The sequence below is a fragment of the Ahaetulla prasina genome, chromosome 9 (genome assembly GCF_028640845.1).
Source record: "Ahaetulla prasina isolate Xishuangbanna chromosome 9, ASM2864084v1, whole genome shotgun sequence".
Lineage (NCBI taxonomy): Eukaryota > Metazoa > Chordata > Lepidosauria > Squamata > Colubridae > Ahaetulla > Ahaetulla prasina.
This window is the reverse complement of record NC_080547.1, coordinates 22970043-23114221: the sequence shown is the minus strand read 5'-3', so window position 1 is coordinate 23114221 and position 144179 is coordinate 22970043. Positions and strand designations below refer to the sequence as shown.

The 144179-nt window shown below is 40.3% G+C and overlaps 4 protein-coding genes across 8 annotated transcripts; all 4 read right to left on the bottom strand.

Annotated features, from left to right (window-relative positions):
- Positions 1–25908: 25908 nt before the first annotated feature.
- Positions 25909–33322, bottom strand: LOC131203948 (nucleoplasmin-like). Its single transcript, XM_058194680.1, has 6 exons — positions 33253–33322; positions 32925–33010; positions 31501–31620; positions 30525–30618; positions 27814–28004; positions 25909–25962 (listed from the first exon to the last, which is right to left on the bottom strand). Exons 1-6 carry the CDS (start codon positions 33320–33322, stop codon positions 25909–25911), a joined length of 615 nt encoding a protein of 204 aa, XP_058050663.1.
- Positions 33323–83958: 50636 nt separating this feature from the next.
- On the bottom strand, positions 83959–101456 carry CHEK1 (checkpoint kinase 1). Of its 5 annotated transcripts, none has more exons than XM_058194719.1 (13): positions 101408–101456; positions 98147–98228; positions 97431–97654; positions 95324–95388; positions 95164–95233; positions 92563–92751; positions 92307–92411; positions 91951–92046; positions 89911–90019; positions 88664–88841; positions 87391–87522; positions 86144–86245; positions 83959–84978 (listed from the first exon to the last, which is right to left on the bottom strand). In XM_058194719.1, exons 2-13 carry the CDS (start codon positions 98209–98211, stop codon positions 84883–84885), a joined length of 1431 nt encoding a protein of 476 aa, XP_058050702.1. In that variant the 5' UTR covers positions 98212–98228; positions 101408–101456; the 3' UTR covers positions 83959–84882. The 5 variants fall into 5 exon arrangements, with proteins under 5 accessions (XP_058050702.1, XP_058050700.1, XP_058050701.1 ...); XM_058194717.1 differs by having other exon boundaries at positions 98147–98231; positions 101408–101447; XM_058194718.1 differs by lacking the exon at positions 101408–101456 and adding an exon at positions 101318–101338 and having other exon boundaries at positions 98147–98231.
- Positions 101457–104875: 3419 nt separating this feature from the next.
- STT3A (STT3 oligosaccharyltransferase complex catalytic subunit A) lies at positions 104876–118763 on the bottom strand. The gene is made up of 18 exons (XM_058194712.1): positions 118664–118763; positions 115808–115930; positions 115492–115552; positions 114445–114566; positions 113950–114095; positions 112876–112966; positions 111821–111927; positions 110867–111031; positions 110488–110668; positions 109663–109818; positions 109104–109195; positions 108641–108796; positions 108181–108369; positions 107499–107615; positions 107114–107216; positions 106565–106753; positions 105526–105641; positions 104876–105128 (listed from the first exon to the last, which is right to left on the bottom strand). The coding sequence occupies exons 2-18, from the start codon at positions 115893–115895 to the stop codon at positions 105090–105092; spliced, it is 2118 nt and encodes a 705-aa protein (XP_058050695.1). The 5' UTR covers positions 115896–115930; positions 118664–118763; the 3' UTR covers positions 104876–105089.
- Positions 118764–122815: 4052 nt separating this feature from the next.
- EI24 (EI24 autophagy associated transmembrane protein) lies at positions 122816–143429 on the bottom strand. Its single transcript, XM_058194728.1, has 12 exons — positions 143312–143429; positions 142762–142819; positions 139107–139252; positions 137283–137428; positions 131443–131503; positions 130341–130407; positions 129841–129965; positions 129150–129269; positions 127859–127970; positions 126776–126887; positions 124952–125026; positions 122816–123045 (listed from the first exon to the last, which is right to left on the bottom strand). The coding sequence occupies exons 3-12, from the start codon at positions 139146–139148 to the stop codon at positions 122895–122897; spliced, it is 1011 nt and encodes a 336-aa protein (XP_058050711.1). The 5' UTR covers positions 139149–139252; positions 142762–142819; positions 143312–143429; the 3' UTR covers positions 122816–122894.
- Between the last annotated feature and the right edge of the window lie 750 nt (positions 143430–144179).

The window sequence follows — 144179 nt, the reverse complement described above, 5'->3', positions numbered from 1 at the left end:
GCTTGGACTACAGATGGATAAAATGTCTTATTTCCTTAGGTTTCAAAATTTGGAAGAAGTGGACCAAGAAGATTTGAGAGATGTTGTGACTAAATTGTTGGGAGAATTTCTTGGGAGAGGTGTTGATTTCATGAATTGGGATGTGGATCGAGTTTATAGAGTTAATTCACAATATGCACGCACGCATGCAGTTCCCAGAGAGGTTCATGTCAAATTTGTGAGAAGAGAGACGAGATGAAATTCTTAGAAAACATAGGAGTGGGGCACTGACTTATAGGGGCAGGGAGATAGCCATTCTGAGGCAGATTCCCAGACAGGTACGTGAAATGAGAAAGAAATATTACTTTTTGTCAAGCAAATTGTACCAGAAGGGAGTAGGCTTCAGATGGCTGATGCCAGAGGATTGATGATTTTCCGGGAGGGCATTACGAAAAAATTAGTACAATTGCGGAGGCTACGGCCTACGTGGAGGAACACAAAGCCCTCCTGGAATTAGATGACCCAGGAATTGAAGAAGGGGAGGTTATAGACCATGGGGCGGAGGCGGCTGCCGCTGTTGCGGCCCTGGGGTTGGGTCAGGCTGAACCCAGAGTTCTGAGATCTAAAACTAGGAAGTGATAAAGATATTTGGTATTGTGTTGGTTTTCCTTATTCTCTTTTGTATGATATTCTGTTTATTCTTGACCCTTCTTTATTGCGTATGTAAGATTTGTAAACTTAGCTACTTCGTGTCACCTGCTTGCCATATGGCTGTTGTATGTGTTAAAAATTTGAGTAAAATTCTTATCTTGCATAAGAAAAATGAAAATTTACCATACCTGATATGTATTTGTATAAACCTTTTTTGACCAATAAAAACTTTTTGAACAGATAAATTCATAACTTTAAATCCCCTGGATCCCCTGGACCACTTATATGATCTGCTTAACGACCGGCTGGGTGAGTGTGACTAGGTGGTCATGTGACTGGGTGGGCGTGGCCAACTCAATGTCACTCACATTGAGGGGCACCTCGTCATCCTCTATTCGCCCCTTCCTTCCCAGCCACTCCTCGCCTCCCCACCCGGACTCCGTAGGGCCCCAACAGGAAGCAGTTGTTGGAGCTGAGCAGCCACCATGACAAAGAGTTGGCAAAACAACTCAGTTCAAATTGAATCTGATCAAGAAGGAGGCTCAGCAGAAGCACCTCACTGAGGACTACAAGCTTCCAAGCAGAGGGAAGACTTGCGGGAGTGCAAGGCCAGGTACCAGCTCCTGGAGGCTCAGTGGGCTGAGATGGTCAGCCAGTTCCAGGCCATGATGCTCTCCCACTGGAACAAGGCCCTCTGGCTCTTCACCACCAACAGTGCTTCCCTCCAGTCTTCTCCCAAAGCCCCACACCAGGAGGCTGAAGCAGACCCCAAGTTGGAATTTCTGCCTCCCTCCAACCCACACAAAAAGACCCCAAAGCGGGAGACTCTCTGCAGCAACAGTTCATTGCACGTATCCAGCCAAGGGGGCATAGTTTGAGGAGCCCTGGTTTAGTATAATATAAAAAAATGCCAATAATTTTGCTGCAGACCACCAAAAGTTTCTCGCGCACCGGTTGGTGAGCACTGAACTAAAGAATGTGTGTATGTGACAGCTCTATGACTACTTAAAATAATCAGTTCCTGAGTGAAATCTAATTTTCTATTATGCCATATCCTGTATTTGAGAATGGTGGAGGGACCTCAGAGGAAACCAAGAAATAAATCAGAGAACAGGTCGACATTCAAGAACCAAGATGGCGCCGACGAAGGCTACCTCGGTGAAATGCTCTCTAATTGTTTCTTTATTTCTAATTGTTCTCTGTGACTCACTACGGATTTCCTACTCACGAGACCATCTGCTAAAAATTAAGGCTATATTGACCATCAATTGTGTTGTAAATGTTGTACCTTGATGAACGTATCTTTTCTTTTATGTACACTGAGAGCATATGCACCAAGACAAATTCCTTGTGTGTCCAATCACACTTGGCCAATAAAAATTCTATTCTATTCTATTCTATTCTATTCTATTCTATTCTATTCTATTCTATTCTATAGTCCATGTTCAAACTCCAACTGTGTGGATTAGGATTTGGAGATGTTATTGCTTTGGCTTTGCTCTGAGGTAGAAAACTGGTACCAGAAAGTAACAGCACAGAATTTATGTTGAGCTCGATGGCATTTGGTTTGGGATTTTCTGGGATACCCTGATTCCTTCTCTATTTGGATAGGACAATGCATATCCTTGTATGTATCTTGGGAACAGTAGAGACCACTCTTCTTGTGATCCAGGTCAGGGGTCTGCAAACTTGGCTCTTTTAAGACTTCTGGACTTCAACTCCCAGAGTTCCTCAGCCAGCAAAGCTGGGAATTGAAGTCCACAAGTCTTAAAAGAGCCAAGTTTGCAGACCCCTGATCCAGGTGATAGAAATGATTTATGGTTTGATCATTAATATTTGACATATTAGTGTGTTCATTGAAGTCGTTAGATGGCAGACAAAGAGATGTTGGCGATGTGATTTTGGAGTTTTTTGGAGCATTTAATAGTTGTATAGTTGTCAGCAAAACTACGTTAAATATTTCATGGCAGGAAATGGGTCATATTTTGTCATTGATATGTGACTAGATGCACACATACATACATACATACAGAATGACAGACAGACAAACAGACAAACAACTATTTTTGATAAAAGTGGAGAACAAGTGCCTAAAGCCATGATGGCGAACCTATGGCATGAGTGCCACAGGTGGCACATGTAGCCATATCAGTGGGCACGTGAGCTCAGCTCCGGTGCACATGTGCACACCAGTCAGCTGATTTTCGGGCCTTCTGGGCCCACCAGAAGTAAGGAAACAAGCTGTTTTCTGCCTCCGGAGGGCCTTGGGGAATGGTAGGGAAGGCCTATTTTTCTCTCTCACCTGGCTCCAGAGCCTCTCTAGGAATCTGGGGAGGGCAAAAATGGCAAATGGGCTGTTTCTGGCATTGGGAGGACTTCTGGGGGGTGGGGAAGACACTTTTTGCCCTCTCCAGATTCCTAGAGAAGCCCTGGAGGCTGGGGACATGCGTGCGCAATCCCCCTCCCCTTTTGGGATGCAATGGCAAAAACGTTAGCCATCACTGGCGAAAAGAATGAACAAGCACAGACGGAAGGATTATACCTCTTGCAATTCATGCTTCTTCACTGGAATCAGAAAATACATCTACTGTACTACAACTGTATCCCAAAATATCCAACATTTTTAAAGCGGTGGACTAATCGGTAAATTTTCTGCAGCATAGCCTTTAGAAGCTTGAAGAAGGGAAAAAAATCATAAAAGTAGCACAGAAAAATATGTGGTGAATTGAGGGTGATGTTGGAACACCATGACTGCTTAGTTTATGGTGTGTTGCAGAAGTCACGGTCATCGCAACATGTTGTTTCCACAGGGCCCACTGTTGCGTTGAAAACGTTCAGACCACATTCATTAATCGATTTTGTGCAACCTTGTTGGACTATACCTCTGATTGTTCCATCTATAAAAGAAGAAAACAGATTAGCACACTTACATCATTGATTGCACAAGCTACATCGCTGGTTACACAACAAATCCTGAGCACCATATCCAGGAAACCTCCTTAGAATAGCTTTCCCCTTCTTAGTGCCCCCAAGATATTGGTATCCAATGGTTGCCAATTCTGGAAATTGAGACTCTAAATTACAGGTGGCCACCAAAATGGGGAAAGTCTTTAAAAATGGAATGTATTGCATTTGATAGATCAAATCTACAAATTACATATGCCTCTCTACTTTCTTCTCTACCCAAAGTACAGAAAACAAGAGGTTCGGTAATACTCTACTGTGTTTTTAATAGACAACTGTGTGTCATGTGCAGAAGGAATATTTTTATCTGAGTAATATCAGATCTACATACCTAGAAAAGATTTCACAAGTTTACACTTTTGACCCCGTTTAGCAGTGCAAGGTGGTGATCGTTTCACAGTAACACAATCAAAGCCAATCTTAAATCGTCTGCAGTTGTTGCAGATAAGAGCTTCAGCTGATGAAAAAAGAAGAAGAAAGATATAGATTGTATAAATATAACTGATTTCCACAATTCCAACATTTCTTTACCTCCAATTTCCCCAAAGGTTTAACAAGGTAATTGGTACCAATAGACTTGTAAGCAAAATAGTGAAATTGAAAAAAAACGAGAGGGAGGCTTTCCTTTATTCACAAGGACAGCTATATTTAAAGAATGCAACCAATATTCAAGATAATTAAAGTTTTGCAATAAAGGATGATGATCAGTGATTCCACAATACTGTGCCGCTTTCTGAAAGGCAGGGTCCAAGTGGAAAATTACAGATTTGCATTATATTTCTTAAATGCTCCATGGAAACAGCACCATCAGTTATGACATGGAGAACTATATATACAAGTGAAGAAAATGCAAAGAATTTAGAATATTGTAACAGCCATCTTTCTTTCATTCCTAACCTAAGTTTTTTTTTTATTTATTTATTTGCATTTATATCCCGCCCTTCTCCGAAGACTCAGGGCGGCTCACACTATGTCAAGCAATAGTCTTCATCTATTTGTATATTATATACAAAGTCAACTTATTGTCCCCAACAATCTGGGTCCTCATTTTATCTACCTTATAAAGGATGGAAGGCTGAGTCAACCTTGGGCCTGGTGGGACTTGAACCTGCAGTAATTGCAAGCAGCTGTGTTAATAACAGACTGTCTTAGCAGTCTGAGCCACCAGAGTTCATTTCCCTGATACTGAAACTGGCTAATAAGCATCGGATTACCACAGTGTACATAAAGGCACAATTGCTTTTCAAGTGCAAGTTCACTTTATGGCAGTGAAATATTGAATTTTGTACATGTGAGAAAGTATTTTGTTACGGTCGAAGTATTTCTACAGAAATATTGTGGTGGTTCCAAAGGGCTTAAGAGCTCTGGGCAATACAACAGTCAACAAATTAAAAACATGGGACATAAACCACTCTTCAGAAAATGTGTGCCCACTTATAATCAGTGGGACACTTGGTTTACGGCTCAACTAAATCGACAAAATGAAGGAAATGAGTACAGTATACCCAAAAAATACACCCATTGTACCGATACTGTTGAAAGTTCTAATTTTGGCTACTCACCCAAGGCAAAACAGAGAAGGATGGCAATCGGGAACCACAAAGCCTTGCTCATGTTTTTCTTTCCTTCCAGCATTTGTTGCTTTAAAATAAGATTGAAGAATTTGTTGGAACTCTGATTTGTATTGATGAAGATGATCCTGACCTGTTATCAAAGTCAGTATTATAACTCACAAAGATGTACTTTCTGGGCAAGTCACAGACAGATTTAAGTTCTCTGGATAAAGAGGATGGTGTTATAAGTGCTCCAATATTACAATAAAAATCTTATGACCAAGAATCAGCAGTAACCAGGTGCAGAATGTTCTGTGCGTCGTTGTAGGCTACACCTGAATGCTTGAGTAAGACATTAGGAAAAACTTCATAATCGACCGGAAAATGCACTGAAATTAGATTCAGTCACAGATATTATGATCCTATTGGTAAGACTCAAGTTCTGATAGGACGACTCTTCTCCATTCTGTGTGTTTCTTATGATACATTTGTACCATTTTCAAAGCAATTGGACATTTTCTTGGACTGAAAATATGCCTTGAAATCAGCATATGAACAGCAGAAAGATGAACTAAGGCAAAAAGGAGCATATTTAAGAAAAAAATCTTTTCCTCTCTAAATGGTGGCTTCCAACAGCTAACCTCCATTTTAAAATTCAACCTTCCATTTATTTTTGTAGGCTCTGAATATTGTAATAATTTTTACTTTATTTTGGTTTGTTCTTGCATGCTTATCATTTTAAGCATTCATTAATAACAGGCTGAACATGATTCAGGTGCATGGAACATCTTCTAAAAGCCAATAGAAAGTGCACAGCTCAGTTTTAAATGTATTGCAGAATCTATGGCATTTGGAGGGATGGAATGATACAGTAGTATTACTGAGCCAAAGTGTAGACCATTCTTAGCTGAAATCTGAGATATAATATAATACAATACAATTTATTATTTCAGTTTTAGAGCAGAACAAATAAAAGCGCTCAGGATATATACACTTAAGAATTGTAGTATAAAATAATAAATAACAGCTAAAATCTGTAATAAAATCCAGTGTCAATTATACATGGTCTGACTACACGATAGTTGCAATCACTAACACTAAAAGGGAAATGACTAAGCAGCGCAAAGTGTTAGCCACAATTGTTATATAACATCGCTGGTGGACATGGTGGAGAACACACGTATTTGGGACAAATCTCTAGTGCTGCTGCACAGAATCTGGCCACCTGTACTGTAGTTATAAACTGTTCATCCTTAAGCAGCCACTGAAGATAGACAGTGTCGGAACGATCAGGATACCTAGCAGTTATTGGGAGAATATGTTTTTTCCTAATCTCCGTATAAAAGGAACATCTAAGGAGTATGTGACCCACAGTCTCCATCTGTCCTGAGCTGCAGGGACAGATTCTTTCCGTGAATAGTATCCTTTTATACTTGCCATACAGTACGGTTGATGGAAGCCCATGGCACCGTACGAGTGCAAATGCTTTCCGGTGATTTGCTGATTCCAACTGACTAAGATAGTTGGCAGGAGCAACAACACATCTAATGGCATCTGGAGCCAGAAACAGCAGAGTTTTCCCAAAGTCCGTCTGCCTCTCAATGTCCTCCACCCTTTGTCGCAAGGTTTGTCTTGCTAGATCGTAGTCCATCCCAAGTATTAAAGCTGGGGAGAAGCCTAGTTTGGCAAGGTTGGACTTGACAGCCTTGGTCCATGATGAAGAGAATTTGTCTTGGAGGATTAACGGAGCAACACCTTGCAGAAAGAAGTTAAGCTTTAGCCAGAGATTTAAGGACGCTATACAAATTCTTGCGTCGACAGGATTTTATCAATCCTGCTTCTAGGCGAAGAAGTGCATTTGAGACACAACATGGCATCCTGAAAATTGATCTAATGAATTTGGATTGAACTATTTCTAATGATGTAAAACATGAAGCTGATGGTCCAAGCAAAGTCCCATAAAGGAGTTGTGTTAGTGAGTTGGCCACAAAAAGCTTAATAGCAGCAGGGACATAGTATCCTCTCTTTGTGCAGAAAAAAATAAGAATGGTGCTCGCTGATCTTTGGCCCAAGGCAGCTGCATATTCTCCATGTGCTTGGCCTGAATGACCACCCACAGGTAATTTGAGATAGTAGAACCCTGTGGTTATTAACCGAATGAGATCATTGGGATGGCACCCTTCAGGTGGAATGGGACAGCTTGCCATGGCCAACTCAATGTTGGATAATTCAACACGGGATGATTAAATGTGACGTAACAGTATTGTTATCCACCACCATTTATCTGAGATTAATTTTTGTCATTAAGCTTAAACTGTCTACTGTTGAACTCACCCTATTCCTAAGAGGTCTGAAAAAGGCATGCATACTGTAAGTGCACCTATGTGCCTACTGTCCCTGTCCTAATATTCCTTCCTTTTTTACTTACATTTCATTTTGTCCCCCTTTTATCATCCTTTCTGTAATGATTCTATTCCAGCATTTCCACACTAATATTGAAGAAGTAAAGTACAGTTATCTTGCATTGAATTATCCTGCATTGAATTAGCCCATGGGAAGCTCTCCACAAGAAGTTGGCCATGGGGAGTTGTCCCATCTTGAGTTGGCTGGGAGAAATTAACTGGAGCAAGATGGCCGTGGTGAGACAGCCATGGCAAGTTGTCCCAGACACCCTCCGGGATGCCATGATTCCTTCTCTATTAGGGTAAGACAACGCGTGATGTTGGTGGCCTTCTTCTTGTGATCCAGCTAATGCAAATGATCTATGCTAGTCTGACCTTAGTTGTGACATTGTGTTATGGAATTCCTATGGAAAGTGTGCAAGGTCTCAGGTTGTTGAGATAGAAAGTAAAGCTGTTGTGACCCAGGCCCAAATAGGTAGTAATAAACTTGGTTCGTGGAAACACAAACTTTATTCGAACAGCTGGGAATTACTTCATTCCCAGCGTTGTTCAACTCAATGTAAAACAAATGCCTCCCAACAAAAATTCCTCAGTTATCTCACAAACCTTAGTCCAATTATTATTATTATTATTATTATTATTATTATTATTATTATTATTATTATTATTATTATTATTATTATTATTTAAATTTTTATACCGCCCTTCTCCCGAAGGACTCAGGGCGGTGTACAGCCAACAATAAAAAACAAAATATATACAATTAAGATAACAATTAAAACAAAGCAAATTATAAAGGCTGATAGTTAAAAATAGATTTAAAATTTTAAAATAGTAAGAAACCCAATTAAAATCCAACATTAGTTATGCCAGTCCCGCTTGAATGAATAGATGTGTTTTGAGCTCACGACGGAAGGTCCGAAGATCAGGCACTTGACGCAGGCCCGGGGGAAGTTCGTTCCAGAGCATCACTGCCCCCACAGAGAAGGCCCTACTCCTGGGGGCCGCCAGCCGACACTGTTTGGCGGACAGCACCCTGAGAAGACCCTCTCTGTGAGAGCGTACGGGTCGGTGGGAGGCAAAGGGTAACAGCAGGCGGTCTCGTAAGTACCCGGGTCCTAAGCCATGGAGCGCTTTAAAGATGGTAACCAAAATCTTGAAGCGCACCCGAAAAACCACAGGAAGCCAGTGCAGACTACGGAGCAGTGATGTCACATGGGAGCCACGAGCGGCTCCCGTTACTACTCGCGCAGCCGCATTCTGGACTAACTGCAGCCTCCGGGTGCACCTCAAGGGCAGCCCCATGTAGAGAGCATTGCAATAATCCAGCCTAGATGTAACCAGAGCATGAGTGACCGTGCATAAGGCATCCCGGTCAAGGAAGGGACGCAACTGGCGGACCAAGCGAACTTGGTAAAAGGCCCTCCTGGAGAAGGCCGCCAGATGTTCATCAAAAGACAGCCGTCCATCCAGGAGGACGCCCAAGTTGCGAACCACCTCCTTTGGGGCCACTAACTCGCCCCCAAGACTGTACCGGGATGCCGGCATCCACAGCCACTCCGTCTTGGAGGGATTGAGCTTGAGTCTGTTTCTCCCCATCCAGACCCGTACAGCTTCCAGGCACCGGGACAGCACTTCGACTGCTTCGTTGGGGTGATCCGGGGTGGAAAAGTACAGCTGAGTATCATCAGCGTACAGATGATAACTCACCCCGAAACCACTGATGACCTCACCCAGCGGCTTCATGTAGATGTTGAACAGGGTAGGCGAGAGAATCGACCCCTGAGGCACCCCACAAGTGAGGCGCCTCGAGGACGGCCTCTGCCCCCCGTCAACACCGTCTGCGACCGGTCAGAGAGATAGAATAGAATAGAATAGAATTTTATTGGCCAAGTGTGATTGGACACACAAGGAATTTGTCTTGGTGCATATGCTCTCAGTGTACATAAAAGAAAAGATACGTTCATCAAGGTACAACATTTACAACACAATTGATGATCAATATATCAATATAAATCATAAGGATTGCCAGCAACAAGTTATAGTCATACAGTCATAAGTGGAAAGAGATTGGTGATGGGAACTATGAAACGATTAATAGTAGTGCAGATTCAGTAAATAGTCTGACAGTGTTGAGGGAATTATTTGTTTAGCAGAGTGATGGCCTTCGGGAAAAAACTGTTCTTGTGTCTAGTTGTTCTGGTGTGCAGTGCTCTATAGCTGCTTTGAGGGTAGGAGTTGAAACAGTTTATGTCCAGGATGCGAGGGATCTGCAAATATTTTCACGGCCCTCTTCTTGATTCGCAGTATACAGGTCCTCAATGGAAGGCAAGTTGGTAGCAATTATTTTTCTGCAGTTCTAATTATCCTCTGAAGTCTGTGTTTTCTTGTTGGGTTGCAGAACCGAACCAGACAGTTATAGAGGTGCAAATGACAGACTCAATAATTCCTCTGTAGAATTGGATCAGCAGCTCCTTGGGCAGTTTGAGCTTACTGAGTTGGCGCAGAAAGAACATTCTTTGTTGTCCTTTTTAATGATGTTTTGATGTTAGCTGTCCATTTGAGATCTTGCGATATGATAGAACCCAGAAATTTGAAGGTTTCTACTGTTGATACTGTGTTGTCAAGTATTGTGAGAGGTGGAAGTATGGAAGGGTTTTTCCTAAAGTCTACCACCATTTCTACGGTTTTGAGTGTGTTCAGTTCCAGATTGTTTTGGTTGCACCACAAGGCTAGTCGTTCGACCTCTCGTCTATATGCGGATTCGTCATTGTCTCGAATGAGACCAATCACTGTTGTGTCATCTGCGAACTTCAGTAGCTTAACAAATGGATCATTGGAGATGCAGTCATTGGTATACAGAGAGAAGAGAAGTGGGGAGAGCACACAGCCTTGGGGGGTCCCTGTGCTAATTGTACAGGTATTTGATGTGATCTTGCTTAGCTTCACCTGCTGCTTCCTGTTTGTTAGGAAGCTTGTGATCCACTTACAAGCCTGTTCCGGTACCTGTAGCTGGTTTAGCTTAGTTACAAGAGTGTCTGGAATGATGTTATTGAATGCTGAAGTAAAGTCTACAAAGAGGACCCTTGTGTAGATATTTGGAGACTCAAGATGTTGTAGGATGTAGTGCAGAGCCATATTAACAGTATCATCTGTTGATCTATTTGCTCAGTATGCAAATTGCAAGGGATCTAACAGCGGATCCGTAATGGTTTTCAAGTGGGACAGCACTAGCCTTTCAAAGGTTTTCATGACTACAGATGTTACAGCAAGTGGTCTGTAGTCATTCAGTTCCTTGATGGTGGGCTTCTTCGGCATTGGGATGATAGTACAGCGTTTGAAGCAAGAAGGAACATAGCACTTCTCTAGTGATTTATGGAAGGTACGGGTGAAGATGGGGCCAATTGGTCATCACAGACTTTTAAGCAAAAAGGTGTTATCTTGTCTGGGCCTGGAGCTTTTCCTGGCTTTTCTCTATGAAATAGGTTTTGCACACCCTTTTCTGTGATCACTAGGAGTTGTGAACCCAATGGGATGGGGTCAGTTGTAGGAGGCTTGGCTGTTGTTGGTGTGTCTGAGATTGGGGTTGTTAGGTGGGTGTAGTTTCCTTTCAAACCTGCAGTAAAACTCATTCAGGTCATCTGCCAGTTGTTGATTACCTTCAGCCTGGGAAGGAGGTTTGCCATAGCCGGTGATATTTTTAAGAGTTTTCCACATGTTTGCTGGTTCATTTGCTGAAAATTGATTCTTTAGCTTTTCAGAGTAGCTTCTTTTGCTGCTCTTATCTCCTTGTTAGTGCATTTCTGGCCTGATTGTACAGCATTTTATCACCTTTTCTGTAGGCTTCCTCTTTGGAATGTCGAGCTGCTTAAGTTTAGGTGTAAACCAAGGTTTGTTATTACTGTGTATTCGCAAGTTCCTTGTAGGTACACATAGGTCTTCACAGAAGCTGACATATGATGTTACAGTACCTGTGAGTTCATCCAGGTCTGCAGAGGTATCTTTAACAATATTCCAATCAGTGCAGTCAAAACATGCCTGTAGCTTTAATTCTGATTCCTCCATCCAGGTTTTCACTGATTTAATTATTGGTTTTATGGCTTTAAGTCTTTGCCTGTAAGCAGGTACAAGGTGAATCATGCAATGATCAGAGTGTCCTACAGCTGCACGTGGTAAAGACCGATAGGCATCTTTTAGTGTTGTGTAGCAGTGGTCTAGAGTATTCTTGCCTCTGGTGGGACAATTGACATGCTGAAAGTATTTTGGTAGTTCTTTCCTTAAGTTTGCCTTGTTTAGATCTCCCAAAACAATGGCCAGTGAATCAGGGTGTTTGGCTTCAGCCTCCATGATTTGGTCAGCTAGAGTTCGTAATGCCTCGTTTACACAGGCTTGTGGTGGGACATAAACAGCAATTAGAAGAAATGAGGAAAATTCACGAGGCGAATAGTAAGGTTTGCAGTTGATAATTAGAGTCTCTAAATTGTTGTCACAGAATTTGTAAATTATGTTAAAATCTTGACACCAGGTTGAATTAATATATAGGCATAAGCCTCCTCCTTTCTTTTTACCAGATGTTTCTGGAATCCTGTCTGATCGTTCAATTTGAAATCCTGGAATGTTCAGGCTGCTATTTTCAATTGATTCATTTAACCAGGTTTCAGAGAAGCATAGGACTGCTGAATTGCGAAAATCAGAATAGTATTTGTTTAAGAGGAGTATTTCATCCATCTTATTTGCAAGTGAGCGTATATTTGTTAGGAAAATTGAAGGCAGAGGAGTTTTAGTGTGAGTTCTTAGCTTGATTAAGATCCCAGATCGTTTACCTCGTTTCCTTCGTTTCCGTCATTTGGTTTTTTTAGTAATCCATGGCTCCGTGGGAATTGCCTCCTCCTGTGTTAGAATCTCCTCCGTGTTTGTAAAGACAGGCGGGGGTGAGATTAAAGAAAGCTGCTCCTTAAAGAAATGTTCCTTAATTTTTAGCAGATGGTCTCGTGAGTAGGAGATCCGTAGTGAGTCACAGAGAACAATTAGAAATAAAGAAACAATTAGAGAGCATTTCACCGAGGCAGCCTTCGTCGGCGCCATCTTAGGCAAATGGTGATAAACGGTGATAAACGGTGCCCCCCACTCCCAATCCCTCCAACCGGCGCAGCAGGATACCATGGTCGATGGTATCAAAAGCCGCTGAGAGATCTAATAGGACCAAGGCAGAGGAACAACCCCTGTCCCTGGCCCTCCAGAGGTCATCCACCAATGCGACCAAAGCCGTCTCTGTGCTATAACCGGGTCGGAAGCCGGACTGGAACGGGTCCAGATAGACAGCTTCCTCCAGGTGCCAGGGGAGCTGCCATGCAACCACACTCTCTACAACCTTCGCCACAAAGCGAAGGTTGGAGACTGGACGATAATTTCCCAAAATAGCTGGGTCCAGGGAAGGCTTCTTGAGGAGGGGTCTCACCACTGCCTCTTTCAAGGCAGTGGGGAAAACCCCTTCCATCAAAGAAGCATTTATAATCCCCTGGAGCCAGCCTCGTGTTACTTCCTGAGCAGCCAGCACTAACCAGGAAGAACACGGGTCCAGTAAACATGTAGTTGCATGTAACCTCCCCAGCAACCTGTCTACGTCCTCGAGAGCCACAGAATCAAACCCATCCCAAATAACCTCAACAAGACGAGTCTCTGTCATCTCGGCTGGATCATCACAATCTTGGTCCAAACTATCCCGAAGCTGAACGATTTTATCGTATAGATAACCGTTAAACTCCTCAGCTCATCCCTGTAAGGGGTCATCCCGTCCCTCTTGGTGAAGGAGGGAACGGGTCACCCGAAACAGGGCGGCCGGGCGGTTATCTGCCAATGCAATGAGGGTGGAAACGTAGGAACGCTTCGCCTCCCTCACTGCCACTAGGTAGATCCTAGTAAAGGACCTCACTAGTGTCCGATCAGCCTCGGAACGGCTAGACCTCCAAGTGCTCTCTAGGCGTCTTCTCTGGCGTTTCATCTCTCTCAGCTCCTCGGAAAACCAGGGAGCCAATTGAGATCTGCACCGGGTCAGAGGCCGCAAAGGCACGACACAGTCCAAAGCCCCAGCCGCGGCCCGTTCCCAGGCTGCAATCAGTTCTTCAGTCATGCCGTGGGTAAGATCCTCAGGAAACGGCCCAAGCTCTGTCAGGAACCTCTCTGGGTCCATCAGGTGCCTGGGACAGAACCAACGCATTGGCTCCATCTCCCTGCGGTGGTGAGCGGCGGTCCAAAAGTCTAGGCAAAGAAGAAAATGATCTGACCATGACACCAGTTCTTTCAATTAGGCAAACTGCCAAAGGACTTTCCTGGCAAACGTCCAGAAGCCACAAAAACAAAGACATATACAAAGCAGAAGATGAAGCAAAAGACGCAGCTACAACGTTGTTTTCTGGCAAAGCTGAAATGCTGGTGCTGCTCTGTTTTAAGCCTTATGGGAGGGGCCAATCATCTCTTGGCCCTACTCCCGAGTTGTCCTTTTTGCTTGAGCTGCTCTTGCCTTCTGGCAGCTCTGCTCATGTGTGCATTAGGAACAGGCTCCTCCTGTTCCTCTGCCTCACTACTATCAGTCTCTGAAGGCTCTGGAGTCCGCACCTCACTCCCCAATGGCCCTGGCCTCACCTCAGCCTCATCACTGTCCAACTCCGTTGCCAGCTCCATAGGCTGCTGACGGACTACAACAAAAGCATTCAAAATATCAAAGCCATTTGAGATGTTTTCTGGCACTGCAATTTAGGTCTATTACTGTTATTATGATTCTTATGCTTTATATAACCATCTTGTGCATGTTTGGATTATTCATTTCTGGCAATACTTTGTTTTGCTCTAGTGTGCAGTGCCATAAGCTCCAGTGGGTAGATGTACAACCAAGATAAAGGATCTATGGCTGCTCAGTGATGAATGAAGGACAGCCAGCTGCATTTGAGATGGAGAAAACATTTTGACCTGACTTTCTAATAGAATAATAATCTAATCTATTACAGAATACTACTATATCATATTCTAGTACAGTTATTAGAAACCATACTGTAAGAAATTGCAACATTGGAAGGGATATCTCTGTTTTGCAACACTCATTCCTTCAAAGTCTCAATGAAATAGTTGGAAAAATGTGGGTCCTTTAGATCCAATTCCCCAGGAACTTTTCAGAAAGGATTCTATCCGGTTAGAATTGGAATATAGAAGAAATAGAATAGAATAGAATTCTCTATTGGCCAAGTGTGATTGGACACACAAGGAATTTGTCTTGGTGGATATGCTCTCAGTGTACATAAAAGAAAAGATACCTTCATCAAGGTACAACATTTACAACACAAATGATGGTCATAGGGTACAAATAAGCAAATGATGGTCATAGGGTACAAATAAGCAATCAGGAACAATCAATATCAATATAAATCATAAGGATTGCCAGCAACAAAGTTACAGTCATACAGTCATAAGTGGGAGGAGATGGGTGATGGGAACGATGAGAAGATTAATAGTAGTGCAGATTTAGTAAATAGTTTGACAGTGTTGAGGGAATTATTTGTTTAGCAGAGTGATGGCCTTCGGGAAAAAACTGTTCTTGTGTCTAGTTGTTCTGGTGTGCAGTGCTTTATAGCGTCGTTTTGAGGGTAGGAGTTGAAACAGTTTATGTCCAGGATGCGAGGGGTCTGTAAATATTTTCATGGCCCTCTTCTTGATTCGTGCAGTGTACAGGTCCTCAATGGAAGGCAGGTTGGTAGCATTTTTGCTACCAAAAATGTTGGTTGGTAGCATCTGCCCATACCAAAAAAGTGAGTTTAGAGCAGTGGTTCTCAACCTTTATAGTACTGCGACCCCTTTAATACAATTCCCCATAATGTGGTGACGCCAACCGTAAAATTATTTTCGTTTTGAATTTATTGTGCCTGAAGCCGTATTGGCTAGCAATCTGAACTGCTTGCGATTGCCTTGAGGACGGAGGTATTAAAGCAGAGACTCCTCCCCTATTAAGTTTATCGCGCCTGAAGCCAGATTAGGCTAGCGATTGGGAGTGATTGCAGCTGGCTTGAGAGGGAGACATCAGAGCAAGGATTTCTCTCTTTTTTAATTCATCAGGCCTGAAGCCGAATTCGGCTAGCGATTTGAAGAGCCTGCAGTTGGCTTGTGGAGTCAACCATTGGAGCGCGATTCTTCGACTCGCAAGTATACTTCCCATATTTCCGATGGTCTTAGGTGATCCCTGGTAAATCGTCATTCAACCCCCAACGGGGTCCCGACCCATAGGTTGAGAACCGCTGGTTTAGAGTATGTGTGCTGTACTGCAGCATGGATGTTGACCCCGAATAGAATCTGCTGGCATCTATCTTACCTTCATCAAAAATCACAGAAAGTCTCCAATCGATCCCCAAAAGTAATTTCTTTGCGCATCACTCTGGAGCAGTTTGAAATCACATGCGCTGTTTATTGAAGTGATGGGTAGATCCTTCCATTGAGGACCTGTATACTGCACGAATCAAGAAGAGGGCTGTGAAAATATTTACAGATCCCTCACATCCAGGACATAAACTGTTTCAACTCCTACCCTCAAAACGACGCTATAGGGCACTGCACAACAGAACAACTAGACACAAGAACAGTTTTTTCTGAAGGCCATCACTCTGCTAAACAATTAATTCCCTCAACACTGTCAAACTATTTACTAAATCTGCACTACTATTAATCTTCTCATCGTTCCCATCACCAATCTCTTTCTCTGAGATTATGACTGTATGACTGTAACTTTGTTGCTGGCAATCCTTATGATTTATATTGATATATTGACCATCATTTGTGTTGTAAATGTTGTACCTTGATGAACGTATCTTTTCTTTTATGTACACTGAGAGCATATGCACCAAGACAAATTCCTTGTGTGTCCAATCACACTTGGCCAATAAAAATTCTATTCTATTCTATTCTATAAATAATCTATTATCTATGCGTCTGACATCTGTGATTATCATTTTGCAGTTGTTAGCATTTAATATTGATAGGCCAATCTATATTAAATATTTGATTGCTGGAAGTGTGACATATTTTATTATTAGTTCCATAATTTAATATGTACATATCTCCTTGATGAAAGAGGAGAACAAGCATTTAGAAGAATGAACAAGCACACACTGAAGGATCACACCATTCACAATTTATGCTTCTTCACTGGAACTAGTAAATGCCTACAATCCACCACATCTTTAAAGCAAGGGACTAATCAGACCATTTTCTGCAGCATAGCCTTTAGAACAGGGGTGAAATCCAGCAGGTTCTGACAGGTTCTAGAGAACCGATAATGAAAATTTTGAGCAATTTGGAGAACTAGTAGAGGAAATTTTGAGTAGTTCGGAGAACAGGAAAATACCACCTCTGGCTGGCCCCAGAGTGGGGTGGGAATGTAGATTTTGCAATATCCTTCCCCCAGGAGTAGGGAGGGAATGGAGATTTTGCAGTATCCTTCCCCCAGGAGTGGAGAGGGAATGGGGCAGGGGTGAAATCCAGCAGGTTCTGACAGGTTCTGGATAACCGGTAGCGGAGATTTTGAGTAGTTTGAGGAGAACTGGGAAATACTTATTTATTTTATTTATTTATTTATTTATTTTGTCACAACAATATATATAAGTATCATACAAAAAAGATTATATAGTGTATAAACATATATATGAGTAAATATTAGGAGGAATAAGCATATATATATATAAGAAGGAGAAAAAGAAAAACAATAGGACAGGAACAGTAGGCACGTTTGTGCTCTTATGCACACCCCTTATCCCTCTTAGGAATGGGGTGAGGTCAACATTAGAAAGTTTTTGGTTAAAGCTTTTGGGATTATGGGAAGAGACCACAGAGTCAGGTAAAGTATTCCAAACACTGATGATTCTGTTACAGAAGTCATATTTTTTGCAATCTAGATTAAAACGGTTAACATTGAGTTTAAATCTATTGGTTGCTCTTGTATTATTGCAATTAAAGCTGAAGTAGTCTTTAACAGGAAGGACATTACAATAGATGATTCTGTGAGTTAAACTTAGGTCTTGTCGAAGGCGACGGAGTTCTAAGTTTTCTAAGCCTAGGATTTCAAATCTGGTGGAATAAGGTATTTTGTTGTTTTCAGAGGAATGAAGAACTCTTCTTGTAAAATATTTCTGGACATGTTCAATTGTATTGATGTCAGAAATGTGGTGAGGGTTCCAGACAGGCGAGCTGTATTCTAGAATTGGTCTAGCAAATGTTTTATATGCTCTGGTTAGTAGTGTAGTGTTTTTGGAAAAGAAGCTACGCAAGATTAGGTTTACAACTCTTAGAGCCTTTTTTGCTATGTAGTCGCAGTGGGCTTTGGCACTTAGATCATTTGATATGAAAACTCCAAAGTCTTTAACAGGGTGGGGGTCATCTGCAAGGTAATGTCCATCAAGTATGTACTTAGTGTTTGGGTTTTTTACTACCTCTGGCTGGCCCCAGGGTGGGGTGGGAATGGAGATTTTGCAATATCCTTCCCCCAGAAGTGGGGAGGGAATGGAGATTTTGCAGTATGCTTCCCCTGCCACACCCACCAAGCCACACCATGCCCACCAAGCCACAGAACCAGTAGTAAAAAAAAAATTGGATTTCACGATCGGTTGCTATTTTTTTATGGCACGTTGCAAAGATTAGTGTTACAACATATGGTATCAGTGGGGCCCTCTTGATGGAGAACAGTCTCATCACATTCCTCGCCAGGCTGAGTGCATCCTAGCAGAACTATATTTTTCATTCTTCCTTCTGTTAAAGAAGAAAATAGAATAGCATATCCACATTATTGGTTACGCAACAAATCCTCTGGAACATATCCAAGAATAGAATAGCTTTCCTTTTCCAGGTATCCCCCCAAGATATTGATATCCACACCCCAAATTGCATGGGAAATCTGGAAATTGAGACAGTCCTGAAGAAGAAGATAAAGTTCCTGCCGCAATTTTTCCTTTTGGGAATTATAACGGATTGTACAGTGACTGAGATTAAATTGATTTTGAATTTAATAACAGCAGCAAGGCTGTTGATTGGACAATATTGGAAGAAAAAAGAGTTACCTTCAATAGAAGAATGGATATTGAAAGTTACTAACTTGGCTGAGATGGCTAAAATCTCAGCCTTTTTGAAAGACAACACGCAGGAAAGATATTTAATTGAATGGAAAAAATGGATTGATTATTTACAAAACAGATATCAGATTAAGAGATATCAGATTGCCTTTGAATAATTAGGATGTATTATTTTATATAATGGGGGGATTAGAAAATGAAAAGACTTGGATGAGGTTAATTGGATTAGAAGGGAAAATTTTATTCTATGTTTGGTTTATGTATAACAATACCTTGTGATTGACCCGGGAAGCCGGGGAAGGAGGGGAAGGGGTTTTGGGGGAGGGGGGGAAAAAGGGGGGAAATGTTTGTTAAAACTTTTTCAATTAAAAAAAAAAGAGAGAGTCGGTAAAAAGGGAATGTATTTGATAGCTAGAAACTACATACCCCCTATCTATGTTCTTCTCTATCCAGAGCACAGAAAAATAAGGGTGTCATAAATGCTCTACTGTATTTTAATTGGAAACTGTGCGACGTGCACAGAGAGAATGGTTTTATCTGAATAATATCATATTTTAAGTAGAAGCATACATACCTAAAAAAGTGTTTATAATTTTACACTTTTGACCTGGTTCAGCAATACAAGTTGTTTGAGATGCACTCCTACAGCCAACTCCTACTTTATAACTGTCGCATTTGTAGCAGGTAGGACCTTCAGCTGTTGAAAAGAGACGCAGCAAAATCTAGGATGTATCAATATAATTAATTTCTATAGCTATAGAATTAAGGAATATTCATTTCCCTGATATTTAAACTGGGTAGTGTCAGATTACCACGGCACTCAAAGCCACAATTGCTCTTCAAGAGCAGGTTCACTTTATGGAACTGAAATATTGAACTGTGTATTTTGCTACGGTGGGCATGTCTTAGCAAAAACACAAAAGGACTGTGGTGATTCCAACAGGGCTTAAGAGCTCTGGACTCACAACTGTTACTCTGAAGTTTTGTTGTTGCTTCATTTCTGGTTGTACTCAGTGGTGGGATTCAGCCAGTTCGCACCACTTCGGGAGAACCGGTTGTTAACTTTCTGAGCAGTTTGGAAAACTGGTTGTTGGAAGAAAGAATTAGGGCAGAGAACCGGTTGTTAAATTACTTGAATCCCATCACTGGTTGTACTCATCAGACGTTGAAGTAAAATATTGATCTCCACCACTTTTTTTAACTCATTTTTAAGCTGTAAAACTAAGTGGAAACTTTCCATCAATTAAGTCACGTTACAACTGTCAAACAATTAAAAATATGGGACCTACTCCCACCACCACCCACCACCCTACTTTCAGAAAACATATGCTCACTTAGAAGCAGTGGGACCCTTGGTTTACAGCGCAATCATGAACAAAATGAAAGGAGTATCCCAAAAATACCCTTATTGTGGCAATACTGCTCATAGGTCTAGTTTTGGCTACTCACCCAAGGCAGAGCAGAGAAGGGTGGCAATCGAGCACCACAAAACCTTGCTCATGTTTTTCTTTCCTTCCAGCCTTTGTTGCTTTGAAATAAGATTAAAGATTTTGATGGAACTTTGATTTATATTGATGAAGATGATCCTGACCTGTTATCAAAGTCAGTATTATAACTCACAAAGATGTACTTTCTGGGCAAGTCACAGACAGATTTAAGTTCTCTGGATAACAAAGGTGGTGTTATAAGTGCTCCAATATTACAATAAAAATCTTATGATCAAGAATCAGCAGTAACCAGGTGCAGAATGTTCTGTGCGTCGTTGTAGGCTACACCTGAATGCTTGAGTAAGACATTAGGAAAAACTTCATAATCGACCGGAAAATGCACTGAAATTAGATTCAGTCACAGATATTATGATCCTATTGGTAAGACTCAAGTTCTGATAGGACTCTTCTTCTCCATTCTGTGTGTTTCTTATGATACATTTGTACCATTTTCAAAGCAATTGGACAATTTCTTGGACTGAAAATATGCCTTGAAATCAGCATATGAACAGCAGAAAGATGAACTAAGGCAAAAAGGAGCATATTTATTTATTTATTTATTTATTTATTTATTTATTTATTTATTTATTTATTTATTTTTCGTATTTTTATACCGCCCTATCTCCCTAGGGACTCAGAGCGGTTCACAGCCAAATAAAAAATATACATAAATACAAAATAAAACATTAGTTAAAAAACTTAAATAATTAAAATAATTAAAATAACAATATACATAATAAAACCCATTTAAAACCAATTTAAATTTTAAAAACTAGTCCAGTCCTGCGCAGATAAATAGATGTGTCTTAAGCTTGCGGCGGAAGGTTCGGAGGTCTGGAAGTTGACGGAGTCCTGGGGGGAGTTCGTTCCAGAGGGTGGGAGCCCCCACAGAGAAGGCCCTTCCCCTAGGCGTCGCCAGCCGGCACTGCCTAGCCGACGGCACCCTGAGGAGTCCCTCTCTGTGAGAGCACACGGGTCGGTGAGAGGTATTCGGTAGCAGCAGGCGGTCCCGTAAATAACCCGGCCCTATGCCATGGAGCGCTCTGAAGATAGTTACCAAAACCTTGTTAAATAAATATTTAAGAAAAAATCACTTTCTTCTATTCCCTATTCTGCTGCTTTTCGTCTCCAAATGGTGGCTTCCAACAGCTAACCTCCATTTTAAAATTCAACCCTCCATTTATTTTTGTAGACTCCAAATATTCTAATAATTTTTACATTATTTTGTTCTTGCACGCTTATCATTTTAAGCATTCATCAGTAACAGGCTGAACATGAATCAGGAGTGTGGAACATCTCCTAGAAGCCAATAGAAAGTGCACAGCCCAGTATTAAATGTATTGCAGAATCTGTGGCATTTGGTAGGATGGAATCAGTTGTGGGTTGCTACCGGTTCGCCCTGGTTTGGGCGAACCGTTAGTAGCGATGGCGGGAGGCTCCACCCACCTGCCCAGACACCATCAAATATGCTCTGTGCAGAAGCTTCTGCCCATGTGCAGAAGTGGTGTGCGAGTGAGCGAATTGAGCACGCATGCACGAACGAACCGGTAGCAGAGGTATGTGAAACCCACCACTAGATGGGATGATAGTATTACTGAGCCACAGTGTAGATCATTTTTAGCTGAAATCTGAGATACTAGAACCCTGTGGTTGTTAAATGCATAAGATTTATTTTTATTTATTTTATTTATTTAATTTTGTCATAACAATATACACAAGCATAACAAGCATAACACAAAAGATTATATAATATATAAACATATATATGAGGAGAAACAAGGTAGTATAAGCATATATATATATATATATATATATAGGGGAAGAAACAATAGGACAGGAACGGTAGGCACATTTGTGCTCTTATGCACGCCCCTTAGAGTCCTCTTAGGAATGTGGTGAGGTCAACAGTGGATAGATTTTTAATAAAACTTTTGGGGTTATGAGAAGAGACCACAAAGTCAGGTAATGCATTCCAAGCATAGATAATTCTGTTACAGAAATCGTGTTTTCTGCAATCTAAACTGGTGCGGTTGACATTAAGTTTAAATCTGTTGGTAGCTCTTGTGTTATTGTAGTTGAAACTGAAGTAGTCATTGGCAGGAAGGACATTATAACAGATGATTCTATGAGCTAAACCCAGGTCCTGTTGAAGGCAATGAAGTTCCAAGTTTTCTAGACCCAGGATATCAAGTCTGGTGGAATAAGGTATTTTATTGGTTTGGAGTGGAGAACTCTTCTTGTAAAATACCTTTGGACACGCTCAACTGTATTGATATCAGATATATGGTATGGGTTCCAGACAGGCGAGCAGTAATCAAGAATTGGCCTAGCAAAAGTTTTATATGCTCTGGTCAGTAGCGTGGTGTTTTTGGAAAAGAAGCTACGTAGAATTAAGTTAACAACTTTTAGAGCCTTTTTTGCTATATAGTTGCAGTGGGCTTTGGCACTTAGATCGTTAGATATAAAAACTCCAAGGTCTTTGACTGGGTGGGGGTCATCTGTGAGGTAATGTCCATCAAGCATGTACTTAGTGATTGGGTTCTTTCTTCCAATATGTAGGACTGAGCATTTGCTGGTTGAGATTCGTAGTTGCCAAATTTTAGACCAAGCGGTTAGATGATCAAGGTCTTTTTGAATTGTAGATGTATTGTCAGTGGTGTTAAAAAGTTTGACATCATCAGCAAAGAGAACACAGTCACTTGAGATGTGATCACAAAGATCATTTATGAATACTATAAAGAGAGTTGGTCCAAGAACACTACCTTGAGGAACACCACTCTTGACAGGAACAGGATTTGATATAGCACTACCAACCTTAACCACTTGTTGTCTGTTCAACAGAAAAGCAGATATCCAGTTGTGTAAGGGTCCTGAAATGCCATAGGATTTTAATTTTAGGAGAAGTTTATCATGTACTACTGAGTCAAAAGCTTTACAGAAGTCTATGTATATTGCATCTATTATTTTACCAAGATCATAGGGATGGCACCCTCCAGGTGGAATGGGACAGCTTGCCATGGTCAACTTGACGCGGGACAATTCAACACAGGATGACTAACTGTGACGTAACAGTACTGTTATCCACCACCATTTATCTGAGATTAATTTTTGTCATTCACATTTCATTTCGTCCCTCCTTTATCATCCTTTCTATAATGATTCTATTCCAGCATTTCCATACTAACATTGAAGAAGTACAGTACAGTTATCTTGCATTGAGTTATCCTGCATTGAATTAGCCCATGGGAAGCTGTCCACAGGAAGTTGGCCATGGGGAGTTGTCCCATCATGAGTTGGCTGGGAGAAGTTAACCGGAGCAAGATGGCCATGGTGGCAAGTTGTCCCAGACACCCTCCAGGATGCCATGATTCCTTCTCTATTGAGGTAAGACAACGCGTGATGTTGGTGGCCTTCTTCTTGTGATCCAGCTAATGCAAATGATCTATGCTAGTCTGACCTTAGTTGTGACATTGTGTTACGGAATTTCTATGGAAAGTGTGCATTAAAATCTTATGACCAAGAATCAGCCATAGCCTGGTGCAGTATGTTCTGTGCCTAGTTGTAAGTTACACCTGAATGCTTGAGTAAGACACTATGAAACCTTTCTTAATCAACTGGAAATTTCATTAAAATTAGACTCGCCCAAATATATTGTATTCATATCGATATAATTGTATCTTATGTTTACACTTGAACCTTTTCCAAAGCAATTGAAGACTATATTGTGCCCAACTTATACCTTCAAATTGCCCAGTTAACAGCATTTGAATGATCTGAGGTAAAAAGTAGCACATTTCAGAAAACTTCTCTGTCTTCTGAAGGGTCCTTGGTTCTCTGTAACTCAAGGTTGAAATGGGTATCCTTAAAGGTCTCTGAGTTTGGTTGTTTTCTTGCAGAGATTTCATTACCCAAACTAAGTGCATCCATGTAGGTGATGTTATTTAGTTTGGATAAGACAACATCTGCAACAAAACAACCAAACTTCAAGGACATACATTTCAACCTTGAGTTACAAATATTCTTTGTTGTTCTTTTTTTCTATTCAAAATTTGGTTGCTCTTCAATTTTAAAATTCAAGCATCCATTTATTCTTGCAGAGTTATAATCTTTGAAATATAATATTAGAATTGTAAATACAGAATAACAACTAACAAGGATCCATTTTAATTGTTCCCTAAGAAAAGCTTAGCTCAGCTGGGGTTCTGGATCCTAGGATAATATTAGAAGCATTTAATAAGAAGTTGTGTGTTTGTTCCTATGGGTCATATCTATCTTGAGACAACCTGTATTTTGCCTTTATTTTTTTTATTTCTCTCCTAAAGCATTGGCATCAAATGCCACAACTGGCTGTTCAAGAAACCACATGGGAATTGCATTCTTTGGAAGCATCCTTTTAACCTATTTTGAGATATGGCCATAGCAACTCTGACCAGAGTTCTTGTGAACTTTTTGCAGTGGCTCAGTGGCTAAGATGCTGAGCTTGTCAATCGAAAGGTCAGCAGTTCAGCGGTTTGAATCCCTAGTGCCACGTAACAGAGTAAGCTCCCGTTACTTGTCCTAGCTTCTGCCAACTTAGCAGTTCGAAAGCACATAAAAAATGCAAATAGAAAAATAGGGACCACCTTTGGTGGGAAGGTAACAGTGTTCCTGTGCCTTTGGTGTTTAGTCATGCTGGCCACATGACCACAGAGACGTCTTCGGACAGCGCTGGCTCTTCGGCTTTGAAACGGAGATGAGCACCGCCCCCTAGAGTCAGGAATGACCAGCACATATGTGCGAGGGGAACCTTTACCTTCACCTTTGACCAGTGTCAAGAAATTTGGGTCTCTTCAAGGTAGACCTAAAAAATTCTTTTCCAAGGAAGACATTTATGTTTGCAGACATTCTGGGACTCATTTAATCATTTAAAATGTGTTGTGAAGATTTCACATTTCATTATCTATGCTGTGGTCCCCTTCATCAAAGAAAGACCCCTAATCAGGATGGAATAGACAAACAGGAAGAGGTGGAATATCCCTTTACAGGTTTGGAAGAAACTCATATCACTTATCTATGATGGATCATATTCATAAAGGAGCCATAGAATGTATTCTTACCCTATCATCCTAATTCCTGCTGTGGTTGAAAGTCTAGCTTTTTCCACTGAAAAACATATGTTTACATTAATCTTTCTCAGAGCTTTGCCTCCCTCACAAAAAGGCCACAAACCATATTGATGTGAATGTTTAATTCTTTTACAAGAACATAGCGACATATTTACCCATCCCTTTCCAAATGCATCAATCTGTGTCCTTCCGCCAAACCTCTACTGGCTTATAGCATTCCTTTTCCTCCATTGCATTGGTTCCATTTTGTAGTTCAGATCTTGCCAACTTATTCTACTGGTCAAATTTAGATTGCACAGAAGAAGCAAAAGTAGAGGAAGATACATATTATACTTCCTAATGGCTTCTCGTACAGTTCCTGAAGTTGAAAATGAGGTTTGGCCATTCCTAAACCATGCACACATTACTATTTTTATAGCCATTCATTTTCTGTTAGGAGAAAAAAAACTTCTAATTTTCAGAAATGCAAAGGTTTGAAAGCAAGGTTTCAGAAAATAAGTTTTTGCTTTAGGGATGAAGTGCCCATATCCAATAAGTGAATGACTTGTGAAAATAAATACTGGAAGAAGCCTCTTCTTCAGAGAACCTCTTTGGATTTGAAAAGGGTCTCCATCTCCATCAAATGGTTTCAAGGAAGCCACATCTATTTCACCTTCTGCAGGAATTTAAAGCCGTTCCCCCTTAGCAGTAGGCTTCCTTCCTTTGTTTCCTTTTTGAGTCTGTAAGAAAAAGCCAAGGCATTCATAGTTACATGGGCATAAAGATGCCACTCGTGGACATTTAAAACAGGAGTCCTCAACATACAATCGATCACTCAAGCAACCATTTTAAGTTACAACAGACTCCGCTAAAGCTACTTATAACCTAATTTCAAAGTTACAATAACCTCCAAAACACACACACAAACACACACACACACGCACACACAGAGTCCCATAATTGCATTTTGGGTACTTGAGTGCATTATACAGCAACAATATTTTAATCAAAATCTGTTAACTTAAAGAATGCATTAAAAAAATCTGGGAGCCATTACTCCTGCAGAATTGAAATTTTCACAATATTCAGACGAGTTGTATTCACAAAGTTATGCCCATTGCAGCATCCCTGCACTCATATGATCATGACTTCTGATCAGAGGTGGGTTTCAGCAGGTTCTAACCAGTTTTGGAGAACCGGTAGTGGAAATTTTGAGTAGTTCGGAGAACTGGTAAATACCACCTCTGACTGGCCCTGCCCCCATCTAATCTCTGCCTCCCGAGTCCCGGCTGATTGGGAGGAAATGGGGATTTTCCAGTAACCTTCCCCTGGAGTGGGGAGGGAATGGAGATTTTACAGTATCCTTGCCCTGCCACACCCACCAAGCCACTCCCCATCAAGCCATGCCATGCCCCGTCCACCAAGCCGCACCTACAGAACCGGTAGTCAAAAAAAATGGAAACCCACCACTGCGTCTGATGTTTCTTGACAGCTTCCCACTAGCAAAGTCACTGGGGAAGCCTACAGGAAGTCAGAAGTCCCTCTTGCTCCCACTGTTTTGTTTGCCTATGGTCCTTCTGTTTATTCTTTCAGATAAGTAAATATTGACTTAGAGTTTATTTGCCAGTATAATTATTTTTCTATGTATGAGATATACTCTTCTTAGATGATCACACGATCATCCAGCATTGAGGTAAAAAAAAATAATTAGATCAGCCTAAAATTTAATGTTCATTCTGGTCCAAGGATAATTCAGTGGGTCACAGAGTTATCTCATATAAATTATATATTAAAAATTCCATTCTCACCCTTATGGGTGGTATGCATCTTCCTCAATCTCAGGTCCTCTAACCATATATAGGTAGTCCTCAATTTACAACCAGAGTTGAGCCCAAAATTTCTGTTGCTAAGTAAGAATGTTGTTAATTGAATTATGTCACATTTTACAAACTTGTTGCCTCACTTGTTAACTGAATCACTGCAGTTGTTAAGTCAGTAACACAGTTAAATGGCTTCACAATTGACTTTACCTGTCAGACAGTTGCAAAAGAGAACAACATAATCCTGGGGCAAACTTCATAAATATCAGACAGTTGCCAAGCATCCCAATTTTGATCACATAACTATGGGGATGCTGCAACAGTCATAAGTGTGAAAAATAATCATGTCACTTTTTCAGTGCCGTTGTAAGTTGTAAGTCAAGGACTACCTGTGTAGTCAATGGCTAAATAATAGCTAAAATGATGATTTTAGATATAAATCATCATTTTAGCCATTGTATGTGGACCGAGATAGAGAGATAGATGGAGGAGGAGGAGGAGGAGGAGATGATGATGGAGATAATGGAGATATGGAGATGATGGAGATATGGAGACAGAGAGACAGAGAAAGAAAGAGAGAGAGAGAAAGAAAGAGAGAGGGGGGTACATACATAGGTACATAGGTAGATTGAGATATATAAAATCATCACCATCATTTTAGCCATTGTTTATTCACTGCAGGTTGAAGGCCTCTAATATGGAAAATGGCTGAATCAATTTATAAGCTGCCTACTTGTGCATTAGAATCTAATTGTTTCTTCCTAGCTTTACCAGAGTTGGTTCCTGAACAGGTGGCTCTTGTCCTTTCTTGGTTGAAGGCATACGCTTGCTGGATGGACGTTTCACAGGTTTTTCAGGCGAGTCTTCAGTGGAAGAGCTTTCTGAGTCATCACTTTGCTGTGATGATGATGATGAAGAAGACTCTCTCTCCTGATCTTCATCTCCATTCCAGTGCAAGCCAACTGCAAGAATAAACTGAGCTATAGATCTTGCTAGTTTTATGAAAACTGCCTTGATTGCAGCAACAGACAATTTTCCTTAAAGGACATATGAAATAGAACATTAGCTATGCTCTAAATGTCTATGGAGATTCTCAGTCATCCAGGTCAAGTTTGACCCAAAGGTGCTTTTTTCAAGAGTTTGTTTCGAAACAACCACTTCATAAACGCAGGACACAACATAGGAGAGCAAACACACCAGGACTAGATTCAGCACTCCATCTGCATTTACAAGACACAGGCCACTCTTTGGAAGACAACAAAGTCCCTATTTTGGACAGAAAGGATCACTGGTTTGAAAGAGGGGTTAAAGAGGCCACCTATGTCAAAACTGAACAGCCCCCTCTCAACAGAGGGTGAGGGATACGACATCATCTATCTCCAGTCTACAATACAGTCCTTTCAACAGTTCCAAGGAGGCTCCACACCAATCTGCACCACTCAGGTGACCCTGATGACACAGATAAACCTCCAGATGACTTTAATGACACGCTAAAAGAATGCAAATGTCCAGCTGTCTGAAAGGAGTATAAATCTTTCCATTCCACACCATTCAGTCAGAGCTGAAGAAGCTTCTTGGATGAGAAGTGAAAAGTCTTCAAAGAAAAACCAGAAAGTCCAATTGCCTCTTGAAAAAAAACACCTTTGGGATTAGCTATACTCAGTCTGCATTTTTCTGTTATCACGTCTTCAATTCTACATGCAGAAATCAGTTCTGAGAACTTGCCATTCCTAATAAACCAAATAAAGCTGGGAAGTTGATGCCTAGAAGTTGTTGTTTCTACCACACGTGTGAACCCCTTTTTGCAGAGCAATGTGATTATTTAAATTAGCCCGATTCTGTTTTCGGAGAGGAGATACCTTATCCAGCCAAATCATTTCCATTTATAGCTTTACAGCAATCATGGAGAACTGCTGAAAAAAATAATCTACTAAATATCGTTGATGTTCCAATATACGGCTCAAGATTCAATTAAATCTGGTTTGGATTTTTATTTTTATTTTTTGCAGATTTTTCCTAGCAAAAGTAGTGGGAGGAAGGGCTGTAGGTCATGAATTTAATATTTGCAATTAAATCTTTGCTAGGCCTGGATTACATAAGTATATCTTCAGCCCAAACCAATCTATTACTGGATGAAGGTCTCTAGATTGTTATTGACTGCAATATTCCATGCTGATATTATGTGGTTTGGTGGATATACAGTATATTTCCCCAGTCTAGAACGGAGAAAGTGAGTATCCTGAAGTCACTCTTCCAGATTCTGTATATAAAGGAGGACTCAAATGTGCTACTAATCTAGCACCTTAACCACTATATTCCCTTAGTTTTCATGCATAAACACACAAGATGGGGCCTCTGTGGCTCAGACTGGTAAGACAGTCTGTTATTAACAGCAGCTGCTTGCAATTACTGCAGGTTCAAGCCCCACCAGGCCCAAGGTTGACTCAGCCTTCCATCCTTTATAAGGTAGGTAAAATGAGGACCCAGATTGTTGGGGGCAATAAGTTGACTTTGTATATAAATATACAAATAGAATGAAGACTATTGCTAACATAGTGTAAGCCGTCCTGAGTCTTCGGAGGAGGGCGGGATATAAATGCAAATAAAAAAAAAAGTTGGATTTGCATATTACAACCAGCCATAGTTTATTAAAACTATGATCACTTTTGATTCATCAAACATATCAACATATAGCTCACCGTTCACTGATAGTTTCTAATTTACAGTTGCTGAGTTCCCACAGTATATTAATCCCAGATCAATCCAAACATATATCTATACAATGTATGAACCGAGTCTTAAACCAAATTGGTTTAAGCTATAGATAGTATATTAGACAAATATGTTTTCAAAATTCAAATCACTTTATTGCAGTCATTAATCAGCAGAAAATATGTTTTTAGAAATCATATATAATTTTATATATATATATATATATATCTTTGGTTATTCGGGTTTTCTCCTGTGTAAAATTGGAAGTGTCTTGGCGACGTTTCGACGAAGTCTCATTTATCATCTTCAGGCTTCAGCTTCGTGCTTCTGGGAGCAATGTGTGATTGCAGCTGTTTCTTCCTTTTTAACTGCTAGTGGGGGTTTGAACTGATTGGGTGGGAGCTTGGCCCCCATCCAATCAGAGCACAGCCAAGCTCCCACCCAATCAGTTCAAACCCCACTAGCAGTTAAAAGGAAGAAACAGCTGCAATCACATTGCTCAGAAGCACGAAGCTGAAGCCTGAAGATGACAATGAGACTTCAAACGTCACCAAGACACTTCCAAATATATATATATATATATATATATATATATATATATATATATATATATATATATATATATATATATATATATATATATATATATATATATATATATATATATATATATATATATATATATAACAAACACATTTGAGCTGATCTGAAGACTCACTTAATAGAACCCAAGATCAACTTCAGGTTGTCTCAAGGGCTTCGTATTTTACCTGTTACATGTTGTCCAGCAAGGTACACAGGTCCAGATCCTGATTTTAGCCTAAATGTGATGGGAGGAGTCAAATCAAGCCCTGCTAGAGTAGCCTAGAGAACATAAAAATTCATAGTCTGAGAAGCTATTCAACATTTCAATTAAACAAAAATACAAAAACCATGAATACTAACTTGACAGCCAAAAAAACCAATGCAATTCTAAATTGCATTAACAATCAAGATCAAGGGAGGTACTAATACCACTCTATAAAGCCTTGATAGGACCACACCTAGAATCCAGCATCCAGTTTTAGCCACCACACTATAAAACAAATATTGAGACTCTAGAAACAGTGTAGAGAAGATCAGCCAAGATGATTAGGGGACTGGAGGCTAAAACATGATGAACAGCTGCAGGAACTGGGCATGGCAGGTCTAGTGAAGAGAAGGACCAGGGGAGACATGATAGCAGTCTTCCAATATTTGCGGGGCTGCCACAGAGAGGAGGGGGTCAAGCTATTTTCCAAAGCACCTAAAGGCCAGACAAGGAATAATGGATGGAAACTGAACAAGGAGAGATTGAACCTGGAAATGAGGAGAAATTTTCTGACAATGAGAGCAGTCAACCAATGGAAGAGCTTGCTTTCGGAAGTTGTGGGCACTTCATCACTGGAAGCTTTCAAGAAGAGACTGGACTGCCATCTGTCAGAAATGGTGTAGGGTCTGCTTGGGTGGTTATTGGACTAGATGACCTACAAGGTCCCTTCCAACTCTTTTAATCTGTATCTGACTGAACAGTGGCTAGCAAAGTCTACTGTTGCATCTGTCGAATGAGGTCAAGAGGCACTATAGCTGAACTACACAAGATAATTGTTTTAAAGAGTACAACTATGGTTGCTAGAAAACTTTAGAGGAAAAGCTAGCTTTAGGTGGTGTTTGGAATGATCTACCAAATGAGAAATTCTAAAAAACAGTGATTATGATATCACTCACCATTGGAAGTATAGAAAGTTTCAAGGTTGCAATGCGCACTGGAGTAGAATTGGTGCTACTCTTTGGCGGTAAAATCTCTACAACATGGTATTCATCCTTGGCATTTTCCCCAAGGCAGATCTACTTGAAAGAAAGGCAGAGTCACCAAGGCTAACAATATCTTAAGGACCCTCATTATTTCTGAATAGAGTGTTCTGGAGACAGCTTCTCACCTCGACATTCTCTGACCAAGAAATATGTTCAGTTCAGTCCTCATAAATCCTAGCTGTATAACTCCTGAGGATCAGTTGAATGAGGTTTTGACTTAACATGTTGCATAAATTTGTGTCATTCTAATGCAGAGATCTTCAAACTTGGCAGCTTTAAGACTTGTGGACTTCAACTCCCAGAATTCTCCAGCCAGCATAGTGGCTATGCTGGCTGGAGAATTCTGGGAGTTGAAGTCCACAAGTCTTAACACTGACAAGTTTGAAGACCTCTGTTCTAATGTATAAACCAGTGTTTAAGGTTTATATAAATTCAAATAGCAACAGCACTTAGACTGCTTCATAGTGCTTTACAGCCCTCTCTAAATGGTTTACAGAGTCAGCATATTGACCCCAAGAATCTGGGATCTCATTTTACTGACCTTGGAAGGATGGAAGGCTAAGTCAGCCCTAAGCTGGTCAGTACTGAACTCCTGACCATGGGCAGAGTCAGCCCGCAGTACAGCATTCTTACCTCTGTACCACCATGGCTTTATAACTTTATTGCAGTCATTAACCAACAGAAAAAGATTAAGCAAAGCATTCCACTGTATCATTAATGCATAATATAATATCTTAGCAAGACTTTTTATACAGTTGTACACCTCTGAATTTTTTAAATAAAGCAGAAATATTCCTAACCATTTGAATGGGGGAATTGGTTATGATTGGTTATGATTAAGAAAAAAATGTTTATTTACTGCTTATAGTATTTCTACGCTATCGCTTTTCCTCATTGTGTGTCTACATGCATCCCACATATATTCCATAAAGACCCTGGATCTAAAGAAAATTGCACACTAAGCCTTATACCTATGCAAGAGTTAGAAACCTGGTTTTCATATCTGTCATTTTTCTCTGGAGATTCACAAACATAGAAACTCTTCACCCAGAGACTTTTGAAGGAGCAAGCTATAACTCCGTATTCAAAATGCCCCAAATTGGTAACTTTTTTTAAAAAAATGGAATGCTATGAAACTAAGTTGTTAAAATATAACCCCCAACGTTATTTCAATGCTTTGCATTCCATTGTATTTTGATATCAACAGAGGAAAAGAAAACCACTGATGTAGGAAGCAGTCAGAAGAAAATACATGTGAAGCAGAGGGACTGGTGAAGAAAATGTTGACCTTGGATTTCACCTCCTTTTTTTAAAAAAAAGACCAGCTATGCACTTACTGTTCTTAGAGCTAACTGCTGCTCACAGGACCACTCTTCTGGAGTATCAAATGTATAAACTGGATTCTCCCGATTGAGTTGACATCCTGAACAGAAAAAGGGGAAGTTAGAAAGTTGGTTGGCCAACTCATTTTCTCCTGTGGATGGCTTAGTTTAGATCAGAGGTCTTCAAACTTGGCAGCTTTAAGACTTGTGGACTTCAACTCCCAGAATTCTTCATAGTGGCTATGCTGGCTGGAGAATTCTGAGCGTTGAAGTCCACAAGTCTTAAAGCTGCCAAGTTTGAAGACGTCTGGTTTAGATCAAATCCAGAGAAAACATTTCTTACCCCAGATTACACAAACAGGCTTTTCAGAGCAAAAACTCTCATTGGTAGCAGAGCTGGCTTCCAAGGCCATTGCTTCAAGGAAGATCCTCTTCAAAAGACAAAAGACAAGAGATTGTGTAAATTCTGGACAGTTAGCAGATGGACCATTCAAAATGCACTGCAAAAGCTTCAGAGCTGTGAGAAATGGCACCCCAGCTTGCTTCTTTGGGAATGTAATTGCAGTTTGAGTTGTGCAAAAGCAGTGTAGATTTATTTTCAGTGGCTAAATGTCTTAGGCTCGTGTCTACGGAGTTCCTCAGTCACCCAGGTGATAGTTATACCAAAGGTGCTTTTTCAAGAGGCAACTGAAGAAGCTTCTTGGATGAGAAGAGAAATGTTTTCAAAGAAAAACAAGGAAGTCCAGTTGCCTCTTGAAAAAGCATCTTTGAGTCTTAGGCTCCTCTTACTCAACTGCAAACAATCAAAATACGTAAGAGTGCAACTACAATTGAGTTCAGGAATAAAATAAAACCACTTCACCTGCAAAGAGGTAACATTATAAAACATTTCTTGAGAAAAACCATCCCCTCACTTCTTAACACATTTTAAAAGAGACGATCTCAAATGAATATTTTGAAAATAACTGCTACCAAAGGTCAAATATCCACGTTACAAAGCTCTGGGTGAAAGTCTTAGATCCCTATCACCACCTACTGCAATGGTAACCAAGTTATCCTGTTATTAAGTGAGCCTGCAAATTAGCCTTTTATCCAAGCTAACTTCCCCAAAAAGTTTCTCTCTCACAATCTCTTTTTCCTTTCCATTTTAATTTTTAATGGGAACCCCAAGTTCAATTAAATGTTCTTTTAGATACCGTTTTCAGCTGACTAAACAAGAAAAAACCCCACACAAATTAGAAGGCAATTTTTTTACAAAAATTAAGCACAAACAAAAGAATGTATAAGTTTTCCCCCATTTTTTTTTTAAGTTCAGGACAGCACAATGAGATTTTCATGCAAGTAACTCACCAACGTTTCCAAAAGAACCACCAAACCTGCTTTAAACAGACATGCTTTATAAAGGGAAAGGCAGGTGTTTAACCTCTCCTTGGGCCAATCAAGTAAGCTTTGCACCTAGAATAAAACGTCAGTCTTAAAGAAAACTAGTCCACTCCTACTCACATCTCTCCCAAATTAGGGAAGGGTATAAACCAACTTTCTTCAAGCAGGTGTTCTCCAATTTTACTATTCTACATTGGCCACCACCTTAATCTGTAGGTTCCAGTACCTTTGGTGGATTGGGGGTTGGAAGTTGTAACCCAACATACTGTATCTGAAGAGCATTCTGTAAAGAAGGGAGGGGGACATTTTTTTTTATTTTTATTTGTCACAACAATATATATAAGCATAAGTATGAAATAACTATACATATATATAAACATATATATAAGCATAAATATGTAATAACTATAAGAAATTGGATACAATCAAAGGGAACATTAGGACAGGAATGGTAGGCACGTTGGTGCTCTTATGCACTCCCCTTACAGACCTCTTAGGAATGGGGTGAGGTCAATAGTAGATAGTTTTTGGTTAAAGCTTTGAGGATTTTGGGAAGAGACCACAGAGTCTGGTAGTGCATTCCAGGCATTAACAACTCTGTTACTGAAGTCATATTTTCTGCAGTCAAGATTGGTTTTTAATTGCAATCAACATTGCAATTAAAAATTTAGCCATGATGTATTGAATTAATTACAATTGGCAACAAAGCAACTGAAGACTCTATCCTAGGCCTGGGGTTCAAAAATGTGCTTCACAAGGTATGTGTAGCCTTTTGGGGATCTTCTCCCCACCAACATTTACTGTAGAACAGAGGTCTTCAAACTTGGCAGCTTTAAGACTTGTGGACTTCAACTCCCAGAATTCTCCAGCCAGCTATGAGTTGAAGTCCACAAGTCTTAAAGCTGCCAAGTTTGAAGACCTCTGATTTAGAATATAACTTCACTGTGCGGAGAAAGCTCAGTGTGGCCTTCAAGCTGGCAGAAGCTCAGCATCTACGTCCTGGGATGCCAGTTTATTGTGCAAACATAGCTTATTACTTTAAGAGGACATTTCAGGCAGATACAAGCTGTATTTATTAGTGTATGGCATAATATTGTATTGACGGTTAGAGAACTGCAGAGAAAGATACAAACAAAGGAAACCTTTTTTTAATATATATATATATTTACAATTATTTGGATTCCCATCTTATCTTAAACCATACCGTTTCTTTGGCTCTGAATCAGCTTATGGAAACCCAGCCATTCTGCTTGTAAATTATATTTTATGGCCCAGTGTAATGGGGGAGCTCAGCTCAACAAGCCATGATTAAAAGTATTTTAATTTTAATTTTAAAATGATGTATCAGCACAGCTGTTTGACTTTTCCTATAACTGCATGAGAAGCAACTGTGGATGATTAGAGAAGCACAGTTTGAGGCCTTACTGTGTATTTTGTTTCCCTGGCTGTGACTTAGTATGAGGTGTGTCTTTCAATTACGACTTGATATTGTCTACAAACATAGACCTTTATCCTGTTGAACAAGCCCTAGCTTTTAAAATCTTTTTTATTTTATTTTTTTATTTTTAATTTATTTTATTTGTCAAGGGTGTATAAGATAATAGATATAAGTATAACCATGATTATGAATATAGTATAAGGATACAAATAAATGGGGAGAGTAGGACAGGGACAGTAGGCATTGATGCGCTTATGCACACCCCTTACAGACTTCTTAGGAATAGGGTGAGGTCAACAGTAGACAATCTAAGGTTAAAGTTTTGGGGATTTGGGGAAGAAACCACAAAGTCATGTAACAAAAAATGTTGCTTTTGTTATTCTAATGTTAGACGTTTATTAGATAGTCAAATCCTACCTAACCACTTAGATGAATCAGAGTACTAACAGTGTTGAGTGGGATGGTTGACATACAACACGATAAGAGTTGGTTTTGAGATTGAAAATTCTATTTTCCTGGTTTTCCTCACAGACATACCTGAGTAGAGATGAAAGACCAGCCATGGCCCATAGATTAAAAATTTATTCGTCATCTGTGGTTGCTCTTTCAAAACACCAGGTATCCTAGATGGGTCATTTAAAGAGCTCTGTAATTGTGTGAGGTGAATAAGAGAAGAGACAAGATCACAAGAAAAGTTTAGCTAATCTTTCTGCCAAAACTTCCTGAGACAATCAACTCAAAACTTGCTGAAGGATTGATCTTTGACACTCTCACTAACAATACAATGCACATCACGAAAGGAAAGAGTTTGACATTTCCCCTGTATCATCTTACCTTTCTACAGTATTCAGCTCCTTTCCTCCTGAATCTCTAGTCAAGTTCTAATATTGCAAAAGAAGATTCTAGAAAGTTCCTAATGTCCTGATTTGAAACAAGAACTAAGTGCAAGGGACCACATTCTCCTGTTCCTGGAACATAGTGATAGGTATATGGTGCGGTCTCATCCAAGTGGATCAAGCAAACCACCTACACAAGAATTTATTAGGCTTTTGATAGCATAACTGGTGGGAGAAAGAATGTGAGGGATTGCAGTTCGCCCATCGAAACTATTTATCTAACCATCTTTTTGAAAAGTTATACCAGCATCCTTTATCAGTGGGCATGGTGGCTGAGACACTGGGCCTGCCAGCTTGAAAGTAGGCAAACCAGGTTGGAGACCTGAGAGCCAGGGTGAGCTCCCGTTCTTGCCCCAGCTCCTGCCACCCTTGCAGTTCGAAAGCATGCAACTGCAAGCAAATATAGAATAGAATAGAATAGAATAGAATAGAATAGAATAGAATAGAATAGAATAGAATAGAATAGAATAGAATAGATAAATTTTATTACAGTCTTCGACTGTAAAATCAAAGAAGGCCACGTAAAGAGAGGATTTTTTTTTATACGTATATTTTTGCACCAGATGATGAAGTATCAGGATATGTTCCACCGTAGATCTTCCTTCTCTAAAACTGGCTTGTTCATCTTTGATTACCCCCCCTGAAATTAGCCAATCCTGAAGTTTATCGTTTAGGTGTTTGGCATGCAATTTACTAATAACACTCAGAAGACTAATGGGTCTATAATTGCCTGGATCATTTCTATTACTCTTTTAATAGATTGGTATGTTGTTAGTTGCGAAGCCGTGTCCGACCCATCGCATCCCCAATCTCTTGGCATATAGCCCGTTTTATCTATAAATGTAAACAGAGATGCTAAAAGTGGGGGCAACCAACTGGTGTACAAGAGCCCTGGTGGCACAGTGGTTAGAATGCAGTGTTGCAGGCTAACTCTGCTGACTGCCAGCAGTTCAATCCTCAAGGTTGACTCAGTCTTCCATCCTTCTGAGGTTGGTAAGATGAGCATGCAGATTGTTGGGGGCAATATGCTGATTCCGTAAACCACTTAAAGAGGCCTGTAAAGCACTGTGAAGCAGTATATAAGTCTAAATGCTATTGCTATTACTATACTAGATCAATGTGTAGTAATGTCTGTGGTGTATGTGCCTTGTTAAAGATGTACTTCCTACTCACAAAAGGAACCCAAATTCACATAGGACATTTAATCATAATGGGTTGACTAAGCCCTAATAGGTGGAGTCATACATGCCTCTCTCATGAAGCATGACCATAATGGCATGATTTGTTGTGCTGACAATAGCAAGATTGTTCTGACACAGCTCCTCAAACATGACAAACCCTCTGAAGTTAATGCAAAGATTCCTTTATTAGGTGCGCCAGCAACCCCGGCAAAAAGTTTCTTCTCAATGCAGGTCAACAAGTCTTTCTGCCACATCTATTCATCTCTGCCACCTGCCTTTTATCCCCAGAACTAGGATGGGGCTTTTCTAGCAGAGGTGGCTCCTCTGTCCCAAGGATCGGCCCACAAATTTCCACTGCTCTCCTCTCTTCTGCCTTCTGTGCATCCACGTGTCAGGCACTGGACCCTCCTCTTCCACATCAGTCACCTCCTGACCTGGGGGCTGTTGACTCTCCATCTGATGGATGGCCCAGGCTCTGCCTCTCTCTCTCTCTCTCTCTCTCTCTCTCTCTCTCTCCCTCCCTCTCCCTCCCCCTCCCCCTCCCTCTCTCTCTCTGACAGCTCCATTCCCTCTTCCCCCTCACCGCTCTCAGGTTGCCTTGATGCAGACCCTGACTCCCACTCCTCCTTTGATTTGGTTGCTGGAGGGACTGGCCACCAACAGGCCACAACATAGATTAAGAAATCTATTAACACATTAAGTATGATCATCTGCTGTACTTCATTAAATCAAGGAAATGTTTCCTGAATAGTATTTAATCAAATCTAGTTCCCTCATTTTTTGTCCCCTTTCTTGCTCCTCCCTTCTTCATTAAACAAAATACAGCCCAAATACCTGTCTCACATAGATCCGTGCTCATATTCAAATATTCTATTGGAAGTTTTATCTCAAAATATTTCAATTTCACTAGATGTGCTTAAAATCTGCATATTTTCTTAACTTATTAAATTCATTGTTTGTCCCGTTCCTCCTCTCCTCAACATTTTTATAATTCTCTAATCTTTAATACAAATTTTAATTTTACATTATTATATCGTGCTTTTTATATTCTTCTCTATCATTTCTGCAAGCAGCTCTTGCTTAAATGAAACTTACCTACTTCCCTTATCGTCCATTGTTTTCAACTTTATTCTTTGATATTATGAGTCTTAAAGGTCAGCCATCTGGTTGCAAAAGTGTTCCTTTGAAATTGTCCTGAAATCACGAAGACATTTCCCTCCTGCATTTCTTCTTCTACCTTTAGGTGTCAGTCTTTAATCTGCAGTTACAATCCACAATTAACAAAGTATCCATTTTGGAGCCACATTTTTTTTCCTTTGTTTCAGTTTGTTGCCTCTTTTCAGTCCTGTAAATAGTTACATTATAATTCTTTAAATCCAAATTTATGAAGAGTTGAGGAGCTGGGAAAAACTCAGTTAAAGACAATTTTTAAAGTCCTAGTTAGTTCCACTCTTTTTCCCTCTTGATTATAAGTTTTTAAATAATCGATAAAAGCTTCCAAAATTCTCCAAAGTCAATTTTAAATGAAAATCATATTTTCTCTGTTTTTTCTCTTCAATTAGGGCTCTAGAGATAGGTTTCAAGCCACCTTTTGTCAGGTTTTAGGTATCTTTAATTCCTTTTTTTCATTTCCTGTAAAAATTAGCCACTGGTATTGACTCACCCGGCTTTAATATCTTATTCAATATTTGTGCTTTTTCCTCCTGCCTGTTCTTGTGGCTGTCCTGACTTCAAGCAGCTGGTGATGGCTGTGGTCCTCCTCTCTGGGTCGAGGGAAAAAAGCCGGAGCTACAGGGAATTTGCAACTTTCCTGTCCACTCCAGGGCTCCAGGGCTCCCTCTCCCACTCCACTCCAGGGCTCCCTCATTCATACTGCAGGGTAGTTATGGTCCAAAGCGGACCCCCATTTTGAGGGGATTTTCGGCACTCACTCGGAGCTCTCGGGGTTCATGTCCATTCCGTCGTGACACTGGCCACTTTTTTCACAAAAAAAAATCAAGGAAATGTTTGAGGACAAACATGAGAATTAGGAGGACAGTGAGAACTCTCCTTAATTTTTGCATATATGATGGGAAATACGTATGCTGGAGGCTGTCAACTTTGCTTAAGTATAGTAGCAGAAATTTTGGCAGTCTAGGTAAAACTTGACTAAGTTGTTTATTGGCAGTTTGGAACGATCGGCATGCACATAGTCATATCCTCCAACATTTTCCATGATTTCATAATAACCCGCAAGTGAAGGAGTTATTCAATGAATTGTGGTTCAAAAGGCAGAAGAAGAGGGGGGGGGAGTATTTGTTTGAATTTGCTTCTCAATTAGGATTATTTATTTATCTCATCTTATTCCTCCACAACTCTTTTTTCTCCTCCAGTTGTTCCACACAAAGAAGAAATGTAGTAAATTCTAGAGCTTGAAAACACCATAGGAAAATTGGTTTGATGTATTGGTTATGTTTCTCGCCTAGAAACCAGGGGATGCTGAGTTTTAGATCTATTTACCTACCTACCACACAAATTATTGTTGTAGGGAATATAGGAGGCAAGTGTAGGAGATGAGCGAGCAGAGCTGGAAGGTAGAATTAAACATGTCATCAGGTTTAGAATTGTTGCATAGCCACAAGAGATCAAAGTCCAGCCCGTGTGACTTCCATTGACCAATGTCTAGCCAATGTAGCTTTGACTGTTAGTTGACCAGATTCTTGTATCCAGGTAATAATTAAAAACTCTTCAGTGCTTTGAACTCAGTGAGTATTCTTTTCACCTGACAACAAAGTATTAAATATTTCTGCAACCTTCAACTGATTATATATACATATTTGTATTTTTGTTTTTGTACATGTATAAATAAAATCAGTTCAAAGTTGCACATACATGTATACACATGGCTTGATGGGCATGGCATGGTAGGCATGGTAGGGGAAGGATACTGCAAAATCCCCATTCCCACCCCACTCTGGGGCCAGCCAGAAGTGGTATTTGCCGGTACTCCGAACTGCTCAAAATTTCTGCTACTGGTTCTCCAGAACCTGTCAGAACCTGCTGGATTTCACCCCTGATACACGGAGAGAGAGAGAGAGACTAAAACCATCTCTATCTATTGGATCTGCTGGACTATGGGCATTCTTCTTAAAAATGCTTTTCACTGCTATAACAGAATCCCTAAGCATAATCTGAAAAACCTTTCAGGGCCAGCTCCCTACCCAGCCTATGGTCACTAGCCATGGTCATCCCTATCTTAGTTGAAAATTATTGACCAATCTCTTTATGCTGCATCACCTGCGAAGTCATGGAATCAATCATTAACCAATCTATTACGCTCCACCTAGAAACAAATCATTTACTCTCTAACAATTTGGTTTCAGAAAAAAATTATCCTGTAATCTACAACTTCTATGCTGCAAAAACATATGGACTCCAAATCTCGATCAGTGCAAACAATAGGTACAATTTACATAGACTTCTGTAAAGCCTTTGATTCAGTGGTACATGACAAACTGCTTCTGAAACTAAAATTCTATGGCATCTCCGGACCCCTACATAATTGGATAGCTGTGTTCCTGTCAAACAGAAAACAAGTGGTCAAAATAGGGAGTGCCCTATCAAATCCTGCACCTATTAATAGAGGTGTCCCCCAAGGCAGCATTCTAGGACCAACACTCTTCATACTATACATAAATGACCTTTGTGATCATATTATAAGCAACTGCGTTCTCTTCGCCAATGATGTAAAACTATTTAACACCACCGACAATCCTGCTACCTTTCAAAATTCTTTGTGTCAGAATGGTCAAACAATTGGCAACTCCAAATTTCAACCAAGAAATGCTCTGTCTTACACACTGGCAAAAAGAATCAGAACAGAAAGCTGAGTGGGCATGACCTTGTAGATGACCCTCACTCTGTCAAGGACCTTGGAGTACTCATATCAAATGATCTAAGTGCCAAAGCCCACTGTAATATCATCACCAAAAAGGTATTAAGAGTTGTAAACCTAATCTTGTGTAGCTTCTTCTCCGGTAATATTACACTACTAACCAGAGCATACAAAACATTTGCTAGACCAATTCTGAAATACAGTTCATCTGTCTGGAACCTGCACCAGACTTGAAATTCTGGGCTTAGAAAACTTAGAACTATGCCGCCTTCAATATGACCTAAGCGTAGCTCATAAAATTATTTGCTGCAATGTCCTACCCGTCAATTACTACTTCAGCTTCAACCACAATAATACATGAGCATATAATAGATACAAACTTAAAGTGAACGGCTCCAAACTCGATTGCAGAAAATATGACATCAGCAACGGAGTGGTCAATGCCTGGAATGCAGTATCTGACTCTGTGGTTTCATCCCAAAACGCCCCAAATTTTAACCTAAGACTGTCTACTATTGACCTCACCCGATTCCTAAGAGGTCTGTAAGGGGCCTGCATAAGAGCACCAGTATGCCTACCGTCCCTGTCCTAATGTTTCCTTTATTTATATTCATTTTATGTATTCAATTCATGCTTATACTGATATATATTACTAATATATACTTGCCAAATGAATGAAATAAAACGAATAAAATAAAATAAAATACATACATACAGTATACTGAGATCATATATATATCATCAGTATCAAACATGAATATACATACATACATACATACATATTTATTTATTTATTTTGTCACAACAATATATGTAGGTATCATACAAAAAGATTATATAGTATATAAACACGTATGTGAGTAAATATAAGAAGGTATAAGCATATATATATATAGGAAGAAGAAAAGAAAAACAATAGGTCAGGAACGGTAGGCACGTTTGTGCTCTTATGCACGCCCCTTATGGTCCTCTTAGGAATGGGGTGAGGTCAATAGTAGAAAGTTTTTGGATAAAACTTTTAGGATTATGGGAAGAGACCACAGAGTCAGGTAAAGTATTCCAAGCACTGATGATTCTGTTACAGAAGTCATATTTTCTGCAATCTAGATTAAAACGGTTAACATTAAGTTTAAATCTATTGGTTGCTCTAGTATTATTGCATATCTGATATTACAATACCATTCTGGAAAAATAACTGTCCAATTTTTTCTTAAAAACCTTAAATGATGGAGCAGCCACAACTTCTGAAGGCCAAGAGTTCCACTAGTTTATTGTTCTCACTGTGAGGAAATGATCTACTTGGACTCTTTTTCTTAAGCTTCCACCATTATGTCTTGTCCTTTGGAAAGAAGTTGGCTCCCTCTTCTCTGTGACAGATGTCATGTTACCCCCCAGTTGTTCCCTTTGTTGGACTAGTCCAGGGGTCTCCAAACCTGGCAACTTTAAGACTTGTGGACTTCAACTCCCAGCTTTGCTGGCTGAGGAATTCAGTTTGGAGACCCCTAGAATAGGCATACAGTATTAATTACTATTAGCAAAACACATATGAGAGAAGAAGAAATTGTTTATTAGTCAAAGTACCACTGGCAGATTTTGCTGTTCTGAATATCTTAAAACTACAGCTTCTGTTTTCCAAGGCTGCTCAGCCCTTTCTTCTCTCAGGATTCCAGCCATAAACCTACTAGTTGCAATAATCGGAATGACAGCAAGACAAAGCAGTCCAATAAAGAGAAGACGATGGTGGATTTTTCTCCTTGCAGTTTTGGATGCAACCACTTGCATAAGTGAGAAAGTAGGGTCCTGGGAAAAAGAAAAAAAAATAACATTAAGAAACTGTTTATCTCGGTTTAGTTAGCACTGGATTTCATACCTCAAAAGTTCTCCCATGCTTTGAATAGCATTATATTTGCATATAGTTGCAAGAAAGATGGAGAAGCTCCATACCACTGATGGCTAACCTTTTTCTTGCCATGTGCCCAAAGCGTGCATGTGCTGGCAACCCATAATAAAATGTGCCTTTGCGGCCTCTGACCCGGTGCCGATCTCGTTTAGCCCCTTGGTACTCCGAGGGGCTGAGGGAGATGAAGCGCCGGAAAAGACGCCTAGAGAGTATCTGGAGGGCCAGCCGATCCGAATCTGACCGGACACTAGTTAGGTCTCAAATTCAGACCTATCTTGTGGCGATGAGGCTGGCAAAACGGGAGTATTTTTCCAACCTCATTGCATCAGCAGATAATCGCCCAGCCGCCCTGTTTAGGGTGACCCGCTCGCTCCTCCATCAGGGAGCGGTAGAAGATCCCTTAAAGGTCGAGCTGAGGAATTTGGACAATATCTGTTTGATAAAATCGCTCAGATTCGGGAAGGGTTGGACACAGACTGGGTGGATCCGGACAGGGTGAGGGAGGCAGGTCTTGATGTTATTATCTGGGATGAGTTTGATCCTGTGATCCCTGAGGACATGGACAGGTTAATGGGGAGATTGAATGCGACCACATGTTTATTGGACCCGTGTCCCTCCTGGTTGGTATTGGCCACCGGGAGGTGACACGAGGCTGGCTCAGAAAATCGTGAACGCTTCTTTGATGGAGGTGTTTTCCTGCCGCCTTGAAAGAGGCGGTGGTGAGGCCCTCCTCAAGAAGCCTTCCTTGACCCAGCTAGTTTAGCAAATTATCGTCCGGTCTCAACCTTCGCTTTTGGCAAAGGTTGTCGAGTGTGGTTGCACGACAGTTGCCCCAGTACCTGGATGAAACTGTCTATCTTGATCCATTCAGTCCGGTTTCCGGCCTGGTCACAGCACGGAAACAGCCTTGGTCGCTGGTTGATGATCTCTTGAGGGCTCGGGACAGAGGTTGTTCCTCTGTCTTGGTCCTATTAGATCTCTCAGCGGCTTTTGATACCATCGATCATGGTATCCTGCTGCGCCGACTCGAGGACTTGGAGTGAGGGGCACTGTTCATCGGTGGTTCTCCTCCTACCTCTCCGACCGGTCGCAGACGGTGTTGACAGGGGGACAGAGATCGACCCCAAGGCACCTCTTATGTGGGGTGCCGCAAGGGTCGGTTCTCTCGCCTCTTCTGTTCAACATCTATATGAAGCCGCTGGGTGAGATCATCCGTGGTCTTGGGGTGAGTTGTCATCTATACGCTGATGATACTCAGCTCTCTATTTCATCAACTAACCACCCCAACGAGGCTGTTGAAGTGATGTCCCAGTGCCTGGAGGCCGTACGGGTCTGGATGGGAAGGAACAGACGCAGACTCAATCCCACCAAGACCGAGTGGCTGTGGATGTCGGCGGCCCGGTACAGTCAGCTAATTCCATCACTGACCATTGAGGCGAACTATTGGCCCCCACGGAAAGGGCTCGTAATCTGGGCGTCCTCCTGGATGCACGGCTGTCTTTAGAAGATCATATGATAGCCGTCACCAGGGGAGCCTTTCATCAGGTTCGCCTGATACGCCAGTTACGCCCCTTTCTGGATCGGGCTTCCTTATGCACGGTCGCTCATGCCCTTGTTACATCCCGCCTGGACTACTGTAATGCTCTCTACATGGGGCTCCCCTTGAAGTGTGCCCGGAGACTCCAACTGGTCCAGAATGCGGCTGCGGGGGTGATAGAGGGAGCACCGTTTGGCTCCGATGTAACACCGCTCCTGCGTAATCTGCACTGGCTCCCAGTGGTCTTCCGGGTTCACTTTAAGGTACTTGTCATCACCTTTAAACGCCCATGGCCTAGGGCCGATATTTACGGGACCGCCTACTGCCACCATTAGCCTCTCACCGACCAGTGCGCTCTCACAGAGAGGGACTCCTCCGGATACCGCCAGCTAAACAATGTCGGCTGGCGACCTCTAGGGGAGGGCCTTCTGTGGGGCCCCTACCCTCTGGAACGAGCTCCCTCTGGGGCTTCGTCAACTCCCCGATCTCAAGTCCTTCCACCGCGAGCTGAAGACGTTGCTGTTTCGAAGAGCAGGACTAGCCTGAATGTAGTTTTTTAAATTGGGATTTTTAAAAAAGGGGTTTAAATGAGGTTTTAAATTTGTATTCAAAAGTTAGAGCATCAATTGAATTCAACTATCTATTCTTTAGCTGTTTTTAATCTATTATATGTTTTCTGTTGTTTTTTGTCTGTGAACCGCCCTGAGTCCTTCGGGAGAAGGGCGGTATACAAATATAATAAATAAATAAATAAATAAATAAATAATGCATGCATGCACAACCTCTGCATGCTCCCCCCCCCCCTGCGCCTGCGCACATGATCCCCGCCCCCCCCGTTTTCAGCCTAGCAGACCTCCCTGCAGCCTCCTGGGCCCAAAAATGGGCCATAGGGGTACACCGCACACACCCTGCACTCTCCCGTCCCCTATGTGTGTGCATGCAACTCGCACACGTGCATGCGCCCCACCCTCGCGCATCCTGAAAATAAGCTGCCCTGTGGGAGGCACGCGCGCACATGTGCGGTGGAGCTCATGTGGGCGATGGCTCACATGCCCACAAAGGGGGCCCTGCGTGCCAGCTGTGGCATTTGTGCCATTGGTTTGCCATCACGGCTCTATACAGTCAGTAAAAACAAGACCAGGAGCTGATTGTGGCTCAGATCATGAGCTTCATTTTGTTTTTTTACTGAAAATGTTTTACAAGATTTTTCCCCCCCATACATCCCCCCTCCCTCAACCCTTACCCTTCCCCTCCCTCCTCCCTCCTTCCTCCATCCCCTCCCCCGACTTCCCAGAGCAAATACAGGCAGTGGTGGGATTTAGCCAGTTCGCACCACTTCGGGAGAACCGGTTGTTAACCTTCTGAGCAGTTTGGTCAACTGGTTGTTGGAAGAAATCATTAGGGCAGAGAACCGGTTGTTAAATTATTTGAATCCTACCACTGAATACAGGGTATCATATCTAACAATCATAAACTGAAATATGCTAATTAACATAAACTCCCATCCCTCTTCTTGAACCTCAACTCTCCTTTTCCATAAAAAAAGAAGAAAAAGGAAAATATTAATACTAATACAATTACCTTCTATTCATTTAAAAGCTATTTAGTATTTTGTTATTTCAATCTCCATTATATATATCTTTCAAAAATTATCTTTCAAATATGGTTATAATTCTACCTTCTCATTTAAGTCCATTAAATTTAAAGTCCAATCTTCTGTAATAAACAATATCCCATCTTCCAATGTTGTAATATCAAAAATTATTCCTCAGTATACCTTATAATCCATCATATTTATATCTCCATCATACTTAATAATAAAAATCATCTTTCCTTATATGAATTTAACATTTACCTCATATTCTTCCCCATATTCCCCATACCATAACTTTCTAAACAATTTACACCCTATTTATCATACAATCCATAACTTCTTTCTACTTTTTCTATTCAGAAATATTGCTTATAATTTACCCTATCCCATGAAAGAAAAGTATTTTCATTTGAAAATATTACTTCTTTACTCCTTGCTGTTTACGTTTAGTAGTTACAATCATACTTTGATCCTTCCCTACGGCTTTCTGTGTTTCTTCTCCCAAATTTACAGCCCCAATTTTAGGTTGTATTTGCTTTGCATCCTTTTCCCCTTTTTTAAGCATTCCCACCTCTCCTTTCATCTTAACTTCTAACAATGACAAACTTCCAACCTTCAATACTTTGGTATAAAAATCTCTTGCTTTAAAAACTATATTAAGACAATATCTCCCTCCCTTATAGTTTACTGTTAATCCAGCTGGTACCTTCCATCTATACTGTATCTGGAGATTTCTAAGTTGATCCACCAAGAAAGCATATTCTTTTCTATTTCTTAACATTTTAGGAGGAATTTCTTTCAGTACCAATACCTCTTGTCCCAATATTTGAATTTTATTTTTATAAGAAACTTGTGAAATTTCATTCCTAATCTTCCTAGATGTAAAATAAATTACTTCATCTCTTGGCAAATGTCTCTGCTTTGCAATCCATGAATTAACACGGTAATTTTTTTCAATTTGGATTTCAAAGTCCACTGGTTTCTGTCCGATCAGCTGTGCAAAAGCCTCTGCAAAAATCTTTTTCAAGTCCTCTCGTTTATTTTCTTTCAGACCTCTTACTCTCAATGCAAATTCCATAACTCTGTATTGCAATAGAACCCTCTCTTCTTCTGCTCTCTCCGCCTTAATCTGGAGCACCTCTATTTTATTTTTTAACTCCAAATTAACTTGATTAATTTCTTCAACTTTATCATTCAACTGCTTTATATTCTCTGCCTTGGTCTGAAACTCCTCTATTTTGCTTTTTAAATTCGAATTAACTTGATCCATCTTTTCCACTTTTTCACCCAATTGTTTTGTGTATTCAACCAAAGTCTTAAATGCTGCCAGCACTTCTTCTCGTATCTCTTCATCCTCAGCTGCAACAAAGTCTTTAATTTTCAATATTTTCTCCTCAATTTCCTAATTTTTTTTATCCCGAAAAGAAATTTGAGCCTTCAGAAATTTCTTCAGCTCCTCTTGTAATTCATATAGTTGAACTAACGGCGCTCCAACTTCCTCAAAAACAAGAAGCTGTATCTCTACAGAAGCCATCTTACTTTAATTTTATAATTTGAAACAAAGTCAAAGTCTTTCCTTAAACACAGTATTTAAGATAAATTAGGTCAGTTGTATAATCCTTCCAGCTTTCACTTTATAGTTTCTTCATATAAACGTATAATCCAGCAAGTTTAAGCAAAGTTACAAATGGTAACAATGTTAATAAGCACCTCTTTGTCTTTCACTTTCACACCCTTTATACTCAGACGCCATTTCCTTTCTTCTCAAACAAAATCCACACAGGGGGTTAATGTCTGGTACTTACATCTACCTTGCCTCCTGACATTGCTCTGTCTGATTAAGTCAAAAATCCATTTAAACTCATTATTGATCACAGATGTGGACGTGGCGTTTTGCTCTGCCTTAAAAAAGACAGAGGCATCCTGGATCTGGAGCTCTTTGGGCTACCAAGGGAGCTCTTCCCTTCAAGCCTCCAGGATCATTCCTGGAGCTTTGGGGGGAGCTCTACCTCCACCCAATCACTCACCTTTCCCTCTTCGCCCGAGGGAAAGGTTTCCAAGCCACTAGACAGCTGATTTTCGCTTTCTTAGTGGCTCTACGTGATCCAGGGCTGGCTGTCTAAAAAGACTGTCCTCAACGACCAGCAGAGCCACAGGAAGTCTCAGATCATGAGCTTCTTGTTGCAAAATTCAGGCTTAAATTGAAGAAAGTAGGGAAAAGCACTAGATCACTCAGGTATAAACTAAATCATGTCCCTGATGAATGTACAGGAGAGGTGACAAATCAATTTAAGGAATTAGATCTGAAAGACAGAGCCTGATAGACAGAGTGCCTGAAGAAGAATAGATGGAGGTTCACAACATTATACAAGAGGTAGCAACTAAAACCATCCCAAAGAAAAAGAAAGGCAAGAAAGCAAAATGGCTGTCTGAGAAAGCTTTACAAATAGCTGAGGAAATAAGGGAAGCAAAAGGCAAGGGAGAAAGAAAGATATACCCAACTGAATGCAGAATTCCAGAGAATAGCTAGAAGAGATAAGAATGCCTTCTTAAATGAACAGTGCAAAGAAATAGAAGAAAACTATAGAATAGGGAAGACCAGAAATCTCGTCAAGAAAATTGGAGCTCCAACACTGGAAATTTTTAAGAAAATGTTGGATAACCATCTGTCTGAGATGGTGTAGGGTTTCCTGCCTGGGCAGGGGGTTGGACTAGAAGGCCTCCAAGGTCCCTTCCAACTCTGTTGTTGCTATTATTATTATTATTGTTGTTGTTGTTGTTGTTGTTGTTGTTGTTGTTGCTATTTTATTTACACAAAATGACAGTATACACAGCAAACGAGATAATTATACTGGATTTCGTATCACAGATCACTAGTCAAACACTTCCCAAGCGTTTAGGACTGCATGATATATCGGCGAATTATCCAAGCAGATCCCAGTAAGGTGGCCTTCTGCAGCTGACCAATGGTGATCTTGTCAGCGCCAATTGCTTTTAAGTGCTTGCCTAGGTCTTTAGGCACAGCTCCCAGTGTGCTGAGTACCACTGGAACCACCTGCACTGGTTTATGCCAGAGTCTCTGCAATTCGATTCTCAAATCTTGATATCTGGTGACTTTTTCAAGTTATTTCTCATCAATTCTGCTGTCACCAGGTATAGCAATGTCGACTATCCACACTTTTTTCTTTTCCACAATCGTGATATCCGGGGTATTGTGTTCCAAAACTTTATCAGTCTGTATTCGGAAATCCCACAGTAGTTTTGCATGCTCATTTTCAATCACTTTTTCAGGCTTATGATCCCACCAGTTTTTTGCTACAGGCAGATGGTAGTTGTGACACAAGTTCCAGTGGACCATCTGAGTGACTGTGTTGTGACATTGTTTGTAGTCGGTCTGAGCTATTGTCTTACAACAGCTCAGTATGTGATCAATGGTAATTATTATTATTATTATTATTATTATTATTATTATTATTATTATTATTATTATTATTATTATTATTATTATTATATATAAAGGGAACGTTTCATGCAAAGATGGGCTGTCAGGGTTCCAAATAACACCCCCAAAGAAATCAAACTCTGATGCTTGCAATTCCTCAAAGCTAACTTTTATTAGAGCTGTCAAGATCAGCTCTTGTATGAAAAGTCCTTTTAGGTTCTCAAACACCCTTTGGCACTCCATAGTCCAGGCAATAGGCTGCGACGGCTTCAGCTTCACTGCTGGGGACCCCGTTTTCAACAGTTCAGTTAGGGGTAGAGTCACCTTAACGAACACTGAGAAGAATTGCCTATAGAAGTTGACAAAGCTCAGGAAGCTTTGAAGCTGTCTTTGGGTGCATGGGGGCTGCCTGTCTAAAATGGCCCAAACTTTGCTGGGATCCATTTCTATGCCTTCGCTGGAAATTTGGTAGCCTAAGTAGTCCAGCGAAGTTTTGTGAAACTCGCACTTTGACAGCTTTGCGTAGAGATTGGTGGCAAGCAGTTTTTTCAGCACTTGTCAGATGAGTTTTACATGTTCCTCCAGCATTTTACTGAATATAAGAATGTCATTCAAGTAGACCAAAACCCCCTTGTATAGGTGATCATGCAGAATCTCGTTAATGAACTACATGAAATGGCGGGGGCCTCTTACAGTCGGAATGGCATCACCTTGAACTGGAAGCTGCCAAGCGAGCAGTTGAAATGCAGTCTTCCACTCATCCCCCTCCCTAATCCTTATGCAGTAGTAGGCTTCCCATAAGTCCATCTTGGTGAACACCTTGTCCTTGGTTGAGCATGTCCTTCATAACGGGTAGGGGGTAGGTGTTCTCCACCAATTGATTCCATGAAAAAAATTTCTTTAAAAATTGCCCAGGGTGCCCAGGATTACGGGGTCTGCCATTTTTGGGGCGACTATGAACTGGAGGAGTTCTTTGTGGCACCCCAGTTCTAATCTGATGAGCTCCGTGAGTCAGGTGGCTGGGGCCCTGCCAATTAGCAAATCATCCACTTGTTGAAACTGGTGGGCTGGTGTAGGGGATGCTTGTGTATGCCTAGTTGCTCGACTATGTGGGGGCTGATTAGGAATCGTGTGCAGCCTGTATCTATGACTGCCTCCACTTCCCCATGGGGGCCATTAGAGTGATCTTAAGGGCAAAGGGACAGATGGTTCCACTCACCGTTGCGTCATCTTCACTGCTGCTTTCCCCCAGAGAGGGGGGAGGAGATTCTTCAGCTGGGCTCTTTTCTGATTCTGTGGGCTGGACAGGGCTCTGCATCATTGGCTTAGCACTCTGTCCCCTGTCCAGTGACTTCATGGGGTTCTCTTCGGCCCAGCCTGTGCAGGGCTCTTCACTTGGGGGACGGGTGCTGGCACCAAGCGTTAGGATGCCTGATGGCCTTGTTGACTGCACCGATAGCACTTGATGGTCCCGGGTTTCACAGCCGGCGGCTCCTCAGGTTTCTTTGGCAGCGTGCAGCAGCTGAGGGCCTGTTTGGCTGGTCTCTCTGCAATCAGGTTTTTTGGGGGGTGGAGGTCCAAATCCAGTGCTACCGTGTTCTCATACCATGCCTGTATTCAGTTCGGAGTCCCTCTTATGCTGCAGGCCTGATTCAGGTTTTTGAAAGTGTGGATCACCGGTCTCTCTGGCCAGTCTCTTAGCTTCCCAGCAAGTCTCCAAAATTCCCACACTAGCTCCTTGGCAGGCCTTCCAGCCTGCTTTAGCATGGTGATTTGGGACTCCACTTCCTCTTGCTGGGTGATGTTGCTGAACCTCACTCTCATCAGCTGGACGAACTTGTCTGTGTCATCTAGCGCTGATGCCCCTTCATTGTAGAGTTCAGCTATCCACTCTGATGCCTCCTGTTGTGTCTTGCCCGCTCTCACCACAGCCGGGGTCTGCTTATCTGCTTCCGAACGCTGAAGAATGTCCTCCAGGCCCCAGCCCTGGCTTCATGCCCAGACAGGCTGAGGAGGGTGCATCTCCTGGCCCCAGCCCTGGCTCCATGCCCAAGCAGGCTGCAGAGGAGGGAGCACCCCCCGTCCCCAGCCCTGGCTCCATGCCCAGGCAAACGGAGCAGCTAGACCCCTCCTCCTCCTCCACAGCATGTGAGCCTGAGGAAAGTTTATTTCCAACAGCTGCTGATTGGAGTGACCCTCGCATCAGAAGACTGGATAGGCGGAGGCAACAGAAGGAAGGGAGGGGCAGGCCTTAATGAGTGCTGAGTCATGGAGCCACACCCCATGGCCTATAAAAAGGATCTGCTTTCTGGCAGTCTCTGAGTCAGGCAAAGTCAAATTTATCTTGCTGAAGTCACTTTCTGGTCTCCTGCCTGCTCTGAGGACTTTGCTAGGACTTTGGGCAGAGCTGCAGAGGCAAGCCTGATTCGGATTTCCCTGACCCGGCCGTCAGCGGAGGAGTGGGACACGATACCTCCTCCTCATTCATGCCCTCTGTGATGGCTGAAATCAACTCCCGGTCAGAGGGGTACTGGTTCCCCTATCGATCGATATGGGCCCAGACCCAGTTCAGGAAATGCGCCAGCTTCCCCAGGATCCCATCAAAAGTTGCTCGGAAGGAGGAGGCACCACAGCAGGTGCAAGCTGCTGGTCAAGTCCTTGCTGCGAGAATTGCATCTGTGGTGGCATCCACTGGCACTGCACCTGCCCCTGGCCTCGGTAGTAAACCCACCTGGAAGGGATCTGGTTCACTGGTGGGAATCCCATTCCGGGTGGTGGTTGCAGACCTGACAGGGTCCTGTCCACAGGCAGCTGGACGGGGACTCCATGACCTGCTCGGCTGGTTGGAATGGTGGTCATCCCAGGGCACCGGGGATCCACAGTTGGGCTGGCATGCCAAATCAGGCTGGGCATCGAGTGATTTGGAACCGAGTGGTAAAGGTGGCCATTCCGGTTTCTTGATCCGTGGGACCTTGGCTCAGGAAAGTGGAAGTTGGTTGTGCCAGAGTCCACCCCATTGGCCTCAAGCTGAAGTGCTGGGGCATCCCACTTACTTTGAGGCGACCCAGATTATTGGGGGCAATAAGTTGACTTTGTATATAATATACAAATGGATGAAGACTATTGCTTGACATAGTGTAAGCCACCCTGAGTCTTCGGAGAAGGGCGGGATATAAATGCAAATTTAAAAAAAACTGCATCCAGAAGGCCAGCCAGGGATTGACTGCACGGTGGCGACGGGAGTCCCCATTCTTTGGAATGCTGGCAGCGCGGTGGTTGTGGCAATTCCCATCGCGGCTCCCACATCGCTCCGTGAATTGGGTGCCCCCACTGGGTGAGGCCATGTCCTGCCACAAGCTCCACTTCGGCGGCTGCTCCTTAGGTCGGGCACCCATCTGGCTTGCAGCGGCCTTTATTGCTTCTTCCATCTCCTGAGAGGAAGAGAAGAAAGTCCCAGTAACAGCTGCCTGTTTCTCCCTCCACAGGTTTCTTCTTCTCCTCCATCTTCCTTGAGTCGTCATGTCATCTGGGATCGCGTCAGGACCCCGAACAGCTCCTCAAGGTTCGAGGAAGCTGTTTTGAATTGAAGGGAGATTCGGGTTAATGTCAGGGTTCCAAATAACACTCCCAAAGAAATCAAACTCCGAGGATTGTGATTCCTCAAAGCTAACTTTTATTAGAGATGTCATGTTGGCACATCTGGGAAAACCCGAATCTGGGAGCTTCCGGGTTTTCCTTACCCAAAAGAAAAATCAAGACCTTGCTCACTTCTCTTACATGTCCACCACTGCTCCAATCAGTTCCTTTGTGTACAGAAGACAACCTCCACTTTCTTCTCTGCACAGCTGTCAGACACCATGGCCTTGAACTTCTCTACAAAGCTTTGTTATGGCTAATTCTACTATGGATGAAACCTCACTCACTTCACACCAAAACTATACCCCTATGTAATGTTCTGGCCCACTCCATTTCATTTTATTGCCTAAGAAATAAATACACTTGGTCTTCTCCTGATTTTAATGTAACAGCAGAAATTCCTGGAGAATTGGTTGGTTGACCCAATGACTGATGTAATGATTCTTCTTAGATAGTTCAATCAACCATCAACACCCCACAGATTTCAGCTCTTATATTAAGATATATTAAGATAAGCCTCGGTGGCTCAGACTGGTAAGACAGTCTGTTATTAACACAGCTGCCTGCAATTACTGCAAGTTCTAGTCCCACCAGGCCCAAGGTTGACTCAGCCTTCCATCCTTTATAAGGTAGGTAAAATGAGGTCCCAGATTGTTGGGGGCAATAAGTTGACTTTGTATATAAATATACAAATAAGATGAAGACTATTGCTAACATAGTGTAAGCCACCCTGAGTCTTCGGAGAAGGGCGGGATATAAATGCAAATAAAAAAAAAGAAAGAATTGATCATTGATTTCTTACTTGATATTCTCTTCACTAGAATTTGAAGAAGCAGATAGAAAAAGCATTGACACTCTTGAAGTTTGCTTTGGAGAAGATTCCTGACCCATACACTCACAAGAAAACAAATGGAGTTTTCTCTTGAGCACAAATACTAGCTTGACTCCTACTTCAGATTCCTGGAAAGACCTAGAAGATTCCAATGTTGCAAAAGATGGAAAGAAAGAGAAGAGGACAGCTAACATCAAGGCAGATATACTCAGCTATAGTAGCAATGAGTATATACCACTGGAAAACCTGAAAGACCAAGTTAGAGAGAGATCATCAGAAAAAAAGTGCTTGCTCAAAGTCAATGCCAACTTTGTGGCATACAATCAATCAATCACTATTCACTAGAGTTCTCCATAATTTGTGACATTACAATATGTTAAATTTCATATGAGTGAAAGTTCATCCATAAGTACATTGCATACGCCAGTGGTTCTCAAACTTTCTTCCCCATGGACCCCCTTTTTGGACCATGGCCACGGTCCCCCAAGACCTAACAATTAGATCATAACATTTCTTCAAGTCTTCATGAACCCCCAGGAACAACACCACGGACCCCCCCCCCCCGGCAAGGCTCTGCGGATCACAGGAGGTTGGTCTCACAGATTGAGAACCACTGCCATATGCTATTAATGTTCCCTAGACCCAAAGAAAGGTGTCTTGTTAAAATCAGCCAGTTGTAGCATAAAGATTTTCTGAAGCAGACATAATTTCCAGATAACAACAAATAAAATTTATCTGATCATGGTAGCTCTTTTTACTATCATTTTTGTTGCACCTAGTGTTTTTCTGGAGAACTATGAGAAATCATCCAGTAATGGTTTAAAGGCACTAGAAGATTAAATTAAAGATTTCAATTGATTGGTTTTTTTTAGCTTGAGGGTGGGGTGGTTAAGGATAAAGAGATGAATAGAAGGCTTAAATCTAAAATTTGAAATTGTGCTCCAAAGGCTGAATATCTGCAGTATTCATAGCTCTACAAGTAGAATGTATCATAAGATCATGGGCTTCAAACACAAAAGCTATCCTAAGAAAAGTGAAAAAGTGCCCCCTCAATGCCCAGCAACATAAAATAAGTACTAGAAACCACACAAAAAATATGATTGCAAACTTCCGCTTGTAATCTTGTTGTATGGCATGAGAAACTTCAGAATCCTTCAGAATCAGTAGAGCTACCTACTGATTAAAAATATGTATATTATTGAAAAGATGAAGACGGGGCCAACCTGAAGGGTGTTCTGCAATTAACACAAGATTCTATTCTTACCTAAATAGATTTTTAGGCTAAAACACTCTGATGTATGACCAGCCCAACAGAACTCGTATGGCTTATAACATTTCCCAGTAGTTCTTGACTTGCTGCATTGGAAACACCAGATGGCATTTGCTGCAAAACAAGATTGGGAGGGGGGGGTCATTGGAATTGGGTGTGTAAGAATATTAAAAGCTATGAAATCAAAGGATGTGTAAAGGATTGTTAACTACAGATAGTCCTCTAATTACAACAGTTTATTTAGTGACCGTTCAAAGTTTCAACGGCACTGTAAAAAGTGACTTATGACCATTTTTCACACTTATGACTGTTGGGGCATCCCCATGGCCACATGATCAAAATGCAGATGCTTGGTCCTGACTATGAAGACTATTGCTAACATAGTGTAAGCTGCCCTGAGTCTTCGGAGAAGGGCGGGATATAAATGCAAATATGCTGGAAATGTAAAAATAAAGAGGGAACATATTACCATATGTGGTGGTCTTGCCCCGAAGCACGTAAATATTGGTTAAAAATTAAAAAGTGGCTACAAGAAATCACAAATGAACAATTGGATCTAGAACCTGAACTTTTTTTATTTTTATTGGGGATCTTTAAAAAAAAATACGTGAAGAGTATAAAATATTTAATACTACATATATTAACTGCTGCTAGGATGGCCTTTGCTCAATGTTGGAAACAGCCATGTGTGCCCACAGAGAGACTTATTGTACAAAAGATTATGAATTGCGCAGAAATGGACAAACTAACTTTGAGTCTGAAGGATAAGGAGACATCAGTATTTTATGGTATATGGGAACGGTGGTATGGATGGATGGAAAGGAGATAGGAATATTTAGTTACTAAACATAATCAATAGATAAAATAAGAACACAAATATGTATAATTTAATGTTTGTCATTATTGCATGGATTATTATTAGATGAAAAACACCACAAATAAGCTGTTAAATGATATAAGCCTTTTTTTCCCTTTTTTTTATGCTTTTAATGTAAAAAAGTTTAATAAAGTTTAATAATAATAAAAAAAAAATTATGAGGGTTGCAATGTCCCAGGGTCATGTGATCCTCTTTTGCAACCTTCTGACAAGCAAAGTCGATGGGGAAGCCAGATTCATTTAACAACCAGGTTACTAATTTATCAACTGCAGTGATTCACTTAACAGCTGAGGCAAGAAAGGCCATCAAATGTAGCAAAAACTCACTTAACAACGGTCTCACTTAGCAACAGAAGTTCTGAGCTCAGTTGTGGTCATAAGTCCTATACCTACCTATACTGATTTGTAAAATGCTTTGATAATATTTCAAAACCTGAAATATTTTCTCCACCTTTTTCTTTTTGCAAAATTTTTATTTTTCCATAATAATTCCCACAATTTGACCAGTGTACAATACAATCACTTATCCAACAATCAGTCCTATACTCAAATTATACTCAGTCAGGGCTGCTCGACTGCCACTCCCCCCTTTAATCCTTTCTTCCCTTCTCATCCTTCTTAAACTTCCCCCACCACCTTCTCCTCGCTTTCCTACTTCCCCTCCTCTTTCCCACTTCTCACTACCATCCTTTCTAACCCTCTATCTTCTCCTTCTTCTCCTCCTCCTATCCTTTCTTCTCCCTCCCTTCTTTCCTCCCTACCCACCTGCCTACCTACTTTCTTCCTTCTTTACTCCTCTTTCCTTACCCTTTCCCTTCGGGAGTGTTTGCCGAGCAGTCCCGACATTACACCATTCCAACTTGTTTAATTCTACCATTATTCCTGTACAATGGCAACCAATCAATTTATAATCTTCCCCTTCCCCCCCATTTCCCCCCTCCCCCCGAGACTTCCCAGAACAGAATACAGGGTATAGTAACTAACAAACATAATCTAAAATATAACATAAAACATATTCCATTTCACACCATCACACTATCAATTCCCTTCTTTCTTAAACTAATACATAGTAATTCCTAATTTCACTCAAAAACTAATTGATATTTTTTAATCTGATACTTATTTTGAATATAATCAATCCACTTCCTCCATTCCAAAATATATTTTTCTTGTGTACAGTCTTTCAAGTAGGCAGAAATTTTTGCCATTTCCACCTTTTCTACAGCAGTTGACATTTAAAGACTTACCAGCGGATATGATGAAAAGCATGCAGAACACATAATTCAGTAGTCTGCTCATCATCCCTTGGTGTTGCTTGCGTTCAAGAGCAATCACAGCTCTGACTTTAATGAATGGAAAATAATAATAGTAATAACATCAGACCACAATGGAATGGGATGGGGGGGAAAGAAGCTATCATGATTTTGGGGAAGCTACAATGATTTGGGGGATCTTCAACTTACCTGACGACTGACTTGTAGTTGGTGCAGGTAATGACAAGTCATCATACGTTCTGCAAGGGAAAATGCATTGCCACCTCATCTAATTGTTCCCACTTAGCAACTTCCACATTGAATCTCCAGTGAAGTCCTAATAAAGCAATTAAGATCTCAGAAAGATCATAATGATTTGATTAGAACTAGATGAGCCAAAGGTTGCATGTTTTCTTCTTAGATTCTCCCACTTTGGGTACGTTGTGATAGGCACACAGTGTGGTATCTCGACGTAGGCAGGGCTGACTCTAAATACGTAGCTCTGGGGAGGTATGATAACATCAACACCCAGATGCAAAAGGTTTGGTATTTTTACTAACCAGAATCACTGTTATTGGGAAACAGCGAGAGTCACCTTGCAGCAAAATGGGAGGCAAACAAATTTAATAATAAACAAACAAAACTCAACATTTATTAACATAGAGGGACATAATGTGATTTGGGAGGGTGAAGTCTGCAGAAGCCAGGATTTTCCATATGTCTAATGGAGACTCTCAGTCATCCAGGTCATGGTTGTCCCGAAGACACTTTTTCAAGAGGCAACTGGACAAACAAACTCTGCCCGCATCTTGAACAAGCACCTTTGATACAACATTTTTCCATAGTTTGCTACTTTGCTTGTATTGGATGAGCTACTCGGGATTTTTTTTTTTGGTGGGGAGGGGGGGAAGCTTCTTAAATCTGTTTCATTCAAATTAACAATTGAAAGCTGCAATAAATGTCCCCTATGGACTAAGGCAAATCTGGTTATTTTACAGCTCCTGCACCATATCTGGCCCTTTGGCTGGTCTCTGTCGCCTACATGAGGTCAATTAGAAACAGCACTTAGATTGATATACTGCTTCATAGTGCTTTATAGCCCTCTCTAAGCAGTTTACAGAGTCAGCATATTGTGTCAGGCCCTGCCTCTTCTCCTTTCCCAAGAACGTATAGACTCTTGAAACAAAAGAACCTATTTCAAAAGGAACCTTTTATAGAGAAGAAGTGATAGCAGGAGAGGCGAAGCAGACTCTCAAATTCCCTCCCAAACTATACACTTAGAAATAGGGCTTTAGAATCCCTCCCTCCCGTCCCAATGTGGGTTTAGCCAATCCACAGGTGTGGAGATGTTTATGGTAACAGCCATCTTGAGAAACAGATAAGGAGCCATTCCCAGGATCTTCTTCCACTTTCAGCAAACTGAAACAATCCACAGGGCGCTTAGACACCAGGAAAAAGGTTATAAAAATAACAGCTTATCCCCATGCTCCCCTCCATTTGAATGATCTGACATGCTGCCCTCCTTAGAAAAAAGACAGATCCACCTGTAAGAGATAAAGAAAGAGGGCCATTATAGTATTTTAGCAAGGTTTGTGTGGGTATTGAGTGTGGAATTTCTTTAAGAGTGTGGGCATGATAATGTGTTTTATGTCCATCCACTCATTTGGGAAGGGCGTAGGTGTTTCCATGCTACTAGGTATTAGGTTTTTCCTCAATGGATTCTAGAATCAAGGATGTCTTTGATTTCAAAATGTTGCTCACCCTCAACTATTATGTGTATGGGTGGTGCAGAGGTTTGAGGTCTAAGTGGGGATGTGACTTCTCTTTTAAGCAGGCTAATGTGAAAGACTGGGTATATTTGTCTGAGTGGTTTGGGGAGTGCTAATTCTACTGTCACTGGGTTGATGATCCTAGTGATTGGAAATGGTCCCACAAATTTTGGCCCTTATTTCTTTGAGGGTTGTAGTATTTGCAAGAATTTTGTGGATAAGTATACTCTGTTACCTATTTGGAAAGGTTTTGGTTGTGTTCTTTTCTTGTCTGCTTGGCGTTTAAATGTTTCTCTAGCATCTTCTCCAGTGCTAATTTGACTATAGGCCAAGTGTTTTGTAGGGTTTCCATCCATTCCTTCAGGGAAGAGATGGTGAGTGTTTCCATCAGTAGTTCTGGCATGGGAGTGAAATCCTGGTCTGTGGCTACTTTAAAAGGGGTGTAGCCTGTACTAGAATCTATGCAGTTGTTGAATGCCACCTCTGCAAAAAGTAATAGTTCAAAATGCACAGGTACCGTATATGTGGTACCTTGCTCAATAGTAGCAACTGTGAGAGGGATCTTGGAGTCCTAGTGGACAACCATTTAGATATGAGCCAGCAGTGTGCAGCAGCTGCCAAAAAAGCCAACACAATTCTGGGCTGCATAAACAGAGGGATAGAATCAAGATCATGTGAAGTGTTAGTGCCACTTTATAATGCCTTAGTAAGGCCACACGTGGAACACTGCATTCAGTTTTGGTCGCCACGATGTAAAAAATATATTGAGACTCTAGAAAGAGTGCAGAGAAGAGCAACAAAGATAATTAGGGGACTGGAGGCTAAAACATATGAAGAACGGTTGCAGGAACTCGGTATGTCTAGTTTAATGAAAAGAAGGACTAGGGGAGACATGATAGCAGTGTTTCAATATCTCAGGGTCTGCCACAAAGAAGAGGGAGTCAAGCTATTCTCCAAAGCACCTGAAGGCAGGACAAGCAGCAATGTGTGGAAACTAATCAAGGAGAGAAGCAACTTAGAACTAAGGAGAAATTTCCTGACAGTTAGAACAATCAATAAGTGGAATGACTTGCCTGCAGAAGTTGTGAATGCTCCAACACTGGAAATTTTTAAGAAAATGTTGGATAGCCATTTGTCTAAAATGGTGTAAGGTTTCCTGCCTGGGCAGGGGGTTGGACTAGAAGACCTCTAAGGTCCAACTCTGTTATTATGTTATATTATGATAATCCAGTTATCTTGTTGATAATTAAGAAAACACCTTAAATATTGCTCTAACACCCCGTTCGTTTTTTTCACAGCCCCCATTGGTCATCAGATGATGGGAGGAGCTTAAGTCTTGGGCGGTGCCAAGTAGTGTTAGGAATGCCTTGCAAAATTTTGATGTGAATTGGACCTCCCCCCTCCATCAGAAATGATTTTCTGTGGAGCTCCATGCAAACGATAAATGTGTATCAGGAATGATTTTGCTAAGGCTTTGGCTGTTGGGATCTTTTGACAAGGAATGAAATGAGCTTGTTTATAAAATAGGTCTGTTATGACCCAAATAAAAGTGTTCCCTGTGCTCTCTGGCAATTCTACTATAAAATCCATAGAGATCTCTCTCCAGGATGCTGAAGGTTCAGCTATCATTTGTAACAGTCCTGAGGTTTTCCCTTGCTGTCTCTTTGCTGCAGCGCAAATAGGAAAAATAGCCACATAGTTTTCGATGCCCTTTTTCAGTGATGGCCATCAGAATTGTCTTTTGATGAGGTGCAATGTTTTGACAAATCCAAAGTGACAGTTTAGAGTCGTGGTAGCGTTTCATAAGTCCAATCTTTGGCTGGCTGGCACATATAACTTTCCTCCCACCCATGCTAAATCGTCTTTGATGAGCAGAGGTTTCTGTGGTTGCTACTTTATCTTGAAGGAGTGGTCTGATTACCTCAGGCTTTGTGCTGCTGTATTGCAGATTCCTTGATAGGGCATCTGCTAAGAAGTTTCTCTCCCACCCCATCCCAGGTCGATACTTAAGGGTAAAGTCAAACCGTTTGAAATATTGAGCCCACCTGACTTGTTTTGGGGAGAGTTTCCTTGGGGTTTTTAGAGCTTTTTCATGATCAGTCCAGAGTTCAAAAGGGATCTTACTTCCCTTTAAGAATTGTCTCCACGTGATGGGTGTCCAGCAAACTGCATAGGCTTCCTTTTCCCAGATAGGGAAACTTTGCTCACTTTCTGTTAGTTTTTTGGACATGTTGGTGCAGGGTTGCAGCTGTCCCTGCTCATTTGTTTGCAAAAGGATTGCCCCTATTGCCACATCACTTGCATCTGCTTGGATTTCAAACGGTTTCTCTGGGTCTGGGTGTTTTAAAACTGGTTCAGCAGAAAAAAGCCGTTGAGTTTCTCAAATGCCATTTCCCAGTTACCACTTGGTGTTGTGTCTGCGCCCAGAGCTGGGCCCCCTGTCAGAAAATGACTTGGAAAGTGAGGGGGAAGGGCCATCAGGACTTACCTTGGGAGCACCGGCTTCCCTGGCTCAGCTCCAGGAGCCAGAAACAGGCCAGGTGGAGGAGATAATGAGGCCTCCGTCCCCTGACTCTTCCCCAGGGGTGGGGCAGGCCTAGGAAGTGCTGAGTCATGGAGCCACACCCCACAGGATATAAAACCAGTGAGGGATGCTATGCCTCTTCGTAGCAGGCAAAGGGTAACAGCAGGCGGTCTCGTAAGTACCCGGGTCCTAAGCCATGGAGCGCTTTAAAGATAGTTACCAAAATCTTGAAGCGCACCCGAAAGACCACAGGAAGCCAGTGCAAGCTACGGAGCAGCGATGTCACGTGGGAGCCACGAGCGGCTCCCGTTACTACTCACGCAGCCGCATTCTGGACTAACTGCAGCCTCCGGGTGCACCTCAAGGGCAGCCCCATGTAGAGAGCATTGCAATAATCCAGCCTAGGCGTAACCAGGCGTGGTGACCGTGCATAAGGCATCCCGGTCAAGGAAGGGGCGCAACTGGCGAACCAGGCGAACCTGGTAAAGGCCCTCCTGGCGACAGCCGCCAGGTGTTCATCAAAGACAGCCGTCCATCCAGGAGGCGCCCAAGTTGCGAACCACCTCCTTTGGGGCCACTAACTCGCCCCAACAGTCAGCTGCGGATGCAGCTGACTGTACCGGGATGCCGCATCCACAGCCACTCCGTCTTGGAGGATTGAGCTTGAGTCTGTTTCTCCCCATCCAGACCCGTACAGCTTCCAGGCACGGGACAGCACTTGACCGCTTCGTTGGGGTGGTCCGGGTGGAGAAGTACAGCTGAGTATCATCAGCGTACAGATGATAACTCACCCCGAACCCACTGATGACCTCACCCAGCGGTTTCATATAGATGTTGAACAGGGTAGGCGAGAGAATCGACCCCTGAGGCACCCCACAAGTGAGGCGCCTCGAGGACGACCACTGCCTCCCTGTCAACACCGTCTGTGACCGGTCAGAGAGATAGGAGGAGAACCACCGATAAACGGTGCCCCCCACTCCCAATCCCTCCAACCGGCGCAGCAGGATACCATGGTCGATGGTATCGAAAGCCACTGAGAGATCTAATAGGACCAAGGCAGAGGAGCAACCCCTGTCCCTGGCCCTCCAGAGGTCATCCACCAACGCGACCAAAGCCGTCTCCGTGCTATAACCGGGTCGGAAGCCGGACTGGAACGGGTCCAGATAGACAGTTTCCTCCAGGTGCCGGGGGAGCTGCCATGCAACCACACTCTCTACAACCTTCGCCACAAAGCGAAGGTTGGAGACTGGACGATAATTACCCAAAATAGCTGGGTCCAGGGAAGGCTTCTTGAGGAGAGGTCTCACCACCGCCTCCTTCAAGGCGGCGGGGAAAACCCCTTCCATCAAAGAAGCATTTATAATCCCCTGGAGCCAGCCTCGTGTCACTTCCTGAGCAGCCAGCACTAACCAGGAAGGGCACGGGTCCAGTAAACATGTAGTTGCATGTAACCTCCCCAGCAACCTGTCCATGTCCTCGGGAGCCACAGAATCGAACTCATCCCAAATAACCTCAACAAGACGAGTCTCTGTCGTCCCAGCTGGATCATCGCAATCTTGGTCCAAACTATCCCGAAGCTGAACGATTTTATCGTATAGATAACCGTTAAACTCCTCAGCTCGTCCCTGTAAGGGGTCATCCCGTCCCTCTTGATGGAGGAGGGAACGGGTCACCCAAAACAGGGCGGCCGGGCGGTTATCTGCCGATGCAATGAGGGTGGAAACGTGGGCAACCGCCTCCCTCATTGCCACTAGGTAGGTCCTAGTAAAGGACCTCACTAGTGTCGATCAGCCTCGGAATGGCTAGACCTCCAAATACTCTCCAGGCGTCTTCTCCGGCGTTTCATCTCTCTCAGCTCCTCGGAAAACCAGGAGCCAATTGAGATCTCGCTGGGTCAGAGGCGCAAAGGCGCGACACGGTCCAAAGCCCCAGCCGCGGCCCGTTCCCACGCCGCAACCAGTTCTTCAGTCGTGCCGTGGGTAAGATCCTCAGGAAGCGGCCCAAGCTCCGTCAGGAACCTCTTTAAATTTTAATTTCATATCTTCAAACATTACTGTACATTAATAATCAATCCATGTATCATTTCCCCCCCCTTTCCCCCCCTCCTCCCCCTCCCCCCCCCGGACTTCCCAGAGCAAATACCGGGTATTATGACCAACAATCACAAGCTAAAGTATACAAAATATACATAACCTCCCACCTTTAAAAATTTAAAACTTTAAATCCCCTCACAATAAAAATAAAGAGATAGAAAAGAATAATAAAAAGGAAAAAAGAAAAGAAGCAGTACCAACTTCACATATTACTTCTTTTTACAGTCCATTTTTAAAATTAATCCATCTTCTCAAATTCAAATTTTTTCCACTTGTATATTCCTTCAAATTTCATAAGTCCATTTCTCAAATTACAGTCCATCTTCTCGAACTCAAATTTTCATCACTTATATATTTCTTCAATAAATCATATTTCTGTAATATGTTCTTGTAAAAGGATCTATGTGATCAATTCATGAAGTTGCAATTTGTTTCAGGAAGAACACCCAGCCAGTTTCCTTAGGTTCTCCCCGGAAAATCCCATTATTTTATTAAACTGTAAGGAAGTAGTTTTTCATTGTGACTGAGCTTGACAATAGTAAGCATACCATATTTGGTTTACAAAAATGCAAACTATCAGCTGATGGTAAGAAAACGTTGGAGTTTTCATTGGTCCCATCTGGTGATCATCCAGCTTTTTGCAAGCCAAAGTTCTGCAAAATGCAAGAGCAGAAGAAACACACTATTGTCCATGTAAATATCTTGCTGAGCTTCTCTTGCTCTAAACCCTTTTGATTTCACTTTCTGATTTAAGGATTGCAATAATCTGTGAAGCAGCAAATAATCTCATGCCAAATCTTACGACTGTAGGTTCTGTCACTGTGACATTCTTGCATGCATCCAGCTTCAGAACTGATCAAAGTTTTTGCTGAAAAAAGAAGGGGGGAAAAAAGAACTTTACAGGTCATAATTCGAAGTATCTGGTCCCTCTCTATGATATTAGCTGGAAATCTTTTTTGTTACCCCAGAGTCTGAAATCAAGGTGACCCAATTATGTTGGGCATAAATAGCAAATCTCTGGTTCCATGTTTCTTTCCTTTTTAAAAAAAAAATTTTTTTTTAGAATTTTTCAATACAATAGAAGTTTATAAGGAATGAATGGACGAGAAAGAAAACAAAGAGTAATAGAAAATAAGGAAATGAAATTAAAAAAGAAAACATAGGATTGTGATTTCCACCATTCTTTCTGCTCAGTAAGTATCCCCTTACTCTTTCCCCTTTTTCTTTGATCTTTTTAATCCCCAAATTCATGTATCATCAACTCAGTTTTCTCTTCTTTTAATAAAAAGTCCAAGGAAGGTTTCTAATCTTTTAAAAAAGCTTTATTAATTTTTGTCTTGATCCAGAGACACTTGGGATAGTGAGATGGGTAACACATAAATTTAATAAAGAAATACCTTTCATCTTCATCATTCATTTAACGACCTCTTAATCCCTTGTGGAGGTCGGCAATTGAATGGAGCTAGCAGAGTGGCCAGATGCCCTTCCTGTTGCCAAGGCGGACTTTTGTTCAGCAGTGTGCCCAGAGAAAGAAATATCTGCCTCTACCTAGCATTGAACTCACAGCCTCCTGATTGTGAGGTGACAGCTCCACCTCTAGGCCACCGCACCACTCCTAATAAATAAATACCTTTAAAGATAAATAATAAATCATGCTAATGTTATGCTAATTCAGGAAACTGAATTCACCATCCTCTCTCTGAATAATAAGACCTTCGTAACATTGATCCAGTCTCCTTATCATGTTGTCTTGCCCCAAAGTAAATTTATCAGCAAAAAACTGCAGAAAATCTCGAGTTTGAGTGAGGGGGAAGAAAAATCTAACCCACAGATTTAATATTGCACACTTACAAAGGTAGAGTTTCAGTGTGTAGCAACCTGCTTCTTCTCCTGCCCAGCATAATTCATTTGCCGGAGAGCAATTCCCCTTTGGAAGTGGCCTGAGACAGTGGAAACACCAGATAGCATTTGCTGCAAAAGAAACGAAAAGGTATGAAGGTAGAGAGGAGCGTGAAAAGTATTCCAAGAAATTACAATTGCAGATGAAACTTCACAAAGTTTGAGATTGAGAGTGGATACTTTCTGTGTTTGGGTGTGTGATGTGAGTTTGGCTGGTAGGTGCTGGGAGCTGTAGTCTAACACATCGGATAAGGCACTGAGTTTCGGAAGTGTGTCATCTGGGGAAATAAAGCTCTTACTTGACCTCAGAAGTAGCATCTGAGCATAATTTTATTTAACTTTCTGTTCTTAGAGCTAACTGCTGCTCCAAACTTATTTAACATCTTCTTTTTCTCTGTGTGGAGTGGGTTCCTTCCCTCACGCAGAAATATTAAAATATGAAATCTTTCCCCCAGCCTAAATTTTTATATAGTCAAGAAGAAAAGCCCATTATCTGCTATCTATGGAGATTCTCAATCATCCAGAACTGAAGAAGCTTCTTCGATGAGAAGTGAAACATTTCCCCCCCCACAAAAAAAAAACTCAGAAGAAATTCCATTTGCCTTTAGGAAAACAACAACTTTGGGATATCTTCTGCTGTATCATCTGGCTTAGAGACATAAATCCCAAAGTACAATATTACAAAAATAAATATCCCTGACATGAAAGGTGCCATTAAACCTTCAATAGGATATTTGTGCTATCATCAGGAAGTCGTTATTGGAGTAATAAAAGCAAAATGCTGCTTTTGTTTCTCTAATGTTAGACTTTTATTAGATACTCAAATCCTACCTAACCGCTTAGATCAGCGGTTCTCAACCTGTGGGTCAGGACCCCGTTGGGGGTCGAATGACGATTTGCCAGGGGTCGCCTAAGACCATCAGAAATATGGGAAGTATACTTGCAAGTCGAAGAATCGCGCTCCAATGGTTGACTCCACAAGCCAGCTGCAGGCTCTTCAAATCGCTAGCCGAATTCGGCTTCAGGTGCGATGAATTTAAAAAGAGAGAAATCTTTGCTCTAATGTCTCCCTCTCAAGCCAGCTGCAATCACTCCCAATCCCTAGCCTAATTTGGCTTCAGGCGCGATAAACTTATTAGGGGAGGAGACTCCACTTTAATGCCTCCGTCCTCAAGGCAATCGCAAGCAGTTCAGATCGCTAGACAATACGGCTTCAGGCGCGATAAATTTAAAACAAAAATAATTTTACGGTTGGGGTCGCCACATCGTGGGGAATTGTATTAAAGGGGTCGCAGCACTATAAAGGTTCAGAACCACTGGCTTAGATGAATCAGAGTACTAACAGTGTTGAGTGGGATGGTTGACATACAACACGATAAGAGTTGGTTTTGAGACTGAAAATTCTATTTTCCTGGTTTTCCTCACAGACATACCTGAGTAGAGATAAAAAACCATCCATGGCCAAGAGATTAGAAATTTATTCGTCATCTGTGGTTGCTCTTTCAAAACACCAGGTGTCCTAGATGGGTCATTTAAAGAGCTCTGTAATTGTGTGAGGTGAATAAGAGAAGAGACAAGATCACAAGAAAAGTTTAGCTAATCTTTCTGACAAAACTTCCTGAGACAATCAAATCAAAACTTGCTGAAAGATTGATCTTTGACACTCTCACTAACAATACAATGCACATCACGAAAGGAAAGAATTTGACATTTCCCCTGTATCATCTTACCTTTCTACAGTATTCAGCTCCTTTCCTCCTGAATCTCTAGTCAAGTTCTAATACTGCAAATGAAGATTCCAGAAAGTTCCTAATGTCCTGATTTGAAACAAGAACTAAATGGAAGGGACCACATTCTCCTGTTCCTGGAACATAGTGATAGGTATATGGTGCGGTCTTATCCAAACGGATCAAGCAAACCACCTACACAAGAATTTATTAGGCTTTTGATAGCATAACTGGTGGGAGAAAGAATGTGAGGGGTTGCAGTTTGCCCATCAAAACTATTTATCTAACCATCTTTTTGAAAAGTTATACCAGCATTCTTTATCAGTGGATATGGTGGCTGAGACATTGGGCCTATCAGCTTGAAAGCAGGCAGGCCAGGTTCGAGACCTGAGAGCCAGGGTGAGCTCCCATTCTTGCCCCAGCTCCTGCCACCCTTGCAGTTTGAAAGCATGCAAATACAAGCAAATATAGAATAGAGTAGAATAGAATATATAAACTTTATTACAGTCATCGACCAGCAATAGACATACAATAAATTAAAAATAATACTGACATTAATTGTGAATAATAGAATAGAACAGATTTTTTTTTTATTGGCCAAGTGTGATTGGACACACAAGGAATTTGTCTTGGTGCATATGCTCTCAGTGTACATAAAAGAAAAAATACGTTCATCAAGGTACAACATTTACAACACAAATGATGGTCAATATATCAATATAAATCATAAGGATTGCTAGCAACAAAGTTACAGTCATACAGTCATAAGTGAAAAGAGATTGGTGATGGGAATGATGAGAAGATTAATAGTAGTGCAGACTTAGTAAATAGTTTGACAGTGTTGAGGGAATTATTTGTTTAGCAGAGTGATGGCCTTCAGGAAAAAACTGTTCTTGTGTCTAGTTGTTCTGGTGTGCAGTGCTCTATAGCGTCGTTTTGAGGGTAGGAGTTGAAACAGTTTATGTCCAGGATGCGAGGGGTCTGTAAATATTTTTACGGCCCTCTTCTTGATTCGTGCAGTATACAGGTCCTCAATGGAAGGCAGGTTGGTAGCAATTATTTTTTTATTATTTTATCCCTGTTATGAAATACATGATCTCAAATCATTAGGGTCACTCCCTAATTTACATGTGGAAAGCCGATAAGTATGAGTAAGTTTATTTTTCCAAAAATTATATAGATATCTCAAAAAAATTGGCGCAAGTTGACTTCTATAATACCGTAACCATTTTTTTTCTTGTGGCCGTTGCAGCAACACAGAATTTTGCCACTGCACGTGTGGTAGCCCGGTTTGAGTCTTGGAGGAAAAAGCCTACATAAAAGTTGTCTGTTCTCCCTGGCAATCTCTCTAGTAAGAGGAGAATATATATCGACCTACATACTCTGTATAACTCACAGTGCGATAAAACATGTGAGATATCTTCGACTTCTCCTTTACCACATATACATACTTGTTTATTTATTTATTTATTTATTTGTCACAACATCATATGAATATGAATGAATATTTTAATTTTATATAAAAAGGATTATATAGTATTAGGAGGTATAAGCACCAATATATATATAGGAAGAAGAAAAGAAAAGAAAACAATAGGACAGGAACGGTAGGCACGTTTGTGCGCTTATGCACGCCCCTTATGGTCCTCTTAGGAATGGGGTGAGGTCCATGGTTGAAAGTTTTTGGTTAAAGCTTTTAGGATTATGGGAAGAGACCACAGAGTCAAGTAAAGTATTCCAAGCACTGATGATTCTGTTACAGAAGTCATATTTGGAGAGAGGAAGAGAGGGAGAGAGAGAGCAGCTGAAAACGGGAGGGGGGCTACAATAACTAATCCAAAAAGAACCCCCCACTAAAACCCAAGACAGAGAACAAGAAAACGGCACAGCCCTCCTCCCATATATAAAAGGCACCACAGACAGAATCAGCAAGATCCTCCACAAACACAACATCAAGACAGCATTCTGCACAAACCAAAAAATATCCACCATCCTAAGAAACCCCAAAGACAAAATTGAGTTAGAAAATCAAGGAGTATATGAAATCCCATGCACCGCCTGCCCCACCACATACATCGGACAAACCAACAGAAAAATAAGTGCACGCATTGAAGAACACAAGAACTCAGTCAAAAAAGAGGAACCAACTTCTTCCCTGGTCCAACACTTTAAAGTCACAGGACATGATATTGACTTTAAAAAGACCAGAACTATCGCCAAAATTGAACACTTTAACAACAGAATAATCAGAGAAGCCATTGAGATAGAAAAACGGCCACACAGCATGAACAAACGAGATGATACCTCCCGCCTACCAGCCATTTGGAAACCCGCCCTTATTGACAAACGAGTCCCTAACACGAGGAATGACACCAGACCCACATTCACGAGGTCCACACAGGATGTCACCACCGCACATCCACCCAGAAAGCAGACCCAAACCCACACTGATCAGGAAACACGACCAAGGACCAGAAGCCAGACCGCAGCTGCAACATTAGCCATTTCAAACCCCTCCAATCCATACATACAGCAGACAGACACCCACTATGAAGATGTAGCACGACCACAAACACGAAGCCAAACAACAGCAATGCAGTTCACCAGCTCAAATCCCCCTGCAACTCAGACTAATCTGAGCACAACCAAACCCCCACCCAAACAGGACACACCCCCAGCCAATCAGAGCACAAAAAAACATCCATCCAATCAGAGCACAGCCAAGCTCCCACCCAATCAGTTCAAACCCCCACTAGCAGTTAAAAAGGAAGAAACAGCTGCAATCACACATTGCTCCCAGAAGCACGAAGCTGAAGCCTGAAGATGACGAATGAGACTTCGTCGAAACGTCGCCAAGACACTTCTAATTTTACACGGGAGAAAACCCGAACAACCAAAGACCTACATATATATATATATATATATATATATATATATATATATATATATATATATATATATATATATATATATATATATATATATATATATATATATATATATATATATATATATATATATATGCTGCTCAAAAAATAAAGGGAACATCTACCCAACACAATGTACTGTATTTAATAAGAATATTTCATTCCTTCAGATCTAAGATGTCTTTTTTATTGAAAGAGTTTTAAAAACAAAACATTTTCCCCTTTTCCCCTCCTCCCAAAAACCCTTCCCCTCCCTTCCCCGGCTTCCCGGGTCAATCACAAGGTATTGTTATACATAAGCCAAACATAGAATAAAATTTTCCTTTCCAATCCAAATAACCACATCCAAAGCTTTTCATCTCCCAATCCCCTCCCCATTACATAAAATAACTTTCTAATTATTCAAAGGCAATCTGATATTTCTTAATCTGATATCTGTTTTGTAGATAATCAATCCATTTTTTCCATTCAATTAAATATCTTTCCTGCGTATTGTCTTTTAAAAACGCTGAGATTTTAGCCATCTCAGCCAAATTAATAACTTTCAGTATCCATTCTTCTATTGTAGGTATCTCTTCTTTCTTCCAGTATTGTCCAATCAACAGTCTTGCTGCTGTTATTAAATTCAGAATCAATTTAGTCTCAATCCCTGTACAATCCGTTATAATTCCCAAAAGGAAAAATTGTGGCAGGAACTTTATCTTCTTCTTCAGTACATTTTATACATGTCTTACAGTATAAAAAATAAATAAAATAACAAATAAACGGAATACAAAAATACTGTAAGACATCCTAGATCTGAAGGAATGAAATATTCTTATTAAATACAGTACATTGTGTTGGGTAGGTGTTCCCTTTATTTTTTTGAGCAGTGTACATGTATATAGAATGGCAATGTATGAAAGAAAATGAATCGTTAGAAGGATAGATAGAATAGATAGAAGATATATAGAAACAAGGGAGACCGGGACAAAAAAGAAAAGTATAATTAAATGAAATGAGAGGGGGAATAAGGATGCAAATATGAGAAGAATAAGGAAACGAAGCTGATGTAAAGGAAGAATATATGTTTTATGTCAATGCATGTTATGTATTGTTGTTTTGCTTTTGTTTGTTAGTTTTTGTTATTAAAAAAAAGTAGAAGAAGAGGATCTTCCATTGCTGGCCCACAGCATCGTTGACTTTTTACCTCAGAGTTTTTACCACAGGGAGGAAAGCATCAGTCCCGGTGTAACATGGAGTGATTTGGTGATGGCTCTGTGTAGCTGTTGTGCAGATAGGACACTTTGTGTTATGTACCATATAAGGCAGGGGTCTTCAACCTTGGCAACTTTAAGCCTGGCGGACTTCAACTCCCAGAATTCTGGGAGTTGAAGTCCGCCAGGCTTAAAGTTGCCAAAGTTGAAGACCCCGATATAAGAAGTGAGCTATAGGTTTCACTCAGGTCCTCCAAAAAAAGGCGGGAAAATACTTAAAGCTCATTGGTTAAGCCATCTGGCATCCCTCTATAAAAGGGGACACTGCCAGACAAGCAGGTTGTTGGGACGTACTGGTCTACAAATAAAGAGCTGTTGTTACTGAAAGAGCTGTGTCCGTCTCTTCCATCATCAAATCTAACACTTTGCCTTTCAAAATTGCTCATATATCTCCCAAAAGGAGCAATATTAACAAAAGCAGCAAAGTTTTGCCAAAGTAGTGCAAGGGGCCATTTTTGTCTAAAAATTATGTTTACACACACACACACACACACACACGTTCCCCTAATTCTAGGTCCAGTGAATACAGGTAATCCTCATGTAGTGACTGACTCATTGAGCAACTATTCACAAATATTTCATCATTAGTGATGAAAAAGTAACTTGGTAGCTAATCCACCCTGAGCCTGGGGTGCTGAATCTGTCAAGAACCCTGTTTCCTGGCTTTATTGCTAACCAGCCAGGTATCTCTGCTACTATGTATACTTATTTTGGGCAATTTTATTGATTTTTATTGTTTTAAAATGTTTTTAGTATTTTTATTGTAATATATTTTTCAAATTAGAAGCCGTCCAGAGTCATAGATTGAGATGGGGTGGCTGTAGAAATTGGGGAAAAAAAACATCCTCTTATTTATGACCTTAACGAGTCTGTAAAGCAGAGGAAAACTGAAGTCAAATTGTGAGCACAGTTACAGTTTCATTTAGCAACCACTTTATTTAACAATCAATTAGCCTGTCCTAATTGTGGTCATTAAACAAGAATAGAATAGAATAGAATTTTTTTTTATTGGCCAAGTGTGATTGGACACACAAGGAATTTGTCTTGGTGCATATGTTCTCAGTGTACATAAAAGAAAAGATACGTTCATCAAGGTACAACATTTACAACACAATTGATGGTCAATATATCAATATAAATCATAAGGATTGCCAGCAACAAAGTTACAGTCATACAGTCATAAGTGGAAGGAGATGGGTGATGGGAATGATGAGAAGATTAATAAAATGCAGATTTAGTAAATAGTTTGACAGTGTTGAGGGAATTATTTGTTTAGCAGAATGATGGCCTTCGGGAAAAAACTGTTCTTGTGTCTAGTTGTTCCGGTGTGCAGTGTTCTATAGCATCGTTTTGAGGGTAGGAGTTGAAACAGTTTATGTCCTGGATGTGAGGGACCCAGGACATAAACAAGGACTATCTATAGACCATTGTACAAAACCCGAAAGCACAAAAGCTTACTGGAGAGATATACTCTAAAACTGCACCCCCAATGGGTTCTTTAGCTCATACAAAGAAATAGGAAGTCTCATCTACCACCAACTCACATTATTATTCCATATTTGTATATGTGTTTGTGTAAGTGTTCAGAAGATACATATCAGTTGTCAGCGGCAGAATTCCTGCCAAGACTGAAGTTAAAGAAACTGCCAAACATTATATTTGTTACAGTAATCTGTCTCGCAGCAAAAGGTATACCTTATATAGGCATTGCTGAACTGAATAGTATTCAAACAGTAAGAGGTGCAACCTTGACTTATTCTTTTAATGTGTCCTCCTGTAAATGAAAAGACAGGTGAAGGGTTAGGATTGTCTATATATATTTATTGTCATTACATAAACTCAAATATTTTATTCCTAGAATAGGATAGGTTGTTTACTTAGTATTTATTTATTTATCATTTATTTATTTATCATTTATTTATTTATTTATTTATCAACAAGTACAAGGAAACAAGTAACAGTATAGACATAGACATGGATGCATGAAAAGAATTTGGCACAAATAAAAGGATATAAATAAGCAAAACATAGCCATAAACTTGTAAAATGAGTACATATAAATGGGAACTGTAGGCACGCTGGTGCGCTTATACCCCCTGGTGTGCCCCCTTAGGGAACTCTTAAGAAACATGAAAAGTCCACGGTAGACAGTTTACGGTAAAAGGTATGGGGATTAGAGAAACTAACAACAGGATCAGGTAGATTGTTCCAGACATTTACTACTCTATTGCAAAAGTCATATTTCCTACAATTAAGATTAGAGCGAATTACATTGAGTTTAAATCTATTGATGGCCCTTGTATTATTATGGTTGAAATTAAAGTATTCATTTACAGATAGAACATTCTGGTAAATAATCTTATGAACTAAGCATAGGTTGAAATGTAGATGACGTAGTTCAAGGCTTTCTAGACCTAAGATTTCAAGCCTGGTGGTATAGGGAATTATTTTGAGCAGAGGATTTGAGTACTCTTCTAGTAAAATATCTCTGGACCCTCTCTAATGTAATTGATGTCTGAAATACAGTGTGGGTTCCAGGCAGGTGAGCAGTAATCAAGGATAGGTCTGGCAAAGGTTTTGTATGCCCTAGTTTGAAGTATAGCGTTACCAGAGAGAAAACTTCGTAAAATAAGGTTGACAACTCTTAATGCCTTTTTTGCAATGATGTTACAGTGAAATCTAGGGCTTAGAACTTTTGAAATGACAGAGTGTGGGTCACCTTGATAGAGTGTGGGTTAACTTTTAGATCATTTCTGGCCAGGATATATTTGATGTTCTTATTTCTATTGCCAATGTGCAGGACTGAACATTTGTCAGCAGAGATTTGTAGTTGCCAATTGTTTGATCATTCAGATACATAATCTAGGTCGTTTTGAAGGGTAATAGATTTGTCTGTGGTGTTGAATAGTTTAACATCATCGGCAAAGAGGACGCAGCTGCTTATAATTTGATCACAAAGGTCGTTGATATGAAGCAGAATGAATGTTGGACCTAGAACACTGCCTTGTGGAACACTGCTATTGACAGGTGCAGGATTTGATAGGGCACTCCCTATTTTGACCACTTGTTGCCTGTTTAACAGGAATGCAGCTATCTAATTATGCAGGGGTCCAGAAATGCCATAAGATTTTAGTTTTAGAAACAGTTTGTCATGTACTACTGAATCAAAGGCTTTACAGAAGTCTATGTAAATTGTGTCTATTGCTTTGCCCTGGTTGAGTTGAGAGGTCCAAATGTTTTTGCAAGGTACGAGTTGCAGATTACATGACAAATTTTTCCTGAAAACAAACTGCTTATTAAAGAGTAGGTTATTTGTCACTAAGTGGGGGGTGATGGATTGGTTTATGATGGATTCCATGACTTTACACATGATGCAGCAAAGAGAGATTGGTCTATAATTCTCAACAAGGCTGGGGTCACCTTTTTTGAAGATAGATAGACTGTTGCTAATGACCATATGTCAGGCAAAGTGCTCATTCTAAAAGATATTTTCATAGATGGTGCTTAGAGTTTCAGCTATGGCGGAGGAAAGACTTTTAAGAAAGAAGGCACCTATTCCATAAGGACCAATAGACAGAGATGGCTTTAAGTTGTGTAGTGCCCTTATGACTGTATCTTCAGTAAAATCAATGTGGATTAGATCATTGCAATTGGATGAGGTACGACTAGGAAATGAGGAGGAGATACCATTGCTGTTGACAAAGACTGAACTGAAAAAAACTGTTGAAGAGATTAGCCTTAATGGCATCATGATTACAATCTTCACCATTTGGCCCTTTTAGAGGTGGGATGGTTTTAGAGTCTTTAAGTTTGGCGTTTACGAAATTATAGAAGGCACGATTGGATTTCGTGTGTAACAGTTCTTCCTCCTGTTTGCAGTGGTAATTGGTACATTCTGTTTTTATTTGGTGCTATATGGTTTTGTATTGGTTTTTGAAGTTACCTACATAGCCAGTTTTATTTTTCCTCCAAAGGGAATTTTATGGGATTGGAGTTTCCTTATTAATATGGGTAATTTGTTCTTTTTGGCTTTGGATATTACTAAAGGTACATATAGATTAATGACTCTTTGAACTTCAAGTAGAAAAGTATTATAATAGTCTTCTGTAGTGTTGCAGTCATTGAATAAGATTTGCCAATCTAGAGATGAGAGGACAACAGCTATGAGGTCATAATTTGCTTTTTAAAAGTTGTATTTAGGAGTCCTATTATGAGATTCTTTGTAAGGATGTAAATTTAGGCAGAAGTCAATCATGCAGTGGTCACTGTTGAAAAAAGGTTCTTTGATGTGAAGGTTATAAATTGTGTTTAAACTGTTGCAGAAGATTAAATCGAGGCAGTTATAGAATCTAGTGTTGTTAGATACCAACTGATCAAGTCCTAAAGAAATGATGGCATTATACAGAGTCGTATGTATTGATTCAGTAGAGCACACATTTAGGGTCCAATTAATAAGAGGTAAATTGAGGTAACCAAGAAAAATAATGGGATGTGGGCATGAGGCTGCCCACGTCAGTAAAGTAGTTAGTTTGCTCACATGATCAAGGTCATAATCAGGGGCTCTGTAACATAATAGGAAGCGAATTGTGGTACCTAGTGAAAGATCACGGATAATGGTCTCATGAAGAACTAGCTCTTGTGATACTTGGATATTTTTCAGATCTAGGGACTTTTTATAGAAGATAGCAACATCAACTCCTCTTTGGATTTTGCGGTCAGACCGGTGGACATGGCTTTAAGTTGTGTAGTGCTCTTATGACTGTATCTTCAGTAAAATCAATGTGGATTAGATCATTGCAATTGGTTGAGGTACGACTAAGAAATGAAGGGGAGATGCCATTGCTGTTGACAAAGACTGAACTGAAAAAAAAGTGTTGAAGAGATTAGCCTTAATGGCATCATGATTAAAATCTTCACCATTTGGCCCTTTTAGAGGTGGGATGGTTTTTGAGTCTTTAAGTTTGGCGTTTACGAAATTATAGAAGGCACGATTGGATTTTTGTGTAACAGCTCTTCCTCCTGTTTGCAGTGGTAATTGGTACATTCTGTTTTTATTTGGTGTTATATGGTTTTGTATTGGTTTTTGAAGTTAGCTACAGAGCCAGTTTTATTTTTCCTCCAAAGGGATTTTTTTTTGGGATTGGGGTTTCCTTATTGATATGGGTAATTTGTTCTTTTTGGCTTTGGATGTTACTAAAGGTACATATAGATTAATGACTGTTTGAACTTCAAGTAAAAAAGTGGTATAATAGTCTTCAGCAATGTTGCAATCATTAAATAGGATTTGCCAATCTAGAGATGAGAGGACGGCAGCTACGAGATCGTAATTTGCTTTTTAAAAGTTGTATTTAGGAGTCCTAATGAGATTCTTTGTATGGATGTAAATTTAGGCAAAAGTCAATCATGCTGTGGTCACTCTTGAAAAAAGGTTCATTGATATAAAGGTTATAAATTGTGTTTAAACTGTTGCAGAAGATTAGATCGAGGCAGTTGTTGAATATAGTGTTGTTAGAAACCAACTGATCAAGTCCTAAAGTAGTGATGACATTATACAGGGTTGTATGTATTGTTTCAGTAGAGCACACATTTAGGGTCCAATTAATAAGAGGCAAATTGAGGTAACCAAGAAAAATAATGGGATGTGAGCCTGAGGTTGCCCACGTTAGTAAAGTAGTTAGTTTGCTCGCATGATCAAGGTCATAATCAGGGGCTCTGTAACATAATAGGAAACAAATTGTGGTATTTAGTGAAAGATCACAGATAATGGTCTCATGAAGAACTAGCTCTTGTGCACTTGGATATTTTTCAGATCTAGGGACTTTTTATAGAAGATAGCAACATCAACTCCTCTTTGGATTTTGCGGTCAGACCGGTGGACATGGTAGTCACTTGTAGTGGTAATGGAGTCTGAAAAGGATTTGTTAAACCATGTTTCACAGACAAATATAATGGCAAATTGAGCCATATTTAGAAGAAGAAGAAATTCAGGCATGTTGTTTGCGAGGCTTCTTGCATTGAGTAGTTTGCATTTAAGATCTGTAGCGGTGAACCTGGATGATCTTGGGGGCATGCATGCCTAGTTTTGGATGTTAGGGCATTGAGGTTTACTAAGGAGAAACTCCTTCCATTTGTGAATTTCAAAGTCAGTGTTATTCTAGACCAGGGGTCTGCAAACTTGGCTCTTTTAAGACTTGTGGACTTCAACTCCCAGAGGAACTCTGGGAATTGAAGTCCACAAGTCTTAAAAGAACCAAGTTTGCAGACCCCTGGTCTAGGCATCTCACCCAAACAGAATGAAAAAGAGAGCATATTAGGGAAAGCAGTATTTCTTGGATTCTTGGTGCTCTCTGGGCTTTTTTAGTTTTCTTGTAGACGTTTCATTACCAAACTAAGTAACATCATCAATGCTTGGATGATATTACCTAGTTTAGTGATGAAACATCTGCAAGAAAACCATCAAGCTTAGAGAGCACCAAGGACCTCACAAATACTGCTTTCCCACAATTCAACCCTGAGCTACAAATATCCTTTTCTACTGGTAAAATGTATTTGTTTAGAAGCATGGTTCTGTCCAGTGTCGATTAATTTAAATTGTTCCACACTGTTTCTCACCTTTGGAGTTTCTTTGAATGAAGCAAAATTGTTTTGTAGATATGTTGCAGATGGATGGTTTGCGACATTTATTGTCCTTTCCAACTGAATAACACTTATGACATATCACCCCTTCAGCTATATAATGCAAACAGAATAAGGAATGAGGTAAATATATATTCAATTTTACATAAACAGTCTATGTAAAATAAGGTCCCTTCGGGTTGAGGGCAACTCTTGAGGATTTAATGGAAACTTTCATGATGCTGTGATTGTTTTGCACCAATGTAGAAGTTTTTTTATTACAGCCAAGATCATTTTTCAACTTTCTAGTCAATCTACAGTCCTAGGCTTTCTTCTGGTTTCTATTAAAGTATTAATCAACTCCAACTTTGCTTAACCTTTTCAAAAGCACACATCTATGAGAAGAGAACTATAAGCAATTTTTTTGCATTCTTTGTCAATTATCTATCTATCTATCATCTATCTATCTATCTATCATATATCATATATCACATATCTATCCATCTACCTATCCACCTATCTATCTACCTATCTACCTACCTACCTACCTATCTATCTATCTATCTATCTATCTATCTAGCTATCTAGCTATCTAGCTATCTAGCTATCTAGCTATCTAGCTATCTAGCTATCTAGCTATCTAGCTATCTAGCTATCTAAATATCATATATCTATCGCTATTTATTCTTTATAAGCATACCTGTTAGAAAGGACAGCAATACCAAGAAGACAAGAATCAAAATCTGAGTCAACGAAAGTTTCATTCTGAAAAAGTCATTCACACATCTATTAAACATGTGAAAAATTTTCAAAAACTTATGTATATTTTGTTGGTTGGTTGCTTTTTTTCATGCAGATACTGATATATATCAATAGGGTTCAAGGTTGACTCAGCCTTTCAACGTAGGGTTGGTAAAATGAGAACCTAGCTTGTTGGAGGCAACATGCAAATAATGCTTACATTGTTAGCTGACCAGAGTGTTATAAAGCAAAAGAATAGAATAGAATAGAATAGAATAGAATAGAATAGAATAGAATAGAATAGAATAGAATAGAATAGAATAGAATAGAATAGAATAGAATAGAAATAATAATATAGTGAGTAGAGCAGAGCAGAACAGAACAGAACAGCCTTATTTGATCAACTGTGATTAGACATGCAAGGAATTTGTCTCCAATGCAGATGCTCTCAATGTACACACAAAGCAACAGAGTAATAATAATCATAATATGATACCAATAAGTATATATTGCACTATGGGGCAGTATATTAGCTTAAATGTTATTGCTATGCTATGCTATTCCTATTCTTGTAAAAAGGCTATTGGTCTTTAGAATTATCAGGTCTTTTTCTTGATTCACAACTTACCTACTACAAAGGAGAATATGAATAAAGCAGTAACAATCAACATCTTATGCATTATGTGAATTTGCATCCAGAAAAGAAAACCAGAAGGGACAAAACAGATTGGGATGGTTTGTGAGGAGCAACAAACTCCTTCCCCAAATTATAGAGAAGTATAGCCCAAGAATAAACCATCTTTTTTCAAAAAGTATAGAAGACTTCGTTAGCTGACCCTTCAATGAATTGCAGAATATTTCGGGTACTGTTCACAGCCAGAATATAAATAATAGGGATTAAGTATCTCTTCTTTCAGCAAAGTAGGCACTTGAGAAGAGTCTCACATCATGCACCAAATCACATCAGACACCAGTTACCTTTGGAGTTTCATGAAGACCAGGAAAAAATGTTCTGAAACAAGCACACTATAATGTTGCTTAAATTAGTTCAATGAGCAATGATTAACTCAAATTTGGAAGTAGGTCACTGTGTGGACAAGGTAGGTATTTTCTTGGAACCATAGAGCACTCCAATGTAACTAACTATATTCACCTTAACTCCAGAGAGGTTGAAAGCTGATTTAACTACACCTATATCTGCTAGCAACAAAGCAATTAATGCCAAGACTAACTTGCATTCCAGCTTAATCGTTGGTCAAGGCAGTCCAGAAATTAAGCGTTGGATGTTGATCTGTAAAATAGTTGACTCCTATCTGAACAGTCTATATTTAGACATGACCATTTCAACGCCTTTTGTAATAATTGGAATAGAGCCTGTGCAAATGTGAAAGAAGAAATTCAGAAGTCTTGATCAGATCAATCTGAATTCACAAGGTCAATTTTCTGAAAGTTGGCAGTTCAAATTGGAAGATACCCTGTATGGGATAGATTTTTATAAAGCTACTGTACAACCAAATTGAATTGTTTTGTTTATAGTAGCTCAAGATGACACCTCTGATTCTTTTCCTTTCTTTGATATACAAAAATAATTATATACATCACCACCTCTCTTTTTATGACCCTATAATCTCTTAATTATTAGGGGGACGCGGTGGCTCAGGGGCTAGGACATTGAGCTTGTCGATTGAAAGGTCGGCAGCTCAGCGGTTCGAATCCCTAGTACTGCCGTGTAACAGGGTGAGCTCCCGTTATTTGTCCCAGCTTCTGCCAACCTAGCAGTTTTGAAAGCACGTAAAAATGCAAGTAGGAAAAATAGGGACCACCTTTGATGGGAAGGTAACAGCGTTCCATGCGCCTTTGGCGTTGAGTCATGCCGGCCACATGACCACAGAGACGTCTTTGGACAGTGCTGGCTCTTCGGCTTTGAAACGGAGATGAGCACCGCCCCCTAGAGTTGGCAACGACTAGCACGTATGTGCGAGGGGAACCTTTACCTTTACCTTTAGGGGTGACTGGATGGAACTGAACATTTACTGGCTGGATGCCCTTCTGACACTACGTGGAATTTGGAGCAGATATTTTCCTTTGCACCTCAGGGGAAAAATATCAGCCGCTACTTAGGGCTGAACTCCCAACCTTCCAAATGGGAGTGTCTTCACCACTAGGCCACCAAACATATTGAAATAGGACCTATTTATACATTTCCAACCATTGTGTAATTGGAGTAATATGTATCTAGAAAGCCAAGACCAATCTAGTTATGAAGGAGGTATATAAGGGGCAGTGAAGCCCAAATTCAAAATTATTCTCAACCGCTAGAAACTTATTGGGTTACGTTGGCCAGTAACTCTCTCCCCACCCAGCTAATCTCACAAGGTGGTTCTTTTTAGACAAAAAACAGAAGTGCTACCTATTTCAAATTTCCAAAGATACGACATAAATCTAATGATCCAGTTTCTAAAAATATGCACAAGCTGTATGAGCTATAAAATATGTGTGCAGCTATAGAGTTTGTGCGTTTATTTCTACCAAATTTGTAGAGCCATGCTATCTTCTCAATGCATCATGCAGTTGTTCAGAAAATCTTCAGTACTATTGAAAAATATTTGACAAGATCACAAAAGGGAAGCACAAGTCATTTTTGAGATCCACTATATTTTGTGGCCCCGCATGGCATAGCTCATGTATTTTTGGTCACACTTGCTCCTGGGGAGGAAAGTTATGGCAAATCTATATAGCTTACTAAAAAGCAGAGACATCACCCTGTCAACAAAAATGTGTATAGTCAAGGCTCTGGTTTTCCCAATTGCAACATATGGCTGTGAAGTTGGACCATAAGGAAGACTGAGCGCCAACTAGTTGAGGCCTTTGAACCAGCGGTGAAATCTAAAAATTTTCCCTACCGGTTCTGTGGCCGTGGCTTAATTGGTGGGCGTGGCTTGGTGGTCAGATGACTGGCTGGGTGTGGCCAATAACAATAAATAATAAAAATAATTAACAAAGTATAAAAAACAATAAGAGGTACCAAAAACCAACTTCCACACTTTACACACACAACACAACTGACTCACACACAATGTAAAAGCAGCTGCACTTCACACTTCACAGCCACAAAAAGCTCAAAAACCAACTTTCATACTTTACACACACACACACAAAATGCCACATACAGCTTTCTGAGATTTTGTGTGTTTGTGTAGTTAGAGTGAAACACTATAGAAACACATCAAATCTCAGAAAGCTGCACAAATATTTTATTTTATTATTTTATTTTATATTATTGCGGACTTCAAATCCCAGAGTTCCTCAGTCAGCAAAGCCAGTTAGTTGATCACCGAGGAAATAGATTTGCTAAGCGATTGATTCTGTCTGGCTGAAAGTGAAACTGCTTTCGGGCTGGAAAAAGAGCCATGCGTTCATCAGTAATGAGGTAAGTGCCTTAGAATCTCTACTCTTACTTGTAGAAAACATGTTTTCTACAAGTAAGAGTACAAGTAAGGTTCTGCTGATGAGGAATTCAGGTGAGATCGCCAGAGACTTTAATTTTTTTTTTTAAAGTTTAAAGTCTCTGCTGATCTCAGCTGAGGGGTAGGATCCTCAAAGGCTTTTTTTTACTTTTAAAGGCCTGTTTCGGCTGAAGCAAAACTGGCTTTTAAAAGTAAAAAAACCCCCACCTCTGCAGATGGTGCGGCTCAGCAGAGGCAGGGGGGCGGGGCCAGGGATTTTTGCTACTGGTCCTCCAAACCAGCAGCCGCCATTGCTACCAGATCATGCGAGCCGGTCTGATCCGGGAGCATTTTTATTTTTATTTTTATTTGCATTTATATCCCGCCCTTCTCCGAAGACTCAGGGCAGCTTACACTATGTCAAGCAATAGTCTTCATCCATTTGTATATTATATACAAACTCAACTTATTGCCCCCAACAATCTGGGTCCTCATTTTACCTACCTTATAAAGGATGGAAGGCTGAGTCAACCTTGAGTTCACCCCTGCGTTGAACTATGGAGCTGGAGAAGACTCCTGCGAGTCCCTTGGACTGCAAGGTGATTAAACCAATCAGTCCTAGAGGAGATCAACCCTGACTGCTCTTTAGAAGGCCAGATCCTGAAGATGAAACTGAAATACTTTGGCCACCTAATGAGAAGGAAGGACTCACTGGAGAAGAGCCTAATGCTGGGAACAATTGAGGGCAAAAGAAGAAGGGGACGGCAGAGAATGAGGTGTCTGGATTGAGTCACTGAAGTAGTAGGCGTGAGCTTAAATGGACTCCAGAGGATGGTAGAGGACAGGAAGGCCAGGAGGAACGTTGTCCATGGGATTGCGATGGGTCATACACAACTTTGCAACTAACAACAAATATTTTCTGGCAATAAAATTGACAAATATTTTCATTCTATGCTTTATTTTCTTTTTAAAAAAATCACATTGTTGGAACATGGGTAAGCAAAACTGGTCAGCACCATGGTGAGAACAAAGGTTCATGTCCTTTGTCTCCATTCTTCTCTGCGTCCACAATGGTCCAATCAAGCAGCATTCAGACATCCGGTAACAAGAGCCTGAAACTCCTGGAACACCTAACAAATTATGAGTAACAAGATGCAGGAGAAACTGCTCATCTTATCCCATTCCTCCACTTTCCACATTTTTAGTGTTCAACAACACAGATGTTTTTATGGGAAGGAAGAAACATTTGGACATAGAAAAATATTTTAACAAATCACATTAATTACATTTGCAATGTTTTCTTTTCTTTTCTTTCAAAGCAAAAAATTCAAAAATGAATAACAGTAATGCGTCACTTTTTTTTTCCAGCAACACTTGACCAAAAAGTAATTTCAAGCTAAGCCAGGTATTCTGATATGGAGTTTGTGCTGCATTTTGAAAATTCAACAGCCCAGCTCCCAAGTATACAAAGCAAGTTGTCGCTTGCAGCTGGATTTCATTTAATTTCCTTCTGCTCTTTGCAAAACTTCAGTTTGTATTCTTGTGCAACACTTTGGAAAAAAGAAGAAAACATTGCCATTTAGAAAAGGTGGCGTGCCAAAACATTTGAATTATCTGTATAAAGTAGAATGCAAGCTAAAAGCCCACGAAATCTAAGACACTGGAAATTTTCATGACAGTTGCCCTACGAAAAATACATAATTATGTCCCATCACAATGTTAACGTCTCAACTGGTTACTGATCGTGTCAGAGCCAAGAGGAATGGGTGCTGAGTGTGTGAAATCAGGGTATGCTTTAGCATAAACTGTCCTATGGCTGCAAATACCGTAGCCAAATTCACTTGTTTTTCAACCATAAAGCGATCATGTCATTGGAAGCCATAACTTCTGTGGGCTGACGACATCATTTAGTTTCTCTTTGATCTTCAGGAAATGCCTTTTGAATTCCAAACCATCACCCTGTGTGGAAAATAAGAAAGGGCGGAAAAATGCTTAGCTTCGAAGTATTATTACAGTACAAAATACTGGATTCTGGCATAATTGGCAACAACTATCAACAAGTAATAAAAATATCAGCTAAAAAACTTTTTTAGAGATTAGAAATGAAAGGATTTCCACTTATGACTGTAACTTTGTTGCTGGCAATCCTTATGATTTATATTGATATATTGACCATCATTTGTGTTGTAAATGTTGTACCTTGATGAAGTATCTTTTCTTTTATGTACACTGAGAGCATATGCACCAAGATAAATTCCTTGTGTGTCCAATCACACTTGGCCAATAAAAAATTCTATTCTATTCTATTCTATTCTATTCTATTCTATTCTATTCTATTCTATTCTATTCTATTCTATTCTATGATCAGCTCAAATTCTTACTATGCAGGATGGTATAAATGTGCAGCTTTAATCATTTTAATAACTGTGGATTTGTAAGTCAAGTTTGATATGTAATACTATAGGATGCTCAGAGAATAGAATAGAATAGAATAGAATAGAATTCTTTATTGGCCAAGTGTGATTGGACACACAAGGAATTTGTCTTTGGTGCATATGCTCTCATGTACATAAAAAGAAAAGATAAAAAGAGTCCTGTAACCAAACTAGAATACAGGTAATCCTCAAATTATGACAATTGAGGACAAATTTCTCTGTTGTTAAGCGAAGTTGTTGTTAAGTTGAGTTCTGCCCAATTTTGCGACCTTTCTTGACATAGTTGTTAAGCAAATCTATGCAGTTAAGTGAATCATGCAGTCATTAAGTGAATTCAGCTTTCCCTCAGTGCCTTTGCTTGTCAGAAACCAGATGGTAAGGTCGCAATTTGCAATTGTGTAATCCCAGGAAGTTGCAGTCATCGTTAAATACATGCCGATTGGCCAAGCACCCAAATTTTGATCCCGCGACGGTGGGAACGCTGTGCTGATTCTAAGTGTGAGGACTGGATGTACATCAGTACCCTTGTAACTTTGAATGACCACTAAACAAACGGTTGTAACTCAAGGACTATCTGTTAGAAGGACCGCTATGATTATTATTCCTTGTTTTTGTAAACAAATCCATTTCGAGTGCAAACATTCCTTTCCTCTGCCTAGGCTTAGGCATATTGCTAAAATAGACTTTACCTTTGACAATCGGAAATCCACAAGAATTTTCTCATCCATTTCCACCAGGTTTGCTTTGAAAATTAGTTTGTTGTTTCTTCTGTCCATGGTGGATATGGTGACCTTTCATCAGAATGGAAGAAGTAAAGTTAATCTTCTGGTAGAACTGCGTTCTTGCTTTTCTTGATAGAAAACTCACAATATATAATAATTATTACAGTCACGGGTGCTGTTTATGGAAGCACACGGCAAGGCTTATCTTTTAGCTTTGGAAGCCATACTAGGCCGAAGGCTTCCGCGCTGCTATTTTCCCATGTGTGGGAAAATAGGAGGGGGGTTTTGGTAGAAGGGGCCATAGACATAATAACATTCTTCCTGCCGGTCAAGGTCAGGCCAAGACTGCATCTGGAGAAGGAGTGGCCGGAGTGATGTCTCAAGATGGGACGGTTGGCGATTGGAGCATGTGATCGGCAGAGGGGGTGGGGATTTTGGAGTTTGTCTTACTGAGGAAAACCCCGGATCCCCAGATTCGGATTTTATACAGTTGTGCCAGTTTACCTATGCTAGTAAAAGAACTTTGAAATATGTTTGCTTCGGAGTCTTTTCTGCAGGAGGGGGATTTGGTAGAAGGGGCCATTAGACATAATAACATTCTTCCTGCCGGTCAAGGTCAGGCCAAGACTGCATCTGGAGAAGGAGTGGCCGGAGTGATGTCTCAAGATGGGACGGTTGGCGATTGGAGCATGTGATCGGCAGAGGGGGTGGGGATTTTGGAGTTTGTCTTACTGAGGAAAACCCCGGATCCCCAGATTCGGATTTTATACAGTTGTGCCAGTTTACCTATGCTAGTAAAAGAACTTTGAAATATGTTTGCTTCGGAGTCTTTTCTGCAGGAGGGGGTTTTCTGGAACGCTGACATTATAAATGGATTTTTTCCCAAATGATATTTTGGAGTAAATAAGGAACTTCCCTGGCTACTAAGTAATCACGAATAAACAGCCTAAGAGAAATTAAAAAAGGATGGACACAGCTGGCTTTTATGCCTAAGGCAGGACTAGAACTCTCAGTCTCCTAGTTTCTATGCCAGCACCTTAATCACTACAGCAAACTGGCGCTCCAGTTTGTAATTATAATATGTAATGATATAATAATAATGTTAGCAATAGCTAAGAATTGCAACAAATACTATCCACGTGCAGTTCTAGCTCTATTACTTATTCCTTCACTTATTGAAGCAACATATATACTTCAAAGTTTTACTTTTATACCTGGTTTGTGCAACCTTTCTTCCAGAGGTAGCCCATCTTCTCACAAACCTCCTTTAAGATTTGGTAAGACTGGTCAGCATCCAATTTCAAAAAGAAACGTGTCATCCTCTTTACTAGACGTTGCCAGGGGTTCTAAAAGAGACAAGAAAATGTCAGAAATTGTAAACTGAGCAATTCAGCTGACTTCTCCGGAACCAATGTGATTTCCCAAAGTTAGATGTTAAGGTTTTCATCAAAACCATGAATTTATCCTTTAGTTTCGTTATGAAAAAAATAATTCTTAAGTCCAATTATTATTATTAAATGCCAAAGCAAAGGATAGGGTTTAAAGGGGAGAGGAAAACCCAATGTAGAGGTAGTCCTCGGCTTACGACCACAGCCGAGGTCAGAATTTCCATTGCTAAGCAAGGCAGTTAAGGGAGTTGGGCTTGATTTTTCTCCCCATGGTTGGGAAATTACAAATATTAAGTGAAGCATGCAGCCATTAAGCAAATTGGGCTTCATCCCATACTGACTTTGCTTGTTGGAAATTGGCTGGGAAGGATGCAATTGGCAATCACGCCTCCTTGGGATCCTGCAACCACTGTAAATGCATGCCAGTTGCCAAGTGCCTGAATTGTGACCGTGGAGCTGCTGCGATGGTTATTAAGTGCAAGGACTGGTCGGAAGTCACTCTTATCCAGTGCCTTTGTAAGTTCGAACAATCCCTAAATCAGTGGTTCTCAACCTTTATAGTGCTGCGATCCCTTTAATACAATTCCCCATGATGTGGCGACCCCAACCGTAAAATTATTTCCGTTTTGAATTTATCGCGCCTGAAGCCGCATTGGCTAGCGATCTGAACTGCTTGCGATTGCCTTGAGGACGGAGGCATTAAAGCGGAGACTCCTCCCCTATTAAGTTTATCGCGCCTGAAGCCAGATTAGGCTAGCGATTGGGAGTGATTGCAGCTGGCTTGAGAGGGAGACATCAGAGCAAAGATTTCTCTCTTTTTTAATTCATCGCGCCTGAAGCCGAATTCGGCTAGCGATTTGAAGAGCCTGCAGCTGGCTTGTGGAGTCAACCATTGGAGCGCGATTCTTCGACTCGCAAGTATACTTCCCATATTTCCGATGGTCTTAGGCGACCCCTGGCAAATCGTCATTCGACCCCCAACGGGGTCGCGACCCACAGGTTGAGAACCGCTGCCCTAAATGAATGGTTGTAAGTTGAAGAAGTTGAGATTGTAATTTAAGAACAAAGAGAAGCCAAGTGTTCCACCAGGCAGAGTTACCTGCGATGAACTTGGAGTGCCTAACAGCTGGCTGTTCAACAGCATTTGCTCAGGGCAGGCTGGTTGAGAGAAGCTAATCCCTTGCACCAATTTCTCGATACTGCCTGGGCTGCTGTCCCACAAGGAGAGCCCAGTTCTTGGTTCTGGCTGGGAATTGGAACAGATCTTTTTTTCCTCGCTGCCACAAAAAAGATAGTTGTCATCACAATGTTAGAGTGCATCCGTTTTTCTAGTATCTGCGCTATCTGCGCTGGACTGTATGAGCCATTATTTGGCACATGACTATTAAAGCTAATCCATACATACAACCTTGGTTTCCATTTTCCCCAACGAAATTCCAAATCACAGCATATTCCAGGTTACTCAAGTGAGATCCCTACTAACCAGTCAAAATATCCAGCCAGCACGGATGGACATCCCAAATGGACGATTAATTCAGACCAACCAAGCGTTCCCAGATCCAATTATTCAATTATCTTTGGACCTTTAGTTTGATAGAGAAGATAGGTAGAATGTTGTGATGATGCAAGTCCATCAGAACATGGAAAAACTGGTGGCCTTCCATTGATACACATCATATAGCTGTACCTAGTCTAGGACTATCAAGTTGATAAGTGGCATCTCTACAGGATTTTAGGCCAGCAATTTTCAAGCCAAACTAGAAGATTCTAGAGATTGAATTTTCCAAGCTGTACTCTAGAGTCGTGGTGGCACAGTGGTTAGAAAGCACTATTGCAGGCTAATTCTGCTGACTGCTGACTGCCAGCAGTTTGATTCTCACCAGCTCAAGGCTGACTCAACCTTCCATCCCTCCTTAGTTGGTAAAATGAGGACTCAGATTGTTGGGGGCAATATGCCGATTCTGTAAACCACTTAGAGAGGGCTGTAAAGCACGGTGAAGCGGTATATAAGTCTAAGTGCTATTGCTGTTGCTACTTCTGAGCTCTTATCCTGCCTAGAAGAATGTCCCAAATTTCATCTCATCAGCCATGGTTCTGTTGCCTGGATGTGTCTTAGGGAACTAATGAGAACAATTCACACCACAATCATTTAAAACAAACAGTGCTGTTTCTAGTGAAGTTAGATTACTAGACACTACACAAGAGGTCTTCAAACTTGGCAGCTTTAAGATTTGTGGACTTCACTGTGGAATTCTCCGGCCAGCATGTCTGAAATTGAAGTCCACAAGTCTTAAAGCTGCCAAGTTTGAAGACCTCTGCACTACACATACATAAGAGTGTCTTCACCTGTGTGCATCTTTTACGGGAGAGAAGTCCATATCTGATCGAATATGTTTAGAAAAACCTCCTGGTGAATCAGAAGATCCTCCAGAAGAGCCCCGGGAACGCTTTATGCCTACAAAGACAAACATGTCATGATTAGGATCTAAACAAAACAATTTACCATATTTTTTGGAGTATAAGATGCACTTTTTTCCCTCCTAAGAGGCTGAAAATTTAGGTGCGTCTTATACTCCGAATGTAGCTTTTTAAAGCTTTTTTTCAGCCCTAACAAGGCACTAGACAGTAAAGCGATCTGCTCCCTCCGACTCTCAGCTGTGCTTTAGAAGCTTTTTTTCAGTGAAGTGATCTTCCCTGCTTTGCCTGCTCCCTCGACTCTCAGCTGTGAAGCTTTTTTTCAGCCCTGACGAGGCGCTAGCGAGTGAAGCGATCTCTGCTGTTCGCCTGCTTTTCTCATCGCTTCTCTCTCCAAAGATCAGTTGTGCTTTAGAAGCTGTTTTTTTTATCCCCAAGCAGGAGATAAAAACCAGCAAACTAATGTACTGACCAGACTAAGGACAGTAGCCAGATGAATCCCTGGTAGGCAGATTACTTTTTCCTATTTTCCTCCCTAAAAACTAAGCTGCGTCTTATGCTCCAGTGTGTCTTATACTCCGAAAAATGCGATAAGTACAATTAAGTGTTTCGAGGCCAGGCTATGGCCTGCAGCTCTCTAGGGCTGTTGACCAGCTTATATTCAATCAACCCATCTTTATTGTGGTCACAGACCAGCATATATTATATTTCTCTCTGAAGGATCAGAAAAAATAAATCAACGTAGGCTTACTAAATGTAAAATTCCCTGAATGAAAGTGAGACAGGTTTCCTATCATCTGAATTTTTCTTTGGCCAATTCTCCCTTTCTGTTGCTAAAGATAATAAAACAGGGCTAGATTATTCCTTCATGCCATCACTCTGCTGAACACTTAATTCCTGAGTTCTATCTAATGTATATTATCCCACACAGTGTGGCTGTAGCATTATAATTTATCCTTTTTATTATCTTCTTTACTTCTCCCTTTTATTGGTATTACTGCTATTATTATTCTCTCTATTGCTTTGCAAGTACACTAAGCGCTTCTGTATTGGAGACAAATTTCTTCTCTATCTAATCACCCTTGGCTAAATAAAATGTTCAATTTAATTCAAAAGATAAATAATAAGATGATCAAGACCTACTTTACATAGCTTGGTGTCATTCAGATCAGGGATCTCCAACCTTGGCAACTTTAAGACTTGTGGACTTCAACTCCCAGAGTTCCTCAGCCAACAAACCAAAGCTGGCTGAGGAATTCTGGGAGTTGAAGTCCACAAGTCTTAAAATTGCCAAGGTTGGAGACCCCTGATTCAGATGGTACAAACCACTCATGGGGATGGGGGGGTGGGATTACAAGTATACACCAAACATCAATGTAGGACTTTCCAAATGGTGCTGAACTATATACATCCGGCAGCCTTAGCCGAGGGATAAGGGATGCTGGGAGGTGTAGTTTTAGATGAAAGTTTCACATTTCTACTTTATGCCTGTGACTATTTCAAGCAAGCCAAATATGGGTGCCTACTAAGAATCTAAGAATCTGAGTCTTGGTTACCATCCTGAGAAAAAAATGACAATGAAAACAGTGAAAGAGAAAGCTTATCGATAACTATTACTCCTAGTTCATTGGTGGTTGAACAAAACTGTTTGAAGCATGACTTGCTCCTTCTGTGGGATCCATAACAATATTAAACTCCGAAAAGTCCACAACTCTTAAGGTTTAAAAAAGGGATGTCACTCTAAGAGGCATGTAAAATACCCCCAGAAAGGTGCTTTTTCAGAAAGCAACTGGACTTGTTTTTTCCTTGCAGATGTTTCGCTTCTCATTCAAGAAGCTTCTTCAGTTCAGAACTGAAGGAAAAACAGTCTTCAAGGAAAAACAAAGTCCAGTTGTGCCTCTGGAAAATGCACCTTTGGGACAACCATGACCTGGATGAACGAGAATCTCCATAGACAAAAAACACACTCACTTTTCCTTAAAGGTTTTGTATACCATCTGTCTTTGTTAATGTCTGCAATCGTAAGCCTGGATGAGGGGTTTTCATTTAAGAGTTTGAGAAGCAAGGCTGCAAAAAAAGAAAAAAAAATGCAAAGAATTAAATGACCCAAAAGCAACTTCGATTAACATACTCTATTGCGAAACATCTTCAAACAAAACTTTTTAACATTGGATTTGCAATTGTTCGTTGGATGATGAATCTGGGTCCGTAAAAAATAAACCCATATTCCTCCTGGGTTTCTCCATAGAACATTACAGATCAAGAGAGGGAAAAGTCATACATAATCTCCCGGTCTAGAAACAGGATTATTCAATCTGCTGAAGTACCGAGGGGTAATGAATCAATCTTCTTCCATGGGGAAAGGTAAGTCTTCCTTTCTTTCCAATCACAATATTCTTGGCAAGTATCGGCAGGCTGGTCCCAGGGCAATTCTGCCGGAAAGAAAACTAAGTTTTAGAGCCAAATTTAACAAAAACACGGAAGATTCCTAATTAATCCATATTCCCAATAAATAGGCGTCTGCCCTTCATTTTATAAGAATTCCTATTAGGAAAAAGGAATTCGATTGTAGGTAGCTCTTACCTCCTGCTAACATCGCAGTCAGCACTATTCCACATGACCAAACATCAACAGGCTCAGCGTGAAATTCTTTCTTTTTCAGGACTTCTGGGGCCAGGTATGGAAGCGTGCCACATATCTTGTTCAGCAGTCGCTCACAGCCATTATATTTAAATACGGTAGCGAGCCCAAAGTCTGAGATCTTGAGGTTGTCTGAGCAAAGCACAAAGGACACCGCATCAGCCTTCACATTGGATTAATTCAAATGAAATCACCAGAAAAGCACTCAAGTTAACCCAGAAAGCCTGAGGACACAGATAAACCTCCAGCTGGCCTTAACGACTAGCTACAAGAATGCAAATGACCAGCTGTCTGCAATGAGTACAAATCTTTCCATTCCCCACCATCCAGTCAGAGCTGAAGAAGCTTCTTGAATGGTCTTCAAAGAAAAAACAAAAAAGTCCAGTTGCCTCCTGAAAAAGCACTTTTGGGTCAACCATGGCCTGGATGACTGAGAATCTCTACAGACTTTTAGCTATACAATTTGGGATGAACACCCTTTGAATGGTGCGAAAGTAGGAATGGATTTCTAGAGGAAAAATTTCAGACTACAGGAACCAGGAGCGTCACTCAGGTGACTCTGAGGACACAGATAAATCTCCAAGTGGTCTCAATGACTCTCTAAAAGAATGCAAATGACCAGCTGTCTGCAAGGAGTATAAATCCTTCCATTCCCCACCATCCAGTCAGAGTTGAAGAAGCTTCTTGGATGAGAAGCAAAACGTCCTCCAGGAAAAACAAAATCCAGTTGCCTCTTGAAAAAAGCACCTTTGGAACAACCATGACCTGGATGACTGAGAATCTCCATAGACTTTTAACTCAGAAAAATATCCAGGAGGCTGAAGAAGAGGCAAAGAAATCTCCAGGTAAAGAACAGAGGTCCCATTTCCAGCATTTCGCTCATGACCTTAATGAATAGATTGGGAAGGGAGGAGGAGAGTATAGAAACTACAGGTAGTCGTTGACTTACAACAGTTCGTTTAGTGACCGTCCAAAGTTAGAACGGCATTGAAAAAACTGACTAATGCCATTTTTCACACGTATGGCCATTGCGGCATCCCCCTGGTCACGTGATCAAAATTCAGGTGTTTGGCAACAGGTTCATACTTATGACAGTTGCAATGTCCCGGGGTCCCCTTTTGCGACCTTCTGACAAGCAATGGGGAAGCCAGATTCACTTAACAACCGTGTTACTGATTTAGCTGCAGTGATTCACCTAACACCTGTGGCAAGCAAGGTCACAAAATGGGGCAAAGCTCACTTAACGAATGTCTCACTTAGCAACAGAAATGTTGGCCTCAATTGCGGTCGTAAGTCGAGGACTATCTGTGCACCCTTGTCATTTTCGGGGAACCGCCCCCCCCGGACTAAGTAGCTCTGCAGCAGGCAGTCTCTGCAATCTACATCCATCAGTGATATGAGTTGGCAACCTGCTAACTGCCCCTATCCTCATTGCAAAAGGAGTTCTGCAGAAACTTAGCCGATCACTCTGTTTCTCCATGTAATCAACTTTTTCTTTGATTCAGACATAAATTGGTTGAGTGAAAGATTACAGTTTTTTTTAGTGTGATTGACAAAATACGGAGAGTGTCTCTCTTAATAATTGTGGGATTCCTTATGATTTATATTGATATATTGACCATCAATGGTGTTGTAAATGTTGTACCTTGATGAACATATCTTTTCTTTTATGTACACTGAGAGCATATGCACCAAGACAAATTCCTTGTGTGTCTAATCACACTTGGCCAATAAAATTCTATTCTATTCTATTCTATTCTATTCTATTCTATTCTATTCTATTCTATTCTATTCTATTCTATTCTATTGGGCGAGTGGTAGCCGAAAAGCAGAAATTTGGAGTAGTCTATCTGAAGACTGAAATGAATCCTCTGTTTTCTGGGGTCAAACTTTCCCCCTCTCCCCCGTTCCCCTATAACCCTAAGGTTTTAGGGTAACATAACATAACGTAACGTAACATAACATAACATAACAACGTAACATAACAATATAACATAACATAACATAACATAACGTAACATATTAACATAACATTAACATTAACATAACATAACGTAACATATCATAACATCACATCACATCACATCACATCACGTAACAACAGACTTGGAAGGGACCTTGGAGGTCTTCTAGTCCAACCCCCTGCCCTGGCAGGAAACCCTACACCATTTCAGACAAATGGCTATCCAACAAATTTCCAGTGTTGGAACATTCACAACTTCTGGAGGCAAGTTGTTCCACTTATTGATTGTTCTAACTGTCAGGAAATTTCTCCTTAGTTCTAAATTGCTTCTCTCCTTGATTAGTTTCCACCCATTGATTCTTGTTCTACCCTCAGGTGCTTTGGAGAATAGCTTGACTTCCTCTTCTTTGTGGCAGCCCCTGAGATATTGAAACACTGCTATCATGTCTCCTCTAGTCCTTCTTTTCATTAAACTAGACATACCGAGTTCCTGCAACCGTTCTTCATACGTTTTAGCCTCCAGTCCCCTAATTATCTTTGTTGCTCTTCTCTGCACTCTGTACAAAAGAAAAATCATGTACCTCTTGCATCAAGTAGCAGATTCTCTGGCTTTATATCCCGATGTGTCACTCCTATGCTATGGAGGTAGACCTTATTTAAAAAAAAAAGTAATTCTATTAATTCTTTTTGCCCACATCAACTTCAAATTAGAATGTGGAAGCGATCAATGAAAAGACTCACCACGCCAGCAATTAGCTGGTGGAAAAATCTCTGTGCTTCTGATTCTGGCATGCCGATATCAGGCTCTAGGGGGAAAAAAAACACCATATTATTGTTATGCATATGCTAAAATAATCTACATCATCAATAACTTCTTTTCCCCACTAGAATCCTGCATTTTAAGACAGTGCGGCTGGAGACGCTAATGCCAATAAAGGGATTAAGTTTTAGAAAAGGATATTTCATTCTGCAACTTGACTAATTTTTATTTATTAATTCGCCACTCATATCGTGTCGAAGCAACTCTGGGTGGCTTACAGCATATAGACATTAAAATTAACAACCAATAGGCCTAACCCAATAAAATGACCAATACCATCAATGTAAAATCATGATCAGAAGATGGGGAGAAAGGGAGGATTAAGCTCTTAATTAACCATCTAATTTGGAATCTTTTCAACTGATATTAGTTTATTTTAAGGCTGGCTTGTTATAAATGCATTTAAATAACCCTGAAAGAATAAGACAACCAGAGTTGCATTTAAACCATGTCCTAATTGGAGAGGCAGTTTTATATCTCAAGTCTGTTAAATTCTTCTCTATTTCCATTTTAAATTGAATCCAAGCATAAAATTTCCCCCTCCTTCCCTCCCCTCCCCTCCCCCCTCCCTTCACAACCCCCGACTTCCCGGAACGAGCACAAGGTATAGTTAAAAATAAAACAAACATATGCTAAAAAATTTTCGTCCCAACTTAATTATACTCCTACAATTCTCATCAGTTCCTAACTTCCCCCGAAAACAATCAAGAATAATACATCCTAATCATTCAAAAGCAGTCTGATAACTCTTAGTTTGATATCTACTTTGAATATAGCCAATCCATTTTTTCCATTCCTTTAAGTATCTTTCTTGCATATTGTCTTTCAAAAAGGCTGATATTTTCGCCATCTCAGCCAAATTGGCAACTTTCAATATCCATTCTTCTATTGTAGGGTACTTCTTTTTTCTTCCAATACTGTCCTATTAGTGATCTTGCTGCTGTTATTAGATTTAAAATCAATTTAGTCTCAATTACTGTACAGTCCGTAATAATTCCCAACAGGAAAAATTGCGGCAGGAACTTTATCTTCTTTTTCAAAACATTTTGTAAAATCCACCAAATTTTTATCCAAAAGGCCTTTATGTCCTTACAAGTCCACCAAATATGAAAATATGTAGCGTCATCACAATTACATCTCCAACATTGCATATCTGGGTACATACACGATAATTTCTTAGGATCTAGATGCCATCTATAAAACATTTTATAGAAATTTTCCCTCAAATTCTGTGCCTGCGTGAATTTAACATTTCTAACCCAATTTTTTCCCCAAGTTTCCAATAATATTGGCTCCTGAAAATTTTGTGCCCACTTTATCATACAGTCCTTTACCAAGTTTTCTATAAAACTTTTTGAATAAAAAAAAAATTGAATCCAAGCATAAATTATATGCTTGAGTCCTTCGGGAGAAGGGCGGTATACAAATTAAAATATTATTATTATTATTATTATTATTATTATTATTATTATTATTATTATTATTATTATTATTATTATTATATAAAATAAGCAAATTTAAAGAGACCATCTAACTCCACTGCCAGTGGCGATGCCTCTGCGGGCAGAGAAGGCTTGATTTCAGAATGCCGGCTTGTAAGTAGCTGTTTTTTTAAAAAAAACAAGATTCATACACTGTGCTCAGCTACAATGAAAATTTGTTTGGTTTAGTTTTGGTGTTATTGAATTCAGCCAATCATGGTTTATACAGCGAACAAACCACGATGGAGCATATAAACTGGGTCGTATAAATTGTCCCATGGAGACAATTAGACAATTTAGCCTGGAGAGCACTTGCCTATAAAGTCTCCAAGAGTCGGACATGACTGAATGGATAAAACAATAATAAATTATACACTGGGAAAAATGGGAAATAGATTCCAACAGAACTAAAATAATCCAACTAGTTTGAGTTGCCTTTCTTGTAGCTACATAGGAATTCCCACAAGGTTCCTTCGTAGTAAAATAACACTGTTATCCCCAGATTGTACCAAAGTCATTGTGTGGCACCCTACAAATTCTCCCATACCTATTCGGTCAAAAAGCTCGCCCCCACTGCAGTATTCAAGGAAGAGGTACTGAATAGTGCCTTCTCGACGATGCCCGAAGAATTTCACAATGTTCTCATGATTCAACATTTTGTTGATACAGATCTCCTTCCTGATCTGATCCGGACATTCAGCGGCACATTTTATGTCCACCATTTTCACTGCAACCGCTTCCTCGGTGCGCCTATTCACAGCTAGTTGAACTCTGAAGAGGAAATCAAAAACAGGGTTGCAAACAGCAATAGCGCTTGGACTTATATACCGCTTCACAGTACTTTATACAGCCCTCTCTAAGCAGTTTACAGAGTCAGCATACGGCCCCCAATAATCTGGGTCCTCATTTTACCCACCTAGGAAGGATGGAAGGCTGAGTCAACCTTGAGCCTGGTGAGATTTGAACTGCCAAACTGCAGGCAGCCAGCAGAAGTAGCCTGCAGTACTGCACTCTAACCACTGCGCCACCGAGGCTCACTCAAATAAATTTTCTATCCTGGAAATTAAGATCAATATAACTTTGCCCACCATCCACTTTTCTTCTATGGAAAACAGGAAACAGCACCACCACCCTTAACTTAAAAGAGCATGATTTTCCCCATCCTGTAATTCTTCAATATCATGGATTACAGTTTGCATCTCATCCTTGTTCTACAGGCTTTATCTGAACTCAATATTTTATGCATTCATGTAAGCAACTTACTCTCCATAAGCCCCTTCACCAAGAGTCTGCACTAAATCCCAGTCTTCCACAAACGGCACTGCCATTTTCACAACCTGCACATCTGCTACAAATATTTGAAAATAAAAAGAAATTTATTTATTCAGCAGACATATATAACTGCCCATCTCACAAACATATGACTATGGGCAGTGTACAACATAACAACAGTTAAAAACTCCATATAAATAAAGTAAACATACAACGCCAAGAATTACAAAATAGGGCTGCCAGGTACTCATTAATCATATATATATATTTATTTACTTACTTATTCCTGTACATGAGCTGAAGAAACAAAAGTGTGTGTGTATACACACACATACGTATTTCTTTTGTTTGTTCAGTTCATTTACTAATATATATGTTGCATTTTTCATTCCATTTACTTGTTCGTTTTATTTACTAATAAACAGGAATAAGTAAGTAAATAAGCCCAGGAGGGTGAATCTAAGATATACCTGCTCATGTGAATTTTGAAACTTGAGTAACAGTAAACTAGTTGCAAAAAAACTCTAACAAAATATATTAGTCTATTGCTAGTAAGAATTCATCCTACTTCGGTCTGTGATATTTCCATCCAGAGACGAGGTTAACAGTTTTCCTTATTTTCCCAGCCAACTTGTTTGGCTTTTTTTATGCTGTCTGAGCAGAAAATTCAGTGCCTTTACCTATACATGTTTTGCATATGACCCAGAATAGGTTTCTCAACCTTATCCACTTTATATTGTGTGGACTTCGGCTCCCAGAATTCCCCAGCTAGCATAAAGAATTCCGGGAGATGAAGTCCATGCATCTTAAGATGCTAAAGTTGAGAAATCCCATCCTAGGACTTACCAGTGACTTGCATGAGAAAAAAAAAAACATGCGAGGAGAAAGGCTTGAGGCACAAGCTACTCCTTCCAAAATAAAAAGAAATTGAATCTGTGGCTCAGAATTCATTACTGATGCAACCTACACACAGAAACACATTTGTACACCTTGCGAGAAGCAATGCAACTTTTTTTTATGATGTCTGAGCAGAAAATTCAGTGCCTTTACCTATACATGTTTTGCCTATGACCCAGAATAGGTTTCTCAACCTTACACTATGTCAGGCAATAGTCTTCATCCATTTGTATACTATATACAAAGTCAACTTATTGCCCCCCAACAATCTGGGTCCTCATTTTACCTACCTTATAAAGGATGGAAGGCTGAGTCAACCTTGGGCCTGGTGGGACTTGAACCTGCAATATTGCAGGCAGTTGCTGTTAATAACAGGCTGCATTAGCCTGTTGAGCCACCAGAGACCTGAAGACAGACTGATGAAGGAAGGTTATTTTCATCCATCTTTTGTGATACCTAGAATCCTCTTTCCTATAAGCCAGTGGTCACCAACCTTTCGGACCTCAAGGACCACTAATATGATCTGCCTAATGACTGACTGGGTGGGCGTGGCTAAGTGGTCATGTGACTGGGTGGGCATGGCCAACTCGATGCCATTCATGTTAAGGGGCGCCTTGCCAATCTCTATTTCCCCCTCCCTTCCCAGCCACTCCTCATCTGCCTGCTCGGGTTCCTTAGGGCCCCAAAAGGTAGCAGTTGTTGGAGCTAAGCAGCCACCATGACAAAGAGTCCATAGTTTGAGCACCCCTGATTTAGTTCAATATAAAAAAATGCAGATAATTTTTCTGCGGACCACCAAAATTTTCTTGCGGACCATCAGTGGTCCACGGACCACCAGTTGCTGACCACTGCTATAAGCTACAGAAACATAGAAACTACACTCCACGACAGTTGTTCTCCCAGCTTAGCAACTCACATTGTGTCGACTGCAACTCCCAGAATTCTCCAGGCAACACAGCCATGGGAAACTCTGGGAGTTGAAAAGTCCACATGTATCGAAGTTACCTTTGGTAACTGTAAAGTTACTAAACTGTAAAACTTGTTTGGTAACAAGGACCCACCCGGGTGGCCAACCTTGGCTCAAACCAAGGCTATAAAATCCAACCAAACCCCAAAGCACCATCCATGCACAAAGGTGCGATGGACAGCAGACTCGGGGTGCCCTAAGGATCAGTCTTGGGGTGGGGCGGGATCAGGGGTAAAATCCAGCAGGTTCTGACAGGTTCTGGAGAACCGGTAGCGGAAATTTTGAGCAGTTCGGAGAACCGGTAGTGGAAATTTTGAGCAGTTCGGCGAACCGGTAGCGGAAATTTTCAGTGTTTTGGAGAACCGGCAAATACCACCTCTGGCTGGCCCCAGAGTGGGGTGGGAATGGAAAATTTGCAATATCCTTCCCCCAGGAGTGGGAAGGGAAGGGAGAATTTGCAATATCCTTCCCCCCAGGAGTGGGAAAGGAATGGGGATTTTGCAGTATCCTTCCCCCTGGAGTGAGGTGGGAATGGAGATTTTGCAGTATCCTTCCCCTGCCACGCCCACCAAGCCACGCCCACAGAACCGGTAGTTTTAAAAAAAATTGGATTTCACCACCCGGTGGGGCGGGTTTCTCCTAAAGCAGGGGGGTCTCCAATCTTGGCCACTTTTAAGACGGGTGGACTTCAACTCCCAGAATCCTTCCCCCTGGAGTGAGGTGGGAATGGAGATTTTGCAGTATCCTTCCCCTGCCACGCCCACCAAGCCATGCCCACAGAACCAGTAGTTTAAAAAAAAAATTGGATTTCACCACCGGGTGGGGTGGGTTTCTCCTAAAGCAGGGGGGTCTCCAATCTTGGCCACTTTTAAGACAGGTGGACTTCAAGTCCCAGAATTCCTCAGCTGGCTGGCTGAGGAATTCTGGGAGTTGAAGTCCACCCGTCTTAAAAGTGGCCAAGATTGGAGACCCCCTGCCCTAAAGGAAGAGCAACCCACTTGCTCAGCGCGTAGACAATACTTGGGGGGGGGGGCGGAGAGAGGGAGGGGGAGGGGGGAGAGGGAGAGAGAGAGAGGGAGAGAGAGAGAGAGAGAGAGAGCAGCTGAAAACGGGAGGGGGGCTACAATAACGGAGCTACCTTCCCTAACCCGGCGCCCACCCCCCCACCTTTGCTTTGCAATTGCTGCGGGAAAACCCAGCGGCAGTCCAGGCGCCGGCCGCAAGCCCAAGCAGTGCGGGAGGGGGCCAAGTCCAGCCTGCCCGTCTAGAGCCCCTCCCGGGACAAGCCCCCCCCCCACCCCTCTTCCCAGCCTCTCCCTCCCTTCCTCCTTCCCGCTGGCTGGGCTGCAGGGATAGTTCGAGTCCCGGCTGCGTCCCAGCTCGCTCACCCGCCTCCACTTCCGAAATCGCCGCTTCCCGCCAAAGCGCGTCGCAAGCCGGGCGCCCAGCCAGAGGCGAGGAGAGGCGGAGGATTCTGCCGACGGCTCCGCCCCTGGCCCCGGACTCAGCCTCCTTGCTCCAGCCGGCGAGGGAGGGAGGGAGGGAGGGAAGGAGGCGCCAAGGGCTGCCTTGGCTTCGGGCTGCGGGGGGTCTATATCAGGGGTCTCCAACCTTGGCAACTTGAAGCCGGACGGGGAGGGACTTCAACTCCCAGGATTATTTAAAATAAATAAAAAAATACCGTATAGCTTTGTTAGATAGGGTTACAATTTAAAGGTAGACGATTAAATCGGTATAGAAAATAGAGAATGGTAACCTATAAAATTGTAAAGTCTGTAAATAGGAGCGATACCTGATACTGGAATGCTGTAAGGCAGGGGTCTCCAACCTGGGTCCCTTTAAGACTTGTGGACTTCAACTCCCAGAGTCCCTCAGCCAGCAAAGCTCTCTGGGAGTTGAAGTCCACAAGTCTTAAAGGGACCCAGGTTGGAGACCCCTGCTGTAAGGAGTGGAGGTGGCATGTTAAGGTTGAAATATGTTTTAATAAAAAATTGATTTTACAAAATAATATAAAATAAATAAGATTTTTTTTTAAAAAAAATTGCCATTCCCTTTTCACCCTGTGCTTCCTTTTGCACCCTTTCTCGAACGATTTGATTCCGCCATTTCTTTGAGACTAGAGTATAACTCTTGTTCTGCAGTGAGTTGGCCGAGAGGAATTGTCATATAGACCAGGGGTCTCCAACCTTGGCAACTTTAAGCCTGGTGGACTTCAAATCCCAGAAGGGAATTCTGGGAGTTGAAGTCCGCCAGGCTTAAAGCTCTGCTGGTTGAGGAATTCTAGGAGTTGAAGTCCGCCAGCCTTAAAGCTCTGCTGGCTGGGGAATTCTGGGAGTGGAAGTCCGCCAGGCTTAAAGCTCTGCTGGCTGGGGAATTCTGGGAGTGGAAGTCCGCCAGGCTTAAAGCTCTGCTGGCTGGGGAATTCTGGGAGTGGAAGTCCGCCAGGCTTATTTATATATGTATAAATCTGAAGGTTGAAATATGTTTTAATAAAAATTGATTTTACAAAAATATAAAATAAATAAGATTTTTTTTCTTTCATCAGGAATATCTTGAATCACACTGTACAAAACCAAATGGTCAGTTATGGACCAAAAATGTCTATTTATATCACTGGAGTATGGACAAAAATATACGTTAAAAGAACAAGTTGGGAGAACTAATTCAATTGCTGTCTCCTCTTGAGTTATAAATTGTATTCATTTATTTGATTATTTATATATGTATAAATCTGAAGGTGAAATCCAAAAGTCTTAAAGGGACCCAGGTTGGAGACCCCTGCTGTAAGGAGTGGAGGTGGCATGTTAAGGTTGAAATATGTTTTAATAAAAATTGATTTTAAGTGGAAGTCCGCCAGGCTTATTTATATATGTATAAATCTGGAAGGTGAAATCCAAAAGTCTTAAAGTTGCCAAGTTTGGACACCCCTGCTTTAAGCCTTCTCAAGAGAGAATGTCTCTTTGGGAGCTGGAAAATTCCCTGTACTAATCGGAGCAGGACACCTTGGAGCACCCAAGAGTGACTTCTCAGGCAATGTGCACCATCCGAGTCTCCAAATCTCAAGATTGCTGCTTGTTAGGTTTTGGGGTGCCCTAAGATATCAGAATGGGATGTGGTGGTTCAGGGGCTAAGACAGCTGAGCTTGTCAATTGAAAGGTCGGCAGCTCAGCGGTTCGAATCCCTAGTGCTGCCATGTAGTGGGGTGAGCTCCCGTTACTTGTCCCAGCTTCTGCCAACCTAGCAGTTCAAAAAGACGTACAAAAATGCAAGTAGAAAAATAGGGACCACCTTGGTGGGAAGGTAACAGCATTCCATGTGCCTTTGGCATTGAGTCATGCCAGCCACATGACCACAGAGACGTCTTTGGACAGCGCTGGCTCTTCAGCTTTGAAATGGAGATGAGCACCGCCCCCTAGAGTCGGGAACGACTAGCACATACCTGCCAGGGGAACCTTTGTCTTTTAAGGCATCAGATCAGGTATCTGAGGACAACCTGTTTGGTTTTAAGGTACCTGGAATAAATGTTCCGCTTTTGAATCTAGTTTAATTTCTTTAAAAAGTTGGGGCCGAGGGATTTTTTCCCCAGGCTTTCATCATATTTCCCATTATCTGGATTGGAAACTCCAGAACAAGACAGGTAAGAAAGCAGGTAAAGAAGGCAGAGGTGATCATTCCGAGATGTATTTCGCTTGCCCCAAAGATAGAAAGGCCTGGTGCAAATTGTCCCGAACTGCAAAGAATATTTTACGTGCAAAACCAAGGTGTGTGTAGCTTGGGCTTGTCAGTATAAGTGCTTAAGAAATTATTTTCACAAGCTATCAGGAAACGTTTCTGGAGGCTTATATAAACTCTTCAGACCTCTATTTATTTATTTATTTGTTTGTTTAAAGGCAGCCTACAGCTGGGATGGGAAAGTGACAGAGTTCATAAAATAATACAAAATGTCACTCCATGCAATGACTTGCATTTATTTGCAAAATAAATTGCAAAAATTGCAGTAGCCTCCTGGGCAATACCAAATGCAATCTCAACGAGGGATTTTAATTCCTGCAGCCTAAGCCCATATTTCATTTTAAGGTTCTAAGATTTATCCAATGCAATATATACTGTAGCAGGAATCTTCCAGATTTTTCCCCAATTTTATTTTAATCAAAAGTAAAACAGGAACACCCTTCAATTATATAGCTCCTTCTTTAAAACACATCTAAAATTTCTGAAAAACTAGTTTTCATAATTTACCCAGAGTGTTAGCAGTGAGGTCTCCTATAGATTTTTTTTTCTTTTCATCAGGAATATCTTGAATCACACTGTACAAAACCAAATGGTCAGTTATGGACCAAACATGTCTATTTATATCACTGGAGTATGGACAAAAAATATACGTTAAAAGAACAAGTTGGGAGAACTAATTCAATTGCTGTCTCCCTCTTGAGTTATAAATTGTATTCATTTATTTGATTATTTATAAAATTTATAAGCTGCCCATTTTAACCTTAAGGTCAGTTTGGGCAGCTATCAATTTTGTTCATTTAAATCAGCTCTCAAATTTGGACCACCTAGATCAGGGATCCCTGGACCAGCACAGGTCTGCAGCATGCCAGAAACCAGCCCGCGCAAACAAGTGAAGTCCCACCCGCGGGATGCAGGCAGCACACAAAACCACGCCCTCGGGTCTGCAGAAAAACCTTTCCCACGGAACCAGACCCTGCTACCCAAAAGGTTGGGGGCCGCTGATCTAGATCTATTGAGCAGAAATTCTTTCTAGCTCCAGTTTAGAGAACAATTGAATAAGAACAACTGATTTCAACTACCACTGAGTTATCAAAAGACAAGATAGAAAGAAATGAACAGGAATCCACATTTTCCACACCCTTTTAATATCCTTTCATAAAGCTACTCCTTCTGATTTGGTAGCGGGTTTGTATTTATAAAAATCATAATACAGATTCATTACATGAAGATGGGAATCCTTGGGCAATTAAGTCCCAATTCCATGCTGACAAAGAGTATAAAAACCATCTGTTTCACAAAGGCTCGATCAGTGCTTATTATGGTACATCTGAAGGCCGGTTACGTTCTTGACAATCCACGATTATCCAAGTCCTTTACCTGTTAAAACAAAATTTATTTTTAGGGGTTCTGTTTGTTTGTTTGTTTCAGTTTTATAAGTAGAAGGGTAATAAAAACCGAATAAAAACAAGAAGCTATTTGCAACCTTCCTTGCCAGCTTTCCACAGGCAAAGTCAACAGGGGAAGGTTTATTTTTATGGCGATTCATTTAACTGCACGAATTTGCTTAACAACTATAGGGGGGAAAAAAGAAGAAGAAGAAGAAGGTTATAGAATCAGGCACGACTCATTTAACGACGAGTTGCTTCGCAGTGGAAATCCTGGTCTTAATTGTGGTCAGTAGTTGAGGACTCATCAAGTTGTACACATCAACTCCCAGTTATGAACAATTCCCCCCCCCCAAAAAAAAATATATGATTGCATATGGTCAGCTTACTTTATATATTCGAACTAGCCAGTGTTCTGTGGTGTAAGCTTCTTCCAAAACATCAAGCTCAAAATCTTTGTTGCCAATTTCAGCGTTTCTCACTCGGTCATAACCTGGTGGGCGTTCTAAACACAAAGGAAAGCAAACCATGGCTGAAAAAACATCCTTGTTTGACCAACCATTCCTCAACCTATGAATTCCAGTTATCCCACCTTAAGAAAAACACATTTAAGCTCTTTTAAAACTCTAGGTAACTTTTTTTTTAAAAAGTGATATTTAATCAATTATGCCTGTGTCTTGTTCCATGTCAAGCTCAAAAAGGGAACAGGAGCAGAGGATTGCACAATACAGGTCAACTCGTGATATAAATTCCAAGTTCTCATAAAGCAAATAATATGAAAGACTATTGGCAGAAATCATAGCTGCAGCGAAAGTAAAAATGGAATACAAATCCAAGTTCAAAATACTTCCCATATACTCAAAACAGCACTTTTAGTGCTCAAGATATATAATATACAAATAGAATGAGACTTTTGCCTTACACACTGTAAGCTGCCCTGAGTCTTCGGAGAAGGGCGGGATATAAATGTAAAAAAAAAAAAAAAAGAGGAATGCAGGGGAATTTACTAGGATAAAGCAATTATGTTTGGAAGAGTTAGTGGTAAAAGGAAACCAGGCCACCAAAGAGCACAATAGCTGGACACCATCAAGGTAGACATCAGCCAGAGCAGAGAACAACTCAAAGAAGTAGCATAGGATCGGAAGATGTAGAGACACCTGGCTCATAGAATTGGACTCGACTGAATGGATAACATCATCATCAGTGGTCACAGTAAAATGAGATAAAATATGTTATGCGCTCTGAGATTACTACTATCTACCCCATGCTAGAGAATAAAAAAAAACAAACGAAAATTAATTTTCTGGAGAACAAAATAGAACAAAGCCCCTAAGGCATGGAAAGTGCAGAGAATAGCATATAGAAAAAGGGAATGTCCCCAAAATTAACTCCTCAATAATACTGCAAAATATAGATAACATCACTCACTTGCTTCTGTGTACACCTGTCCAAAACGGTAGTAGCACATCTTATACATGAGGCAGTTAAGCAGCACCGGGGAGCCCTCTCGGTCTACCCGGAACTCTCCGGTGGGTGTGTAGTAATCATGTTCCTTTATGTGCTTGCCGGTGTCTGTGCTCCCTCCAATTCTCACCATCCACAAGAATTTGTTGATGTCTATGGAACAAAAAGTAACGCAATTGATGAACCTGTTCCAATTCATCAGGGAAGCAGGAGGCTTTATCCTCCTACTTAAAAATCTCTCTCTGGATCGATAGTCTTATGTTTAAGATGTTTGGACTTCAACTCCCAGAATTCCTCAACCAGCCATGGGAGAAGTTGAGAAGTTGAAAAATATTGCTCTGGATTAACAAGGCCATCTGGTTTAGATTTTTTAAATACAGACAACATGAAGAATATAAGAAGCAATTTATCAGCAGCTGTAGTGAGGTGGATTTATGTAGGGTTGTGCAAAATCCAATGCCTCAGGAACCCTGAAAAGTCCTTTCAAGGGAAATAATAAAAACATAGCATTACCATCTGAGGAATATCCAGTGAGGCCTCCAAATATCACTAGCACGTAACTGACATCCAGTTCCCTCATGATCTCATAAGCCCGCTCTTCAGTGGATGCCATGGCCTGGAAACACATATCAGCTCATTAATTCAACTTTCATCAGTTTGCTGAGGTATAAAAATATGCTATTATTATTTTCATGCAATCGATCCACCACCACCGCAATCATAATGTGTGCTAGTGATTCACAGGTAAAATAGGAAAGAATAAGGATCTAACACCTGTATTCAGAATTCCTTGAAGGTATAAAGGTAATCATGATTTTTTTTTTAAAAAAAATATTGCCTTCAATATTCAGAATACAATGAAATTTATGGAAATAATTCATAAGGATTCAGCACCTACCTGTCCAACTCGGGAAATATGTGTATTATTCCAAGTATTATTATCCACGAGGATGGTTCGATTTGCCATAGCTGTTATCTGATAACCATAATCCCACCACGACATAACTTTTGCATCCTGAGCTCAAAGAAAAAGACAATCCATAACATTTCATTGAACATGCAAATAACAGAATAAATGTTTATGAGCTATAATAGCGAAAAAAAGTCTGGTTACAAAACAAGTATTTTGTAACCTGATTTACATCTCAAGTTTTCCAATTGGATGAGAATGCTAGCTCTCTAGTTGTTAATTATATAATTATATAAATATACAAACAGAATGAAGACTATTGCTAACATAGTGTAAGCCGCCCTGAGTCTTCGGAGAAGGGCGGGATATAAATGTAAATAAATAAATAAAAAATTAGGACAATTAAAGTTTTGTCCACAGGCAGTGAAAAGATAAAAGCAAAACAATGAGCGTATTACACTTGCCGAGAATGTATTTGTCCTGTAGCTGTCTCAGAAATCTTTGTGATACCTAAAAGCTTTAAATATTAGCTGACATTCAGACTTTAGACAAAATTTTGGTGGCTAAGAAACAGAGACCTTTTTTTTTTAAGCAATAAGAGAATCTAAAGCCTGTTCTAGTTTTCTTATCAATGTGCTTGCACAGAGACCAATTGTGCAGGTATTATTACCTCTGGTGTATTGTGACGAAGCCAATAATACGCTTCTCTGAAGTCATCGAAAATAATCCTGCTCCCGTCACCACCACGAGCAGACAGAACTATTGAGGGAGAAGAGTAGGCTTCACTGGTTACCCAAGTCGAATGAAAGGTGTAAGTGATCAAGAAGAAAGCCATGACAAGGATCATTCCACTGGCAACCTAAGAAGCAACCGGAATCATTAAAACATGCCTAAGCTATTTTTTTTTGGGGGGGGGGGAAACAAAACACCGTTTTATTAAAGGAACCTTTTAACAGACATTCAGAAGCATCTCTTCTCTGGCAAATCATCTAGAGACAGTTCCAATGATATCTCTTCCCACCACTAGTAAAGTAAAACATTCCTCACCCAATGTTGTAAGTTGCATTTTTAATACGTGGCGGAAAACCTTGACCCATTAAAGAGTTATGCTTGCTTATACCACCACTCACTTCATTTTTGATGGGGTAAGTAGAATCCTGTTGCTTTTTAGTTTTCTTATCGGGTCGGCTGATGTCTAGATTTTTCATGTAGGTCGACAATACTTGAGAAACTCCAATGCCAGACAGAATACACATAACTGGGGCCAGTACCAGCATGAGACGAACCTATTAAAACACCAAAATACTAAGCACATTCAGCCATATGTATAGACGTAACTTTCTGGGAGGTGAAATTGCAAAGGGGATCAGATATGATGCCTGTTGTCTCTATTTATTCCCCTCTGGACAAATCTCCCCCCCCCCACCAACCCCCCCACCAAACTCTCTAACTTGCCCAGTGCGTCTTTTCTAAGCAAAGAATAGAAATATCTAATGTACCTATTAAGAGTAAAATAAGACAATCTCTTTTATTCATACTAATACATTCTCCCCAAAACACAAATCCAATGGTAAGCCAACATTCGGGACTCACCATCACAGCAGAGAAATACATGCTTGTGACACCATACATGATAATGAAAATTCGGGCGTCAGACAGATGGCTGAAACAGTAATACAGGCCAACTGTAAGGTAGAAAGAAAACAGATCAACTGTCAAGGAAACACAGAATATGATATAGAAAAAAATTATCAAACAAAGCTTAAGACTGAATTAGACATGTGAATAAAGGTCTAATTTATTCAAATTTTACTAATAAATTAGAAGTTTGAATAGAAACTTTGAAGGCACCAAATAAGATATTCTGATCAACGTTTCCCCCAATATTTCTGTGAGACACTTCCCCAAGATTTTCCTTTAATTCTCTATTTTTCCAAGTAAGAATCTGGTCCTTTTTTTAAAAAAAAAAAGCCAAATTTCAGGGGAACATTGTTTGCATGAAAGCATTTAACATTTTACTAGTCAGTCAAGTCAAGCTTTATTAAGGTCAAAGATCAGTATAGAATGAAGCAATTAACCAGGACCAAACATATGACACAAGCTAAAAGAAAATACATAATATTATTGTCACACATTTCTACACTATACAAACCTGGAAACATGAAAACGAGAAGCTGAAGATCAAAATAGTAGGATGACCATGTGGTGGGCTGGTGCTCAGAAACTGAAGCAATGATTGGAATATTATTCTTTGCATAAGAAGGATCAAGCAAAGAATAGAAACGTCCAGTCCATGGAGAAATTTTTCCTGAAAAAATTGAGAAATAACCAGGCTCAATAAAAATAGTTATGCAGTAGTGTTATAGTAACTTCAAGCAATAATATCTTAATATGCCTGCATAATGCCTGAATTACACACACGGGGACACACACACACACACACCTTCTATAACAAATGTAGAAATTTGGTTTTGTTAAGTTAGAATCAAAATATTTTTCTCAATCATGCCCAGAAAATTTAATCAGGATTATTGCTGCTTCTTCCTCAGACTTATGAACCATTTTGACTAAATAAAAAACTCTGCTCCTGCAAACCAGATTGTACTTATTTATCCAGAACTCTTCAAAGCTTCAATCGCATGACTAAGTCCAATTATTCATTTGATTTTAAACAGCATCCAAAAGCTGTAGACTTTTAATCTATTTCCACAACATAAATTGCTTTCAAATAAGTAAGCATAAACATTCTTCTCAGGAAGTTGCAATGGCCCAAGAAGCATGCTGACACAGTGAAATTATCTCATGTGTTGAAAGATTATTGAGCCTCAAGAGAAAAGAAAAAAAGAGAACATCCAATCAAAACCAGAGAAACTCTCCAGTAAAATAGTATTTTTCGGGATCTATTGAATTAATGTTCCAAAGAAACTGTACAGAAAGACATCAGTATGAATTGTTAAGACCCGCAGCTTCTCCTTACCTGTTAACATCAAAACAGCTCCTATGGACAGAAGGACAAACCCAACCAAGGAGATGACGCTTCTGAAGAGGATCTCAAATTGCTGAGGATTCAGTTTGCTGCGCAGGTAATCCACGAAGGCATGAATCTGGCAGAGACCAAATACCCCCAGGGCAGCCATGTGTTCAGATGAAAGAACAGGCTACAGGAAGGAAAGAATAAGCTTGATTAAGCTTACTTTTTATGACAACTGAATGCTTTTTTTCAGCCAGCAGGCTACCCGAATTAGCTATTTGGCTCAACTACTGTCGCTGTCAGATGGCCAAATCAATAGAAAATTAGTTCAAGAGCAGAAAAAGCTTTACACCATCCCCTTTCCTCAATCTTTTAGATTTCTTACCTGGAAACCGACAAAAGAGATCTGCATTGAGAGGATAGTTCCTAAGCAGTATACTGTACAATAAGCCACATAGATCCGGTGGGAGAACCGTCCAGTCAACATCAGCACCAGGACGTGAAGCGGAATTAGGTTGATCAAAAACACGTAGCCACCCCAAGAAGAAACCTGAATGGGGTGGGGGGGGTGAAAGCAAATGGAACACAGAAATGATACATTTCTAAATGTCGCAAGTGCACGATGGCTTAGGATGCTGTCTACAGTATGTGTGACACAAAAGCTTCTCTTCCCTCAAAATTTTTTACAGTTCTTAACAAATAAGTTTTAGAGTTGCTTAGCATGCTCATCTTTGTAACACAAGCAAAAGCAGCTGTTGGTCCATGGGGGCTAATATAATGGTTTAAGTCATGCTAGGAATAGGAAGGCATTGTCTGCTTTTTGCCTTCATTCTTGAGGGTCAGTGACTGACTCCAGACCAGAGACAAATTCTCGGCTTAACTATCTAACATGATTTCTGTGAAAATAAGCATTGGGGAAAGAAAGAGACACATTCTCTCCCTTGGGCCCCAAGAGATAAGGTGTGATTTAAATTTAACAAATAACTAAGCTGCAAAAGAAAGGGAACAATCTGGTCTTTATTTAGCAATTTATATGAATATAAAAATAGCTTGGCTTTGACAAGTATCACAGATGGAGGCTAAGAGGCACATGCTGCTGTCTGAAGTAAGGGAACTGTGGTACTAATTTCCCCTTTCCTTCTCCAAGGAGAGGGGCACATCCTTCAAGAATGATGCTAGGTGGTCCTAAATACAAAAGCCGGTGACTACAGAAATTTACGACGCTACAGCAATGTTTACAAATGTACAAAATATAAAGAAGTTGGGAAATGATTCCAGCCAGAATTTTGTCTGTTTTGATGCGATGATTCAAGGTATCTAGTGAGAAATTATCACTCACCATGTAGAAATAGGCAAGTGCGCAAATGGCCGCCCAGTAGATTGAACCTGTCTTCACAGCTTTGATCCACATATAGTAAGTCAGAAGCATACAGAATATAGCAATACCTGGAAATAAACCAGATCTAAGTCAAACTTCAGGCTTTGCATCCAAAGGTAGAGAAGGATAAGCCTGCATTACCACATCGTAGAGTAAAAGGTACTATAAAACGGTGTTTTCCAATTTTGGCAAATTTAAGATGTGTGAACGCCTAGAATTCTCCCGCTAGCATATTTAAACGCACAATTTAAAGTTACCAGTTGCCAGAGTTGGTAAACACTGTTGTATAAACTGTTGAGTTGTCAAAAAGAGGACTATTTGTCATAGATTTTATTCTAATTTTTCTTCACACAATTCACTTATTCATGTTTCCAAAGGGCATGCAATATATTCATTAACATTAATTCTATCATTTTAAAAACATCATGAAATATTATGAAGGCCACAATTGGTATCAACAGAGAGCTAATCTTATAATGCATTTTAAGGATTTTTACACTTTTGCACTATTTCTTTATAATAATTTTTAATAAAGCTCCAAGAAGCAGCTTTCATGTGAAAAATACTTAGCAGTGAAACCAGAAATAGGACTTGAACTAAAAAGTCATTTTACTGCCAATAAAATTATTAAATCCAAAGCTTCCTTATTTCATACCAGGAACAAATGTTTTATATCTGACTGAGCAACAGATGGTTCCAATTTTAATTTTATTAATCTGATTTGAGAGATGAATGAGGATTGTTAAATCAATACACATTAGCTTGGAGATGATTATCAACAAAGAGATCAAGACTGAACTAACCTGTTTCTTCAATCCTTGTCAGAGATATTGGCATTTTTTCCTATAGTGCCATACAACAGAGTATTCTATGTTTCTGTATGTAAAGTACATTTAGTTACTTATATATTGCTTGTGTGACTGAAGAGAGACCGATCCTTTCTTCCTTCCTTTCCTTCCTCCCTCAATTTATTCCAGGTTGAAATTATTAAAGACATTTTAAAAAACTGACCTCACCTTCATTATCATAAGAGCCTGCAACAGAACGGGAGATGTAACCAGGCACCACAGCAATCATTGCAGCTGCCAAAAGACCAGCTCCAGCATCCTAGGCAGAAAAAAAAGGGGGAAAAAGAAAGTCACTAATCCTGACATTTTTTCTAAGATGTTTAAAAAGTATAGGGAGGGAGGCTCCATGTATTTCATAGACATGATCACTTTTCTTGCATTTATTATTATTTTGTCAAAAGGGTACAAATAAAGAAGTGATGAATAAAGGCTGCTACAGAGATTTAATCTTTTCTGTTAACCGAAGTCTAAGTAAATTTCTAATTTGTAACCAGCAAAAACCTTCCCATTTAAGTATCTCAAATATATTTTATTTCAGTATTCAACATGTGACCTTCCATCTTTTTTTTTTATTCAAAAAGTTTTACAAAAATTTCCCCCCCTTTTCCCCCACCTCCCCTCCCCCCTCCTTTCATAACCCCCCCCCCCGACTTCCCGGAACTAGCACAAGGTATAGTTAAAAATAAAAGAAACATATGCTAAAAAAATTTCGTCCATTAAAACATTAAAACAACACAAATGAATGCATCTAAAAGCTTAGACAGTCTTTTACTTCAACATAGCTAAGAACATTGTGCTTATTACATTTTTATCCCACTTTTCAATGCAGAGAACATAAATACCCCCCCCCATTTTTGCACAACCACCCTGTGAGGTGTGATGGGCTGAGATGTCTGGCACAAAGTCACGCAGCTGGCTTTCGTGCCTAAGATGGGATTAGAACTCACCGTGTCCTGATTTCTAGCCAGCGCCTTAACCACTATACAATAGTATTACACTTTTCTTTACTGCTTCCCAATATGCTAACATTACACCAACACAGATTTCCACTAGCTCCTGTTTCCCCAAATATAATGATTATATTAAGTTTGGAACAGCCTACAATTCTTGCTTATATTGGCCAATCAATAGTTGAAATGAGGAGAAACTTTAGAAATAAACTCGGCAGTCTCAACGTTTCTACTGCAATGCACAGAAAGTACAACTACCATTCCCAGAAACCGGCTCTATTTTTGTGATTACCTTAAGTTCTTTGGTGAGGTGGTATGTTACTATGGTGGTGAAGGAAGAAAAGAGGGGAGCCAGAAACACGCACACATTTCGGATGTCGATTGTGATGTGGAAGAAGTGCAGAACGTGGTAGATGGCAGCCGATGTGATCATTAAACCTGAAATAAAGTGAAGAAGGAATATTATTTGCAAAGAATTACTGGCCTGCTAGATGGCTATGTTTCGATAGTCTTAAGCAAAATTTGGACTGCAGAGAGAACTACGGTAGCTCTCAAAAATCACCGGCTGACTATAGGCTCTCTTACAGATCAGTAAGCATGCTTTTCCCTATCAAATGAAGCCAATACCACACTGGATTAGTTATGTTTGGCTGCATTACCTGAAAGATGAATGACACTTGCTTACCCATTTCGGGGGAAGCACAGAACATCAGAAAAGGACTATTGTAAAATGTGATGCCATTACAATACGTTGTGCGCTGGTCTTAGAGAAATGCCTGGCTCTTACCTGGATAGATGGTTCCACCTATGATCCTTCCCAGAGGATACCATGCTCTATCATCAAACCAGTTGTGAAATTTATAAAAACCCTCTTCTGCCAAGAAGCGAGTGGTGCGGTAGTTAAAATATCTGTGGGAGTAACAGAAATCTCAGTCCTTTGCTAGTAAGATTTTATTGTTTGCTGTTCCTCATATTGCAGGCTTGGCCTTCTGTTACAGTTCTTATGTAGAAAAGCTCCCCATTCTACCACCAACTTGACCAACTTGACCAAAGCAGGTTTTCACTTGGAATCAAGATTCGTATAGAATCTGAACAGAAATATCACGAATGGATAAAGGATTAATCTTCCTTGCAGTCAACCAAGAAAATGTAGCCTTGCATTACATTTCCAGACATTGTTATGTGCTCTTTACCTTACTGTAAAAACACAAATGTTCCCCTTATACAAATTGCTCTTCATCATACTAGACCAGAGGTCTTCAAACTTGGCAGGTCTAAGACTTGTGGACTTCAACTCCCAGAATTCTCCAGCCAGCCTATTCTGGGAGTTGAAATCCACAAGTCTTAAAGCTGCCAAGTTTGAAAACCTCTGTACTAGACAGTAAGCATCTAATACAACTCATAACCATTCAACTGTAGTCCATTATTCTGAATCAATCTCACAGTTGTAAACATGCCTTTAGAACAGTGTTTCTAAACCTTGGCAACATGGCAAGATTTGTGAACTTCAATTCCCAGGGCTAGCTGAGTAATTCTGGGATTGAATATCTTAAAGTTGCTAAGGCTGAGAAACAGTTTTAGAAGAAACAATTCTATTATATTTCATACTCAAAATCAGGCAGAACTGGCTAATACTAATTTTATTGCAAAATTATCTGAATCTAATCCTAGTTCTTTGTCTTCCAGATATATTTTGAAGCCCTATTCTGAAGCAGAACAATCTGTATTATTATTTGGAAGCCTAATATTCTAATCTATAGCAACAAAACCTGCACCTGAACTCATTGAGGCAAATGATGTCTCCAATCAAATCAGAATCAAGAGGGATACTTACGGATCAAATTCATGAATGACACTCTCAAATCGTAACACAGAGAAAAGTCTAGTAGAAAAAGCTGCAATACAAAGAAATATGTAGAGGCGATTATTTATTTATTTATTTAGCATCACGGTTAGTTATCATGATGTTTCAAGTTATTAGTTATTTGCCAATTGGAAACATAGAGGCTAGAAATCCTGAAATATACCAAGTCAAAGTTGATTATATGACTAGGAGAACAACATTCCATTCAAAATGGAATTCACACTAAAAAACAACAACAGGTAACACCATATTCTTGCCAGCTAGAATTTTTAAAGCTCAAACTTACAAAGAATAGCTGCCATTGACAAAATCAGGAGCTTGAGGAGGGTGTCCTGTTTTTCATATGACAAGCGGAGGAAGCCTAACTTGGTCATTCTGGCAAAGGTAACCAAAGGCAACACTTAAACACCTGAAAGGGAAAAAAATAAAAAAATAAAGCATAAATACATTCTTCAAGTCAGCCTTATTAACACACCATAATAAGCAAACACACTGCATTGGGTAAGACACTGGCACAGATTTCATTTTATCAGGGTCAAAAAATTTTCCTCAAAACAATGTACCATCCACCCATCCATTCACCTAAATGAGTGCAATTCTAAGTATACTTCTCCAGAGTTCAACAGGAAACACACAAGAAATGTTCACTGCTTTGTTTAATCACAACCAGGGTGGTGGCTTAAGGACCTAAACAATCAATGCCAACTAAAACAAAGAACAGCTATCTTTCTTTTTACATTTTCATGTGTTCACAATAAATTCCACTGTTTAATTTTAAAACTTCAAAAAGCAAGTTATGAAACACTACCCATCAATTGCCAAAAACTTTCAAAGCAAACATTTCAGCATTACTTAAATTATCTTTTTTCCATCCAGTAGCCTCTGAGGGAGCCCAATTAGCAAAAACGTTATCTTCTGGATATGGGTTTCACACAAAAGTTCAGGTTTACAGAAGTTTGAAAAGGTTACGCTGACATGTGTTTATCTTATGCAACCTTTAAACACTGCTTAAAATAAATATTTGTTTGGCGGGCCAAGTGGTGGATTTACAGGAACATGTACTTCGTGAAAACAAAATCAAGATGAAAGTTAATTGCTTAAAAGCCAATTTCATAGCTGCTCCAGAAAAAAAAGATAATTTCTGCTTCAATTTCCTATTTGAAAAGGATGGGCATTTTTTTCAAATCAAGTTTCATTTGGGATTCAATAACAATCACAGATTTCCTTTTACCTTAAACTACTTAGCAATGAATGAGAATAAGGTTTCCAATTAAAAAAAATCCAATAAAACTAGAATTATAAGGGCTACTATTCAAGTGCTGCAATTACCCAATAAAAATTACATCCAATAAAAATCAGAATCAAGGCTAGGAATGATCAGTTACGAACAAATAGGAGTAAAACATTATTAATATCCCAGGTCAAGTCCATCAGGCATAGGAGGTACTTTTCAAGCAGCTGTCCTATTATTAAGCACACAATTTAATTTTGAGATTAGAATACAGCAGCATTCAAGACCACAAAGATTCACAGCAAAGTTGTTCTAAATATATACTCCACTGTGCATTTTAAAACTCAACCATGGTCTATATAGAATCACTTCTGTATAGTACAGAACTCTGAGATTTAAAATCAGTGGAAAGTTATCAAACTGATACGAGCCAACTTAAGCAACTGTTAACCACTGACTTGAACAGGTTTCCTTTCCAAGTCTCTAAGTCAGTGCTGGAGAGTTGGGTAAGTTGGCTCCTATTAGCTTGACAAACCTCAGACTTACAGAAATACAGATTTGCACTAAATATTAAGAATGCAGTGAAACAAAGGTTTGATCAGCTTCTGCCAAAATGCTTCAGGGTTACATAACCTCCCAGATTCCTTCCACATTTTAATTTTTAACAATTCTAGATCTCAGGATGTGATTCCATGGATTTAAAGGATCTTTGTGCATGCAAATGCTGCATGAAGCAAGGACCTGGATGCACGTTCAGCTGTCTTGAAAAGTGGGAACTGTACCGATAAGATGCATAAAGAACTACTGAATAGAATCAAAGCCAAAAAACAAAAAAACAAAATCAAACTTGCTTTTACAGTAAGATCAGTTATGTGCAATATCCGGAAACAGCCAGTCTGACTATTCTTAGCATCTAGACAGAGATTTTTTTAAGCACTGCTAACGGTAACTTTTCGAATAAAAATCCATCGTCCTGGGCCCTTCTGGATGCCAACCATACACAACTGTGATCCCCGAAAACAACAACAAAAAAAGGCTGTTAAACACTGAGGATCAGGGGTCTCCAAACCTTGGCCACTTTAAGACTTGTGGACTTCAACTCCCAGAATCCCTCAGCCAGCTTTGCTGGCTGAGGGATTCTGGGAGTTGAAGTCCACAAGTCTTAAAGTGGCCAAGGTTTGGAGACCCCTGCTGAGGATGATGAGATCTCCCTCACAGGCAGAAATATCAAGGATTCAAGTGAAAAAAAATGTTCCTAGGGGAGGAAACCGGACTGACAGAATCAAAAGGCCCCCAGTCCAGGGTTTCCATGGGCGGAGAAATCACACCTTAAAAGCTCCACAAGATCAATGAGGCTGCGCCCTTCTACCTCCCAGAGGGGACGCTGCACAAGACCACCCTTAAAGGCTTAAAGGGTCGAGGGGGTGTGTGGGGGTGTTAGTAAACCAGGGTCAATGCTAACGTGTGAAGTCACCCTGCCTGCGTGTCCTGATTTCATTCATTCATTCATTCTCTTGGCGGGCGGGCGGGCGGGGGGAGAAGGAGAGCTTTCGGGCCAAGCCCGTCTCAACCCTCCCCGTTGCCTGGGAAGGATGGGCACCGATTCCCCGAGGAGCTACTTTTCTAGCTGCAAGGCTTTTTTGTGGCGTGGTTGGGGGCGATGCAGAATGAAGCCGCGTTAAGCACGATCGGCGGCCCGAAGGAGGAACCAGCCACCCGATTCTTTCCAGAGGCCGCCTTGGGCCGATCGCGCGTGAGGCGGTCGGGGGAGCGTCCACGGCTCCCCCCCCCCCACGCCCCTCAGAGGCGATCCCACCGCCCAGCCGCCGCCGCCGCCGCCGCCCTCCTCAGTTCCCTCAGGCTGCAGCAGCCACGCCGCCTTCCCGGCCTGATGAGGCGCCGATTCCTCACCGGGGATTCAGACTTCGCTCTCCGCCCGGCTCCCTCAGCCATCCGCTCCACGCGAGCCCACTCCCAGCTCCGCAGCCCGCCCGCCCTTCCCCCAGCCCTCCATCCCGCCCCGAGCACCGACGGTGGACGACGACAGGCCGAGGGGCGCGTCGATCACGATGAGGGGCCCGCCCCACGGCAAAGATAACCGGACCGAGGCCACGTCCGTCAAGCAAGCGGAAGTTCGAGGGACGAGCGCCGCGAGCTTCCGCCCCCGATTTAGAAGGGAAGGCGTGCCCGACCGGGTTGGCTGTCTTGGAGGAGGAGGGAAGCTTGGTTGAGGCGCGAGTAGTGACGTGTCGCTCTGGGTAACGGGGACGAGCGAGACGGAGCTGGGTGGGGGCGTGGCCAGAGGCTTTCACGTGGCAGGCAAAGGCAGGGCGAGTTCGCGCCCGGGGGCCCCCGAGCGCATCTTGAACCGACAAGATTGAAGGACGTGGCTGGAGGTCTTGCAAGCTTTTCCCAGTCTGACGCCCTTCAGCTGGAACGCGTGCGGCTGCCGGAATCCCGTCAGGATGACCTCACCTGCTGAAGTTAGGGCATGGGTCTGCCTAATTTAATGAAAAGAAGGACTAGGGATGACATAATAGCAGTCTTCAAGTATCTCAGGGGCTGCCACCAAGAAGAGGGAGTCAAGCTATTCTCTAAAGCACCAGAAGGCAGGACAAGGAACAAAATATGGAAACTAAACCAAGGACAGCACCAACCTGGAATGAAGGAGAAATCTCTTTAACACAGGGGTCTCCAACCTTGGTCCCTTTAAGACTTGTGGAATTCAACTCCCAGAGTCCCTCACACACGTCTTAAAGGGACCAAGGTTGGAGACCCCTGTCTTAACAGGTTCAAAAGTTGTGTGGTGCTTCATCACTGGAGGTTTTTAAGAAGAAATTGGACAGCCACCTGTCTGAAATGGTATGGGGTCTCCTGCCTGAGGGGGTGGGGTGGGGCTGGACTAGAAGATCTCCGAGATCCCTTCCTATTCTGTTATTCAGATCTAAGGTGCCAGCACCACCAAAGCTGACACCATACAGAGCAGGGGGTCTCCAACCTTGGCAACTTTTAAGACTTGTGGACTTCAACTCCCAGAATTCCTCAGCCAGCTTTGCTTTGCTGGCTGAGGAACTCTGGGAGTTAAAGTCCACAAGTCTTAAAAGTTGCCAAGGTTGGAGACCCCTGATCCAGAGCATAGAACAATTCAAAAAGGTAGTGCAAGATTGGAAGACGTGGAGAAACCTAATCCACAGAATTGTCGTCATCAACAGTGCCAGCCTTTCTGGAAGGCATCAGCTTAAGATTTTTGAAGGGCCGGTTTGTAGGGGACTGATCGCCCGCTGCTTATTTTATTATTAGAGGAAATCCAATATGCCACCGATTTCAACTGGTATATTCCCAAATAAGCATACCTAGCTGATAGCTTCAGGTATCGTTTCCTCAACGCCCAACGCTAAGACCAGCTCTGTCCAAAGACTTTTTCTTTCCATTTCCTTTTGAAAACGAGACAGAGTAGCAATTGGGTACAAGTGATGAGTCTGCATTTTAAAGATCAAAGTCTTTAAGATAAGATGGGAATAAGCAAGGTCCCAAAGGGAAAGCTGTGTTTGCACTAAGCAAGCTAATAGGCTAATATGCTGTGGAAAGTTGATAGTTCTGTATAAGAACCCCAATGCAAGTGATTCGTTTGGATAATAAATGTTATGTGCAAATACATTAATTGTATTTACCCCAAGTTTAATTTACCATCCAGTCCCAAGAGTTATCAAACGTTATCAAAATTAAAACTTGGCCTTTCCCCCATCCAGTTCTCAACCTGGTTCTGCCAGGCTTGAAGGGCAGCCTCAGACATCTCTTTCAAAGATATTCTTTATAGTATAATATGCATGATTTCCAAATGCTCTACATCAACCCTGAGCATTCTGACCTTCTCTTGCTCCTTCCACCTCAGTCCTTCCCTAATGACAGCTGTTACATTTTTTGAAAACAAGATATAAACAACTAATAAATAATAACATAATTTTAGGCACTATATCAACAGCAGCAGGATTCTCTTCTTCATTTGTTTCTGCCTCCCCCCTCTTTTTTTTTGGAAACCAAACTTCTTGCATTGCTCTCATGATGCCTATTGGGCAGCACATGAAAAGCTGCAGTTAAAGGCAAAAATTAATACATTCAAAGCAGATAATCCTATGCCATTCTTTTTAAAAAATCTATATACACATCCCTAGTTGTTTTTCAGCATTTATACAATTCTCCCGCATTCCCTGAAAAACGTAATTTTAACCCACCCTGTCCACCCACTTTTGGCCATAAATGCCATTTTGGGTCATTTTCCAAGCAGTAAAGTTTGAATCGGGAACAGAAATTCTTTGAAGCAGTTTGCAGAAAGTTTTAAGTTTTTATTCTGCCATTCTCCCATCCCCATCAAAATGAGTTTCATGATTCAGTCACACAATTACTCTTTTTTTTTAAATATATCCCATTTTCCTTTAATGGTTCAGTGTGAAAATACAAGAGAAAACATTTATCTGTAGACTGACTTCAGTTCTACAAAAACCAGAGGGCTTTTTCTTTTTTAAAAAAATCTCATAATGTTTAGCCAAACACAAACTGACATGCATAAGGAATACTGCCTAAGATCAGGACCACATTATACTTCTTTGTGCATACACAATTACATATGTACACACACAGACAGATGAATACATATGAAGTTCACATATCCTGAGCTGAGGAGTCCTTAATTTCAATTGCAGCTACAATCACACAGGAGCACTTTGGTGTACATCGTTCTCACTCATTTGGGAGAATAATTCCAGGTCAGGCGTCCTATCAGTATTTGAATTGGAGGCCTTTGGAACTGACATTAGCAAATTCGCTGTTCTGCATATTGGGCTTAGCACCAGTGGCCCCTGTGTAGACTTGTGCAAAAGCCCTGTTGAAACCATCAGCCCCCTCACCAGTTTCTCCATAGATACCTTTTGTAATCTCCCTTGTGTACAAGTCCTCTCCCACCCCCGCACAAATAATCCATCTCCAGAATCCATAAATATGTTCCTTAGAACAGGGGTCTCCAACCTTGGTCCCTTTAAGACTTGTGGACTTCAACTCCCAGAGTCCCTCAGCCAGCAAAGCAGAGCTGGCTGAGGAACTCTGGGAGTTGAAGTCCACAAGTCTTAAAGAGACCAAAGCTGGAGACCCCTGCCTTAGAACCATTGTTTCTTGCAAGATTTTAACAGTATATTGTCAAACTTACAACCCCAGACACAAGAATTAACAAGTTTTCGCTTCAGTGCCTGACTTTACCCGTACGCTTTTCAAAATTTCCCTTTCAATGTTCAGAAGGTGCTTTTCAAAAGCTCCAAGGATGTAAGTAAAAAAACAAAACAATACATTCTGTCCTTAAGATTAGGAATTTGTTGCATCCATCAAAAACAGATTCCTTTAGAATAAAAAAAAAAACCCAAATAAAGAGAAGCCACCAAATGCCAGGAAGAGGCAGAGCCCACCTGCACCCCATCCCCGACAAATCTTAACCTTGGCCAAATATTACATGATCCACTTTTCATTTCAGCACACAACGGGGACTACAAAATCCTGACCTGAGGTAACCATATAAAGCAGGGGTCTCCAACCTTGGTCCCTTTAAGACTTGTGGACTTCAACTCTCAGAGTTCCTCAGCCAGCTCTGCTTTGCTGGCTGAGGGACTCTGGGAGTTGAAGTCCACAAGTCTTAAAGGGACCAAGGTTGGAGACCCCTGATAAAAAGAACTGTGACCACTGAGAAAAATCCAACACTTGTGGTAAAGACCCCATCAGCATCAGAAAGCTACGACAATATGCGTTACAAAAACCATTCATCCTGGGAAATGTGGGGAGGTAAGGAAATATACAAAAAAGTGCACAGAAACAGGCTCATTACACACTATAAAAACAAGCAAAGAACCTGGCTTCCGAAATAAACTCACAAAAGTGTTAAAAATCCAGGCTCCTCCCACCCACTCGCCCAGCGCCCGCCCGCCCACCCACAGATATTTCATTCTACCACTCACTGAGATGCAAACATCCAACTGGGGCTTAAAAGAGAGATCACAAGGGAAAATGCACAAACCCCCACCCCCCACCCCGGCAGATTGTTTCCTGCCCTCCTCAGAATCACAGAGACAACGGTTCTCATCTTCCTTCCCTGCTCTGGGGTTCAGTGTGCCAGTCGAGCAGGTGAGGAGCGTGGCGAGGGCAGTCGATCAGCGGACGAAGAGCTGCTCTGGCTGGACTGAAAATAAACCGTCTTATGAAATAGCTTGTTGCTAAGGAAGACGACCAAGGAAAAGAGGCGGAGCTGGAAGTGGCTGGAATAGAAGACAACCTCTATTAGTTTCTTAAACTCTATTAAGATCCCTTTGATTCGTGGACATACGGGTAGTCCTCGATTTATGACCAGTCGTTTAGTGACCGTTCGAAGCTATAACAGCACAGGGGAAAAAATGACCTTTGGCAGTTTTTCACACCACTGTGGTCATGTGATCAAAATCCAGACACTTGGCAATTGTATTTCTGACAGTTGTAGTGTCCCGGTGTCATGTGATCACCTTTTGTGACCTTCTGACAAGCAAAATCAATATTGCTTTACAACCGTGTCACTAATTTATCAACTGCGGTCATAAAATGGAGCAAAATTTACAAAACTATCTTGCATAGCAATGGAAACTTGGGGCTCAATTGTGGTCCTAAGTCGAAAACTCCCTGCATTCTACATTAGATCCTTTCAACGTACCAGATCCGCCTAACACCAATTATTGATGTCAGAGAACAGTTTTTACGGTTTTTCTCTACTGCTGAAATCTTTGTCAATTATGCAGATTTGTGGCAAGATGGGCAGCAAACAAATTAAATAAATAAATAATAAAACTTTTAGACTTCTAGGTCTAAAAGACTTAGACTTTTAAAAGTTTATAAGCAGTACATGTTTATAAGTAGTAGAATCTTTTCTGCTTACAGTAACTATCCATAGCTGTCAGGGCAAAAAATGGTACAGAGTATAATTTACTTCACTGGGGCAGAAGCCTTTACATATACAGGCAATCCTTGATTTACAACCAAAATTGAATTCTTAGTTGTTGAGTGAAATAGTCACTAAGCAACACATCTGCCTTCTGGCCCTTTTTGGAGTCCATCGTTAATCTGAACTATCATTAAGCAAAATGTCATAAGTTTAGGATTATCTGCATCTTTTCCTGAGAGCAAAATATTCTTTTATTTCTCACTCTAGCTGAAAGGCACTCAGTTACTCTAACAAGGAAATGGGCAACCTGGGGCCTTGGGTTTCACGTAAAATCTTGCAGTTTTGCAGCCCTCAATATCTCCTTTTTTCACAACTGCTGGGCTATCAATGTTCTGCCATTTTTGACATGAATATTGAATATGCCCCTTATCAGTTAGTAAGTGCTTGCCAAGCACCATGTCAAAAAAAGACACTGGCATTCTTCCCAATCAAGATTGTAAACAGTAAGCCTATTACAACTCCCCATTAATCATAAATAATAAAATATATAACTAATAATTATAAGTAAAATAATCATAAACAGAAAAACCCTAATTTTATAGACCTAATACAGCAAACTTTGGATGTGGAAGACAACATTCAAGTTTGAACATCTTGAAATAACAAAGTCAGCTGTTTCCAACAGTATCTAGATCACTGACATAAATACTTGATATTTATCAAATAACACATATTCATGCAAATGCTGCATACATAACTATTTATGTTCTCCATCACTTTGTAAACTCAAGAATTTACTATATTAAATCTCTATCAACATTTCTATAATTCTCAACCTTTTCTTCACCACTACCATTTTAAAATACCTTTTGTACCCATGGATTATGGCCATGGACCCCCAAGACTTAAGTTTTAAATCATAACATTTCTTCAAACCTTCATGGACGCCCTTGTGATAGCATCGCAACCCCCCCCCCGCAAGTTGAGAACACTAATCTAGATCAGGGGTCTCCAACCTTGGCAACTTTAAGCCTGGCGGACTTTAAGCCAGCTGGAGAATTCTGGGAGTTGAAGTCCGCCAGGCTTAAAGTTGCCAAGATTGGAGACCCCTGACCTAGATGACCTCATTTTCAACACCAAGAAAAAATATCTAGTGAGACCATTAAGAAAAAAGAAATCGGCAATTTTAAGGTAGACAGTAATTCTTTCCTTACTCACAAAAACATCTGCTGAGAAAGGAAATGGGTACTTACTATGGTCTTCCTGGTGTCTTGGATTCATTGGCGCTGATAATAAATAGAGGGAAAAGAATGGAGAACAAGCAGCCGCTGTGGGAAAGGGAGGCGGAGAGAGAAAATAGAAGATGTGATACAAGTCTCTCTGCAGACTTTTTTTTAAAAAGGAGAATGGATAAACTACAGAATATGATGTGGATGAAAAGTCTTAATGTGGAGAAGAGATGAGCATAAACCTTTCCTTTCTATTTTAGTGCAGGTTTTTTTTTTACATCCTTAAACTCAGTCAAGTGGAGCATGTCATTATAAGCATGTATGCTACCAAGAAATTAATGAATCTCACTATGGTTTTTAAATTATGGTAATCAGCTTAGGGCTATACTTGAAACAAGTGTCATTGTTTTGATAAACCATGTTTTAACAAGATCTGAGAATCCAACCATCCACATACATGCACACTCACACATGTGTATAGGAAAATGAAGAGGACAGTTTAGTAAACGAACCTGCTTTTTCCAAATGTCGTGCCTTAAATTTAGGAGACTTCAGACTGCATTTATTAACTTGCCTGCTCCTTCAATCATTGAAAAAATTGCTCATACATTATGAGGTTTTGAAAGCAACCTTGGTCTTAGTTTTTCTGTACTTCTTCTTAATGTTGTTTTTATATTTATCTTTTACTGTTTTATAAGCTGCCCAAAGTTGCCTTATTGATGAGATGGGTGACATATAAATTTATTGTATAAATTGAATAAATAAATATAAAATAACAAAGAACAATCCAAATATCCAGCATCCAAATGCTGTATCCACATCTTTTGTCATGCAGTTTGCCACTTAATATAACATAGCTTCTCCTATATCAGGGGTGTGAAATTCGCATCGTCAGGTCATCATCACGTGATTTATCACGAATTTTTCCCCCTTCACTAAACCGGGGGTGGGCATGGTCCGTGCGTGACACATCTAACCCGCAGGCCACAAGTTTGATACCCCTGTCCTATATGATAATAATTTATTAAATTTATATACCACCTAAGTTTTTATATAGCAGGCTCCCTCTTGTCCCCTATAGCTGACACATGGAATGGCTCAACCAATCAGCAGCAGGAAAAGCCAGCATCCAATTTCTGCCCAGATTAATATTCTGGCATAACTGGAAACAGGAAATAGTACTGTACTTATAAGAAAGTGTTTTCCTGCACTTTATCATGAAATATTCATTCTTTCACTCATGATTTAGAGGTTGTCCGACTATGGATGACTCTGATGGCTTATACCAGAGGTGGTATTTAGCAGGTTCTGACCAGTTCTGGAGAACCAGTAGCGGAAATTTTGAGTAGTTTGGAGAACCGGTAAATACCATCTCTGACTGGCCCGGTTCCCATCTATTCTCTGCCTCCAGAGTCCCAGCTGATCTGGAGGAAATGGGGATTTTGCAGTAACCTTCCCCTGCAGTGGGAAGGGAATGGAGATTTTAAAGTATCCTTCCCCTGCCACAATCACCAAGCCACACCCAAGCCATGTCACACCCACCAAGCCACGCTCACAGAACTGGTACTAAAAAATCTGAATCCCACCACTGTCTTACACTTTTAAAAGGACGACACAATAAAATAGAAAAACACATCATGGATGTCCAGAAGAAAAAAGCCATACATCTCAATTAAATCTTCAGGGCTCACAACAATATCCTAAGACCAGCTTTTCAAAGGCTTTGCTTCTATCACTGCTTATCATTTACACCAGATCTCTTTCCAGTAATTCCCTACCTACTTTTCCTCCTATCCCTCTCACAGGAAAGAAAAAGGATGGCATGTCTCCAGTTTCTCAGTAGGTCACCTGATAATGTAAGAAGACTGCATTGCAGTGAGAAAGGCCAGTGGCAACCCAAATCCAAAGTAATAAGGCCAGTTCCTTTCAATGTTGGATAGCCGTTGATGCATTTCAATTCCTGGCAAGAGAAAAAGCCCAAAACACATGGTTCAAAGAATTAATGCTGTGATATAATACTGGATATATCAGTATTATATTTCATAATTTCATATTTCATATCTCAGGAATTACAATCCCAATATTCCCTACTTCATATTCTAGGAAGTATTTGTTATGAACCAGGCCCAAATAGGTAGTAATAAACTAAGTCCGTGAAAAAACAAACTTTATTTGAACAGCTGGGAATTACTTTATTCCCAGCGTCGTTCAACTCAAAGTAAAACAAATGCCTCCCAACACAAATCCCTTTTATCTCACAAACCTCAGTCCAATTAGGCAAACTGCCAAAGGCCCTTCCTGGCAAACGTCCAGAAGCCACAAAAACAAAGATGTACACGAAGCAGAGGACGAAGCAGAAGAGGCAGCTACAACATTGTTTTCTGGCAAAGCTGAAACGCTGGTGCTGGTCTGTTTTAAGCTTTATGGGAGGGGCCAATCATCTCTCGGCCCTACTCCCGAGTTGTCCTCTCTGCTTGAGCTGCTCTTGCCTTCTGGCAGCTCTTCTCATGCATTAGGAACAGGCTCCTCCTGTTCCTCTGCCTCACTACTGTCAGTCTCTGGAGGCTCTGGAGTCCGCACCTCACTTCCCGATGGCCCTGGCCTCACCTCAGCCTCATCGCTGTCCGATTCCATTGCCAGCTCCGTAGGCTGCTGACGGACCACAACAGTATTATGTGAGTACACCTCCAACCCATGTGTTTTACTGATCACTGCTGATAACGGAGACCTTCAGCCACCACCACCAGCAGGCAGAGAATAAAATGTACTCTAATTTTTCAGTTCTGCTTCTGCCACTGGAGAATCTCCAAAGATTCTACTGGAAGAGGGTTTGATGGGATTTGTATGCATTTGTATAAAATAACCCCAATGCTTAAGAACAAAACGAGAGGATTTTTTTTAGTTACACATTGGAAAGCCAGCTGGACTCACCTTTATTAAACCAACGGTACTCAAAGCAATACAGTGAGTAAAGCAGCGACATATGAAGCAGACTAATTAACTGCCCAATGATATCAATAGGAAACAGGCTCACAATCATCCCCTGGGAAAAGCAAGAAATCAATTTTAAAGACCGTTCCCTTCCATAGGAAACTCAATTCTGTACTTTGTTAAAAAGCCCAATTCTTTAGTCCTTGTGAAAAGCCCATGAAACTAAACGAATGAAGAGACAGTACAGGTAGTCCTCGACTTACAACTGATCGCTTAACAACCATTTGCACTTATAATGGACTCAAATTACTCACGACCTACCCCCCAAGTTATGACTGTCACATGACGCTTGATTATATTTCTGGCCTTTGGCAACTGGCTCACACATATGACCAGTGGCAGCATCCTATGACTGCTCTTTGTGACATTTTTTTGCAGTTTTCTGGCAAGCCCGGCCCAAGGTTGACTCAGCCTTCCATCCTTTATAAGGTAGGTAAAATGAGGACCCACATTGTTTGGGGGGGCAATGAGTTGACTTTGTAAATATACAAATAGAATTAGACTATTGCCTTATACACTGTAAGCCGCCCTGAGTCTTCGGAGAAGGGCAGGATATAAATGTAAATAAATAAAAAAAAAAAGAACGATCCATTAGATAAAGTGGCTTTGTACCTACAAGCGTGCAGTTTGATTAATGACTGCATTTGCTTAACCACCTCTGTAAAAAACAATCATATTATTGAGTCTGGTCACATGGGGCCTCGATTTACGACTGAAATTCTGGTCCAATTATGGTCATAAATCAAGGTTTAACTCGATTCTCTTCTCCCTTGATACCCTCTGCTCCACTCCCAATATTAGAGCATTGTATCTCAGGTCCAAGGGCAACACAGTCCATGACCATCATTCTTGGCTAGAAGTCCAGCTATGCACATTTAAGCACCAAACCTGGCCTGTAGTTCTTTCTTGAATGGCAGGAGGACATGAGTCCAAGAATTCTCCGTTATAAACAGCTTTGAAGTAGTAGTAGTGTTAATCTATAATCCCAAAGGTTGTGACTGGGAGAGAACTATCATATACGTCAAACTGGCTAGCAACCTATTTATAAAAATATGGCTTAATTCATTCTTTTTTCTTTCCCAGTCCTCTCTGCTTTTCTCTACCTTGTGATTTATTTCTTGTAAGGTCTGCCAAATGTATGGTTTTGCATTTGGATGTCCTTCAAATACCAATGTCTATTACCCTTAAGAATCTGGATAATCCGGATTGGGTGTTTTATGCCCGTTCTTACCTGGATGAGAAAAAGAGCTTGCAGTAAGAGGTTAAACAACATGTCGGCAATGATTTTACTGACACTGGGGAAAGGCTGCGGCTTCCTTCCTGACACTTCAAATGCCAGATCAGCAATGTCCTGAAACAGAATAATCAGACTTACTTCTGAACAAAATGGAAGAAGATCGTTGTCTTGAATATCCCTCAAAAAACACAGTACAATACAGGTCAGTCCTTGACTTATGACCACAATTTAAGACCAGAATTTCCATTGGTAAGCATATTGGTTGTTGAATGAGTCACGCCCAATTTTAAGAGCTTTTCGGCCATGGTTGTTAAGTGAATCACTGCAATTATTAACTGAACTATGCAGTAATTAAGCGAATCTGGCTTTCCCCCTTTGACTTTACTTGTTGGAAGCCAGCTGGGAAGGTTGCAAATGGCAGGCACTTAACCCCAGGACACGGCAACCATCATAAATATATGCCGGTTGCCAAGCACCCAAACATGACTGTGGGAATGCTGTGACAGTCCTAAATGAGAAGAACAATTGTTAGTCATTTTTTTCATGATATTGTAGCTTCGAATGGTCACTACAAATGGTTGTAAGACTTGTAAGACAAGGACTACCTGAATATCAAGGAATGGTTTGTGTAGATAAGCAAGAAGAGCTAGGCCAAGTTATCAATTTCCTCAAAAAAACTGCTTACCTGAAACCAAATGGCATTGACCACTTTGCTAAGCACAAAGAGGGGGAGGACCCAAAGGGCACTGAAGATGGAGGTGAGAATAAATTCCAGCCAAGACCAGACATCGCCATGTAATGACGGGTCACCTTTCAAAACAGAGAGAGCGTTTTCAACGGTGGTAAGAAAAATGATTCATTACAATTTAGGGACTTGACATGAACTGCCATACCAGAAAAATAAAATATATCTTCCCTCTATAAATCTCATCTACTGATCACAAGTAGACAACAGATTGGTAAATGTAGACAGGACCATAATTACAGCTTCCTTTCATTCAAGAGCGTTATTTCATGTTTACAAATATAGTACTATGTTCCAAGTTTGAAAATGTGAGGGCAAGGGAAGAGAAGAGTAGGATAGATTCAATACAACCAATTGTATGCTTGTCCATAACATAATTGCCTAGATTAGGCACAAAGAAGTATTTACTTGGCAAATGTCTTAAACAGTAATATACTTACCAATTACATGTGCTGTTGCTGACTGAAGCAGAGGGATGAACACCCGGTAGAACAAGAGGAGGCTAAGCTAAAAAAAAAACCATAGTAATTCAGTTTTAACCACTATTTTTAATTATACATGCTAAAATGGGGAAAGAATGTTTTCCAAGTTTCAGAAGATGCAATTGTTTTCTACAACTGAGCTTCAATCCTGATATCTTAGCACATAATTCATGGTTTTCCCCAAGTACGTACACAAGTAAATATATGCATAATTTGTCTTTATAAATATGAGAACTCCAGCACATTCATTTGTAGTTCAATGGGGAAATTGTAACAGGGAAAAAAACAGCAAAAAGAAACACTAAAATGCTATAAACAAAAAGCTACAAACTTTCCCTAAACTGAAATTAAGGACATAAAAGTTCTTTGCATCCAAACCCAAAAAAGTGCTTTAGAAAAGGTATAAAACTATATCCCATGTCCATAAGCACCCCCTTAAACAAACTGCATCTTTTCTGGGGTTTGTCCAGTGCTATAGCTCCATGATCCCAGTAAAAAATTTGAGAGCTGCGGTGGCGGAGTGGTTTAAATGCAGTACTGCAGAATATTTCTGATGACTGCCAGCTGACTGCAATTTGGCAGATCAAGTCTCACCAGGCTCAGGATTGACTCAACCTTCCATCCTTCTGAGGTCAGTAAAATGAGGACCCACATTGTTGGAAGCAATATGCTGACTCTGTAAACTACTTAGAGAGGGTTGTAAAGCACTGAAAGGTGGTATATAAGTCTAAGTGCTCTTGCTATTGAGATGACAAAAATTGATGAGGGGCTGTCAACATTTCTTAACTCAAACATGTATTTCCTGGGATTGTGTGGCTATTTTAAATTTATAGTTATATTAAAATTTGATTGGGATAACACTGCATGACCAAGGCTAATGAAATGTTAACTATCCCTTATTTGGGAAATAGTAATGATTTCAATCACTATTCAGTTTGCTTTTCAGGTTGCAGCATTATCCAATTACAAAGTTCAAGCAAGTAAGCATATTTGCAAAAAGAACAAAGCAATTGATTCACTTATGTTGCTACTGTTAAAAAATAGGCGCAAATATTCTTACCCAAAATACACCTCCATTCCATGCACAACACTGAAGTATTCGGCTTACTATCCTGGGTTCACTAAAGAAAAATACAAGAAAGTGCAAAAATCAAAACTACATGTATTTTTTAAAAAAGCACATCTGTTTAAACACAGAAACAGATGGGAATGCTTGATACGGAAGCAGATTCTTTAAGCTTGGTAGTTTCATTCTATTTGCAACCATAAACATGTAAAAGTATACCGGTACATTTCCATTATTCTCATTAAATTTCAAACTGTTGGGAGCCACATTTGGTAAAAACAACAACCCTATTTTAAAAGTTTCCAGTTTTCTTGTTTTTCTCTGTTGTTAGGTAACCCTATCTAGATAATCATCATTTCAGCTATTCAACATCATACAGATATATATGTAGAACTGTATGTTGTTTAGCACCTAAGAATTATCTATTTATTTTATTGGAATTTGTCAAACAAAAACAAAAATAAGAATAAGAGAATAAAAATACAATGACAGGGACAATAGGCACGTTAGTGCACTTATGCACGCCCCCTCGACTGACCACTTAAGTATGAAGTAAGGTCCACAGAAGTCAATCTGTGACTAAAACTGCGAAAATTTGTAGTTGAGACAACTATAACATAATAACAGAGTTGGAAGGGACCTTGGAGGTCTTCTAGTCCAACCCCCTGCCCAGGCAGGAAACTCTACACCATTTCAGACAAATGGCTATCCACAACGTTTTCTTAAAAATTTCCAGTGTTGGAGCATTCACAACTTCTGGAGGCAAGTTGTTCCACTTATTGATTGTTCTAACTGTCAGGAAATTTCTCCTTAGTTCTAAGTTGCTTCTCTCCTTGATTAGTTTCCATCCATTGCTTCTTGTTCTGCCCTCAGGTACTTTGGAGAATAGTTTGACTCAGGTAGGGCTGTGATAGCAAACCTGTGGCATGCAGAGCCCTCTCTGCAGGCATGCCAGCCGTCACCCCAGCCGAGTTCCACCACGCATGCATGTGCACCAGCCAGCTGGTCTTCAGGTCTCTGCCACGCATGTGCAGGGTGCACGTGGGGGACGCGTACACACATGTGCAGGGACATTCACATTGCATTTTGGGGCTTCATGTAGCACCCCTGCCACCCCATTTTGGCTTCCAGGTTGGTGAAAGTGGCTTTCCAGGCCCAAAACAGGGTGCGAGGGCGCGCATGGCCCCTCTGCACAATGTTTTGGCTTCCAGGTTGATGGTGTAGTAGACATAGTCGAGCGTTTGGTGGTCCTCTTCATTCTCCTCAATTCTCCTTTTCTCCTTCCCAGTTACGAGGAGTCAGCCTCTTGGAAAGAAGGATTCTCAGCCTTCTTGGCTTCCCTTCTTCCCGGCAGCCTTTGCAGCCTTTTTTATTTCTTTTTCATAAAGTCAATTTTTTAAAAACATGAATTACAACTACAGAAGCTTAAGGGCTGGAGACTAAAATTAGTATCTTAAAATCTTCATTCCTTTTAATCTTAAGCTCCAATCTTCTTCTTTTAATCTGGTTCCCTGTACCTTTCACATTCCATGACATTATTAAAAGGGATTTGCCAGACATTTTATTTTTACAAGAAACCCATCAGAAATCTGAAGATTCAAATAGAATGTATATAAAAGGTATGCAAATATATGAAAAAGCATTTGGATCTTCAAAAGCTAGAGGAGTTGCAACACTGATATCAGATAGGGTGTACTTTGAAAAACATAAGGTAATTTTGGATGAAGATGGAAGATATGTAATAATTGTTGGAAATCTTAATGAGGAAAAAGTGACACTTGTTAATTTATATTTACCGAATGAAAAACAAAGAGAATTTCTTGAAAAAATAACAAAAATTTTGGAGAATGAAAGTGTAGGGAAAGTAATTGTGGCTGGGGATTTTAATTTAATCAGAGATAAAATAGATAGTACTAATCCCACCCGCTGTGGAGGAGCAAATAAAATGGGGATTTTAAATATGTGGATGCTTCGAAATGGCGTGGTTGATGTGTGGAGAGAGGTTAAAGGAATTGAGAGAGTATACACTTTTTTTTCTAAGATATATAATACATATTCTAGAATTGATTATATTTTTCTTTCTAAAGATTTGTTGAATAATGTGGATAAGGTAGATGTGGGAATTTAAAGATTCTGATCATGCAGAAGTTATGGTGGACTTAGATTTTAATTTTGAGAAAAAGAAGCTATTGGAGATATGACGAGAAATTGTATAAAATGAAAAGGATAAAAATGGATACTTAAAAACTGGAGGAAAGTTGGAGATTAAATGATAACGGGAGGTTAAATTTGAAATTGTTTGGGATGCGATGAAAGCGGTGTTTAGAGGAGAGTATTAAATTATCAAGTAGGAAATATAAAAATTATAAAAATTAAAATGGAAAGAGATAAAAATCAGATTAAAGAATTGGAAAATCAATTTTGCTTACTAAAGAAAAAAATTCTTCAGGAGCTTAATATGTTAAGAAATAAAATGATAGAAGAAGATACAGAGTTAGTAAAAAGAAATTTGAGATTTTAAATAGGAATTTTTGAATTTAGTAATAGAAATTCTAAATTATTGGCAAAGATGGCGAAAGATAAAAGAGAGAAGAGGGAAATTGGAGTTTTGATAGATGATAGAGGTATAAGATGTTATAAAAAATTAGAGAAATGTGAAGTGGTTAGAAATTTTTTTCAGAATCTATATTCAAAGAAACCAATTAATCGGGGAAAATTGCAAAGCTATTTAGAAAAGTATGTGGTGAAAATTGATCAAACATATAAGGAATTGATGGAAGAAGATATAACACAAGATGAGATTAATGGAATAATACAAAAATTAAAATTAGGGAAAGCTCCAGGTGAGGATGGATTATCTGTTGAGTTTTATAAAGAATTTAAAGAATTAATAATACCAAGATTGCAAAAATTATTCAATGGAATATTACATGGTGGGGAAGTACCTTCGTCATGGAATAGAACGGTGATATCCCTAATTCCTAAACCAGATAAAGATTTAGAAAGGATTGAGTCCTATCGGCCCATTTCTTTAATTAATCAGGATGCAAAGATATTTACTGCTATTATAAGTAATAGATTAAATAGATTTATAGATAGATATATAAGTTATAATCAAGTAGGTTTTGTGAAGGGTAGATACATGAGTGATATTGTTAGAAGAGTATTAAATATTATAGATGTAGCTGAATATAATGGTGATAAAATTGGTATAGTATCATTGGATATTTTTAAAGCTTTTGATTCTGTACAATGGGAAACAATTAAAGTAATTGTGGAGGCTTTAGGCTTTGGTAATAAGTTTATACATGTTATTTCAAAATTGTACCAAAAGAGCAGTGCAAGAGTGAAGGTGAATGGAATATTAACTGAAGAGATAAAATTAGAAGCTGGTACGAGACAAGGATGTCCCTGTCCCCAACATTATTTTTATTGGCTATGGAAATATTGACAAAATGATAGAAAAGATGAAGAATTAGAAGGATATAAGGGTATAAGATAAATTTGTATGGATGATACTTTAATTATTTTGAAAATGTAGAGAAAGATTTGAAAAGATATATAAGCATTTGATAGAATTTGAGGAAATGACAGGATTGAAAGTAAATTGGTCAAAGTCAGAATTATTGATGGATAGTAATGGTAATGAGTCTGAGAATATGCAAGAGCAATTTGGGATAAGGATTAAAACACATTGAAATATTTGGGTATAGTGCTTTCACTTAAGGTTAAAGAATTGAAAAAACTTAATTATGATGTGGTGATTAACGAAATTGAGAAGAAGATAGATAAATATAAAATTTTAAAGTTGTCTTGGTTTGGTAGAATTGCAATGTGTAAGATGATGTTGTTGCCCAAGTTCAACTTTTTATTCGAGATGCTACCACTAAATTTGACAGAGAAAGATATTGAAGGATATCAGAAAAAATTGGATAAATTTTGCAATGGTGGCAAAAGACCCAGATTAGTGAAGAAAATGTGGTATCAAAATCAAAAGGAAGGTGGATTAGGAATCCCCAAATTATTTAATTATTACTGTGCGTATGGTATCCGGATAGTGGTAAAAATACTTAAAGGTGAAGATAATTATTGGAGAGATTTAGAGTTAAGGGATATAGAGAAATTTGGATCAAGGTGGTTTTTAGATAAAGCAAATTTAAAATGTGTAAGTAGAAGTTATTGGTTAAAGGGATTAAGTAAAATGTGGAACAAATTTGTTAAAATTTTAATTCGGATATAATCTTTTGGGGAGACAACTGAATTTGGCCAATTAAAATAATATAAAACGTAATGAAGTGATTAAAGAGGAAAATATAGAAATTATTAGAGATTGGATAAAAGTTATGGGAAATGAAAGGAGGAATAAAGAAATTATTGAAAAATTAGGGTTAAGTTGGTTTGAAAAATACAGATAGAAAATGGACAAAAAACTAAAGGAAAATTATTCGATAAATAGATGTGAAACTGAATTTGAATATTTAGTATCTCGGATTATGAAAGATGAAATTGGGCTAAAGGGACTCGTTAGTAGGGTTTATAAGATTATAAATTCTGATGAAAAATTACAAAGAGTGATGAGGACAAATTGGGAAAAAGATCTTAATATTGAAATACCAGAGTCAGATTGGAATGTGAATTGGAAGAGTAGAATTATGAGAACTTTATCTATAAGGATTAAAGAGCACAATTATAAAGTTGTTTGGAAATGGTATTTGACTCCAGTAAGATTGTCACAAATGGATAAAAAATTAGTAAAAATGTTGGAGATGTGAGATGGAATTGGGGACTTATGAACATATGTGGTATAATTGTGATAAGGTTAAAAGTTTTGGCAACAATTGGAGAAAATGATATTTGAAATGATGGGGAAAGTAATAACATTGAGAGTGGAAACTATATTATTGTTGGTAATTAAGGAAATAGAATTAACAAAATATGAAAAAGAATTGATTAGAATTATGATTATAATAGGTAGAATTATAATAGCTAGATATTGGAAACTAGATGTGATTTTTAGAATAGAAGAGTGGAATTCTGAAATGTGGAAATTAGCTTTAAATGATAAAATGACATGTGATATTAAAATTAGAAGTGGTGTGTATAAAGAAGATATTTTCTGGAAGACTTGGAAACCATTTGTGGACTTTGCGCTTGGAACATTGGACGCTTCAGTACCTGTACCTTGAGAACGTGGATTTTGGCAATCATGAGGATATATCCGAAGACCCAAATCTTCCTTTTATGTATAGCACAAGGGTGTAATAATGTATTTTTTTTGTTTGTTTGTTGTAAAAAAAGTAATAAAAAATAAAATAAAATAAAATAAAATCTTCATTCCAAGTCTCTTCCTACAAAGAATCCAGTGGCTTCCATGATGAAAATAAACAGTTATATAGAACATAAGTCAAGCCCTCAAATGACACTGGCTGAGAGAGCCACATAAGAGAATATTACAAATTCCTCATTTAATTTGGCCAATAGAAAATAAAAATCCCTACCAAAATTTGCAGGATCGCGTTTGCACACAGACTATGCTAGCAAAAGTGATTTCTAGGGATTCAGTGCCATCTTGGTGGTGGTGCAGTGGTTAAAATGCAGTATTGCAGTCTAATTCTGCTCACTGCCAACTGCTAGCAGTTCGATTCTCACCATTCACAAAGTTGACTCAGCCTCCCATCCTTCAGAGGTTGGTAAAATGAGGACCCAGATTGTTGGGGGCAATATGCTGACTCTGTAAAACCGCTTAGAAGGGCTGTGAAGTGGTATATAAGTCTAAGTGCTATTGCTATTGATGATAAAACACTGATAGACGATTACTGGAACTTGGAACTTACTTCTCTTGCTTTCTCTCTTCACTTTGTGCTCTTCGCTGGGCGAGCACACTAGTTGCTCTTCTTTTCCGCTGCTCTTCCCTTTTCTGTTGGATCCGAGCATCCAGCTTGGAGATTGTGCAGATCCCCCATATGGAATCTTTAATTCCCTAGAGACATAAACATCTGAATTCAACATACAGTATACAATTCAACAGTCTGTATGCAGGTACTTCTCAACCAACAGCCATTCATTTAGTGACCATTCGAAATTCCAACAGCACTAAAAAGTTACTTATGACCAGTCCTTCCACTTACGATTGTTGTAGCAACTCCACAGTCATATGATCAAAATTTGGTAACCAGCAGCTATTTACAATAGCTGCAGAGTCCCAGAATCATGGATTTACCATCTGCAATCTTGCCAGCTGGCTTCTGACAAGCAAAACTCAAATTCCCCATAGTTCCAAATCTCCAACATGTATGAAAAATCCAGATTTTGAAAATTTATTTCAAAAGTATTAAATACAAATGATAAATAGTTAGATGCTTCAGTATTGGGACCACAGATAGTGCACGCTTACCAACCACTCATTCAGTGACTGATGTTATGACAGCACTAAAAGATTTGGAGCTGTTCCTTGAAGTTGTGTTTGTCACAATCCCCTGCAGGCATATGATCACTATTTGCGACTTTTTCAGCTGGCTTCCGACAGTCAAATGGGGAAGCCATCAGGAAGTTACCAATCGTGGTCATGTTACATTAAAATTAACAACCTACAGTGATATACGTATTGCCAGCAGTCAGAACATATGTTGTAAGTTGGCACAGCCATGTAATGTTTCACTTAATGATCACACTACTTAATGACAGAGCCACTGGTCCCAATTGTGTTTGGTAAGTAAGGACTATCTGTATATCAGAGCAGAAAAATCTGAAGCTTCAGAAAGCCTGTTCCTAACTAGTTCACTAATAAAAGCTTGTAATAGTAATCATATTTCATTAATTTAATTAAGTGAAAACCAGAAACTAAATGAAGTATAAATGAACCCTGGCATTTGACTCAAAAACAAAATGTACTCCCTGACTTAAAACAGATTGTGTACCCCTGCTGCAAATTCAAATTTAAACATCTGTTGCCTGCATATTTTCTTCTAAAAGATATTCTACTGAATGTCAAAATGCAATCCAGTTAGATACTTCAAATGTCTGAGGTAAGTTGGATACTTGATCTAGATTTTCTTGTTTCTGCTGACCAGTTGTCATGACTCATCAAACAGTTTTACCTGGTTGACTGAGAATCTTCACTGACATCTTATTTCTCCTGATTTTTTCTCTAAATGAGATACCTAAGCAACTATCCAGTGATTTTCTAGCTAAATCTAATCCTTTAAAAGCAAGATTGGACAACCACTTGTCAGAAATGGTATAGGATGTCCTGCTTGAGCAAGGGGTTGGACTAGAAGACCTCTGAGGTACCTTCCAATTCTGTTATTCTGTCTGTTATTCTGATATTCATTATCTGATCACTAATTTAATGCCATCACAGTTCAGAAACTCTCCATTTACTATGAATCAAAGAGTTAGACACAAGGATATTACACTTGAGTTTAACCCAAATGCTGAGAAACTACCAGAGTTAGAATTGGTACTGAGATGGATTTTACTTCATAATTACACATAGTTTGTGAATTAAGTCCTACAGGTTCCTAAAACTTTCTTTCTTCATATCACCAAAGACAGATTTACGGCACCTAACATAAATGTTAGTGGCTGAAACACTCTTAAAATCCAATCTTATTTTAAATGCACTGTTGTGAATAACAACAAGAAAAGGAAGTACTTACCCTGATAAGATCATTAAGGAAGATCTTGACGCTATCTGCCATATCTATACCAGCATTGTCTCGACATCTACAACTATCAACTACAAGGTGTAGGGAAGAATTGACCCCAGGCCTGTCTCATTGTGAAAACATGAAAAATTGGTAATCTGACAAAAGAACAAAAAAGATAGCTATAAATGAAGCAATGAAATTGATGTTATGATTATAAATTGAGTACATTTGTCCTTAATCATTTTTAAATTCATATGGATCATGAAAATGTTTACTTTCCAAGATCATATTAAATCATTTTAAACATGCTTCTTCCAGACCACAATAAACATCAGTGCTTAAGATATTCCAAGAAGTAGCAACAACAAATAATACAATGCTCTAAATCAGGGGTCTCTAACCTTGGTCCCTTTAAGACGTGTGGACTTCAACTCTCAGAGTCCCTCAGCCAGCAAAGCTGGCTGAGGAACTCTGGGAATTGAAGTCCACACGTCTTAAAGGGACCAAGGTTGGAGACCCCTGCTCTAAATATTCAAGTCTCATGTTTAGTGTGTGGATGAGATATAAAATCATGGCAAAAAAATTTTAAGATGTCACAACAGTTCAGCAGGGATGGTTTCCATTAAACCTAAGTGAGACCAACACTCACCTACAAACATGCCAAGCCCATTCTCAGCCCCAATGAGATGCCAGCCCAAACTATTCTGGTTCTCTATTTTACTTTCTGTCCTTTTCTGACATATTTTATATTATTCATTTTGTTTCTATAAATTAATAAATATGCACGTATATTTTACCTAGCATTCAAACATTTTTAATTTTAAAAAATCACAAAATACAAAGTATCCACAACTAGAATTTTATCTTTCAAACATCTGTCTTTTCTTGTATTTTTCAAAGTTCTTACAATTAGAACAATGCTTCAGAGTCACCAAAATACTGACCAAAGTAAACCAAAGAAAAAAATTAATTTAAAGTGCAAGTGATGGCAAAGCCAATGGTGATATACTATGAGAAGAATTCTCCAAAGAAATCAGGCTGGAAGCCAATGAAATAAGAATAGAGATCTTTTATTAACAAACAATTAACTTGTTAATTTCTCATTTTTGTCTGTGAAGTTAAAATACAATTTAAGATCTTTATGTGGCATATTCTGATTTTTTAAATATAGGACTATCAATGTACTAATCACTTTACAGACTAATATGAGTTAGCTAGTATGTAAGAAGGACTTTACAGAGAATTAACATCACAGAATAGTATATAAAATTGCAAAACCAGTTTCCCTGAGATATTACACCAAACCATCATTAATGTTTAGTCTCATTCTAGTTACTGAACTATCAAATTATAATTTATGACTGGCTAAAAACAGTCATAATCATGATTTGAGGTGTTTTCAAATGATGATTTGTTTAAATCACTCAACTTAATGAAAAATTGATGCTTAGATGTTTAATCTGAGGAGAAACGACTGATTTAAGGAAGAAAAAGGAAAACAACAGGTTGCGCTAATCAATTGTTCACATGTTTGAGAGCTCAAAACAAGCTTAACATCAAGATTTAGTTTTGCCTGGATTAAACATAATTATCATGATTCCGGGTTAATTTATAGAATAGCATCAGGGAACAATTTGAAGAAGTGGTAATAAAACTGCTTCTAGAGACTAAAATAATCATAACCTGAAGCAAGATGGAAGGTTTAGTGAAGAGGTTGATGCCAGGACAAAAATTAATTTGATTTAATTCGTAAATTCAATTAAAAGTAGTATGATTACTCATAATATTCTCTGTAACAGAGGATATGGATGTCAAAGGAAAGTAATACAGGGCTCTGGAACATCAGGCTGTGACTTCTCCTATAAATACCAAGGCCGCCTGGCATACAATTTAACAATATGAAGTAACTTATTTTGTCATAAATCAATTCAGATCTCCACAAGCATCATATATACATTACAGAAAATATAAATCAATACATGTACTGAATCTGAATCTAAACTCCTTCCAAAATAACTCTCAAATGGTTCGTATTTCAAACCAGAACTATTTTATATGCAGTTGCAGTAATAAGACTTAGATGAGAAGGATGAAGTACAAACTTTCAAAGTTCTAAAATTATTTATAAGGAAAACTTTCAGTCTCAAAGAATTGTTCAACTCTAGTACTTTGAGATACAACCTTAAGCATTACAGTATGTAGGAACCTCTCACTAAATCATGTCATTTGGGAACAGAACTACTACTGCATGCTGTACAGTATTCATTCATCCTCTTGCCAAGACAGAATTGCTCCCGAGTACTGTGTTTAAAAAAATGTTTGAAATGCAACTGAAATCATGCTTCAGTTTAGAGGTACTATGTCACTTTCGAGAACATGTTTATTTTAACTCTATTGAAGCCCTGTTATAAATGTCTGTGTTATTGCCCTAATTCCCAGAATAGAAATATGTGGTTCTGAGAAAAATCATATATTTATTTATTTATTTATTTATTTATTCATATTTTTATATCGCCCTTCTCCGAAGACTCAGAGTGGTGTACAGCAAATAAAACAACAAAAATCCAAAACAAATTAAAATACTATAACAAGTTTAAAAATCTAATTTAACTAAATTTACTGGACAACCTTGTAGGTACAGCAAAGCCTGAAAAAATAACTTAATGACTGATAATTTCTAGTAGGCTTCTAATCACTGCACTAGACTCCTTTTGATAAGGAGATTAAATCAGAAGATTGTTCTTTGATGTGCTGCAACAGACCATCTCTCCAACATCTGAACTACTTGCTAAGTGTCTATTTGCTTGCTCAATGAGAAGGAAACTTCCCCAAATGGAGTGCCTTAAAACATTATAAACAAACATTTTCCCACAGGGTGGGGAAAGCTTCAAAGTAATGGATGAAACAGAAATAAAGGAAAAATTAATTATTATTATTTATTTGATTTAAGCTTCAACTCCAAAAAGTATTGGGGTGCAGCAGTGCTATATTGCAAATCAGGTTACAAATTTAAGGATTTGGGTGTAATATGAAGAAAGGAGGAAAATGACACGGGGAGAAGAAATGGAAACTCCAATACAGGTAGTCCTTGACTTACGACCACAATTGAGCCCAACGTTCTTGTTGCTAAATGAGACATTTGTTAAGTGAGTTTTGCACCATTCTACAACCTTTCCTGCCACAGTTCTTAAGCGAATCACTGCAGTTGTTAAGTTAGGGACACGGTTGTTAAGTGGATCTGGCTTTCCCATTGACTTTGCTTGTTAGAAGGTCGCAAAGGGAGATCACAGGACCCCATGAACACAGCAACCGTCATAAATACGAATCAGCTGCCATGCCTCTGAATTTTGATCACATGGCCACGAGGGTCTACAATGGTTGCCAGAGAAATGGTCGTAACACATTTTTTTCAGTGCCATTGTAACTTCGAGCCATCACTAAACAAACTGTTGTAAGTCGAGGACTACCTGTAGCAGAGAGTCTCAGACAATGATGTTGTTACCTAGTTGGGTTATGAAATGTCTGCAAGTCAGTAACCAAGCTGAGAGCTTGAGAGAGCACCAAGGAAATAGAAAGACTTTGGGTAATAATAATGTTATTATTATTATTATTAATCAGCCATGAAAGCCTGTGAGGCCAGCTGCTTTCTTTTAGCCCAACCTACCTCACAGGGTTGTTGTTGTTGTTGTGGGGAAAACAGGAAGCAGGAGCATTAAATAACACTGCCTTGAATTGTACAAAATAAAAAGGAGATATTGTTATTGTTATTATTATTCCCTCAAAATACAGTCTTGCACACAAGCATCGATGAAAACTGTTTAAGGCGGGGTGGGTGGGGCGCTCCCCGTCCAGGTCTCTCGAAAGGACTACAATTCCCATCATCCCCATGCACTACACCTTGCTGGCCAGGGATCGAGAAAGATGCGGCCCGGGCAAGAACCCGCCTCAGACCCGGCAACGGCAGAAAAGGAATATTACACTCGGCCGGAGGGACCACGGCATCCCCTCCTGCCCAGCCGGACGGGGAACGGCAGGAAAGGCGGGCAAGCAGTGACGGATGGGCTTTGTAGTCAAGCCCGCCGGGGACGACGCGAAGTGGCCAAAAAAAAGGGGGGAAAGCGAAGCGGGGAAATCCGCAATCCGGGAAAGCCCGAGACGGATCCCAGAAGAGAAAAGCGGGAGGCCGCTTCCCTCCTCCAGACGGCCGTCGATACTTGCCAGCCCAGGCCTCCCGGGGTCCGCGACTGACAGGCCGCCGCGCCCGTCAGCCTTTCACTCCTCGGGCCGCACCGGGCGGGGGACGCCACTGCGCACGCGCGGCTCACCTCACACCATTCTTTCCCACCCCCCCCCACCCCTTCCTCCTCAAGCCTCGCCAGGAGGCAGCGCCCGCGCCAGGGAGCATCCCGGGCTTCGACCCCGGCGATGCGCATGCGCCCTCCCGCCAGCACAGACATGCGCAGTTCAGAAGCCGCCGGCCTGAGCGCGTATTCTCCTTTCCACCTCAGGCGCGCGTGAGGGAATTTCGTGTGTTTTATTTTCTTTTATTTCTGTCTATCCCAGTTCCCGTGTACAGGTAGTCTTCAACTTACCACCACAACTGAGGCCAAAATTTATGTTGCTGAGTCAGAAATTTGCCCCATTTTACGACTTTTCTTGGCCACGTTTGTTAAGTGAATCATGGCGTTTCTTAAATTAATAGCATGGTTATTAAGCGAATCTGGGCCTTCCCCGTTGACTTGCAAAAGGGGATCACATGACCCGAGAACGCTGCTACGGTCATAAACGTGAGTCAGTGGTCAAGCGTCCAAATGTAAATCACAGTCACCATGAGGATGCTGTGTTGGTCATAAGTCTGAAAAATGGTCCTAAATCACATTTTTAAGTGAACTGTTGTAAATCGAGGGCTACCAATACATTGTTCTGCATCTGTTGTTCTTTGCTGGCATACAAAGAAAAACAATATTTGTAGGTTTTAGGAAGAATATATTATTCATAGGAAAGCTTCTACTGCATGAAAGCTTCTATATTATATTATTTCCTATATTATTATTTTTATTTATTTATTTTTGTCACAACAGT

Bases quoted from the DNA above. Each gene is read 5' to 3' on its own strand.
- EI24 (XM_058194728.1), bottom strand. From the start codon at position 139,148: ATGGCAGATAGCGTCAAGATCTTCCTTAATGATCTTATCAGG. The intron at 131,504-137,282 runs GTAAGTTCCAAG...ATTTTTCTTTAG, and splicing joins GAAGAGAGAAAGCAAGAGAA to TGAACCCAGGATAGTAAGCC. The intron at 130,408-131,442 runs GTAAGAATATTT...TTTTTTTTTTAG, and splicing joins GGAATGGAGGTGTATTTTGG to CTTAGCCTCCTCTTGTTCTA.
- LOC131203948 (XM_058194680.1), bottom strand. From the start codon at position 33,322: ATGGCCTTGGAAGCCAGCTCTGCTACCAATGAGAGTTTTTGCTCTGAA. The intron at 33,011-33,252 runs GTAAGAAATGTT...TTTTCTGTTCAG, and splicing joins GCCTGTTTGTGTAATCTGGG to GATGTCAACTCAATCGGGAG. The intron at 30,619-31,500 runs GTGAGTGATATC...TATGTTCTCTAG, and splicing joins AACTTTCTATACTTCCAATG to GCTACTCTAGCAGGGCTTGA.
- STT3A (XM_058194712.1), bottom strand. From the start codon at position 115,895: ATGACCAAGTTAGGCTTCCTCCGCTTGTCATATGAAAAACAGGACACC. The intron at 108,797-109,103 runs GTGAGTCCCGAA...GTGTTTTAATAG, and splicing joins TGTATTTCTCTGCTGTGATG to GTTCGTCTCATGCTGGTACT. The intron at 105,129-105,525 runs GTAAGCTGACCA...TTGTTTTAACAG, and splicing joins GGCTAGTTCGAATATATAAA to GTAAAGGACTTGGATAATCG.
- CHEK1 (XM_058194719.1), bottom strand. From the start codon at position 98,211: ATGGCAGTGCCGTTTGTGGAAGACTGGGATTTAGTGCAGACTCTTGGT. The intron at 87,523-88,663 runs GTAACTCTGCCT...TGTCTCTTTTAG, and splicing joins GCACTCCAAGTTCATCGCAG to AACCCCTGGCAACGTCTAGT. The intron at 86,246-87,390 runs GTATAAAAGTAA...TTCTGATGAAAG, and splicing joins AGAAAGGTTGCACAAACCAG to GTCACCATATCCACCATGGA.